The sequence below is a fragment of the Oryx dammah genome, unplaced genomic scaffold (assembly GCF_014754425.2).
Source record: "Oryx dammah isolate SB20612 unplaced genomic scaffold, SCBI_Odam_1.1 HiC_scaffold_4, whole genome shotgun sequence".
Classification (NCBI taxonomy): domain Eukaryota; kingdom Metazoa; phylum Chordata; class Mammalia; order Artiodactyla; family Bovidae; genus Oryx; species Oryx dammah.
Window position 1 is genome coordinate 86,517,566 of NW_024070188.1, and position 124,440 is coordinate 86,642,005.

The 124,440-nt window shown below is 38.9% G+C and overlaps 1 pseudogene; it reads left to right on the top strand.

Moving 5' to 3' along the window:
* Window positions 1-55,330: 55,330 nt before the first annotated feature.
* Window positions 55,331-113,954, top strand: LOC120862684 (annotated as a pseudogene).
* The last annotated feature ends 10,486 nt before the right edge of the window (window positions 113,955-124,440 follow it).

A 124,440-nucleotide genomic window follows, 5' to 3' on the forward strand; every position in this document is an offset into this window, starting at 1 on the left:
TTGTGTCTTGAACTTTTGTTTTATTTTGCTTTGTGTGCTAATGAAAAGCATTATAAATCAACCCAATGAAAAGGTGCTGCTGAAAAGACTCAGCTCTTCATTGAATACGCTGAGTCACCCATTTTCTCTCCTATAGTACCCACCCACGACTTTTAGTACCTTACCCTCTGATACCTCCTGTGGAAGACCAGAGATTATGGGCATAAGCCTGGTGGGGCTGGGAGCCCTGCCCTTTCCTGCTATTATTCCTCAGGGAGCCCTGGGTTGGAAAGTAAAAAGCAGAGGTGGAGTCTATCAGCAGCCCAGCCACGACGGTCTTGGAGGGGTTCCGTCGTGCTATGACTGCATTAGAATTGTGGAAGACATTCTCTTGGGTGATGGCATTTATACCAGAATTTTCTCAGCTCCCACAGAAACCAAGGATCTGATCATTAACCTAAGGAGCAAAAGAAGGTCTGAACAAGGTGCTGTAGGAGGGCTCTGCCTGCTTAGTGTCAGGCAAGCAGAAAGCATTTTCCTAAAGGAGGTCTCGTATAAATTTAAATTACAGTATGGTTGGCATTTCAGGTTTTAACAACCAAGTTCTTAAAGAGAAGCAGGGCTAGACTTAAGAAAGAGAAAGGAAGGTAAATCTTGCATGCAAACAAAGGCCAGCTGCCGCAGCGGTAGGAGGGACAGCATGGAGATGGACAAGCCTGCAGAATTTGTAGGAGGTCATTTCGCAGTATTCGCAGATCTGGAAGAGCCCTCCACAGGAGTACCTGCGAGCAATGGAGATGCAGTGTGATTGTCAGAGAGGGGCAGGCTAGTGGTTTTCTTTTCAGAATTCACATCGTTAAGTCCAGGTTTACTGTTATCAGAAAACAAAAACAAAAATGTGGCTGTCAGTTCAGGATAAGGGAATACTTGGATTCAGAGCTAATCAGCCTGACTGTGAACCCAGAGGGTGCTCCGTGGCCAGGGTACAGGGGTAGAAAGCAAGCTGCCGGCTGCCCTGAACTGCAGCTGTGCCTCATGCAGAACTGGGGGTAGCCTGGCTCACTCCTCCTCCTTGCACGCTTCCGTTTTTGGATTACTGGGCAGTGGGAGCTGTCAGGTAAGATTCAGAAAACAAGAACCATCATGCATATCCCCCAACAAGCCAAACCAGTAGGAGCCTTGAAAAATTGATTTGCTGCCCTCTGAGGCTCAGTGGAATGAACCAACAACAGAGTGCACCACTCAGTAATCTTCACGGTAAGGCCAAGTATTCTAAGCAAAGATGTTTCTAACAGAGTAGAAGGCAATTTTCTCCCAACTTCCTTGGAAACAAAGCTGATGAAGAAAGACAGAAGTCAGCCTGTGCTGCTGTCGAAGGAACGGGCTATAAATAAACCAAAATTCAAAGAGATATTCAGTGTGATCTGTGCTGTGTACTTAATCACTCAGTCATGCCCGATTCTTTGCAACCCCATGGACTGCAGTCTGCCAGGCTCCTCTGTCCATGGGGATTCTCCAGGCAAGAATACTACAACGGGTTGCCATTCCCTTCTCCAGGGAATCTTCCCAACCCAGGGATCGAACCCAGGTCTCCTGCATGGCAGGCAGATTCTTTACCATCTGAGCCTCCAGGGAAGCTCAGTCAGTATGATCTACAGACACCAAAACTAAAGGAAACCCTATAAGATCATGATGCATAAAAATAATAACTGGCTAGGCAATGAAATAACCATCTCACATCTCTCAGGTGAACACAGAACATTTAATGTAATTAAAGCCATTCTATTTCTAGAGAGACAGACGTTTCAGCGGGGCCTTCGATTGGAGTATCTGTGCCAGAGAGCCTCTCTTCCAAGGTGAGCAGGTGGTTCATTGCAAGATGTCAAGGTCAGTCAGCAAGGGCCTGAGCCACCCTGCATCACCATCTATAACAATTAGATCAGGCTGGCGCTCCCAGACTTGATGAAACTGGATGGTCTTGAGAGGCATTTAGGAGGTAGAATCACTAGGACCTGGGTGACTGATTGGATGTAGAGGGTGAAGGATGGAGAAATGTTAAGGATGATGCCACTTAAACTTTCTGGCTTGTGGAGCACAGTAGATGGGGCTGCTCTTTACTGAAACACATTCGGAGGGAAGCTCACTAGTCTTAAGAATAATTACAATTTTCAACATCCTGTATTTCAAGGGTTTTTGAAATATGGCAATGGATAAAATTGGAAATAAATTGTATATATTATTTCTTTGGTTATGAAAAAGATAAGATAGAATAAACAATGTAGTGTGAGAGAAAAGAAGGGCGTCTTTCTAACGATAATTCCATGTAACGTGACTAATCTGAACCCCTTGTTGCCCCGGGGAACTACATCCTCCGCTTTTGACTCTCAGTGAAGGATGATTGCTTGGTGAAATATTTCCTAAATGTCTTTCCTTTGTAAAGTGGATTATTGTGTACTTTATGTCACAGCAGCAGGGACTCTTCCTTGGCGTGTGGTTCTGGGGACATAACCTCTTTCTTACTTTCTCATTCTCATTGTTTCATCTGCAAAGTGAAGGTTGCTCACTCATGTCTGACTCTTTGTGACCCCATGGACTATACAGTCCATGGTATTCTCTAGGCCAGAACACTGGAGTGGTTAACCAATCCCTTCTCTCGGGGATCTTCCCAACCCAGGGATCGAACCCAGGTCTCTCTCATTGCAGGCGGGTTCTTTACCATCTGAGCCACCAGAGAAGTCTTGCAAAATTGAGTATAAAAATAGTAATAACATCATAGAACTATAATGAGAATTAATCAAGATAATATTTGGAGAGGTTTCAAACAATGCCTCAACCTAGTGAATATAAGGCATCACTCAAGTTTAGAACAAACTAGAAAAAAATTATGACATTATTTTGTAAACTTTGGGTAACATAGTATTAAGAACAAAGTTATAAGTCATGGTTTAGTTACTTTTGAAAAAAGAACACTCTTCTCTTTTTCCATATTATTTGTTTTTTATTTGGCTCATCTTAAATATGAGGCAAATCTTCCTGTACTTTTGTAAAACACATGTCATATATACAGTATTTTTCAGAAAATGAGATTCATTTTTCTTCTGTATACATAGTGCATATACTATGAAAACTTTCCCAACTTTGTGATATATCCCTCAAATATATTCTTCAATGCCTATTTTTTAGTCCACCATAGAGATATAATTACTTGAGTAACTAAACATTTGAATATTTGCTCCAATTTTACACAAAATTTAAATTAAATTATGATTAATTTACATGTAGCAAAATATCTGCATAGATCCTTAATGTTTAATTAGGATAAATTTCAAGATATAGAAATTTTTATTAATGGTTTTAAAGTTCTCAGTAAATATTATTAATTGTTCCAGAGGAATTACACCAATTTATACTGCACACCATCTTCCCCAGAAACTGTAAAAATATGTCTTTTCTATATGCCTTCCATATGCTTGGTATTATCACTGAAAACATTTTGATACATACTAAAAGTGGAAATTTTTTCCTCTGATTTTAAGAATTATCCATCTGGTTAAAAATTTTTACATATTTTCAACTATTGTACTAATTTCTTTTATATGTTTGTACCCTCATCACTTTCTGTTAAAAATTACACACACACACATATATATATATATACACACAAATAAATTACACGTTGTAATAATTTTTGACAATTTATGGTTGATTTACATTCCTTTTCTTTTTTAATGATGGAACTCTTATGTTCATGAAATTTAGCTTTGCAAGTTCTCCTTTAGGTGTTTATGCAACAAAATACTGTTTTACTTTTTTATATTTTCACCTTTTGCATGTAAGTTTTTCATTTGAAAACTTTATTTTTATGTAAACTCTGTGAAAGAGTTCTTATTTTATCATAAAATAATCAAACATGCATCTCCTCTCTAGTCACTTAACAGATGACAGTGTAGTTACAGATTTTTAGAACTTTTTATCCAACACCAAACAAAAGGAACAAAAATAAAAATAGCAAGTTATACACCACTAATGATGATATTCTTCAATTCTTCACCATTGTCTACCCAATCATCTACCCAGTTGCTTCTCCCTTCCTTATTCTTGGCATATAGTCCATCATGAAATCCTTGAGTTGCTACCTTAAAGAAATCTCTCTATTCTGTTTATTGTTTTCCATCTCTTACTAACAACATCTTCATTTATCACCATTTTCTCTGACTAAACTCAGTTGCCTTCACTGGTCACTGGACATTTTTTTTTTTTTTTAAATCAACTATAGTTTCTGCCATGGTGCTTTTGGGGGACTATTGTTTCATCAAATCAAGTTTTTCCTGCACTGAAATATGCAGATATAAATTTGTCCAGAAATATCTGAGTGCAATTCATTGTTTAAAATATTTTTACCAAATCTTATTTGTTCTATATTAGCTTTGGCTGTCTTCAGTGTCACACATTCTTTGGCAAAGAACAGTGTTAGTTTAGCTTTTAAAAGTCTTCCTTCTTTTTAAAAGCAGTGCCCTGGTGAAAGCACATCCATTTTGACATATTAGCACTCCACCCAAGGCCTCATTTTTCCCATCCCTTTTTTACTCTCCTTCATCTTCGTCCTTATTTTCCCTCTGAGTCTAAAGTAGCATCTATTATTGGCTCAGGACACCAAAGATGTGCTGGCTAGGCTTCCACAGAAGACATGACAGGTAACTGACTTTTAAAATCTGTATTCTATAGCAGATAGATTGACAAATATTCATAAAAATTTATTTATTGACAAATATTCATAAAAATTTAAATGAAATTTAGAATAAATTGCTTACTGAAAATGCCTAGAATTCCACAATTTCTATTTTCCCACCATGAAGGCATAAATATTATTAACAATAGATTATATTACAAAAATATTATTTTAAAGTAAAAGGTGTTTTAACTTCAAAGTATATATTTTAGATTTACTCAAAGCCAAATCACTGTACATCAATATATAATCAATATATAATCAATCTTGAAATATTATTATTAATACTAACTAATATTTCCTTTTCAGAGAAGGCAATGGCACCCTACTCCAGTACTCTTGCCTGGAAAATCCCATGGACAGAGGAGCCTGGTGGGCTGCAGTTCAAGGGGTCGCTAAGAGCAACTGAGCGACTTCACTTTCGCTTTTCACTTTCATGCATCAGAGAAGGAAATGGCAACCAACTCCAGTGTTCTTGCCTGGAGAATCCCAGGGATGGAGGCTGCCGTCTATGGGGTTGCACAGAGTCGGACACGACTGAAGCGACTTAGCAGCAGCAGCAGCAATATTTCCTTTTAATAAAATAAATTCAATATATTATCAAGTATGGATGATATTGATATCAGTCTTTTAGTTACAAATGCTTTCAGAACATTCATATTGAATGTGCTGTGCTTTGTCATTCAGTCGTGTCTGACTCTTTGTGACCCCATGGACTGTAGCTCACCAGGCTCCTCTGTCAATGGGATTCTCCAGGCAAGAATACTGGAGTGGGTTGCCTTGCCCTCCTCCAGGGGGCTTTTCTAACCCAGAGATCGAACCCAAGTCTCCCTCATTGCTGGCGGAGTCTTTGCTGTCTGAATCACCAGGAAAGACCAAGAATGCTGGAGTGGGTAGCTTATCTCTTCTCCAGGGAAACTTCCCAACCCAGGTATGGAACCAGGGTCTCCTACATTGCTGGCAGATTCTTTACCAGCTGAGCTACCCAGGAAGCCCATGTTGAATAACTGACAGTAAATCAATGGAAACAAAATGTCCAGCCACAGTAATACATTTTGGTGGGGGAACCTTTCCTAGAGGCCCCCAGAAAACTCTCCTAAAAGTCCAAATGATCAGAATTAAGCCACACACTGATGTCTTGGCTTCTAGAGAGTCCAGAACTCTAGTCTAGGACATGTTCAGCCACTGAGGTGGAGAAGAGTCTTCCAGGAGGCACCAGAGTGTCCTGAGAATCTTTTGTAAGTGGATGTTCATTATGTGTACTCAGTATATATGATTGCCCCCAGTAGGCATGATTTTCTCTTGATTAACAATGCTTCTGGAATTTAGATATCTGATATTAAAAATAATGACAGAAATCAATATCTTAGTACCTACAGTATAATAAGTATTAATAATATAAAACTTTATATATGGAAAAAAAATAAGCATTTATATTTTAGAACACATTTTTATATTACAGACATATTGTTTAATCAAAGATTAGATTAATTTTTGTAACAATACTATATATATCCCTACCTATGTGAGGAACAGTAAATATTTCATAGTTAATGATGTAAACATAATGAATACATTCCCTTAATATTTTTCCCAATCTTAGAACATAAATTTTATGCCTTTACTTAAAAAGATATAATATAATATTAATAAACAGATACATTTTTATTTACATGAAAGTTTTCAATTATCATCAGGTAATGATGTGGCAAAAATTGTTTTCCAGCAAGATTTCCTCTGATAACACCTGCAGACAAAGAAGGAAATGACGATGGGTAAAGACTCCTGAAAAGATCTTTTGGTGTCATCTGCTTGCTGTTGAGATGCCATTTGTTCACATTTTCACTTCAATCAATACCCCTGGTGTATCTCCCCATCAATAGTAAATGATCCTTGCTCCATGTAATTTAGAAGATTTTCTCAACATGAAATAACCCTCGAGTGAGCCATTTTCTACCCATCTGCTGGGACCTGTAGCCCTCTGTCTATTTCGTGAAATTACCAAGCACAGCATTCTTAGGTTGTTAGATTATATCATTGCCACATATCAAACGTTGGGAAAAATTTTCCTACATTTCTAAAATGTTGCTTTTAAGAATGACTAATCTTTCTTAAAATCTCTTTTCCTGGGGACTTTCCAATATTGATGCCTACATATAAATAATCTCTTATCATGCATACTTTTAAAGATATAATTTGACAACATGTATCAAAATATAAAAGGAATATAGCCTCTGATCCAGTGTTTGATTCCAAGTGTTTTAAAGAGATATTTGTCCTAGTCAACAAATACATGAATTGATGTTTGCATGAGTTGGAATAGAGCTGGTTGAAGAGACTGATAACAGATGGCAAAATCTCAATACCTTAAAAATGACTAAGTTTCCACTTTGCCTATGCTGAGGTGGGGACTCTGCTTCATATGTTCGCACACCAAGACCCTAATCTCAAATGTCTTGTTCCCATAGCAGAAGAAAAGTTTGCTCCTGAGGAACATAAATTTGCTGTAAATATAAAAATGTAAAATATTGTAGCTGAAAGGTAACAGCATTTTCATTAACAGCTCACCCTGAGGATTCTACCACTAATGACATTCTGTTCTCTGCTTAGAATGAGGAAGAGTCAGAAAATTTTGGTGAATAATGTCACTGACTACTATCATTGCATCCCTGAGTTTTCTCATTATGTTAAAGACTGACAACCATCAAAACACTTATCAATGAGGGTTGGTTAAGTAAGTTATTGTGTATTCACACATTAGAATACTTCTCACCATTTTTAGGTGATTAAAATTTACTGATATGGCAGTAAATACTGTTTCTAGGGATGAAGCACTGTTAGTTTGTGTATGAGATTTATTCTCATTTAATTAAATTCAGCCATGAAATTAAAAGAAGCTTGCTCCTTGGGAGAAAAGCCATGGAAAAGTTAGACCATGTATTAAAAAGTAGAGACATCACTTGGCTGACAAAGGTCCATATTATCAATGCTATGGTTTTTCCAGTAGTCACCAACAGATGTAAGAGTTGTACAATAAAGACGGCTGAGCACTGAAGAGTTGATGCTTTCCAACTGTGGTGATGGGGAAGACTCTTGAGAGTCCCTTGGATAGCAAGGAGTTCAAACCAGTCAATCCTAAAGGAAATCAACCCTAAAGATTCATTAGAAAATCTAATGAATATTAGTAGTTGAAGCTGAAGCTCCAATACTTTGGTCATCTAACGTGAAGAGTCAACTTATTGGAAAAGACTCTGATGCTGGGAAAGACTGAAGGTGGGAGAAGGGGAAGACAGAGGATAAGATGGTTGGATGGCATCATTGACTCAATGGACATGAGTCTGAGTAAACTCCAGAGATAGGGAAGGACAGAGCAGCCTGGTGTGCTACAGTCCATGGGGTCACAAGAGTCAGATATGACTGAGTGGCTGAACAAAAACACAAGAGGAAGTAAATGAAGGTTTTGAAACACCCATAGAAGGAGGCTCAGACACACTGACTGCCATCAAGGAGAAGGTGACTGAATAAAATATTGATTTCTATGTTCAGTTTCCTAAAAAGTTTTTCTATTTTCTCAGAAAAGTTTATCTTTTTGTAAACAAATAATCCAAAGTGGCTGGAATCACTCCTATTGTGAGTGTGAACGGCTCTTCTTAATTAACACTGTATTTCCAGATATTCTCTCCTCGCATATGGGAAGCCTATTAATTTTGCATATTTTTGTGCAATCAATTAAAAATACTCTGTTATTATTTTAGTAGGCTTTTTTTTTGGACTTTTGAGCAAAACTATCCTACATTTCAAAATTAATAGTAATTGTACTAACTCCTTTATATAGTCATTCCTTTTACTTCTTTTTTTTAATATTTATTTTTATTTGTTATTTACTTGGCTGCATCAGGTCTTTATAGCTGTGGCATGTGGGATCTAGTGTCCCGACCAGGGATCAACCCTGGCCCTGTGCATTGGGAGTGCAGTCTTAGCCACTGGACTCTGATGAAAATCCCATCATTCCTTTTACTTTTACTTACTATGCTGTTGAAATGATTTGGGTTTATGGAATACAGTGGGTAATACTAAGGATGAGGCAGAGATTGGTCTAGCCCTCCCATAAAAAATCGGGCTATAACTATACAAAACACATGAGATGACCCTTTTCATCATTGGGCGTAGGGAATAATGAGTAAAACCCCATGAAATAAAGAGAAACTCTAGCGGCAAGCTTTCCAATTAGCCCATCTCTCTGCCTGAGAACACTTTCCCTGACATAAAGCAAAGAGCTGCTGTCCAAGCCAAGCCACACAGCTGACGAGGCAGGTCAGGGGTGGAGCAGAGAACCCGCAAGTCCTTGCTGTAGGTGAGTCCTTCTCAAATTTTTTCTTACATATGTACAAGGCAAAGTACCAGAGGCTTACAAGAGCATGGCTGCTTCAGGCAGAAAAAGAACCAGAAACACTAGAGTTCAGACAGTGCTAAGAAATGTTGGCCTTCGAGCCTTACCTGGGTGGACAGAAGTCACCGACCCTTCAATAATCCCAGAGTGAAATACCAGCTGAAATATCACTCAGGCCACATCTTGGGAGCAAGAACCTCACCAGAAATAAGGCCTCTTCTGGACCCACCTCATAAACATAACAATCCACAGTAAAGAGAGAAGTAAGGTGTGAAGTAGGGGTTAGCAATACCTGGAGTCTTCCACAGACCCTTATTCACAAAGTGTAAAGAGGACCTCATACAAGTTAAAGGAGAGCAGTTAATAACTCCCCAGTAAAGAAAAAGAAAAAAAAGCAGCACTCCTCAGAGGAAGATAATCAACTCCAGGCTCTCTAAAATGTTATTCACAATGCCTGTGCAAGCTCGGCCACTCAGTAGTGTCCACCTCTTTGTGACTCTGTGAGCAGCAACTTTCCAGGCTCCTCTGTCCATGGGATTCCCAGGCAAGAAGACCGGAGTGGGTTGCCATTTCCTACTCCAGGGAACCTTCCCCACCCAGGGATTAAACCTGCGTCTCCTGCATCTGTCTAGTGAACAACAAAATGCTTCTAGATGTCATATATATGTGCTTGTTTATAATGTAAAATATTCCAAGTGAAGAATGAAAGCAGAAAAAAGAAGTCAAAAGTAGCCATGAGATGAGCTAGGCAGACTATAAAGCAATTAAAAATGTATAAACAGAGAATTAAAGAAAGATATAGCTTTAAGTTGTAAATGATAAAGGCCATCAGATAAATGAAAATTTTTCAGAGAATCAAATACCAAATCTAAGAATTAAAAGTTCAATAAGTAAAAATCACTGAAGGGACTTAACACTAGACTGGAGACAGCTGAAGAATTAGTCACACACCCTGAAGATTGATCTGTTGACATTTTTCGACTAAAGAAATGAGAGAAAAGGAGTTGAGAAGAAAGTAAAGAGAGCCTCGGAGGCTTGTGGGGGTAATCTCAAACATTCTAGTGTCGAAGCCTTTAAAGGGCCAGAACAATATGGTAAGAGTGGGGCGGGAAAAAGAGTTTAGAGATACAAAGAATAAGCATTTCCAAAAACCCTCCCAGAGTTCCAAAACCTCAGAACCTCAGGCAGGAAGAGACAGAAAGAGACCACCTAGGTCTCTCCTTCTCCAACTGCTGAAAGCTGAAACAAAGGGGAATTCTAGAACCAGCAAGAGAAACAAGAAGCCCAGCATCGAGAGAAATAGTGACATCAAGGACCTTTTAAAGAGCTAGAAACAGCAACATAAACGACCATCTCAGAATTCTATGTCCAGTGAAAATACCCTTCAAAATGAGGGTGTGAAGACAGTCTTAGATAAGAGAAAGCTGAGCGGTTTATTGGCTAGCAGATGCACACAGAGGAAATGCTAGGGCCTGGCCTGCTGAGGGCTTCCCTGGTGGCTCAGAGGTAAAGAATTCGCCTGCCAATGCAAGAGACACAGGAGATGTGGGTTTGATTCCTGGGTTGGAAAGATCCCCTGGAGAAGGAAAATGCAACCCACTACAGTATTCTTGCCTGGGAAAATTCCATGGAACAGAGGAGCCTGGTGGGCTACTGTCCATGGGGTCACAAAAGGTTGGACGCAAGTGAGCACTCATGAATGCCTTTCTGCTGAAGTGACAGGATACTAGTCGGAAATGTAGACCCATGGGAGGAATGAGGAGCAGAATCCAGGAGTCCTTGAGAGGCTTGCCCTTGAGACCTGCCACAGATGGAAGGGATGAAGGCAAAGGCAGAAACGAGGCCCAGGGCTTCCTATCCCTGGCTGTGTTCACTCCATACAGAGCTTCCTGAGGAGGAAACCAGCTGGACTGTTGGCCTGCTCAGAATTCCTGGGCCCAGAGAACTTTCTCTTTACAAACAGACTCAGAACTTACAATGTATCCACTGACTGTGAGCTTTGGGAATACTGGTTCTAAACCAGGTCCCCTGGTTCAGGCGTTTAAACCACCATCTACTCTTTGTGTCATGCAAGGGGCTGACTTAAGCTTTGATTGATGAGGCATCCACTTTAAAGAGGCATTCTTTTCAAAGAAGATAATCTCAAATAAATACCTCGCCAGCCACCGCCAACCACTGAGACACCTTTGTTTTAGAGATCTAGGTTGATTTTGATAACTGACCATTTGGGCCACTCATTTTTTCTGTGCCTGGGGTTGAAATTCTCACTTTTTTGGTTTTCAATTCACTGGTAAAGAGTGAGCCCATGAAACTCTAGACCCAGTAAAAGCAGAACCTCTCTCTCTGTGTCTCTCTTCCCACCTCTGTCTCTCTCCTTTAATCTCACTGTGTGGCCCCAGGTGTGCTTTATAATTTCCACATCCTGTAAATAATAAAAGCATCCTCATAGTTAGTGCTGAAAGATGTCTTGCTGTCATAATATGAACCACAAGGGTCAGTCCAGTGGCAACCCTGGTTTGGAGGTGTCTGTGGGAAGCTTGGGGGGCTGGAATGAGTGCCCCCAGACATTTCTAGCCATAGAATCACCCTTGATCACCTGAGACCAGCACAAGATACAGCTCCTCTCTCCTGACCCCCGACATTTTTACTGTAACCAATTTTACTGCAGCTTCCTAAATGAATAAATTTCTCAAAAAGCTACTGAAAGCACCTACACCTAGGGGTTTGGGAAACTGTGCGTCCAATGGTAGAGGACATGCCAACCCAGAATCCCTGTCTTTCAAGTTTAAGGACTGGTCTAAAGCACAGTACATGGAGGAGGAAATGGCAGCCCACCGCAGTATTCTTGCCTGGGAAATCCCATGGACAGAGGAGCCAGGTCGGCTACAGTCCATGGCGTCACAAAGAGTCAGACACGACTGAGCAACTAACACACACAGTTAGAAAGAACCTACACCTAGGAGTATGGGAAATTGTACATCAAATATTAGAGTGCCTACCAACCCAGAATCTCTCTTTCAAGTTTGGAGACAGTTCTGAGACACACTAAGGAAACTCTAATTACCTTTGAAGAGTTAGAGAAATGCAGCAAAACCAGTACTCGTAGTGGTAGAGTTACTATTGTAAATAATGAGGGCAGCTGATCTCAGGTGAATATACTTCATATTTTGAGACTATGCTTCTCTCTCCAGGTTATCAGGAGTTACCCGGTGGCTCAGATGGTAAAGAATCCACCTGCAATGCAGGAAACCCAGGTTCAATCCCTGGGTAGGGAAGATCCCCTGAAGAAGGGAATGGCTACCCACCCCAGTATTCTTGCCTGGAGAATTTCATGGGCAGAGGATCCTGACAGGCTATAGTTCACAGAGTCACAAAGAGTCAGACATGACAGACTAACACTTTCACGTCACTCTAGCTTATTAAATACTTTATTGGGAGTTTCAGAAACATAAAAATTCAGAAGAGAGTGTATATTATATTATATGCAGGCATATATTATATATTATTATATGTTGTATATATTATATTATACAGATATAATATGTATATTATATATATGCTGACTGATTAGAAAAGACCCTGATGCTTGGAAAGATTGAAGGCAGGAGGGGAAGGGGACAACAGATGACAGAGGATGAGATGGTTGGATGGCATCATCGACTCAGTGAACTTGAATTTGAGCAAACTCCAGGAAATGGTGAAGGATAGTGAAGCCAGGCATGCTGCAGTCCATGGGGTTACGAAGAGTTGGACATGACTGAACAAATGTAAGCTATCGTATAGGATAGCACATCTCTGTATGCATATATGCATATCTGATGTTTAACCAAGTGCACATTTATACATCGAGTCAGTAGAGAAAGGAGAGACTACTGAGGTTGCCAATCAAGAGGTACATTTATAAATTGATCCTTGGGATAAAAGCTGGTTAAGCACTTCTGAAAAAAAAATGACATTATCCAATACATTTAAAAATTCACATATCCTATTATTATATTTTTCACAAGAAATATATTTAAGTGTAACTTGGTTATCTTTTTTAAGACCAAAAGATAAATGATTTAAAAATTTGAAAGTATTTAGATGAAAAAAAATCCAGAAAAATAGTAACCAAAGGGAATACAATGCAGAGCGCCCTGGTGGTCCAGAGGTTAGGAGTGGAGCTTTCACTGCCATGGCCTGAATTCAGCCCCTGGTCAGGGAATGAAGAGTTCACAAGCACGGTAGTGTAGCACAGCCCACCAATTCTCCCCACCACTGCAAAGAAAAAAAAGCTAGTACAGTAAAACTAAAATCTGAATAGTTTTAGGCCCAAAACAATGTTAAATATAATCATCACTTAATAAAAGAACAATTCATTGGGAAGATATAAGAATTCTACACTTGCATCTGTCTAGCAGAAAGGCCTATTTAAAAATTAAAATTTTAAGTAAAATTAACAATTCTGATCCTAATTGGAGAATGTATCATCTTAATGTTAAAATGATCAATCAAACTGGCAAAAATAAAAATTTCAAAAGAATCAGATAAAATGATAAGCAAGCCTGGTATAATTAATATTTTCAATCTTCCATCTTACAATGAGAGAGTATGCATTTTTTTTCAAAGAGAGTTGGTAAATTTGACAGCTGGTAGCTATAAAAACTTGACTACTAAAAATATATATCATGCAGTATCAGTTCTCCTACTAGGCAAATGAGTTAAAATTCAATAATAAATGATAGCTCCAAAGTCTTAGTATATTTGGTAAAAAAGAAAAAGAGAGAGAGTTTTAATGGTATGTCAATTTTTTTCAAATCTTTGAAATCTGTCTTTTGACAAATAACCATTGATCTTTTGACTTGAGGACTTGAGGACTTACTTAAGTAGGTTTTTTAGTATTTTAGTATTATAATATTCATATAATAAATCCTTCCTAATCACAGCACATATTTCTCTTTATAATAAAGGATCCAGCTTCCTTCTATTTTATTTAGGGTTTCACTTCTATTATCTCAATATGTTTAGTTTGAAAAAACAAGTAAACAAATATTTGGTGGGTTTGTGCATCAGGTTTAAACTAATGCCATACAATACATTTAAATTATTTATTCTTGTTTATATAGTGGATCACTTGACTCTTGAATTCTTTGAGAAGCTAACATTTTTAACTCAGTCAAGTCTGCTAATTTTCCAGTCCCTCTCCCACTCTTCTAGCTGACTACTTCATACATTTCCTTTCTCTTTAGTCCTTCAGCAGGACCTCATGCTCTTCTCAGCTTGTGATGCTGTTCACTAAGAGATTAGGAGAGAAGTTCTAGGTGCTGACATCACCTTATCCCAACCAGTCAGCATGCTGGCTGTGTCTGTGGTCCTGCCTCCTGTGACTGGGATGAACTGAAGCCACAACAAGCCTTCCTGCTGTGAGCCCCCCTCATGCTGGAAATGACTCCCACCCTGTTCTTCACCATCAGCTGTTCTGAGACACGCTCACCTTGTACAGCTAATAAACAGATAGCATTGCTTGTTTCACCCCATGCTCTCTCCCACCCAGCTCCCCAGTTCAGAGTCTTCCTTGACTCCTGCTTTCCCTCACATCCCACATCCAACCCATCGGCAAATCTTCTCGGCTTTTGGTTTAAATGCATTTACAGTCAGCATCCTGAGTTGGTTATCTTCCTCTTGAACTGGTTCAACAGTTGCCTGTGGTATCTCGGCTTTCTGCATTTGATATACACTCTATTTCTTACCCAGAAAAAAAGAGTGGTCCATATGCCATTATCAGTTTGTGTTTCTCCTCCGCTCAGAACCCTTCAATGACTTCCCCTCTCCCGAGGATTAAATATCATGGGTCATGGGACTTCCCTAGCAGTCCAGTGGTTAAGACTGTCTTCCAGTGCAGGGAGTATGGGTTCAATCCCTGGTCAGGGAGCTCACCAGGGGCCCCACATGCCTCACAGCCAAAAAAGCAACATAAACAACAGAAGCAATATTGCAACCAGTTCAATAACGACTAAAAAATGTCATGTATTATGCATTATTCGGTCCCACTCTATGTCTGTTTGATATAGACTGAGTTGTGCTCCCCCCAAATTGATCTGTCGAAGCCCTAACCCCCTAGTGTGACTCCACTCCTGTTTGACCACTTCTAACTTACCCTGATGCATGGACTTAACTTTCCAGCTTCCTATGGCATCTGGTCCCATCACTTCATGGGAAATAGACGGGGAAACAGTAGAAACAGTGTCAGAGTTTATTTGGGGGGCTCCAAAATCACTGCAGATGGTGACTGCAGCCATGAAACTAAAAGACGCTTACTCCTTGGAAGAAAAGTTATGACCAACCTAGACAGCATATTCAAAAGCAGAGACATTACTTTGCCGACTAAGTTCTGTCTAGTCAAGGCTATGGTTTTTCCAGTGGTCATGTATGGATGTGAGAGTTGGACTGTGAAGAAGGCTGAGCGCCGAAGAATTGATGCTTTTGAACTGTGGTGTTGGAGAAGACTCTTGAGAGTCCCTTGGACTGCAAGGAGATCTAACCAGTCCATTCTGAAGGAGATCAACCCTTGGATTTCTTTGGAAGGAATGATGCTGAAGCTGAAACTCCAATACTTTGGCCACCTCATGTGAAGAGTTGACTCATTGGAAAAGACTCTGATGCTGGGAGGGATTGGGGGCAGGAGGAGAAGTGGACGACAGAGGATGAGATGGCTGGATGGCATCACGGACTCGATGGACATGAGTCTGAGTGAACTCCGGGGGTTGGTGATGGACAGGGAGGCCTGGCGTGCTGCGATTCATGGGGTCACAAATAGTCGGACACAACTGAGCGCCTGAACTGAACTGATGCAATATTGTTCTTTACAGCACCTGACTTTACTTCCATCACCAGTCACATGCACAACTGGGTGTTGTTTTCATTTTGGCTCTGTCTCTTCATCCTTTCTGGAGCCCTGAAAAAGGGAAAGCTAAGTGAGGTTCGAGGGCGGAGTCTCAATCCTGTATGACTGGAGTCCTTATAGAAAGAAGATATCCCAGTGTGCTCTCTCTCAGTGCACAGAGGAGAGGCCACGTAAGGATACAGAGCAAAGTTGACTGTCCACAATCAGGAAGAGAGCTCGCCCAGAAACCAAACCCGAAAGTGCCCAGTTGCACCTCCAGCCTCCACACCTGGGAGAAAATACATTCTGTTGTTTAAGTCCCCCGGCTTGCAGTGTTCTTTCAAGAAAGCCTGAGACAATACTCTGACCTAATTCTCTTTTCTTTTTCTTTTCTCGGTGTGGGTGTGTGTGGTCTCAGTGCCTTCTTGGAGTATAGTTGTTGTCCAATGCTGTGTTAGTTTCTGCTGTACAACAATGCGAATCAGCTGCGCATATATGTGTGACCCCTCCCTCTTGGTCCTCCCTTCCTCCCACCCCACCCCACCCCATCCCTCTAGGTCATCACGGAGCACTGAACGGGGCTCCGTGTGTTCTGCAGCAGGCCCCCACTAGCCAGCTATTTTGCACAAGATAGTGTATGTATGTATTCTCACCAATTTCTAATTTGTTCTCCTGCCCTCGCTCAGCTCCATCCATACTTCCAGGGGTCTCAGCACAGCAGGTGCTCTCCTGTCTCCCAATTTCTGTTTGCTGTCCATGCACACCCCCTCTGCCATCTTCAAACTTTCCCTCCAGATACATCCACACCCTGGAAGAGTGCCTCAGCAACCACCTGTGAGCTAGCCGTTTCTTTAAGGGAATGCTCTTTTTAAGGGAATGATCCTTTTAAGGGAATGATCTTTTCACATTCTTAAAAAAAAAAAAAATTCACAAATGACACACCATTTGTGTCACAATTCTTTCCACAATTATCTGACCAGCTTTGTGGCAGTGCCAACGCCAGCCCCCATCTTCCCATCCCTGCCCACTGGGGAGAGGAGAGAGGTATCTGCCTGATGGAGAAGCTGAACAGAGGGTTTACAGTTGTTTTCTCTTTAGCTGGTTGTTTGGGTGAAGGAGCAACCATGTGCCATTTTCATATCATTAATGGGCTCAAGTTTTAGGGAACACAATTTGTGAATTTAAGGAGAGAGAAGGCTGAGAGTTTACAAAGTAAATTAAGGTGTTTCATCTTAATAGCAATCAAGGATTTGCTGGTAGGTCCAAAATATAGGGTGCTTCCCTGGTGGGTCAGATGGATGGTAAAGAATCTGCCTACAATTCAGGAGACCTAGGTCTGATTCCTGGGTTGGGAAGATCCCCTGGAAAAGGGAAGGCTACCCAGTTAATTATTCTTTCCTGGGGAGTTTCATGGATGGAGGACCCTGGTGGGGAGGCAAGAGGGTGAAAGCAAAGGGGGGGGCGGGCGTAGATGCAGAGTCAAAACACCTGATTGAGGGCTGGAAAGTGTTAGCACACACAAAATCTAAAAACAAAAGTTTTAAATGCAGTTTTAAGTTGTTGCCCAGATATTTCTCCAGCAGAGAGGTTTATTTGGGGCCAGCAGAGAATTGAAATTCAGGGTTTGCAACCATGGTGTGAGCCAAATGCACACACAGCAGGGGAAGGAGAACTCCTTTATGGAGGGAAAGGAAATTTACAAACTGCTTTTTCATTGGCTGAGACTTTGCAGGGAAGAAGATGCTTCCTTCTCTCCCTGTTGGGCTCTGCTATCATCCCAGGGCTCCCTCTTCTGGCTTCTTAACTCTAACTGAGATTTCTGTTTATTCATCTGTAGACTGTGGTATAAGATCTCTGATCCTTCCTCCCGACCAATTTGCAAATAAATCTGCTATCCTCACTCACATAGGAAAGTTTTGGTCTGTTTTTCTCTACTTATACAGGATTGAAAGAAAGTGAAAATTTCTATCTGTTGTAACAGAAGTGATCCAATTCCTGTTCTAATAAGGACAGGATCAATACCTGAAGCACTTGAGGAAATCCACAACCTGCACTCTGGAAACAAGACTGAGAGGCAGAAGTGAGGTGCAAAGATTACAGCAATAGTATTTGTTTGCTCTGGTGTATAGAGTATGGGCATGTATGAATTCGTCTTTACCTCAAGGGGCAGAATTGACATTTAGATTACAGAGTAAATAGGCAACACAGACAAACTTTGATTAAATAAAGAGTGCAAAGGGAGATACAGACCCATTCTTTTCCTTTGACATTATGAAAATACAAACTTCACTATATCTTACTTATATGGTACAGTGAACGTTCACACACGTCTTCCCAGAGTGCTGTGTGCATGTAATACACAGCTATTAACTCCAAAAAGCACCCACTCCCTGAATAAAGACAGCTCACTTCCATAGTTTACAATACAAAAACAAAACAAATTCAGAAATGTTGAGTAATTCCTGACAGTAATTTTTTTTCCTAAATAGTAAAGATAGACCGTTACTTGAACTGTAAATGAAATCCAAAGGTACCCTTTTTATAAATGTTTGAATGTTAATAGGGGATAATGACATTACTATTTTAGAGAACAGAACATTCAAATTTATGAAAGTCAAGAAGTAAAAGCACATTTAATTATTCATAAGCTGCATGTATTTACATTGTTAGGCTGCACATATTTTCTTTCCCAAATCTGTTATTTTAAATGGTTTTTTGTTATATCAATATTTTCAGTTAAAAATTAAGAAACATATTTTTTCCAAAAAATGTGAGATGATCTTATCCAAAAATATTACCCACATCTGCCTTTCTAAATGACTTCATGTAGTTTAATCTCTTATCTGGCATAAGGGAGAAAGACAAGCTCACAGAGAATGATATTTTGCCTGTTGTCGGTTCATAGTTTTATGTGCTGAGGGGAAATTAAAGCACCTTCTTTTTCACTTGGACAGTGGTCAAGTGGAAAGGCTGTGGCTCAGGGTCTTTGCTGCTCCCAATACCCTAAATGTGTGATGAGGTAGAGACTGCTAACTGTCCATAACACTCATACTTGTTCTCTCTTCTTTATAGTAACACATGCAGAGAAGAAAGACTGTTTGCAGTGCCATGAAATGAACATTTAGGAGTATGACATCATAATGCTTTCTGTTAAGACTGCAGTGAATTTTGCTTTGCTTTTTGTTTCTTCATCAGGCTTGTGTTTTAGATTCCACATATAAGTGAATTCATACACTGTCTTTGTCTGACTTATTTCACTTAGCATAATGGGAGGGGAACTGGGAGGTGGGCAGAATGGGGGAAGAGGATCAAAAGCACAAACTTCTAGCTTATAAATAAACAAGCCGTGAGAATGTAATGGACAGCATGATAACTATAGTCAAAATATTGTGCTGCAAGTTTGAAAGTTGCTAAAAGAGTAGATTTGGAAGAGTCTCACCTTAAGAAAAAATAGAAGTTTTGTAACTTTGTAGTATGGTGAATAGGAACCACTTAATGGGGGGACCATTTTGCAGTGCATACAAGCATCAGGTTGCTCTGTGTACAGCTGAAACCAACAGGCCAATGATGCTTCAATAAAAGAAGACTACGGTGACCTGGGTAAACAGACAGATTTATAATAATTAGAGGAATAATAATAGCGGCAATCTCTATTATCTAAGACTATACCAGGCAAATTGAAACAATCTCTCTCTTCTTAGTTTCTCAACAACTTTGTAATGTACTGAACCGTTATTACTATCCACATTTTAAGATCAATGATTAGTGAAGCAGATTTATTATTAAAACAAGGAGGCGAAGAATGTTTTTAGTCCATAATATTTGAAGGATTCAAATTACAAATGGAAATTGACTAGGGACGAAAACAGTGGTCCTGATGATGATAACGGGAACAATGATGCTACTAATAGTATCAGTGGTAACAATGAGATTCGCCATGTCATAGTCAAGTGGGAAAGTAAGAAGCATGAGGTTCCCCCTGTTAGGGATTAGGAGGAGGAGACTCCAGCATTTAACCAGCTTGTCAGGCACATGCAGTCATGGACGAGCACTGAGGCTTCAATTGCATCCATTCGGAGGAGGGGCGTGGAGTGGATGGAGAGAGAAGGTGTGAATGAAGATGAATGATCTTCTGGTAGAAATTTGGTGACTGAAGCAAGAAGGAATTTCACAAGCATAGCAACTATTGAATGATGAAAGTGAAAGTCCCTCAGTCATGTCTGACTCTCTGCAACCCCATGGACGATACAGTCCATGAAATTCTTCAGAATACTGGAGTGAGTAGCAGTTCCCTTCTCCAAGGGATCTTCCCAACTTGGGGGTCAAACCCAGGTATACCACACTGCAGACAGATTCTTTACCAGCTGAGCCGCCAGGAAAGCCCAAGAATACTGGAGTGGGTAGCCTATCCCTTCTCCAGCAGATCTTCCCAACCCAGAAATCAAACTGGGGTCTCCTGCATTGCAGGCAGATTCTTTACCAACTGAGCCATCAGGGAAGCCCACTGAATGATGTGTATACCATAAATCTCAGCGCGGCAGTGGTGGGATAAAGCATGCCTGCCTGTCCTAGCCATGGAAGATGAGGAAAGTCAAGTAGAGGAAGCCAGAAAAAGAAGCAGAGATTGGTGAAGTTTAAGCAGGAGAAGCCATCAGTAGATTTTGTTTTATTTTGTTTATTTGCATAGTGATATATTAAAAATGTTCTATTATTGAATCTTCACCATTTTCTGACCCTTATCCTAACCCATCTTATGCAAAGAAAGCCAAAATGAAACAGTCAAATCAAGCACACAGAAATTAGAGAACATAACAAAGCAATGGGATAAAAATGAATAATCAGGAAATATGTTCTTCATTTTTTTCTCTTTTCTATACCAAGATAAGAAAGAATGCTACAAGTGTGTCAGAGTAGGCTGAACTCCTCCCAAGCCAATCTGGAAAACACACAAGCTTTAGATATTTGGTGTCCTCTAATTCCAATGCCTCAAGTTATATAGCAAATAGCAGTCGATTCTCTATCATTAAGGGTCTAATTAACTGCTCTTTACACCATTAAGTGTCTTGATTTTCTTCTGGGAGCCTGCATTCTGACATCACTCTAATAGCACCTTCCACAGACGGAGCAAGAGCTGATAATTAGTCAATTTTGCATTTCGTGAACGTTTCCTGTAAGTACCCAGTGGATGTTTTGGGTCAAACTAGCACCTAGGTCTCCACTGCTGGTGGCAGCCCTGCGTCCTCACATTCCCGCACTGTGGGTGCTGGAATCATCCACAGATGGAAGGAGCAGACACAGGGCAGTCCTCTCCCAGCCTCCTTGTAGCTCTGGGTCCCGGGGTCTGCAGGCACTTGAGCTTTCCTAGTTGCATCAGGAAGCCACTGCTGACAAGAGAGCACAGAAATAATGAGCTTCAGAGTCCGATCCCCACAAGATGGAAGAGACAGCTGGACACGAGGGGTCCTTTACAACATCTCTTCCACCAGAATGTGGACAGAGGAGCCTGGTAGGCTGCCGCCTATGGGATCGCACAGAGTTGGACACGACTGAAGTACCATAGCATGCAAGCATGCTTTGGAGAAGGAAATGGCAGCCCACTCCAGGGTTCTTGCCTGGAGAATCTCAGGGACGGGGGAGCCTGGCGGGCTGCTGTCTACGGGCTCGCACAGAGTCGGACACGACTGAAGCGACTTAGCGGCAGCAGCAGCTTCCACCAGAATGGCTATGAAATCTGCCATTTTCACTTGCGCTTCTGCTACGCCCTGACTGCAGAAGCGATTCTCCAGGAGTGCACGGAGCAGCTGCTGCCGCTGAGCTGGGAGGACTGAGGACCCACCCTCTGTCCACAGAAGCAGCCTGCCTCTCCTGATACCCGGGGCCAAGTTCTTGCCTCCTCTCTCTGCCAAGGAGCCACCTCTATGCAGTCTCCCGCCTGAGAACTGATTTGCCAAGCAGAATGAGCCCAGAGGTTGGCTTGCGCGTTGCCAGGCTCTTCTGCACAGATCACGGCTCCACTTCCCGCCACAGTTACAACCCTCGTGCATTTGCTATTGGCTCCACCAGCTCTGTTCCCTGAGTTCTCCTCAGGTGCGAGTCAGAGGCAGCATGTTCATCCTCAAAGCTCTTGATGCCGTCAGGTCAGGAGGCCTGAGAGTTCCTTTCTATTTTGGGCAACCTACACAGAATAGATACCTGTCATCTTTATCCTACGACTAATATAAGAAGTGCACAACATTATGAAACTGGCTCTACCTTTAGGATTTCCGTGCCTTCTAAAACAGTGTCTTGTTTTAGTATTTTAATATTTGGGATTTTAATAGTGTGTATTATTCTTTACCAAAAGAAGTTTCACAGAATCCCATTTAATTATCAAAATTCTTTGGCATCAGGAGGCAAGATATAATTTCCATTTTACTCATGATCAATCAATATCAGCAAAAAGCTGCAATAGACTAAGTCCATAAGTTAGAACACATGCTTCTGCTTTGCCCTAACCTACAGCCATGGGACCAACACTTCTTTATAGACTGTCATTCTCACTCCAGACCCTAAAAACCAGCCTTGAAAATTCAGCACTGGTTATAACTTCTGTTTCCTTTACAATCAACATCCAGTTGTCTAGCCAAGCAACACCACCTGAACCATAGCCTCCCTTTCATTCCAGCATCATTTTCTATCAGACTGGTTTCCCAAGGGCAAGACTTTTTATACTATAGCTCTTAGATATTACTCATATTTCTGAAGTATAATTCTGATTATGTCATTTTCCTGGCTCATGGGTCTTCTCCAATTCTGTATTTGCTTCTAAATATAAGTTCAAAGGTGATACTGAAGATTTTCGATACCTTGATCAAACCTATATTCCTAAAGTTCAGTATCACTAACTAACCCAATAATACTGATCCTGCTAATATCAGGTAAGAAATTATAGCACTCTCTGAGTCTCAAGCCTTACAGGTAGATCAAGAATTCTCAGAATACCATTGCAGAGATAATATATTAGTCTGCTAGGGTGCCATAACAAAAATACCCACAGGATAGGTAAACTGTGGTAAACTTTATTTATCACAGAGGCTAGGGTCTAAGATCAAGGTGTTGTCAGGATTGGTTTCTCTAGTGGCCTCTCACTGTGACTGTTAGATAACTCCCTTCTCACTGCGTGGTCATATTTTTCTTTTTCTTCCTCGTGTATGTGTTGTTTGAGTCACTTCCTTTTTCTAAGAACAATCTTATCAAATTGCAGCAAACCCTTGTGACTTCATTTAACCTCAGTTACCTCTTTCAAAGCTCCATCTCTAAATATGAGCTTCCCTGGTAAAGAATCTGCCTGCAATGCAGAGACGCAGGTTCAATCCCTGGTTTGGGAAGATCCCCTGGAGAAGGGAATGGCTACCCACTCCAATATTCTTGCCTGGAGAATCCCACGGACAGAGGAGGCTTGTGGGCTCTGGTCCACTGGGTCGCAAAAAAGTCAGACATGACTGAAGCGACTTAGCACACATTAACAAAACCTCAAAGACAATTAACAGGACTAGAACCTTAATATTCGCAGAAGTGGAAACATAATTTTTCTCTCTACTATTACCATAATTTTTGACAAAGATAATCCCAGTAAAGCTAGTTTGTTTGTATTAAACTTGACCTAATTATTTATATAAATGTGACAAGAATAGTAACCAGCCATATAAGTTCTTTTTAAGATGGCTTTGCTGAAACTTTTCATAGATATTTTCAGACTTTCTTCTCAATACCATTTCAGTCCAAGCCTCAGTACCACGGTCAATGTTTGCACTGTGTCCTGTTACAAGGGACATAAAAATAATACCCCCTGAGGATACTCGAATTCTGGAAGAACCAGGTAGGAAGAGACAGTAAATTTTTCATATTTGGCCACAAGATGCTATGCTGTGCTAAGTTGCTTCAGTCATGCCCAACTCTTTGTGACCCCATGGACTGTAACCCACCAGACTCTCTGTCCATGGGCTTCTCCAGGTAAGAATAATGGAGTGGGTTGCCATTTCCTTTTCCAGGAGATCTTCCCAAGCCAGGGACTGAACCCAGATACCCCACACTGCAGGTGGATTCTTTACCGTCTGAACCACCAGGGAAGCCCGAGAATACTGGAGTGTGTGTGTGTGTATGTTAAGCCACCTCAGTCATGTCCAACTCTTCACAATGCTATGGACTAGTCTGTCAGGCTCCTCTGTCCATGGGATTCTCTAGGCAAGAATACTGGAGTTGGTTCCCCCTTCCTTCTCCAGGGGATCTTCCCAACCCAGGGACTGAACGCTCATTTCTTACATCTCCTGCATTGGTGGGTGTGTCCTTTACCACTAGCACCACCTGGCCACCAGCGAAGCCCAAGCCCACTGGAGTGGGGAGCCATCCCCTTGTGCTGGGGATCTTCCCAATCCAGGGATCAAACTGGGGTCTCCTGCACTGCAGGCAGGTTTTTTGCCAGCTGAACTAGCAGGGATTGATCACAAGATATAGCTTACCAAATCGTTGAGTGCTTACAAGAAAGATGTCTTTAAATTTGGGAAAAAAAACATTAAAAGCCCAGAAATATTTTAAACACTTAAGTCATAACAGTTATAATCATCTCATCAGTTCCTTCAGCCCCACGCTATTCATTCTTGTTCTGCTTAAATCCAGTTTATCCAGCAGTTCTCCCAACTTTGCCTGGTGACTGAGGCTGATAGGAAGAGTGTTAATTCCAAGAAATTTGCAAGATTTTTGTTAAGGCACATATAATTTTCCCAGTGAAGTGGATGCCTTTATCACTGGAGATTGTGGAAAGTATGCCCCTAGAAGGAAGCATGTTTTCTAAGTTTCTTTTCCTCTGTGAAGATATTGGCTTTGCAGCAGTGGGAGGCTTCAACCTATCTGGCAAACATATGTACAATGATGAGAATATATTGAGAACTCATCCCAAGTGACAGTTGAATGAAGCCCAGCTGCAGGTGTCCAAGGGTCCTGAGTCCAGAGGCCTTAGCCTCTGAGAACAAAAGTAGTTTTTTGTTGTTGTTAAATTCACCATGGTGGGTGAAGGAGTGTAAGATCTGATAAATGGGAGGTTGACAGGATGTAGGGGTGAACCAGAGGCCACCTTGGATTTTTCATACATTCTCTCACTATCTAGTTCATTTACAGCCACTGTCTATCCATCTTAATTTCTCCAATTCAGGAACAGAGTGTTGCCACATCAAGCAGAATGGCCTTCATCCACATGTGCCAAACCACCTGTCTACACCTGCCCTTTCGTGAACATGAGCAAAGAGATTTTCCTGATATTCAAGTCCATTCCTTGTAGTGAGAGCTCAGTTTTGATAGCAACATTTTCAAAAGCTACCAGAGTAACAATAAGAAGATATAGAATAGCAATGAGATAGATCATTTTCTTGTTGTCCATTTTTTGATAGGTGTGGCATCATCCAACATGTTAAGATAGTAACTAGAATTACAAGTGATAATATTGTACCAGGGCATATTAGATTTCTAGAAATTTTACACAATTTCTAGAATATATGTATTATTGACACCTATCTACACAAATATAAGTAAGGAAGGTTTGGCATCTCTTATTTGACAATGCCTCTCTTGTAATTTGATATATCAAATAAGTGTCATTGGTTTAATAGCTTTTTTTTATAAATAGAGAGAATAAACCTTTTAAAATATTTTAGGGCCCTCTGAAAAATCTCAAAGTTAGCTTGTGGTCAAAAAGACCTCATTTAGAATTTGGGGGAACACGTGTGTACCTGTGGCGGATACACGTTGATGTATGGCAAAATCAATACAATATTGTAAAGTAATTAACCTCCAATTAAAATAAATTTATATTAAAAAAAAAGAATTTGGGGAAGTTTGTCAAAAATGTCTCTTCTAAAGTTTTAAAACACTTGCCTAATAGGATCACAGAACATTATAAAACTTAACACTTAACTACCTATTAATGAAACTCTTTTAACATGAAGAGGACTCAATTTTCCTAAGTAATCAAAGACCTGATGAAGACAGCAAACACAGAAAATTATTTTGATAAAACACAGAACCTTTGTTTTCAAGGCAAACCACATAAAGGGTAAAGAAAACCTTTGTTTACAATTTCATATTAATGGCAGACCAGCAATCAAGAAAGCTCTCACCTTTCAGCAGACAAAAGAAAATCAAGTTTACATAAGCATTGGACTGGGTAAAAAGTTCATTCAGTTCCCATAAATCCCACTGAAAAACCCAAACAAAACTTTTGGCCAACCCATACATTATGGATACTAAGAATTATTTTTAACACTCCTATAATGTATATTCATTTGGGACCATTTTGATTACACAAGATGAAATTCTCTCTTTTTTCTCTCTCTTTCTTTCCATATTCATTTAGTTTGTCTTTAATTTTCTTCTTTCCTTATCAAAATAATCAGAAGTTCTAGTTTAGACAAAATTACTCTCATTCCCTTAACAAAAAGCATCATCATTTCTCATATCTTTTCAAAAGCAAAAGCATATCCTATCTTTCCTGCATGCAGAGCTGTTTGCCTTATCATTCTAGTAGATTTAATTACATATATTAGAATTTTTAACATGAAATCCTTAACTTTTAGTCAAAAATAAAGAAGTAAACAATTATAAACTGTCTTTTAGGTTAGAATTCTGTGGCTTGCCAAGTTTATAAATACTTGCTATAATTTTTAGAAATGTGCTCTTAGAAAATTTCTCAGCATGACACCAGATACATATTCTTGTAGACCCAAATATCTAGTTCTTCTGTAATAAGAAGTCAAAAGTAGAGAACCCATATGTTCTGTCATTAATGTTTCAGTATTTTATCTTTACTTGGAAATGATGTAGATATTTAACAAATTTCTATCATTTAATTTAGCTTAGCAAAACTCTGACATTTCAAGTTACCAAAAAGATTTTGGAGGTTATTCTAAGTCTATATAATACATAACATAATAGCTAAAAACCTCATCTAAAATGCTTATTCCCTTTATGTCTGTCACTTGCTTTTAACAATTATGTTTAGATTATTTCTGTAAGCTTCATGAGACATTTGACAAGATCAACTGTCACTGTGAGTTATTTTTCTGACAAATTTTGTGACAGAGATTGCAGGAACTGATCTGACTAATAAACTCAGAATAAAAGCTGTTTATTCTTCCATGGTGGCTTGGTGGCTCAGATGGTAAAGAATCTGTCTGCGATGCGGGATACCCGCGTTTGATCCCTGGCGTGGGAAGATCCCTTGCAGGAGGGCATGGCAACCCACTCCAGTACTCTTGCCTGGAGAATCCCATGGACAGAGGAGCCTGATGGGCTACAGCCCATGCGGTCTCACAGAGTCAGGCACAACTGAGCAGCTAACACACAGCACAGAAGTCCTTTCCCTGTGTTGCATCCAGCGTTGATGACTATAATGCATACTTGATTTAGTTACACCAACCAGCTTCTACAGGCTTTTATTTACCATGATTATCCCAGATCATAGGAACTTGAAAAGCATCTGGGTTAATTTCTGTTAATGCCCATTATTCTGAGAGCTTGACTTCAAATCAACTAGAGCTCTTTTATAAACTAATTTTAGCAATGCCATCCAGAAGTTAAAAAACATCACACATCTGCAACATGCCTGTATAGATATGCACACACCTATATACAGCCAGATACAGGGCCTGTATATTTACTACTATTTGTGGAAATGTTGTAATATTTACCATTAGCCCAATTTAAAAAAAAAAGAAAAAAAGAAAAACTCCTCTCTCTTTTTCCCCTTCTGACTAGAGAAATTTCTCCCTAAAGTTTGCATTTCAAAGAATGCTTCTTACGTTCTGAAGAATACAGGCTGGACATCCACATCCACAAAGGCTGATTACGTGCAGGAAAATTCTGTCTCCAATTCTGAATATTTTCAGTTTTGAGAGAAATAGGTGAAATTTGGAGAATTGGGAAAAGAAAAAAAAAAAAGAAAAGAAAACTCTTTAACTTTACAATTCTATAGCCACACTTTTGGCTATGCAGAGATTTGCAAGACAAAAGCATTGGTTTCCAATTCTCCAAAGAACTGGGTTGTAGTTTTTGTTTTAGACATTTTTTATCTCTTTAATTTTCCATCAGTTTTTTGCAATAAATCTTTCAATGAGGCCATTGTGGAATTCTGAAACATTCTGGAGGCTTCTGCAAACTTACTAAAACAGGTATTCCATTCTGCTTGACTTGGCAGCTCATGCTTTTAAGTGCATTTTTAAATGATCTTAACTGTTTGGAATGCTCCTCTTAATGGTTATAATAATTCTAAGTTATTTTTAGTAAAATCCTGCCATCTTGTTAGATATGCACAACTTCTGGGGCTATAGTTGTCAAATATAAAATAAGCATAAAATATAAAATAAATGCTCGAAAGTGGTTCACACAATTCTTTGGATATGAAGAATCTTGTTTCTTTCAGCTAGCTTTCGGTTGTCTCCTGCATCTGTGCCAAATCACTTCAATCGTGTCTGATTCTTTGCGACCCCACGACTGTAGCCCACCAGGCTCCTCTGCCCTTGGGATTCTCCAGGAAAGAATATTGGAGTGCTTTGCCATGCCCTCCTCCAGGGAATCTTCCAGACCCAGGGACTAAACCCACGTCTCATGTCTCCTGCATTGGCTGGTGGATTATTTACCTCTAGTTTCACCTGGGAAGTCCTTTTGGTTGTCTCAGAGTCAGACTAATGCCTAAGCAGGGTGAGCCCCTAGCATCCTTTAAGTTCTTGGACTCCTGTGCACCAATGTTGCCGCTTACTTTTCTTCAGAGATTCCTGTTAGCAACTGGCTTTTATTTAGTATCTACCTGAGGTCTCTCAGAGGACTCAGACCAGCTCCAATTGGACCCAATCTAATATGATCCCAAGTTCAGTTCAGTCACTGAGTCGTGTCTGACTCTTTGCGACCCCATGAATCGCAGCACGCCAGGCCTCTCTGTCCATCACCAACTCCCGGAGTTCACTCAGATTCACATCCATCAGGTCAGTGATGACATCCAGCCATCTCATCCTCTGTCGTCCCCTTCTCCTCCTGCCCTCAATCCCTCCCAGCATCACAGTCTTTTCCAATGAGTCAACTCTTTGCATAAGGTGGCCAAGTTACTGGAGTTTCAGCTTTAGCATCATTCCTTCCAAAGATTTCCCAGGGTTGATCTCCTTCAGAATGGACTGGTTGGATCTCCTTGCAGTCCAAGGGACTCTCAAGAGTCTTTTCCAACACTACAGTTCAAAAGCATCAATTCTTTGGAGCTCAGCCTTCTTCACAGTCCAACTCTCACATCCATACATGACTACTGGAAAAAACCATAGCCCTGACTAGATGGACCTTAGTTGGCAAAGTAATATCTCTGCTTTTGAATATGCTGTCTAGGTTGTGCTCATAACTTTTCTTCCAAGGAGTAAGCGTCTTTTAATTTCATGGCTGCAGTCACCATCTGCAGTGATTTTGGAGCCCAAAAAAATAAAGTCTGACACTGTTTCCACTGTTTCCCCATCTATTTCCCATGAAGTGATGGGACCAGATGCCGTGATCTTACTTTTCTCAATGTTGAGCTTTAAGCCAACATTTTCACTCTCCTCTTTCACTTTTATCAGGAGGCTTTTGAGTTCCTCTTCACTTTCTGCCATAAGGGTGGTGTCATCTGCATATCTGAGGTGACTGATGTTTCTCTCGGCAATCTTGATTCCAGCTTGTGTTTCTTCCAGTCCAGCATTTCTCATGATGTACTCTGCATAGAAGTTGAATAAGCAGGGTGACAATATACAGCCTTGACGTACTCCTTTTCCTATTTGGAACCAGTCTGTTGTTCCATGTCCAATTCTAACTGTTACTTCCTGGCCTGCATACAGATTTCTCAAGAGGCAGGTCAGGTGGTCTGGTATTCCCATCTCTTTCTGAATTTTCCACAGTTTTTTGTGATCCACACAGTCAAAGGCTTTGGCACAGTCAATAAAGCAGAAATAGATATTTTTCTGGAACTCTCTTGCTTTTTCCATGATCCAGCAGATGTTGGCAATTTGATCTCTGGTTCCTCTGCCTTTTTTAAAGCCAGCTTGAACATCAGGAAGTTCACGGTTCACATATTGTTGAAGTCTGGCTTGGAGAATTTTGAGCATTACTTTACTGGCATGTGAGATGAGTGCAATCGTGCGGTAGTTTGAGCATTCTTTGGCATTGCCTTTCTTTGGGATTGGAATGAAAACTGACCTTTTCCAGTACTGTGGCCACTGCTGAGTTTTCCAAAAATGCTGGCATATTGAGTGCAGCACTTTCACAGCATCATCTTTCAGGATTTGAAATAGCTCAACTGGAATGCCATCACCTCCACTAGCTTTGTTCGTAGTGATGCTTTCTAAGGCCCACTTGACTTCACATTCCAGGATGTCTGGCTCTAGGTGAGTGATCACACCATCATGATTATCCGGGTCATGAAGATCTTTTTTGTAGAGTTCTTCTGTGTATTCTTGCCACCTCTTCTTAATATCTTCTGCTTATGTTAGGTCCATACCATTTCTGTCCTTTATCAAGCCCATCCTTGCATGAAATGTTCCCTTGGTATCTCTAATTTTCTTGAAGAGATCTCTAGTCTTTCCCATTCTGTTGTTTTCCTCTATTTCTTTGCATTGATCACTGAAGAAGGCTTTCTTATCTCTTCTTGCTATTCTTTGGAATTCTGCATTCAGATGCTTATATCTTTCCTTTTCTCCTTTGCTTTTTGCCTCTCTACTTTTCACAGCTATTTGTAAGGCCTCCCCAGACAGCCATTTTGCTTTTATGCATTTCTTTTCCATGGGGATGGTCTTGATCCCTGTCTCCTGCACAATGTCACGAACCTCATTCCTTAGTTCATCAGGCACTCTATCTATCAGATCTAGGCCCTTAAATCTATTTCTCACTTCCACTGTATAATCATAAGGGATTTGATTTAGGTCATACCTGAATGGTCTAGCAGTTTTCTCTACTTTCTTCAATTTAAGTCTGAATTTGGTAATAAGGGGTTCATGATCTGAGCCATAGTCAGCTCCTGGTCTTGTTTTTGTTGACTGTATAGAGCTTCTCCATCTTTGGCTGCAAATAATATAATCAATCTGATTTCAGTGTTGACCATCTGGTGATGTCCATGTGTAGGGTCTCCACTTGTGTTGTTGGAAGAGGGTGTTTGCTATGACCAGTGCATTTTCTTGGCAAAACTCTATTAGTCTTTGCCCTGCTTCATTCCACATTCCAAGGCCAAATTAGCCTGTTACTCCAGGTGTTTCTTGACTTCCTCCTTTTGCACTCCAGTCCCCTATAATGAAAAGGACATCTTTTTTGGGTGTTAGTTCTAAAAGGTCTTTTAGGTCTTCACAGAACCATTCAACTTCAGCTTCTTTAATATCACCCCAAAACTAGTCTAAATTTCATATTGGACCCAGTCTGTTCCTGGACCCATTCCAGTCCTGGTCCTTAACCCACTGCCAATTCCCATGAAACTGTAGACTAGGGGAAAGGAATGAACCAACACCTCTTAAAGAATGGGGACTGCAATAGATTCCGAACAAAGGGAGAACTGTGCATGCCACCCCCAGGTCCCAGCATGGAAGCTGGGGAAGGATTCCAAACAAGTGGAGAACTATAGCAGTGCCCAGCAAGGAATCTGGCAATCAAGAGCTGAGGTTTTCCATTCAAAAACCAGGGAATCGAGGTATGAAGTGCCAAACAGATCAGAAACTTGAACACAAAGAAAGTGAAGCTCAACTGGGAGGGACTTACCACCACCGCTTGAAAGTGTTGAGAAAGACAGTGAATTCAAAATGAAGTTCTCAAGGGCCACAGCTGATCCCAAATACCACTGGGACTTGGCCTGAGATCCCATCACTGCTGCCAGTCTGTCTATCAGAGATCCTCAGACAAGAGGCTCCCTGAGTTTCCAGATTCTCACACCAGCTCACTGTAATGACCAACGAATTGACTCTGTCCCTTGAAATTCATAAGTGGAAATCCTAACCCTTGATGTGATGGTTTTGGGACAGAGGTCGGGCCATGGGGAGGTGATTAGGTCCTAAGAGTGGAGTCCTCATGCACAGGATTAGGGCACTTATAAATGAGACCACAGGAAACCCCCACTCCCCTTCCTCCAAGTAAGGATAAAATGCAAAGGTAGTATCTGCAATCCAGAAGCCACCTCTCAGCAGAACCCGACCTTGTTGGCACCTTGATCTCAGAATTCCAGCCTCCAGAACTGTGATCAATAGTTATTCTTTATAAGGCTTTCTATCTATGGTATTTAGTTATGGCAGCCAAAACTGTGAGACACTCAATCTTGGCATTTAGTAACTCTTTAAAAATTCCATATGAACTTGTCACTCATTTATACGGTGCCCAGCATCAGTCCCTCTCATGCTCTGATGCAGGTAAGTGAATATTGCCACTCTGGTTCCTGAAAGGCATCTGGCTTTCATCAGATTACCTTGGAAGACCTGCGGGCACAGGTCACTTTGAGGTTCAGGAAACATTATGAATTTGTATTTTCTCTGGATGTTATTTTCCCATTAGGTGGACATTCTTCCCAGGCTTACTATTCCTATTCAGAAGCAGAATCTATTTCTTTGTGAGTATTCTGAATATTGGAAAACAAAAATAGAGATCTATATTTATTTACACATTAATTGTATTTAAGCTAACAGATAGGTGTTTGGATAATCTTTCAACCTTTAATAAAATATAATCATCAAATTATATTTCTTACCCTCTCATAAGAAAGTAATATGCACATACGAGACTCAGTTAGTTGAGTTCACTCTCTCAGTTGTGTCCAAGTCTTTGCAAATCCATGAGCTGCAGCACACCAGACCTCCCTGTCCATCATCAACTCCCAGAGTTCACTCAAATTCATGTCCATTGAGTCAAAGATGCCATCCAACCGTCACATCCTCTGTCTTCCCCTTCTCCTCCTGCTTTCCATTTTTCCCAGCATCAGGGTCTTTTCAAATGACTCAGTTCTTCACATCAGGTGGCCAAAGTATTGGAGTTTCAGCTTCAACATCAGTCCTTCCAATGAATATTCAGGACTGATTTCCTTTAGGATGGACTGGTTGGATCTCCTTGCAGTCCAAGGGACTCTCAAGAGTCTTCTCCAACACTACAGTTCAAATGCATCAATTCTTCAGCGCTCAGCTTTATTCACAGTCCAACTCTCACATCCATATATGACTACTGGAAAAACCATAGCTTTGACTAGATGGATCTTTGTTGGCAAAGTAATATCTCTACTTTTTAATATGCTGTCTAGGTTTGTCATAGCTTTTCTTCCAAGGAGCAAGCATCTTTTAGTTTCATGGTGGCAGTCACCATCTGCTGTGATTTTTGAGTCCAAAAAAATAAAATCTGTCACTGTTTCCATTGTTTCCCCATCTATTTGCCATGAAGTGATGGGACTGGATGCCATGATTCTGGTTTTCTGAATGCTGAGTTTTAAGCCAATTTTTCACTCTCCTCTTTCACTTTCACCAAGAGGCTCTTTAGTTTTTCTTTGCTTTCTGCCATAAGGATGGTGTCATCTGCATATCTGAGGTTATTGATATTTCTCCCAGCAACCTTGATTCCAGCTTGTGATTCATTAAGTCCAGCATTTATTATGATGTACTCTGCATATAAGTTAAATAAACATGGTGACAATATACAGCCCTGATGTAGTCCTTTCTCAATTTGGAACCAGTCCATTGTTCTATGTCTGGTTCTAGCTCTTGCTTCTTGACCTGTATACTTATTTCTCAAGAGGCAAGTCAGGTGGTCTGGTATTCCCATCTCTTTCAGAGTTTTCCACAGTTTATTGTGATCCACATAGTCAAAGGCTTTGGCATAGTCAATAAAGCAGAAATAGATGTTTTTCTGGAAGTTTCTTGCTTTTTGTTGGTGATCTAGCAGATGTTGGCAATATGATCTCTGGTTCCTCTGCCTTTTCTAAAACCAGCTTGAACATCTGGAAGTTCATGGTTCACGTACTATTGAAGCCTGGCTTGGAGAATTTTGAGCATTACTTTAGTAGCGTGTGAGATGAGTGCAGTTGTGTGGTAGTTTGAGCGTTCTTTGGCATTGCCTTTCTTTGAGATTGGAATGAAAACTGACCTTTTCCAGTACTGTGGCCACTGCTGAGTCTTCCAAATTTGCTGGCATATTGAGTGCAGCACTTTCACAGCATCATCTTTCAGGATTTGAAATAGCTCAACTGAAATGCCATCACCTCCACTAGCTTTGTTCATAGTGATACTTTCTAAGGTTCACTTGACTTTGCATTCCAGGATGTCTGGCTCTAGGTGAGTGATCACACCATCATGATTATGTGGGTCATGAAGATCTTTTTTGTATAGTTCTTCTGTGTATTCTTGACACCTTTTCTTAATATCTTCTGCTCCTGTTAGGTCCATGCCATTTCTGTCTTTATTGTCCCATCTTTGCATGAAATGTTCCCTTGGTATCTCTGATTTTCTTGAGGAGATCTCTAGTCTTTCCCATTCTATTATTTTCCTCTATTTCTTTGCATTGATCCCCAAGGAAGTCTTTCTTATCTTTCCTTGCTATTCTTTGGAATTCTGCATTCAGTTGGGTATATCTTTCTTTTTCTCCTTTGCCTTTCATTTCTCTTCTTTTCAAAGCTATTTGTAAGGCCTCCTCAGACAGCCATTTTGTGTTTGTGCATTTCTTTTTCTTGGGGGTGGTCTTGATCACTGCCTCCTGTACAATGTCACGAACCTCTGTCCATAGGAGTTTAATAAGGGACAGGTTAAAATAGGTAGAAAAAAATGATGATGATAGAAAGAGTCAGATTTTCAAACTCACAATCTGTTAGAAATTCAACAATATACAATGTCAATGCCTATTTCATCTGCTTTTCACCATTACAAAAGCAAAGCTATCAACAGTACATGTGTACATTAAATGACAACTCCTGAGAGTTTCCGGAAGATAACTTATCTTGAAAGAGATTGCAATGGACCAATTCTATATGTCCCACATTACCTTCCTGGTGGATCAGCAGTAAAGAATCTACCTGCAATGCAGGAGACTTTCAGGAGACACAGGCTCAATCCCTGGGTCAGGAAGATCCCTGGAGAAGGGAATGGCAACCTACTCCAGTATTCTTGCCTGGAAAAATCCCATAGATGAGGAGCCTCGCAGGCTACAGTCCATGGGGTCCTGAATAGTTGGACATGACTGAGCAGGCAGCACACGCACACACACCTTAATTTTTAACATGTCTCTTAATAGCTTTGTCTATCAGAATGCATCTTTTATCTCAAATAAGTTCCTTGGATGATTCATCTTTGGAAATGCTTCTCTTTAATAGTGGTTGTGTTGTTTATACAGGCAGCGCTGACACAGAAATTCATGTTTGATCAGCATTTTCCCTGCCTGATTTAGGGCTGGGGGAAGGAAAAGGCGGGTCTGGACTGGGCATAAACGGTATTCAAGCACTCTATCATTGCAGTCTAAAGTTTCAGTGTCCTGGAAACACCCCATGGGTACTCACTCCTTGGAACTAAAAACAGGCAGTGCCCAGGCAACAGAGGGGTTCATTGTCATCGCTGCCTTCTCTTGAGAACATTTAACCCAGTGGCAGAGTGCCGCTGCCTTCTCCCATGGATCCAGGAGCCTGCAAGCAGGCAGTGTTATATTACTCCTGGTTGGGAACAAAGTCATGTGGGAGAGGTAAGAACAGCTCATGGAGAAAAATTACCATTTTGTATTTATTACTTTGGCTAGTTTAAGTGCCATAGGAATAGACTCTCTAATGCATTAAAGAGCAGATTCCCCAACAATTTGACTCTGTTGCTTGGTAAACTATTTTTAGGGACTATCTCAGCTGGCTTTTAAAGGCACATGCCATCCCATTGTCAGAGGTTATTTTAGTGATTCCTCAAAATGATATAAATAACACAACCTCCCTCTTCAGATTAAAGAATTATGGGACATTCTTTGATGAAACTTGTATTCTTAAGAAAAAAAAAAAAAACACAAACAAAACAGTTTTTCTTAGTACTTTTCATTGCTAACACAATTCTGTTTCATATCTTTGATACGATGCTTATTTTGTAGTTTAGCTTTGCTTAGTTGCATAATCAGATAATAGGATTTTCTTGAAGCCTCCATTTGGAAGATAGCACCTATTTATCTCTGGCAAAGTTCTAGATGCTGGGTAAATTTTGTTCTACAGTTGCATGACCAGGTCAGCTTGCTGGAGAGAAGTACAGCTGCCGTTGAACTTGAAATGCACTTAGAGTTCTTTCATCCTGACATACCTCGGGATTTATTTAATGTGAAATGGGGTAGAGAATCTACATTTCCATATTTCCTCTTTTTCCACAGGACAAAATAGTATGGTTGAGACATTTGGGGGGATATTTACCAGAATAACGCATTCCTAAGAAGATTAACTAACACCACAAGGCAGTTTGAATCCTGCATTATCAGCTGAAGGAACTACTGGTTGTTGAGGGTTTTTGTTTACTGATCAACTAGGAGCTCTTCCCCCACCCCAAGAAAGCTTACCATTTGCAGTTGTTATTTTTATCAATTAAATCCCTTTTCTCCAGTGAGGTAACTGTGTTAAGTATAACACAAAGGAGAAATCAAGCAAAGCAGGTTTTCTTATAACTTTCATTGAATTCTTGGAAGATGTGTGGCCTTTTAAAAATATATTCAAATAAATATATTCTCTCTAGTGGACAGAGTTAATGTGATTCTGGAGAACTGTGGTTAGTGATTAAATCTTACTTCTTCCTGAGAATAAATGGTTTGAATTTTTAATATTGTTCACTGCTCTCTAACTATTGTATAATGCTAATGTGTTAGTGTATATTGTCATCTTTTCATTGCTGAACCTTTAAATATGCTAGATCAAGAAAACCAAGAATGATTTCAAGTAGTAGGCAAGTATTAATAACAGTTGGCAAGTTGAATTTGCAGGCATGTGGTCCTTTATTTGAATATTGTCATAATGAACAGAGTTATTTCCTCTGTTCATTATGGAAATTAAACATATTTTAACTATCCTGCTGTAAACTTCTTGAAAGTTGGGACCTTATTTATCATATTTTAAGTACTTGACATTATAACTAGCACCTAATTAATGCTCAAGAAAGGTTTAATAAATAAATGAACTAACGTATGCATGGCAAATGGTTGAGACAAAAATCTTTGATTTGCATAAGGGCCCAAGGAGGCCTGAATGTGAAGAAGTTTTCTTCAATCATTAGTATTGTTGGGAACATTAACCTGGGAGGCATGGAAACTGGCTCAGGACAGGTTTATTATCTTCTCCATCTGAATGTGCTTGAAAACATGCGTTAAAGGTTTTAACTTACTTGATAAATGTACTATATTTTTCAGAAAACATGCACCTTAAAACATATGTAATATTAAGTAAGATTCTCTTATCCAAACATTGATTTCTTAAATTTCAAACCAAAGATATTATTGCCAGCTGAATAGTCCTGAATGAGGTGCATGGACTTCCCCATCCTCCAAGGTAAATGATCAGATGAAGAGAGCCTTTGAAGACAGGGTACGTGCTGTGTGTCTTCTTGCATTGTTTATTTTACTCTAAAAGTTGGGGAAATCCACACTATCCTTCATATTAAAAATTGCAACATCTATATGACATAGTAAAGTACACATTCTCTGATGTGAAGAGTCAACTCATTGGAAAAGAGACTGATGCTGGGAAAGATTGAGGGAAAGAGGAGAAGGAGGTGACAGAGAATGAGATGGTTGAATGCCATCACTGACTCAATGCATATGGTTTGAGCAAACTCTAGGAGATAGTGTCCAGGAGATAGTGAAGGACAGGGAAGCCTGGTGTGCTGCAGTTTATAGGGCGGCAAAGAGTTGGAAATGACTTAGAGACTGAACAACAACAAAAATTGCTTAGCTGAAAGATGTGACTTCAAATAAACACTGAAATCAGGGTAGGCCAGTTTGGGCCGTAAGGCCAAAGACATCTAAGACATGTTTGTTCTTTTACCTTCTGCTTGGAGTTACTTCCCTAGATTTGTGAAGAAGCACTAATATGACATAAAAATGTTGCAAAGTTAGTATAGGTTGCATAGGTTAAGTCTTTAAAAAGAGAAATGAACAGAAAATATAAGTATTATTTTGTTTTAATATTAGTCTTAGGTATATGTGTGTGCAAATGTGTATGTGTGGGTTTGTGGTCTTTGCAAAGGCAACTGCTTTTTAGGAATTGAGTAATGTGGCATTTTTAGCCAAGCCTTTTAAATACTTTATCCATTGATCCTTCACTCAAGCTGTAGAAAAAATTGAAAACATACAAAATAAAATAACTTCAGCAGGGATCCTTCTTCCATAGGTTGCCCTCTTCTCCTCTTTTTTCCAACCAACCAGACCATCTTGTCTTCAACAGCATCTCCCATTATTCATCCCCAGGTCCCCAGATGCCCCTGATGCAACGTATCTGCTTAGCACCTGCAGAATTGCAACACCCAGTAAGGCTGAACCACAAGGTGGAGGTCTTAACCAGCCTGGAGTCTCTCTCCTCTCTGTTCCTGCTTTTCCTTTACTTGCCATCACCTGCCCCCTTTTCCATTACTCAACCACACCATTTATGTGGAGTTCACAGTCATTAAAATAATTACATAGACTGTGCAGAGAAAGAAAACTGAAAAACGCATTTAGTTGTATTCAGGCCACCACCTCACACAATCATGAGTCAAATTCTTCCAGATTTACAATTTCTTTTCCTCTTGTTCATAAGAAAGCACCAATTAAAACTTTGATTATGAGTTACTATAAAACAGAGGTGAGCGATGGGGGATAGTTCATTATTTAAGTCTTTCTCCAAATACCTGATTTTCATCTAAGCAAGAAGACTCTTCCCTTTCTTAGCATTCTCAGAGTACTTTTTATCTTGAGGAAACACAGTGAAGTTCCCCTCAGCTTGACTAAACTTTAAACAGTTTTCTTCTGTCTTTTAAAGGGCCCCTTGCCTCCCTTTTCTTGAAGAATTTAATTTAGAAAAGTTGCAATTGTAAGTTAATTTGTTGCTACTTTAAGACGTAGGCCTCCCCCTGGCAATCAATCTCCCCTAATATCCTGCAACGCTTGCTTTTCCACTAGTTCATTTCAGCTTACAACCACCCTGCTTTTTATTTCAGCAGAGTTGAGTTTTGTCTCACTCCCCCGTCGCAGTAGCATTGAATAAAATCTTCCGTAAATTCAGCCCATGAAATTCTTTTATAAGACAGTCTTAGTGAGGAAGGTAACTATTGGCCTATGGATCTGATGACTGAGAGTGGTCATTGGATGGATCTTCTGAAACTAAGGAAAAGAGTAAAACGCAGCAAGTATCTCAGAGAGGTAAAACAATACAAACATGTATGTACTACATTCTAGGCCTGGAATTTCTCCCATTCTTCTGTATACTAGTAAACTCAAGACATTATAGTTGTTTCTGTTGAAGACAAAGCAGCAGAACCCAAACTTCTGCAAAGACTAGATTTAAGAAGTGAAATACTGAAAAAAAGTTTTAAAAACTCACAAACGGTCTTTTGCTAAATGGTATATTTGGTTCTAAATATGAATGAGTCTTTATTATTTCCCAAATGAGAAAAGGTTACTTGTCTCCTCTGACTAGTTGCATCACACTAATCAGAGATTACTAGGACTGAAAGCAGCTTGATTTTTTTTTTTTTGTAGTAAGTCATGAGGAAGAGGTCATTTTCCCTCCACATAACTATCTAATTGACTCAGTGCATCCATACACACTTGTGTCTGACTCTGTGACCCTGAGGACTACAACCCTCCAGGCTCCTCTGTCCATGGCGTTTCCCAGGCAAGAATACTGGAATGGGTTGCTTTTCCTTCTCCAGGGGATCTGTCTGACCCAGGGATTGAACCAGCATCTCCTGTATGGCAGATTCTTTTCTGCTTGAGCCATCCAGGAAGCTGGGTTTCCCAGGTGGCACTGGTGGTAAAGAACCTGCCTGCCAACACAGGAGACACAGGAGGTGTGGGTTCCATCCCTGGGTCTGGAAGATCCCCTGGGGAAGGAAATGGCAACCCACTCCAGTATTCTTGCCTGAGAAATCTCATGGACAGAGGAGCCTCCCAGGGTATACAGGCCATGAGGTTGCAAAGAGTTGAACACGATTGAAGCCACTTAGCACACAGACACAGAAGACTGAACGTAGCTTGAAAGGTGTGGATACAGAGCCCTAGTTTCGTAGATTAGAAACTGGAGCCCTGAGGGTCTGTGTCCTTCCTCAAGGTTACAGACTCAGAGCTCCCGCCCTTTATTTAGAGCCCTTTCACCAAACAGTGCTAATTCATACAACAGCTTAGGGAAGAAAATACCATGGGACTAAATTTAAATCGTATTAGACCTGACTGTATTGTTGAATGTTAGCAAAGTCATGTTAAGCAATCACTGACCAATTCAGGTACATTAAATTTAGCCAAGTCTATCTGAATTCAAGATAGTTTTATGAAATACATTTTATTGCACTCAAAACTATAAAACTTTCTCCTATGTATATAAGCATTCTGGTTTTAACTTTGTATTACTTTATATGGTTTTAAATATAAAAATAAATGATAACAAGTGGAAAAAATAGCACCAATACAGTTGATCAAAACCTCTTTAAGCTTGATGTGAGCAACATGCAACTTGTGAATTTTACTTCTGCCCCTTTTTTCCTAAAGTATAGGATGACTTTCCATAGCCCACCCAGCGATCACTGCTGGTGCCTGAGCTCTTTCGAAAATGCTGTCATCATCCCTGAAGTACAGAGGCACCAGCACCATGAAGATATTTCCACAACTTTTAATTAGCTCCCAGGATTTTTCTTTTAGAGACTGCATCGTTTTAGGAGTAGTAATTAGCGGCTATTTTAGCTCCTTGATTCGTGGTTGTGTTTCTGACTGCCTCTCGTGGATTTAGGAGAGAGAACAATTACGTTAGGAAAAGGGCAATGATAGGGTTCTTGCCTGACAGTTTTAACCCAGCCCTGGTCTGAGTCACCATGCTCCTGAAAACAAAAGAAGAGAGTGGGAGCAAGATTTCCACTCTGCTCCTCACATCGCAATTTCGGGGCATTTCTCTTTGACCCATCTCTGCTTCTTTCTTAGTTCAAACTAGCATCTTCAAGGCACAGCAATGAAAAGTTTCTCATTTATAGCTAAAGATTTTTGATGAAAAAAATCTGAAAAGTCTTCAGAAATAGGGGGAGCACAGTGTCCTTTCCCTGTTGAACATTCAGATAAGAGCCTGCATGAGCCTTTCAGCCTGTCCGATATTTTTGCTTGTTTCCACTGGAATTTTCCTTCTTTCTTTCCTTCTTTCTTTTCTTCCTTCTCTCCTCTCTTCCTTCTTTCTTTCTTCCTTTCATTTTATTGAAGCATAGTCGATTTACAATGCTGTGCCAATCTCTGTTATACAGCAAAGTGACTCAGTTATACGCATTCCTTTCTCATATTCTTTTTCAGTATGGTTTATCACAGGATATTGAATACAGTTCCCTGAGCTATACAGTTGAACCTTGTTGTTTATCCATTCTAAACATAATAGTTTGCATCTAATAATCTCAAACTTCCAGTCCATCCCTCTCCTTCCCTGCTCCCTTGAGGAACAAGCACAAAACAAATGGAGAAAGGTTATCCAACTGGTCAAGGACTGTATAATCATCAGAGGCTTAGGTAGGATGTGGGTTCAGCCAACCACCACGATACAGTGTCTCATCTATAGTTCACTGTTTATTCAGGCTTAAAAAGATCACACTGGAAATTAACCAAGACAGAGGGCCTTTGAATATAACCTCCAAGATTCGGCTCTGTTGTTGCTTCCCTTATGAAACCTTCCTTCCCTTTAGTAAGAAGATCGCACTTCCTCCTCTCTGCTTATAAAGTGTTTTGTTTTGTTCTCTTTTATACCACTCTTGACTGTCAGGTCATAATGAATGGAACCATATTTACTCAAGGGTGGAAATTGTCTTACTAATGCTAGTGTTTAATTTCTGGTGGTCTGCCTTGAACACAGCAGGTTTCCAATATAGGTTTGCCTATTTAAATTAAGAGAGTCCTTTGGACAGCAAGGAGATAAACAAGTCAATCCTAAAGGAAATCAGTGCTGAATATTCACTGGAAAAACCAATGCTAAAGTTGAAGCTCCAGTATTTTGGCCACCTGATGTGAAGAGCTGACTCATTGGAAAAGACCCTGATGTTGGGAAAGTCCATGGGGTCACAAAGAGATGGGCACAGCTGAGCAACTGAACAACAACAACCAAGCTAAACTGCAGACATGCAAGTATTTGTTCATTAAATGAGGATCCATTGTCAAGAACTACAAGTTTTGGTATACTGTAGTTGGAGAAACATTACAATGCAGCCATCCTAAGAACTATGGCTGTATTTCAACAGTTCTTGTATGTTCTTATTTATCCTGGTTCTCTTTATTCTGATGTGAAAAGTATACACATGTGCCTAAAAGCATGGATCCATTCAGTTCCATTCCAGCTGAATTCAAATCCAAACCTTAATGCTAGGTAACTGAGACTTTGGGTACGTTTTGATCTCCTTAAATCTCATCTCTCAAAGTGGAATACAAACAGTTATCTCAGAGTGTTGAAGAACTGAGAATGGTTGAGTATTATATTAAAAAGTCACAACTTTGCTATCAGTTTCTGTCACCGAGCAGATACTATAATGATTGCTTTCATTATTTCTGTTTTATAAGATAAATAAGAGAAAAAGCTTTAAATTATTTTATATTATTCATACATACATAGGAGAGTTTCTAGGCTCTGTAGCTCTCCATTCCCAACTGTCATAACTCCAAAAGGAAGAAAACTACTCTAAAATCATTACCCATCATCTTCTCTAACTGAAAGGAGCAGCTCTTAATTCTGAACATAATAATCATGCTTTGGAATTTTCAGAATCTAAGGGCTATGTAGAATGACCCCACCTCTCCAGGGATGTAGAGATAAGATTGGGAAAGACGAAATATAATTAAATGTTACAACCAGAAGAAAGTGGGAATAGATGGGGCTGCACATGTCACCACGGTAAAATGCAGTAAAAAATTATAGAACCCAGCCAAATGCCAGGAAACACATACATTATATGCTGAGGATTAATAATAACCTCACTCAAATTAACTTTTTTCCCTTGCACTGATGATATTTCAGATTTGGTAGCATGTTTTGATATAAAAATTTGTATAGAGTTTAATATTTCTTTTGTGTTTTCCTTTAATTCACACCTAAAATGAAAGTCAATTAATATGCAAATATCTGGAAATGTGTCTATTTCTCCACCACTCATGCAAAGAGGCATGTTTAAGTCCATGAAGGGAAAATACAAGCTGAAAAAAATTGACCATGTGCTAATAATCACTGGTCATTTCCAATAGCTTCAGTATGTTTACAAGGCATTTTAAATAATTTGAAACTGTGTTTGAACGTGTGTGTATGTGCTCAGTCACTCAGTCATGTCTGACTCTTTGTGACCCCATGGGCTCTAGCCTGCCAGGCTCCTCTGTCCATGAGGATTCTCCAGGCAAGAGTACTGGAGTGGGGTGCCATGCCCTCCTCCAGGGGATCTTCCCAACCCAGGGATCAAACCCAGTCTCTCACATTACAGGCAGATTCATTACCATCTGAGCCACCAGGGAAACCCACTTGAACTATATAGGTGTGTGTGTGTGTATATATATATATATATATATATATATATATATATATATTCTGCTTTCTTCTCTCAAGGAAGAGGAAAATATCATGATACATTTGGTAAAATCTGGAGGCTGTGAGATAAACATCTTTGCTTTTTTCCTCTTAAATTAAAAAGTAGTTTGAGTACTATCAGTACAGAAAATGATGTAGGTGATTATCAAATTCTAACACTTTGCTTTCCGGATGAGTAAACAATAGTCTATAAAAGCCAGGTCACAGCACAAGCTATCACAAGGGTATGGCAGAACCAGGAGTGGAGGTGTCTTCTTAGCTTTGGTCCAGGCTCTTCCACCACTTATCCTGGTTTTGCACAATTTTGGGTGAGTGGTCATCACACTTGTACACAGCATTCCTGGGAGTTCCTGTAAAGGGCCCATTGGAAGAAGTTAGTTTTAATGTGAAGAGTGAACACTCCTTTGTGGGTACATTCCAAATGGGAAGTAATAGTCTATTCTTTTTAGTACACACACATACACAGACAAACGAAAACACACATGCTCACATTATGTTTGCAGCCACTTCTACATTTGCCAGAAGAACGAAAGAGTCTCCTGATGAAAGTGAAAGAGGAGAGTGAAAAAGTTGGCTTAAAGCTCAACATTCAGAAAATGAAGATCATGGCATCCGGTCCCATCACTTCATGACAAATAGATGGGGAAACAATGGAAACAGTGGCTGACTTTTTCCTGGGCTCCAAAATCACTGCAGATAGTGATTGCAGCCATGAAATTAAAAGATGCTTACTCCTTGGAAGGAAAGTTATGACCAACCTAGACAGCCTATTAAAAAGCAGAGACATTACTTTGTCAACAAAGGTCCATCTAGTCAAGGCTATGGTTTTTCCAGTGGTCATGTATGGATGTGAGAGTTGGACTATAAAGAAAGCTGAGCACCGAAGAATTGATGCTTTTGAACTGTGGTGTTGGAGAAGACTCTTGAGAGTCCCTTGGACTGCAAGGAGATCCAATGCATCCATCCTAAAGGAGCTCAGTCTTGGGTGTTCATTGGAAGGACTGATGTTGAAGCTGAAACTCCAATACTTTGGCCACCTGATGCGAAGAGCTGACTCATTTGAAAAGACCCTGATGCTGGGAAAGATTGAGGCATCACCGACTCAATGGACATGGGTTTAGGTGAACTCCGGGAGTTGGAGATGGACAGGGAGGCCTGGCGTGCTGCAGTTCATGGGGTCACAAAGAGTCGGACACGACTGAGGACTGAACTGAACTGAACTACATTGGCGTTCATATTTATGATTTTTCTGTTACTTCCTTATTGATATTTTAGATTCCAACAATTAAAAAGAATATTTCATACTCTAAAAAAGAAAGCTTACTTTTTTAACAATATGGCACAATTAGAGTGTAATCAATGCAATCAAAACTGCAAGAGGACAGTTGACCAGATTTCATATGAACAGTTCTACTGAAGTTTCACTAATAGAACCTTTGCACAACTTATCAAGTGCTAATATCTACCCAAGGTTACCCCTCATCCTGCCTGTAAGTTGGGGTACCTGAGTGATAGCTTTACAAAACCTTATTTGAAATATCTAAGGAGTAGCAAGCTCTTCCCTGGTGGCTCAGTGGTAAAGAACTTGCCTGCCAATGCAGAAGACACGCTCAATCCCTGATCTGGGAAGATTCCCTGGAGAAGGAAATGGCAACCCACCCTAATATTCTTGCCTGGAAACCCTCTTGGACAGAGGAGGTTGGCAGGCTACAGTCTGTGGGTCACAAAGAATAGAATATTATTACATACTCAACTACACTCTGTCCTTAAAAATTGTGCACAGTGTTAAGGGTATTCTTTAAGTTTCATAGGGAAATATCAGATTATAAATAACAAATCCCAGGGTAAGTAGGGCTTGGCTATACTAGTAATATTTCTGACTTTATACAAATCTATTTTGACATAAAACTTTTAATATTAGGTGAATAAGTAGTAAAATGTAAATATCAATCTTTATTATAATAGGACACTTTTTAAAATTTAGAAGTTTTATTTCAAAATGAAAGTCATCTGATCTTAATTGGTTACTGATGTGCAAAATCTGTCAAGTTCTCGGGTAGCGATGACAAGCAAGGTACGTACAACGATGCCCAGTTAGGCAGTGTGAAACTCAGTGCTATAACTTGACGGGATGCTGGGATCCATAAAGGAGGGGAAAAACAGCCCATCTTGCATCCACACCCATCTCGCACAATGAAAACCCCGAAAAGCTGTTGTGTTTCCCAGACCAAAGCTGACATGGCCCGTTCACTTGGGAAATGGTCTCACCCACTAACGGTAGACTGTTTCTAAGACAATGTAATACATCTTGCAAAACCCCTATTTTATTGCCTTTGAAGCTGTTGAAAGTTCCTCTGATGCCCATTTACATTTTTTTTTTTTTCTGGAAAATAAGAGATACCTTCAAGCTCCAAAGACTACAGGAGACAGTTCATACTAAGCTTAAAGCTGTTTCCACCAAGCCTCCACTTGGCAGCTAGAAGTTAGCGAATCTTACTCTCCTTCCTCCTGCGTCATTGTGGGGTTCAGTTCAATACAATCCCTTGTCAACGGTCATCTTGCCAGTTCCACATTTCCCATTTCATATTTCTCTGGAATTTCCCTCCATGTTTCAACTTCTCACCTCTTACCTCCTCCAGCCATTTGAACTCTGTTGGACACCATTCTGTACTTAAAGAACAACAATAACAACAACAACAAAAATACCCAACCTTAGAAACTGTCAAACATCATTTGACTTCAGTCACCTGATTATGTGACCATATTCTTGACCATCTCTTAACCCAGAATTACCACTTCTCTGACATCTTAAACTCCAGAAGTTTCGGTGTCTCAAGTCAGGTCTGTGCTACCCTCTGCTCACCGCATCCCAGTCCACTTCCACTGGGATCACTATTCTTCCATTGTGGAGAGCCACAGTCTCTTTCTCCATGTCAGCTCAACAGTTTAGTGCTGTTCTGGCTTCACCACCCTCCCTGATCAACTTAGTCACAAAGGTTCAGCACTTCAACCGTATTATCAATATTTTTGTTTCTGATAACCTCTTATCATGTGGTTACCATGTCTATCAACATCCTATGAATCTATTAGTTAAAGAATCCATCCTTCCCGTCCTATAATAAGGCTGCTTAGTGATGAAAAGCCACAGAAGAGAGCCACTATGAACTCATAGTCTTCAGTCTCTGATGATTACTTAAAACTGAATTCCTCTTCTTTTATGTATTCTTAGTTGCTTGTTTCTGTCTCTCTTAAAACTCTCAGGAGGGAACATCTCCTACTGCAAACAGAATAGAGGCCAGACGGGAAGAAACTGCACTCCCTGTCACTTCAAACCTGTGTCTATTCAGACCCTATAGAGACCTGTCTTTGTTCTCCTTCTTCTAGTTTCAGTGGAAGACTCCATTTTCCCTCTTCATGTGCTAATATGTTTAAAATAGGCCCCCCGTAACCCCTCTGGGGGCGTACTAAACATTAGCTACTGGAATGGCTCCTCCCAGGACCTAAGATTTATCTCCGTCAGTTCTTACCATGTTCCCGATAGTAAGTAGACAGTCATTTCTCTCCTGTCGTGAAACAAAGGCTTTCTGTTGATTCTCCTCCTCCTTTCCTCATTCGCCTTTCTTCCTCCTCAGTGAAGCTTTGTAAATAAAAGTCAATACTTATTTCTTGCATTTCCCCTTCATCACATTGAAATCTGGTGTCTGATTTTTCCACTCTATGACAATTTTTATCATCCAGATTGTAAGTGGTCAGATGACTTGATTCAGTGAATTTTTTTTTGTTTCTTATATTACTCATTCTGTTTATGGTGTGTAAAATTAATTGCTTCTCATAGTTTTTCAGAGTCTCTCTGTCATCATTGATAGGATTCTCTCTGGCCTCAGTTTCTCTTCTTCCATCTCTAAGCTAATTGTGAAGCAGATTCAGAGCCAGTGACTGAAGGAAGCAGGAGTGGTGAAGACCATTCTGGCGACGCTGGTGGGGCCACACAAACTTCTGCAAAAGGCAACATTGGCAGTGCTAACAGTAGCACTTCCAGGGCTAAGAGGGTTTTCAGGATAAGCTGTGGAGTCCGGTCCTCAAGGCTAGAGGCAGCAGATCCTAAATAGCAGTTGAGAAAATTGTGTTTTTTCCTCATGGAATTGAAACAGTGGAAAAAAAAAAAAACTAGACAAATATATAATGAAACCTGGAGTAGTGATAAATGCTAGGAAAAAAAAATGACACTGTGATAGGAATGGCAAGTGTGGACAAGTAATGTTTTAACTACAAGATCAGAAATCAAGCTGAAGAATCACACTGGGACCAGGTGCTAACAAAGTGAAGCACAAACCATGAACATATCTCGGACAGTCCTTTCCAGTCACAGGAAGGGCTGATGCCAAGGCCCCAGGGCAGAGACAGGCCTGGCAATTTCCAAACATGACCAACACAGCAGGTTGGAGACACTCACCCTGACAAACGTGATGAGAGATGAAGTCAGAGCTTAAAAGGGCCAGGACTCGAAAGAGCTTGGATTTAGTTCTGTGTGTGATAGATGTAGTTAGAGCATTTTCAGCAGTGATGAAACATGCCTGGTTTAATTTTGGGAAATGCTGCTTTGTGTCCTGCATGGAGAAGAGAGTTTCAGAAAATCGGAACTGGAAGCAAAGAGAGAAATAACTGAGTTGAAGGTCTTGGTGACTTGCAGTTAAGTTACAGGAAAGAGGATGACAGGATATAAGTAGATTCAGGAAATATTTTGAAGGAAGAGCTGATAACACTCAGTGATTGACAGCAAATGAAATATGACTTCTAGGTCTTGAACCTTAGCTCTGGGATAGATATTAGTGACATTTACGATATTGGGGGAGTGATGGTGCAATGAGGAATTCCTTTGGGGACAAGTTAACATGAATAGGCCTACAAGACATCAGAGAGGAGAGCCTTAAATTGAAGAACTTGACACACAGTAGAGACTGAGCTGGAAATGTAAACTTGACAGCTATTCCAGGTAGTAAATGTGTATAGAGAAAAGAGAAATGCCAAGCAACTTAAGTTCTAGAGGCCAGGGAAAGGATGATCCAGTAAATAAAACTGAGACTAGAGAAAAGAAAAACCATGATTGTGGTGCTCTGGAAGGGTACCTGTGGACCGTATTTCAAGAGTGAATAATGAGGAAATGGTGCAAACCACTGACTAGATGTGGAAAGGTACGGGGTATTGGTGCCTTTGACATGAGCAGGTTTATGAAACAGGAGAGCTAGAGATGTGGGGTGTAAAGAGGGCTGAGAAAGTGGGGGCAGGGATTCGAAGGAACCCTACTAATGAGCTGTGCTATGAAGAGGGACAGGTATACGAGTTAAGACATATTCTGAGAACAAACGATGTTTCCATGTTTATATATTTGTTTCTTTAAGGACATGTTTGGTGTGGTAAATGAGATCCAGTAGAGATGGACAAAGCAAGGATGCTACAGGAAGAAGGGAGAATTAAAGGACTGAAGGGTAAGGGAGAGCAAGAATTGCTGGCGTCCAGAGCAGAGATAGGATAGTGGCAAATGCCCCTGGGCAGCTATCCACTGAAACAAGAAAGAAAGCAGAGAACCTGGTACCCAGGGAGATGGGCTTCTTATGTTCCTGCTGCTCCTGTTTCCTAAGCAAAAGTAGATGAAATGTCGTGAACTAATGGTGAAGTGGAAGCAGGAATGCTGGGCATTTGAGAGGAAGGAGAAGATGTAAAATAGATACATCAGAGAGAAGCAGTGTCCTTTATATAAACGGATAGAATTGCCAGGAAATAGGAAGGACCCAGTTGGGAATCATAGGGAAACGTCTAAGAAGGGACTGGGTAACACTGCTCTAAGTTTCCACCTCTTGCAGGGTAGGGCCTGTGTTTTATTTTCTCAGTTTCTCCTGAGCTTTCTGTGTGTGTATGTGTTAGTCACTCAGTCATGTCCAACCTTTGCAACTCCATAGACTGAAGCCCACCAGGCTCTTCTGTCCATGGAGTTCTTCAGGCAAGAATACTGGAGTGCGTAGCCATTCACTTCTCTGGGGGATCTTCCCAGCCCAGGGATCAAACCCTAGTATCCCTCATTGCAGGCAGATTCTTTATCCTCTGAGCCTACCATAGTAGATTCTAAATATGGAGAAACAGACATAGAGAATAGACTTATGGACATGGGGAGAGGGGAGGAGAGGATGAGATGCATGGAAAGAGTAACCTGGAAACTTACATTATCATATGTAAAATAGACAGCCAATGGAAATTTGCTGTATGGCTCAGGAAACTCAAACAAGGGCTCTGTATCAATCTAGAGGGGTGGGATGGGGCAGGAGATGGGAGGGAGACTCAAAAGGGAGGGGATATATGTATACCTATGGCTGATTAATGTTGAGGTTTGACAGAAAACAGAAAAATTCTGTAAAGCAATTATCTTTCAATAAAAGATATAAATTAAAAAATAATGGAAATAAATGAGTTCATTGGACAACACTCTAAATGAGAAAATGTTTCTTTATACTTAAATATATCTCAGACTGTAAAAAATACAAGTGCATAACTCATCTAAAAGCTTCTTTCACAAGTCATGATTATCCTCAAGATTATTACCATTCATATATTCCATAATACTTTTCAGTTTGTAAAGTTTTCCTTGAAAAACTGTGTTTTTAAAACTTTTCTTTTTAAGCTATTTGCATAAGTTATGACTATATTTAGGTTATTATATCACAGATGTTAAAAGCAAGCTTATTTTTGAATTAGACCATCATCCATTTGAATTATGGCTCTAAGCCCTGTTAACTGTATGATCTGAGACATATTACTCAAACTATTTTTTGCATCAATTATTTAAAAATAAAATGAAAATACAAACACCTATTTTCTATGCAAACTGCACAAGGAGAAAAAAATCATTATAACTGCAAAGGTCACAGGAGAGAAAAGAATCAATGTAGGTATCATGTAGATAACCATGATGATGTGATCACTCACCTAGAGCCACACATCCTGGAACGTGAAGTCAAGTGGGCCTTAGGAAGCATCACTATAAACAAAGCTAGGGAAGGTGATGGAACTCCAGCTGAGCTATTTCAAATCGGAAAATGTGATGCTGTGAAAGTTCTGCACTCAATATGTCAGCAAATTTGGAACACTCAGCAGTGGCTACAGACTAGAAAAGGTCAGTTTTTATTCCATTCTCCAATGGCAACCCACTCCAGTATTCTTGCCTGGAGAATCTCATGGACAGAGGAGCCTGGTAGGCTACAGTTCACGGGGTTGTAAAGAGTCGGACACGACTGAGTGACTTCTCTCTCTCTCTCTCTCTCCAAGAAAGGCAATGCCAAAGAATGTTCAAACTACTGCACAATTGCACAAATCTCACATGCTAACAAAGGAATGCTCAAAATTCTCCAAGCTAAGCTTCAACCGTATTTGAAGCAAGGACTTTCATATGTTCAAGCTAGTTTTAGAAAAGGCAGAGGAACCAGAGATCAAGTTGCCAACATCTGTTGGATCATAGAAAAAGCAAGAGAATTCCAGAAAATCATCTACTTTTGCGTCATTGACTACACTAAAGCCTTTGACTCTGTGCATCACAACAAACTGTGGAAAATTCTTAAAGATGGGAATACCAGACCACCTTACCAGCCACCTGAAAAATCTTTATGGAGGTCAAGAAGCAACAGTTAAAATTGGAGATGGAACAATGAACTGGTTCCAAATTGGGAAAGGAGTACATCAAAGCTGTATATTGTCACCCTGCTTATTTAACTTATATGCAGAGTACATCATGTGAAATGCTGGGCTGGATGAAGCACAAGCTGGAATCCAAATTGCTGGGAGAAATATCAATAACCTCAGATATGCAGATGACACCACCCTTATAGCAGAAAGCGAAGAGAAACTGAAGAGCCTCTTGATGAAAATGAAAAAGGAGAGTGAAAAAGTTGGCTTAAAACTCAACATTTGGAAAACAAAGATCATGGCATCTGGTCCCATCATTTCATGGCAAATAGATGGGGAAGCAATGGAAACAGTGACAGACTTTATTTTCTTGAACTCCAAAATTTCTGCAGGTGGTGACTGCAGCCATGAAATTAAAAGATGCTTGCTCCTTGGAAGAAAAGCTATGACCAACCTAGACAGCATATTAAAAAGTAGAGACATTATTTTACTGACAAATGTCCATATGGTCAAAGCTATGTTTTTTCCAGTAGTCATGTATGGATGTGAGAGTTGGACCATAAAAAATGCTGAGAGCCAGAGAACTGATACTTTTGAACTGTGGTGTTGGAGAAGACTCTTGAGAGTCCCTTGGACTGCAAGGAGATCCAACCAGTCCATCCTAAAGGAAATCAGTCCTGAATATTCATTGGAAGGACTGATGTTGAAGCTGAAACTCCAATACTTTGGCCACCTGATGTGAAGAACTGAGTCATTTGAAAAGACCCTGAATCTGGGAATGATTGAAAGCAGGAAGAGAAGGAAACAATAGAAAATGAGATGGTTGGATGGCATCACAAACTTGATGGACATGAGTTTGAGCAAGCTCCAGGAGTTGGTGATGGACAGAAAATCCCACCTTGCTGCAACCTATGGGGTCACAAAGAGTTGGGCGTGACAGAGTGACTGAACTGAACTGATTTCAAATTTGGATATGTTATTACAGACACAATGGTGTCTGAACTGCCGTAAACAATTAGAAAACTTGACAAAATATATGAAATAACTTTTTCATATATTGCACTGCAGAAGGGAAAGGATTCACCCCTGGGAAAAGGGAGACAAATGAGGTGTATCCTACCATCGCTCCAATTTTCTGCTAGATGTCCTTTAGTACACCATTTCTGGGAACCATTCTTAAAGTAGAGTCTGGAGTTTTTTTGACTTGACAAAGCAGAAAGTGGTGTCTGGGGGAGTGTTGATGGCTGGAATTTGAGTTGCAGAGTTCCAGAGAGGAGGACGCAGTGCAGAGGAAGAGCTCCAGAGACCTACACAGCGGCCCTATGAATTCTTGCCTGGATACAGAGACGCACACTTGTAGACTGGAATGCATGAGACCAGCAAGGAGAAGCTATCCTGCAGCTGTAAGCGGCCAGATCAGGCAAACACGTGGGGGTCTGAGATGTCTGAGTTCCCCTCAACCAGCGTGGGTGATGAAAGGCCACTCAACTCTCTGTTGAGATCCAGGAGGGTCACACTTCAGTGTCAGATTCAACTAGAGGTAACATACGGCCAGTCCAGATTTGCCTTGTCAGAACATGAAAAGAAGCTGCAAAAGTTTTAAGTTTCAGAGTTTACTTCCTGGGATAGAGTATCTGTGCCTGGACTTGTCCCTCCCATAACTATAGTTTCACATGGGATGAAAAACTGAAACAAGCAGATCCTCTGGATGAACTCATCGGAAAAGAACCTGATGCTGGGAAAGAAGAGTGGGGTGACAGAGGATGAGATGGAGAGACAGCATCATCAAGTCAGTGGACATGAATTTGAGCAAACTCTGGAAAATAGTGGAGGACCGAGGAGCCTGGTGTGCTGAAGCACATGGGGTAACAAAGAGTCAGACACGACTTAACACCTGAACAACATCGTACAAGTAACTCAATCACCTGCCAACTCAAACTGAAGCCCGATTTGAAGAAAGACAGTAAAAATGCAAGCATTCAAAATTGTAATATCACAATATCCAGAATCTATTTTTAAAAATCACTTGATATGCAAAGAAACAGAAAAAGGTGAACCATAAATGGAAAATGTTAGGTAATAGGGACTCAGAAACTCCAGAGATAATATAATAAGAGACAAATTCTTTATTTTTTAAATTAAATGTATTTATTTTAATTGGCAGCTATTACTTTACAATATTGTATTGGTTCTGCCACACATCAACATAAATCTGTCACGGGCGTACACTTGTTCCCCATTCTGAGCCCCCCTCCCACCTCCCTCCCTGTATCATCCCTCTGGGTCATCCCAGTGACAAATTCTGTAAAATTGCAATTATAGCTGTATTCAACTATTTAAAGGAGATAAATAAATGATATAAAAAGAAATATGTGGTACTTTTAGGGAAGAAAAAATATGAGTTGAAATGAAATTTTCAGTGAACTAAATTAATAGAATATTAGAATCTGCAGGGGAAATATATAATGAGTTTGAAGACATAGCAATCAAAGTTAACCAAAATAAAGGACACTGGGAAAAAAGGCTGAAATAAGCAAATCCTCAGAGACTTGCATACAGTATCAAGGAATGTAGCATGCTCTTTGAAGGAGAGAAAGGGAGGAGCAGAAATAGTATTTGAAGGATTAATGAGTGAAATTTTTCCAAATCAGATGAGAACTATAAAACTGTAAATGCAAAAAGACTGACAAATCCAAGCAGGAAAGATAAAAATAACACAAATGACATCATAGTCAAATTGCCCCAAGGGCAGGGCGCAGCATTTCTCCATCTTGTCTTCTTCCAGAACCCGATCCGAGCCATGGAGTGTGATGCAGACAATGGGGATGATGGGAGCAGCTGGTGATCGGTAGGTGTCCTTGTTGGTGAAAATAGGATGCATCGGTCTTACTCTAGGTTCTAGGCTTTCTATTGGTTACAAATGTATTTCTGTACTGAAAGAAAAATAACCAGAACCTTTTTAACAAAAGATTTTACACCAGGCTTCAGGATCTGAAACACAAGGCTGGAAGTTCCTCTGCTTCAAGTGGAAGCAAGTTTTTGGTGCCCCTTCCCTTCTAGTTTTGACTTGAACCAGATCATTTGTGCTATAGGCCTTTCCTTCTCTGCCCCACCACAAAGTACCCTACACACAGCCATACTTTACTCTCAGAATAATACCGTCATTCCTAAAATATCAGTAAAATCTGAAGAAATTAGAACATACCGCCATTCATTCTCAGTCCTCCTGGTCAAGACCATTCCTTGCTGTTATTCATGCAAAATGCCTGTACTACTGGTTTTGTTGTTGTTCAGGCACATAGCTGTGTCCGACTCTTTGAGATCCCATGGACTGCAGCACACCAGACTTCTCTATCCTTCAGTGTATCCCAGAGTTTGCTCAAATTCATGTCCATGGAGACAATGATGCCACCCAACTATGTCATCCTCTGTCACTCCCTTCTCCTGCCCTCAATTTTTCCCAACCTCAGGGTCTTCTCCAATGAGTCGGTTCTTTGCATCGGGTGGCCAAACAGTTGGAGCTTCAGCTTCAGCATCAGTTCTTCCAATGAAATTCAGGGTTGATTTCTTTTAGGAGTGACTGTCTTTTTTCTCCTTGCAGCTCAAGGGACTCTCAAAACTCTTCTCTAGCACCACAGTTTGAAAGCATCAGTTCTTCAGCACTCAGCCTTCTTTATGGTTCAACTCTCACATCAGCACATGACTACTGGAAAAACCATAGCTTTGACCATATGAACCTTTGTCAGCAAGGTGATGTCTCTGCTTTTTAATATGTAGTCTTGGTTTGTCATAGCTTTTCTTTCAAAGAACAGAGGGTTTTTTTTTTTTTTTAATTTCATGGCTGCAGTCATTGTCCCCAGCGAGTTTGAAGGCCAAGAAAACAAAGTCTGTCACTGTTTCCATTTGTTTTTTTGTTGTTGTTGTTTTCCTGGTATGGCACAGTTTGAGTCCAGTTCTAGAGGAAACAGCGATAGTGGACGGCCTTTACACGGTAACTGAAGATGAAATGTGCTCAGTTTATTCAGTACCGCTGTGTAACCTCAAGGGGCCTGTGTCTGCGGCCACACAATTTTCCAGTTGGGGGCAGACTAATGTAACTCCATGTTTATTGCTCAAAATCAAACTGAAATCTCAAATTAGTGACAGGAAAGAGAAATAAAATATTGATTTATTTGTGTTTTTTTAAAATTAACGTTAGAATCTTTTCTAATGAGTTTTGATGGCTTTCCCATCATATAAGCCCTTCATTGCTTTGTATCTCCATCTTTTCATGCTGCTGTTTCCTTACAGAACACTAGCCATTAGAGCTGGGGGTGTGAAAGTCCTCTCTTTAGCACTCAAAGTCACCCAGCACAGGTTTCTTCTCTTGATTCAACTGCTTTCCATCCATTTTGAGCTTGCTAATATCAAAGAACCACCTGTTCTTTACAACTTCATAATTACCTTTTATTTTTCCTACTTGAAACCATACTAATTTGTCTTACCCTTGGGTTAGATTTTGGATTTAAAAGCTACATAAAATAAAGTGCCATATTAATGTGATACTTACTGTTCTTGATTTCTGTGTGACTTATATAAACTAGTGTCAAAGCTTTATTGTCAGCAGTCAGAAAAGCTACACATTTCCTACTAGGAAATATATTGCTGTGTACCTATTCAAGAATGTAGAAGTTATTTTTGGTTTCTCTCTGGTTTTCAAAATAAAACCAACTCTGATAGAATTTTTCACTATCGGGAAAGACCAAAAAAATAAAATAAGATTAGACAAACAATGATAGCTTTTAGCTTGGGATTCTGTGTTTGCAATAAACCCTAGTGCCAGGCTACTGAAGATTAAAATCTTATTTCTGAGTGGTTGAGAAATAGATAATAAATATGCACGCATGCTGAGCCTTACGTAAAACTGCAGAGAATCGACCAACAGAGGAGATGCATCGGAAGACTCAATGTAGTTTACAGTGAATTAACAACCCTTTATAATAAGCATGCAGTTCTATTAGAGCAAGGAACATGCATTCTTTCTCACTTAATTATGAAATAATGAATAAAATAATTTCTTACCTGACACTACTTCTGCCCAGATTATATGGCTGGTCAATAATCAAGGCAGAGCAAAAAGAAAAAAAAGGAGCACTCTAAGAATGTTTTGTTTAGTTTTTTGGCGTAAACAGTCTTTACTGGCAGTGTTCAGAGTGCAGAAAAGAAACAAGTCCAGAGGGACCGTGAGGGAGGCAGGCATGGCTCTCCTCCCGGGGCTAAGACCTGTCACCAGGCCAGTGGAATGGGAATGCTTGACTGTGGATACTCTGAACCCAGAGTCTTCCCCAAAACAAGATCTCAGGTAGGAGGAATCGTCCATGATTAAAGATTACAGACAAATACTTCACTGGAGAAACACAGTGAGAATCTAGCTTCAACCATTTAAGAATACACTTTATATTAACTAGAACTTGACCCAGGAAGTTTCTAATTTTAAATTTGCAATGATAAATAATGTGGCTACCTATGATCTTGACTTTCTACTTTTCCAAAAAAAACACACCAAAAACCTACTCTCTTGGTTCAAATTTCTAATAACATATGGAAGATTGTTTTAGTAAAGGATTACTAGAGGTAAAGAATCTGCCTGTCAATGTAGGAGATGCAAGAGACATGGGTTTGATCCCTGAGTTGGGAAGATCCCCTAGAATAGGAAATGGCAACCCACTCCAGTATTCTTGCCTGGAAAATTCCATGGACAGAGGAGCCTGGCAGGCTACAGTTCATGAAGTTGCAGAGTTGGACATGGCTGAGTACACACACAGACACTCACACACAGAGCCCATCAGACAATCCCTTACTTGGGAAGGAAGGATCCAGTTGTACTGAGGATTGCTTAACTCCTTATAGAACAGAGGGACATGGAGATGTAAATGTCCAGCATCTTGCTGTTAGTATGATGGGTGTAATACAAAAAAAAAAAAACTGAGCAAAATCAGGTTAGGCAGCCACTGATGCATATTACTATAAATAAAGTTGCTATTAAATTACCCCTAAAAAATTACATATAGATCTCATGGTAAGTCAGGAAGACTCCCTATGGCCTGAGTGAAGGCAGAGCCCTAGGCAGATAAACGATGGGAAAGCATTCAAAGAAAAAAACTGACCAAAATCCAGACTGATTGTCTGACAGCTTAACCAACATGTACTCCAACTCTGCCTTTCTCCATACTATTCATTAAAAGATGAGCCACACTTTGAAAATAACCCTTGAATTATGCCACAACCAAGCAAAGTCAAACAGCAGAAATGAGGAACAATAGTTGGGTGATTTTCATCAGTCTTCAAAGTAGGAAATCAATACATAATTTCTAAGAAATATAAGTAAAATTATATATATTAAGGTTAATACAAAACAAAAATTCAATCTTTGATATTCTAATATTTCATAAAAGTAATACAACACAACACAGTATTGACCATATTATAAAATAGAATCTATAAGAAAATAATCAAAACATTCTAAATAAATAAAGATATTTATTTCTATAATAAAAATATCAGTAAAAAAAATAACAGTGCAAAGATGCCTATGAAAAGGACAATTGATCACATGTCAGAAAAAAATTTTATTCAAAACCCATGTTACAAAGTATTTTTTTAATTGTAATGTAAAACACAAAAAGTTTCATAACCATGAATTCTTAAATGCTTAAAATATTACAAGTATTTCAAAAGAAGTTAGACATTCAACTTAAAGAGTTGGAAAAACTTTAAGAACTAAATGAAATGAGAAATAATAATAGCAAAGCAGAATTAAGTTAATAATTAGAACTTGGATGTAATAACTAAAAAATAAATTTCTGTTTCTAAAAATAAATTCCTTATAAAATCAATTTCTGCTTCTCTGTGGAAAAATAATACTGATATAGAAAGGGCACTAGCTTTCTTAATCAAAAAATAATTTCATAAATTTATAACTGAGAATGAGCTAGTAATCACAGAATTAGGGGTAATTCAAACATAGATATTAAGTAGTTTGATCAATTGTCTCCATATTTTTTTGAAAACCTGGGAGAAATGGACAATTTCCTAGAAACATATAACCTAATGAAAGTAACTGCTGATAGTCTAAAGTGACCAATTACTATTTAAGACATTGAGAAAGTGTCAAACAATACCCAGGTACATTCAGTTTCTCAAGTAGATGCTATTAAAACTTCAAAGAACATTTACGTATTCATCTAATTGGAATAGAAAGACTGGAGATAGAAAATGAGTCAGGGAAGCAATTGAGATAACAATTCGGAAAATTTCAGAACTGATGAAACACTTTAATTACAGTTAAAGGTGTATACAATGCAGCACACATCAAAATATCTCATGATGTTAAAAACTGAACAGTGTTTTAAAATGCATGAAAAAACAGCACAAGATCCTATAGGGCATGACGGGGCAGTAAGTCCCAACTTGGTACTTACTGGAAAGCATAATGACTTCGACCAGCACAGGAATAGCAATAAAAAGTATAGTTTTAGAATTAATGAATTAAAAACTTGGCAGGAACTAAAATTCTAAATTCAAAAGGAAAAAAGATGGTTTTAAATATTAGACAATAGATCTACTTTTAGAAAAAAACACAAAGATGACAGTAAAGATATGTAATTGGACTAAATAATGCAGCTAAAAGGCAAAATTTTGTCAAGAATTTGGTAAAGAAATTCCCATAAATAATGGAAAAAACTCTTCTATATGTAGTTTACAAAAACATATCTAAATTATAATGTTATCAAAATGTTGAAACAAAAAAGCTAGGAAAAAATCTACCGAGAAAATACTAAGCAAAAAGAAAGCTGGTATAACTCTTTCTTACTGGACAAAAATAGAGTTTAAGGGTAAACATTGCTGCATATTTCATAATGACAAATTTTAATATAGCTGAAAGATGTAATTGTAATTAAGATAATTATAATATATGAATATAATTGATGGATAATTATAATTATAGTGTGCATTTAATAACACAACTTAAAGATATAGAAGAAAATCTGACAGATTGAGAACTCTTTCAGTAACTAATAGATCAAGAAAACAAAAATCAGTAAAGGTATAAAGTGTTCAGATTTTATGGCAAGGAACCTAATCATAGTACATATATAACTGAACCCTAAAACTATGAACTCTAAAATTATGAACTTTTTTTCAGTTCAGTTCCATTCTGTTGCTCAGTCATGTCCGACTCTTTTGCGACCCCATAGACTGCAGCATGCCAGGCCTCCCTGTCCATCACCAGCTCCTGGAGCTTGCTCAAACTCATGTCCATTGAATCGGTGATACCATCCAACCATCTCATCCTTTGTCTTCCCCTTTTCCTCCCACCTTCAATCTTGCCCAGCATCAGGGTCTTTTCAAATGAGTCAGTTCTTTGCATCAGGTGGCCAAAGTACTGAAGTGTCAGCTTCAGCATCAGTCTTTCCAATGAATATTCAGGACTGATTTCCTTTAGGATGGACTGGTTGGATCTCCCTGCAGTCCAAGAGACTCTCAAGAGTCTTCTCCATCACCACAGTTCAAAAGCATCAATTCTTCTGTGCTCAGCTTTTTTTATAGTCCAACTTTCACATCCATACATGACTACTGGAAATGAATGTGCTTATCAAACATAAATGGTGTATTACATACAATTTGCTCTATTTTGGATTATTTAGTAAATTCAGTAAGTTTCAATTTATTTCAAAGAATTAGTGTCATATAGCTATTATCTTTTATCTCACTTTCCATATCCAAAATTCTTATATATTATAAAATTAAGAAATTATTCTAAATAACTCACAAATTAAAGGAGAAATAGCAATGAAAATCAGAGATATTGAAAACAAGGCATCATTAAAAATGCTACAAAGAAAAAAACATAATTTTTTAAATTTATTAGCAAAATTGCTCTCTTAAACTTTAAATGAGAAAATAATAAAGAGGTAATAAATTAAGCAACAGACATGGGGAGATATTATGGAAAGGCAAAGCCAATCTGGAGGAAAGAGGCAATTTGGCAGTTTTATCAATAACCTCAGATATGCAGATGACACCACCCTTATGGCAGAAAGTGAAGCGGAACTAAAAGCCTCTTGATGAAAGTGAGAGGAGAGTGAAAAAGTTGGCTTAAAGCTCAACACTCAGAAAACGAAGATCATGGCATCTGGTCCCATCACTTCATGACAAATAGATGGGGAAACAGTGGAAACAGTGTCAGACTTTATTTTTTGGGGCTCCAAAATCACTGCAGATGGTGATTGCAGCCATGAAATTAAAAGATGCTTACTCCTTGGAAGGAAAGTTATGACCTACCTAGATAGCATATTCAAAAGCAAAGACATTATTTTGCCAACAAAGGTTCATCTAGTCAAGACTATGTTTTTCTAGTGGTCATGTATGGATGTGAGAGTTGGACTGTGAAGAAAGTTGAGCGCTGAAGAATGGATGCTTTTGACCTGTGGTGTTGGAGAAGACTCTTGAGAGTCCCTTGGACTGCAAGGAGATCCAACCAGTCCATTCTGAAGGAGATCAGTCCTGGGATTTCTTTGGAAGGAATGATGCTAAAGCTGTAGCTCCAGTACTTTGGCCACCTCATGCGAAGAGTTGACTCATTGGAAAAGACTGATGCTGGGAGGGATTGGGGACAGGAGGAGAAGGGGACGACAGAGGATGAGATGGCTGGATGGCATCACCCACTCGATGGACATAAGTCTGAGTGAACTCCGGGAGTTGGTGGTGGACAGGGAGGCCTGAGTGCTACACTTCAGTGGTCGCAAAGAGTCGGACACGACTGAGCGCCTGAACTGAACGGAACTGACAGAAGCATCTCAAATAATATCCAATAAAAACTTATGAAAGAACATTTTCTTAAAACTGAGAACAACACTAAGTGCTTCCACCACTACTTCTGTTTCCCTGGTGACTCAGACGGTAAAGCCTCTTGGTTACAATGCAGGAGACCTCCGTTAGATCCCTGGGTCGGGAGGATGCTCTGGAGAAGGCCATGGCACCCCACCCCAGTACTCTTGCCTGGAAAATCCCATGGACGGAGGAGCCTGGTAGGCTACAGTCCATGGGTTCGCAAAGAGTCGGACACGACTGAGCGACTTCACTTTCACTTTCTATATTTCTAGTTAGTTCAGTAAGTAAAGGGAATGGGAAACTATAAAAGTAGAAAGGAAAGTGACATTATTTACCTTTTGTCTCTATAAAAAACCCTGAAGAATCTACAAATAAATTAGTAAAATTAATAAGAGAAATTAGCACAATTCCTGAATGTAATACCAAGATTCAAAAGAATGTATTTCTATGTATCAAATTACAGGAAAATATTTAAGTAAAATATTTTAGTAGCCCTTCTATTAATATTGACTGTGCTTAGTCACTCAGATGTGTCTGATTCTTTGCAAGCCCATGGACTGTAACCCACCAGGCTCTTCTGTCCATGAATTCTACAGGAAAGAATACTGGAGTGGGTTGCCACGCTGTTCTCTAGGGGATCTTCCCAATTCAGGGATTGAACGCAGGTCTCCAACACTGCAAGCAGATTCTTTACTGTCTGAGCCACTAGGGAAGCCATTTACCTGGAAATAAATCTTCAACAGAAGAGGAGTTGCAATGGTTAATCAACATTGGAAAGTATGTTCACATCCAGTAATACTCAGAAGAGTACAAATCAACAACATAATGGATTTCTATTCCACAATGTCCAGATTGGCAAAACGTTTAAGCTGTTAAATATATCAAATGTTTGTGAAACTATGGAACCCTAGAGCTCACAGACATTGCTAATTGGGGTGTCAATGGTACAAGCGAAGTGGGAAATATTTGGCATAACATGTAAATATGAACTTATGCTTATGTTACTACTTAGCAGTAAACTAGAGAGAGATGATCTAACTTAGATACCAAGAGGGAATAGAATAATGTTCATAGCTGCACTGTCTATAAGAACTAAATGTGGGACATCCTACATGGCCTATCTAATGAATATAAGACTGCAAAGAATCCATTCGATCGAATTCTATCATCAATGAAAATAAAATTAGCTGAAGAATTACATTGACTACCTGTAAAATGACCTAATCTCAAACATGAAATGCTGAGTGAAAAGGCAAAAATCCATGGGTGCAGTTGCATTCCTATGTAGCTCAAAATCAAAACTAAACAACATATCTTTTAATCTCTCTCACACACTCACACATACACAAACACTTAGCTATGAAAACTGTAGAGACAGTAAGGGGATAACCAACACAAGAATCAGAACTGCAGTTACTTCTGGGGAGAACTATCAGCTGGCATTTGCAAGTGGCAAATAGGAGGCGTAAGTTTCTAATTTTATTACTTTATGTTTTTTAATTTTTTTTTTTTTTACTTTACAATACTTTATTGGTTTTGCCATACATTGACATGAATCTGCCACGGGTGTACATGAGTTCCCAATCCTGAACCCCCCTCCCACCACCCTCCCCATATCATCTCATTTTATTACTCTTCAATCATTCAAACCATTCCTCAGCATTTTGGAATCTGTTTTGTTTCTCTCACAGATTTTGTAAAAAAAAAAAAAAAATGGAAAGAATATTTAGGAAGAATGAAGTTTATTATAAAATAATTTATATAAAAATAAAACAACTCTGTGATAATTTAAGTGAGTAAATGTGCGATTTTGTGAACCCCATTTGAGTGGTAAAAGAAATCTAGTTTTGAGCTGAGAGAAATAATTCAAATGGAAAATATTAATATTTGAAGACATAAATTGATATTAACATGTTTGTACATATATGTATATAAATGCTTATTGAATAGTTTAAAAGTAATAACTACTCACAATAAAATATTTATCAAATGCCTTCCCTGTAAAGTGCAATGGAGCTTCATTTACATGCAGCCTCTTAGTTAATGTAAAATCTCCATAAAGTCAGTAGTATTTTGTTGCTACTGTTATAGGTTATACTATGCATATATTCCTATTTTTAGGAGCTTTAATAAACCTTTAAGAATAAGTAGCACTTTTTTAGTATTGCTTACTCTTTTTTAATTAATGTATGTTTTAGAGCTTTATTGAGAGAAAAATTACATAGCATATAATTCACCCATTTTCTATGTAGAATTCAATGATTTTAGTAAAATTATAAAGTGTGCAAACATTACCACAATAGTTTTAGAATATTTCAAAACGCCCTTGAGTCTATTTTCAATTACTTGCTATCAATCTAAGCCCAAGGCAATCATTGATCAGTTGTCTGTCTCTAGAAATTTGCATTTTCTGTATACTTCATATAAAGTGAATCATATAATCCATTCCCATCTATTTATTTGTTTGGTTTATATCACTTTCATTTATCATAATAGTTGTGAGGTTAATCCACATTTATCAATTGTTCTGTTTGTGTGTGTGTGTGTGGCTGAAGAGCATGCCATTTTATGAACACACCATACACTGATTTGTGTTTAACTTTTTAAAAAACTGCCACACTGCTTCCAAAGCAGCTGTAACATTCTTTATTTCTGCCTGGAATATGTTGAAGTTTTCATTTTTCCTCCTCCTCAGGAACAGGAGGCTTTTTTGTGTGTGTGTGTGTGTGTCTTTAAATTATGGTCTTTTTCGTGGATAGACATGAAGTGGTATCTCATTTAATTTGCATTTCCCTGCAAACACATTTGAACACATTTTCATGCATTAATAGCCATCACTGTATCTTCTCTAGTGAAATATCCATTCACACCTTTTCCCCATTTTAACTGAATTATTGTCTTTCTTTTCATTGTTAAGTGCATTATATAGTCTGGATACAAGTTATTTATTAGAGAAATGCCTTGTAAATGTTTTCTTTCTGTGTGTGACTTGTCTTTTCATTTTCTCAACAGGGTCTTTTGAAGTGCAAAGGTTTTAAATCTTCCTGAAATCCAATTTGCCTTTTGTTTTTGTTTTCTGGATCATGCTTTTGGCGTTACGTCTAGTTCTTGACCAATGCACAGTCTTGAAATGTTTCTCGTAGAGATCTTTGCTCTTCTACTTACTTTCCCAGTGGACACTGTTATTATCCTCGTTTACCAGAGAGGCTTAAAGATGTAGTGTGACAGTCCCCAGTCACACGGTGATGGAGCCAGGATTCGAAACTCGCCTACTGGCACAAGCTTCTAAACTGTTCAGAGCTGTGCAGTGCTGCTTAGTGCTTATTTCAGATCTGCTCTAAACATGCTTATGACGTCTGTGAGGCTCAGAAACAGCAGTGATCATGAACATCGTGAAGATATGCAGTTTAGAGGTGGGCCGCAAGAGCAACCGCAGTCTTCACGAGTTTGGAAAGAGACCTAGTTTAAAATTTTAAAATTAAATAACCCTGAGCCTGCATTGAAGATCTACCGCCGCCTTTATGCAAAATGAACCCTCCTTCTCTAACCGTCAGTTCACTCTTTCCTATGCTGCCTCACCTGTACATCTGTAGACGCTTGCCTCCCTCCCTCAACAGCCTCTTTACCCATTTCAGAGCCTGAAATGCTGCTCACAATTGTACATCTCTCTGTTCTTCCCCTGATCTCACCTGGACCATTTCATTCATTAATATTCTGTGATGTGAAGTGCAGTTTATAGACATAGTTGGGTGGACCAGGTTTAATGTCCAGTAGCTATATTCTACTGGCGGAGGCAGATGTTCTAAAAAAAAGGTCCCTGTCCCTCTAATGAGCTTTGTATCATCAGTTGTCACTTTAATGCCTTCACAAGGTTACTACTCTCTGAATTTAATCTGTGACCTATAATAGAGACACAATATGTAGAACGGAGCAATCGATTATACCTGTGAAGATCCCAGAAACCTTTACAGAGGTGATATTTGAGCTGTAACAAGTATTTGCAGCCTCTTTATTGCTTTTAAGGCCCATTTTCTTATAAAGACCTTGGAAAATGTTTAAAGTTTATTGCTAAGCAGATGCTGTGAAGCTTCACCATGGTCTGTCTTCCTGATTTACAGGTGTCTAATGAGATTAAAAGCTTGATGGATCACTGTGCTTTAATGATAAATAATAATAAAGTCCAGGGATGTGACAAGCCCTGTGTTATACTTCACTCATGGAGACACCTTTGTTTTATTCTTCCTTTCCCTCCCACTCAACGTAAAGGCCAAATCAGTAAAAGGTCAAGCTGACTGGTATGGATTATTATAATATTGTTCTCAACCTGTCCAGAGATCAATAGTGAATGTCATCATCCATTTTCCAGACATAGACACTAACTTCATTATCCTAATACATTAAAGAAAGCAGAGCCTGAAGCTACATTTCCACAACTTTCAAACTTAAAAATCTGGGTGTTAAATGTTTTACAGTTAAAGGTTTTACAGTTAAATGTTTTTCATCACAGCTGCTTTAGCATCGATCTGAATCAAGCCCTCCCAATTTACTTTGATAAGTTTGTGAATTTCAGATTTATGTCTTTAAGACAACTATACTCCAATAAAAATCTTTTTAAAAAATGAAAGGCCTAATGATTATGCTTTCACCATAAACTTCAGTGGATGAGGAATGTCTGTTCCATGCGCCTTCTCTAAGGGTCTTAGCTGTAGATACAGGTGCTGACTACCATGAAAGTGAAGTCGCTCAGTCGTGTCCGACTCTTTGCGACCCCGTGGACTGTAGCCCACCAGGCTCTTCCATTCATGGGGTTCTCCAGGCAATACTGGAGTGGGTTGCCATTTCCTTCTCCAGGGGATCTTCGTGACCCAGGGATTGAACCCAGGTCTCCTGCATTGCAGGCAGATGCTTTAACCTCTGAGCCACCAGGGAAGCATAATCACCATGACAAGCAGCACGTGAAAACAGTCCCTTCTCTGCTCACATATCCTACAATCCCCTAGTACTTCTGGCTAGATGAGCGATTTTAGTAAGAATGAAAATCTTACCTGAAAAGTAGTCTTAACATAAAAGAATAAAATTGACTCCCACCTAAAAACAATCTTTCAATATATGAATTATCTTTATAGTCAAACTTCAGGGAATAAGGTTATACAAAGTACAACCTATACCACATTTCTTATTTCCATAATGCACCTTATATGTCTTAATGACTTGATCTCTAAAATATTTAACCCATGTCTATCTGAAGTTAGATCTGAAATTTACTAGTTATAGTCAGCATCCATGATTCAAACATCTAAAATTTGACTACCTTTTCTGTAATATTGGGACTAACACTATCTGCTTTGTAAGCTTTATGAGAAGAATAAATGTAAATCTACTCATTTCTATTGGGCTTCCCTGGTGGCTCACAGTAAAGAATCCACCTGCCAGTGCAAGAGAAGTAGGTTCAGTCCCGGAGTCAGGAAGATACTCTGGAGAGGAAAATGGCAACCCACTGCCTGGGAAATCCCATGGACAGAGGAGCCTGGTGGGTTACAGTCCATGGCGTTGCAAAGAGTTGGACATGACTTAGAGACTAAACAACCACAACAAACAACTCTTCTCAATGACTGGATACACAGATATTTTCTCGATAAAGTTTGACTTTGTTTGCTTGGATTGCAGAACATAAATTTCAAGGGTCTGTTGGGACCAGTACAAGCATCAGTATTGATAACATCTCATTCACAATGAAGTAAAAATATTACACGATGTATAAATTAATGTCATTTTATAAGTTTTCTATATTCAGATTTTTACATATTTGGAGATTATGATTATAAAAATGCCAATACACAATATACTACAATACACTTTAAAATGTTTTCAGCTTTACAACAAAATTTCTATCTTTAATAATTTACTACCAAATCAAAAGGAGATTAAAAATATAGACAAAGGGTTATATATAATGGTTCAAATATTACATTGGATAATATTCTAAAAATAAAAGAATAAAATTGACTCCCACCTAAAAGCAATCTTCCAATATATGAATTATAGTCAACATTAAGGGAGTAAGGTTGCACAAATTACAATCTATACCACATTTCTTATTTCCATAATGCACCTTATGTTTCTTAATGACTATGATCTCTTGGTACCAGGTTCAATGACTGATTCTTTTATATATATCATATAAAACTAGCATATAGCCTTGTACATTTCTAATGAATGAATAAATTGACAAGCAAATAAACTTATAAAGGTGTGAATGAATCATAGCAATGTTACATACACCAAAGGAATGCAATATCTTATTCTGTAGAATAACATCTTTATCTCAGTTCTTTCTGATATTTCAATATAGGAATGCAGCTTAGGAGATAAACTACCAATTATCAGATTATTGAGATTTAAAACAAAATGCAAATATTTTTCTAGAAATTCTGGCATCTCCAGTGATTGTTGTTAGAGAACACATTTGAAGATGAAGATAGGAAAATTGGAACATATTTTAAATACCAACACCAGCATGATGAAGCAACACATTTTTTCCTATAAGCTGTTGAGATACATTTTGTTTGCAGAAAAGGTCATGTTGGGGGAATATGAAAGGCTGTCCCCCCATACAAGGGAATTAGCCTTTTGCATTGTCCTAAGAGGCAGGACTGTTATATGCAGGTTACAATTTACATATAGGGAGATGTGCTTTGAGTGAATTTAAGAACTTCCTATAGACATAGCTACCTCATGAGAAAATACCATGGTCCCAGTACTCCGGGTGTTAAATGTAGACAAGATACTCATGATGGATGAAATCCAAGCTTAACAAGTATAGCTTTAGGATTATTTCCCACCCAATAGTGGGTTCAATCCCTGGGCAGGGAAGATCCCCTGGAGAAGGAAATGGCAACCCACTCCAGTATTTTTGCCTGGGAGGTCCCATGGACAGAGGAGCCTGTTGGACTATAGTCCATGGGGTCACAAAGGGTCAGACATGACTGAGAGACTAACACTTTCACATGATTCATGATAAGGGTTTTTTTTGTTTTGTTTTTTGTTTTTTCTTATTTTAATTCCAGTGCTGAGTCCAAGGAATTGAGCATTAATGAAGTACGTTTATCAAGGAAAAAGTTGGTAAGGAAAGGGGACGAGGAGACCTCACTCTGCAGCTGAAGTCTAAAGCCGCGTGCTTCTCCCAGTGCTGGCTGGTGGACTCTCCTGTGTGTATGTGAGAGTGGGTATGTGTGTGGGAGCGGTCTATGTGGGTATGAGTGTGCTGTGAGTTTCATGTCTTCTTGTTTTACACTTGAAAGGAGGGGTATAATGGGAGAAAAATTCTTGTGTTTTTTCTGAATTGTGTAAAGAGTGCAACTCTGAGACTTTCACTCAGAAAAACCTGATGAAATGAGGTAGCATGTATTATTCCAGCAGGTAGCCTTTATGTTCCATATTCTAGAAGTGGTTACCGTTCCTCCGTCTCCCCAGTAAATGGTGACCATTAGAAAGATATCAGAGGAAACAGTGTCAACCACAGTTTTGCCAACGATCATTCTGATCCTCTTTAGACAGCTGTGTCTAAAGAGGAGTCTGGCAGGCTACCATGGGGTTGCAAAAGAGTTGGACATGATTTAGAGACTAAACAACAACAACAACAACATGGATTTGTCAGTTTCTGCTATGTGAATACTGTAAGAAGCTAAGTAATTAAAGGCAGTATTTGTGATTTAAAAAAAAAAAAAAAACACTCTATTCCAGCAGTACATCTTGGAGAGATATCAGATCAGCCTTGTCTAGGCATTTGTAGTAACCAGCTAAGATGCTATCTGAGAGCCAAAGACCATTTCAGATAGATTTTTAAAAATTTTTCTGCAGTTGTAAGTGACACACATAAATAAGTAAAAACACAAATCCAATATTCAGTTAGCAATTATACTGTAGACAGAAAGCTAAGTTAGTGTACAATACTTCCTCTCCTGCAATAGGCAATATAGATGCTCATTTACTGTTGAACAAAATTAAGTGCCAATTCAATTTTCTCCAATGAGATAGATATTCTATAAAATGTCCATTAGAGCATTTCAGTATTTTAATCAGTTGAGCGCAGAGCAGTTACAAAGATACTATTTGAGAATGATTTTTTTTTTCAATTTAACAATGTAAAGCATTGATTGGTTTTAATAGATTTTTGTGTTTAAAAAAACTATTAATGTTGATGTTTGACAAGAACAACAAAAGTCTGTAAAGCAATTATTCTTCAATTAAAAAATAAATTAATCTAAAAAAATGAAAAAATAAAAAAACTAAAAAAGCTGTGCCTAAATGACAAAGTCTGATCATGTCTCTCCAGCTGGTCAAGGTCATTAGTGTGGACACTCACCCCCTCCATATATGGTTTGGATTTTAAAACCTAAGTTTGTACATTATACTTGGGAAGACAATCTGAGAAATAAACTGGATACTGGAAAAAGATAAATTATGAGATAAGATTAAGAAAAAACCAGAAACGACTAAGGTAAATTCTACTGTGTGTTAAGTGTAAATGCCATCAAGTTATTAGGGAACTATTTTGGTGGTGTTTTTTCATTTATGTGGATTCCTCCTTCCATCCTTACTACTGATAAAAGAATAAAATGAGGAGTATTTAAAAACATCTCATATATTCGTTACTTGTTATATTTGTATGTATATTCTTATATATGCAAATATATGAGATGCTTTCAAATGCTCCTTATTTATTTGTAGGGCATAAATAGAGGCACAAACATGGAGAACAAATTTTGGACACAGTGGAAGGAGGGGAGGGTGGGACACGTTGAGAGAGAAGCACTGACGTATATACACCACCACGCGTGAAATGGAGAGCCAGCGGAGAGCCGCTCTATAACTCGGGGAGCTCAACTCAGTGCTCTGCGACGGCCTAGATGGGTGGGATGAGACGGTGGTTGGGAGGGAGGTTCAAGTGGGAGGGGACATATGTATACCTATGGCTTATTCACATTGTTGTATAGCAGAAGCCAAAAGAGTATTTTGGATCAATTACACTACAATTAAAAAGAAATTAAAATCTTTTATTAATGAAGCATTGTAATTTTGTGAAATAAAATATTTAGGATATGATGCATTCATAACTATCCTTCTAGGAAGAAAATATCTTTCCAACATTTTGCAGGCAATTTAACTATATCTTTATTGGTATTTTTAAAAATTAGATAAAATTAAAATTATGGCATTAATTATGCTAAGCCATTAATGCAAAGGTATCATTTTGCAATCAACTAAACAAGGAAAATTTAATGTGTAAAAGCTTTGCTCCACTAATGGATAAAAAGAAACATATTCCTTATTAAACAGTCAGTTTTAACTCCAATCCCAAAGAAGGGCAATGCCAAAGAATGTTCAAACTACTGCACAGCTGTTCTTATGTTGCATTCTCATAAGATTATGCTCAAAATCCTTCAAACTAGGCTTCAAGAGTACAAGAACGAAGAACGTCCATATGTACATGTTGGTTTAGAAAAGGCAGAAGAACCAGAGATCAAATTGCCAACATTCCTCGGATCATAGCAAGGGAATTCCACAAAAATGTCTACTTCTGCTTCATTGACTGTGTTAAAACCTTTGACTGTGTGGATCACAACAAACTATGGAAAATTCTTAAGGGGATTATAATACCAGACCACCTTACCTGTCTCCTGAGAAACCTGTATGCAGGTCAAGAAGCAACAGTTAGAACATTACATAGAACAATGTACTGGTTCAAAACTGAGAAAGGAATACAACAAAGCTGTATATTGTCACCCTACTTACTTAACTCACATGCAGAGTACGTCATGCCAAATACTGGGCTGGATGAATCACAACCTGGAATCAAGATTGCTGGGGAAAATATCAACAGCCTCAGACAGATGATACCACTCAAATGGCAGAGAGTGAAGATGAACTACATAGCATCTTGATGAGGATGAAAAGAGAGAGAGAAAAAGTTGGCTTAAAACTTAGCGTTCAGAAAACTAAGATCATGGCATCCGGTCCAATCACTTCATGACAAATAGATGGGGAAACAATGGAAACTGTGAGAGACTTTATTTTTTTGGTCTCCAAAATCATTGCAGATGGTGACTGCAACCATGAAATTAAAAGACACTTACTCCTCGGAAGAAAAGCTATGACCAATCTAGACAGAATATTAAAACACAAAGACATTACTTTGCTAATAAAGGTCCATCTAGTCAAAACTATGTTGTTTCCAGTGGTCATGTATGGATGTGAGAGTTGGGCTACAAAGAAAGCTCAGCATCAAAGAATTGATGCTTTTGAACTGTGGTGTTGGAGAAGACTCTTGAGAGTCCCTTGGACTGCAGGAGATCCAACCAGTCCATCCTAAAGGAGATCAGTCCTGGGTGTTCATTGGTAGGACTGATGTTGAAGCTGAAACTCCAATACTTTGGCCACCTGATGCGAAGAGCTAACTCATTGGAAAAGACCCTGATGCTGGAAAGATTGAAGGTAGAAGGAGAAAGGGATGACAGAGGATGAGATGGTTGGATGGCATCACTGACTTAATGGACATGGCTTTGGGTGGACTCTGGGAGTTGGTGATGGACAAGGAGACCTGGCGTGCTGTGGTTCATGGGGTTGCAAAGAGTTGGATCCGACTGAGCAACTGAACTGAACTGAACTGAAACACTATGGGTGTATACTTCAGGTTCTACTTTGCCCTTTGTTTCTTTTAATTCATGAAGTGATTTTTCAATTCTTTGATAATTTTAATATCTCTCCATTTTCCCTTTAATATTTAGTCATGACAGTTCTTTATACCAAAAGAACTGTCATATAGTTGTTTCATGGGTGTGCTCTTGTTGTTGTTGCTGTTCAGTAGTGTCTGACACTTTTGAGACCCTATGGACTCTATCTAGCCCACCAGGCTCCTCTGTCCATGGAATTTCCCAGGCAACCATGCTGGAGAGCATTGCCATTTCCTTCTCCATGGGGTCTTCCCCACCCAGGGATCGAACCTGCATTTCCTGCATAAGCAGGCAGATTCTTTACCTTGGAACTCCCTGGGATGTCCCAGGTATGCTCTTAGGCACAGGTATTCACTGTGGAAAGAAGTTTGGAGTACAAAGCATGTCTGTCAGGCTGTTGCTGTAACCTGAGCAAGGTGGGACTTCCGCCATCTGCACACACGTGCACTTTCTGTCACTTACCCAGTGTGTTCATCTTTCTTCCTGCTTGGCTTGCTTGCTAAAAGCAATCAATGGACACAAGCAAACATGCGTAGACATCACAGAACATATCTCTTCCCTTCAAATTCACTTTGTGTGAGTTGGAATGATGTGCAGATGTTGCGGAATCATGGCGGCAACTTGTAAATGATGCATGAAAAGGAAACAAAATATCCCAGCACAGTGTGCGCAGGGCAGTCAAAGCTTTACGGTGTGTGTGTGTGTGTGTGTGTGTGTGTGTGTGAGTATGCACAAAGCCAAGTACAAACAAAGCTGTGGTGTGTTTGTCTGTGTATGCACAAAACCGAAAACAAGCAAAGCTGTGGGGTGTGTGTGTGTGTGTGTGTGTATGCATGAAACTGAGTACAAGCATGGCCTCCCATAAGTTCCCCTTAAGTTAAGAAAATCCTCAGCTATATCTTAAAAAGACGTACTCAAGATCCTTACTTCCTCATTGGCAGTACTTCAGAAGCCAAATGAAATCCTAAAACATGGACAGTAACCATGCAGCTGAAATGAGTCATAAAATACGTGAAGTGTTTCTCCACATTTTAAAGGACACTTTCTAATCAGGAAGGAAGGATTAGTGAAAGTGTCTCAATTTTATGATCATCTTGCACTTAAAAATTTCCTTGCAAACTAGTCCTGACATATTTCATGATTAAGGTCGTGCTGTGCAACCTGTTACTCTGAGATGTAGGCTAAGGCTCCTGTTTATAATAACAGGTTCACAGTTCACTTTCGGTAAGGAAAGACATTCTCACGTTTCTTGAAAATATGGAAATTAAAAGAGTAGACTCCATACAGCAATATTACAGGGAAAGAGTCTCAAGATGACTGTCTGATTTTGCATTTTTAAGAAGAAGCCATTGTTTTTTGTTATATGATAGAACTAGAAGCTTAAATTGACAAAATTACTAAACAGATGTAAATTTTGAAATATATTACATGTGAATTTTTTCAATGTCTATAATAAAAAGCAGTATTTTATAAATGAAATTATTTAAAAATTTCCAAGCTGGTTAGTCTCTGTCTCTTACAGAAGAAATAATTATGATTTCTTTCTTTTGAGCAAACTTTTCTCTGAACAGTGATGGACTGTTCCCTTGGATTCTGCTTTTGTCCTGGAATCGAGGTATCCTCAGGTTAAACACATTTTCCTTCTTTATGGCTATTCAGAGTTTAATTGAACACCAGACTGTGTCATGCAGGCCACTTTACACACCATACCCAACAGGCATTTTGCCTTATTTTCAATCTATTGGTTCTCTATCTACATAATGAGTGCCATAATCAGGAAACACTGTTGTGAATTTTATACCTATGATATTGAGGAAGATCATGGAACAGATGACTTATCAACCAAGATTAATCAAGAATATGGTTTTGTACTTCATATTTAAATGTACTGGTGAAATGGAAAAAAAATGTGATAGTTTTACCATTGTGGAGAAGAGAAAGGCAGAAAACTATTTTCATTATCTCTTTCTTAAAAAAAAAAATCAGAGAATGAGATAGAATAAGCATTTTAATTTGTTGAGATATTTCTGTGTTATTATTGGGTTTTCAGAGCCCTGTAGCAGCAGATTATTAATAGACACTGGACTCATAAAACCATGATGTGAAGGAATAAGTGAGGATTTAATTAAATGGGAAGTCAAAACTCAGCTAGAGTTCTCCCGGAGGGTCAGTGGTAAAGAATCCACCTGCCAATGCAGGAGACACAGGAGACCCAGATTCAATCCCTGGGTCAGGAAGATCACCAGGAGGAGGAAACGGCAACCCACTCCAAAATTCTTGTCTGGAAAATCCCGTGGACAGAGGAGCCTGGCAAGCCACAGTCCATGGGGCCACAAAGAGTCAGGCAAGACTTGGTGCCTGAGCGCACATCCACGCAAAACTCAGCTACACTGTGTTATCCTTCAAAAGTGCTAGAGAAATGTTTTGAATGTTTTTCTATGTATTACTTTTCATTTATCATAGACAATCTTTTATAGCTTAAAAATCTTGAGAATTAAAAAAAAAAAAACTTTGAATTCTATATCTTTTCTTGAAATTATTTCAAGAAAAACCTGTTATGTTGTGAAAAGTAGTTTTCCAGTCACCCAAAAACTCATCAGACATCATGACTACTGATAGGAAGCCATTAGGTAAATTTAGCTTTCTTACAAATAAGCTTCTAATAATCATGTTTAGCTTCTGACAACTTCACATATTTTTACATTATTCGTAATATACTCATATCTGGAAACAGACTTGGTTTAGAATTACAGCAGATGGAAAGCCAGATTTCTCCTGGGACTCTGCACCATCCTTAAAGACATGTCATGCACCCACCCTTCTCTGTCATTTCGATCTCAAAAACCCAACTAAAGAATATCTACTTAAATATATTGCTTATTAAATATACACATTATTAGTTTGGTATATAGGTTCTCCTGAGAAATTTGTTCCCTTTTAGTTATAGAATTTTTGATAGAAACTTACTTGCCTGTGTCAGAAACACAGTCTCAGAACCTCATGTTATTTCTTTAGGGGATAAAAATTTTCCACAGAAACATTTTACATACTTAGAAAGCTTCTCTCCAGTGAGATATTAAGTGTTTCTCTCTTGTTCCCATCTCCTCCTCCTGGATTTAATGTATTTCCAGGTCAATTCCCATATAGTTCCAATTATTTCTACTCCACTTCCTTAGGAAATTTAGCCAATGCAACTCTCTCAGCCTACACTTTCTGGAATATAGCTTAGATTTTACCCTCATGTAAATGGTATATTTCATGGTTAACATATCAGACATGTATTGATCCACTAAAATGACACTGATCATTCCCAAATATTATTCTTAGGACAGTTTTCAGAAACCAAAACCAACATTTGGTATAAATCTGTGTTTCAACTAGCTTCTCTTTAAAAAATATTGTTTCAATTTTCCAAATTAAAAATATTGCTGTCCTTAGTGACAACTTTGACAAATGACTTAATCAAACTTTTATAAATCAGAAAAAGAATGCAATGCAAAATTGGAAGATTTTTTTTTAAAAAAATCAGTTTCAGAAAGATCATTTGGATATCATTAGAAATGTGAGTTTATAGTTCTGAGAGGATTTTTGACACTGTTTTAAAATTCTTACTTATCTATTTTCTTACCTGTGTTTTGTCTTCCTACAATATGTAGTTAATAACAGTATGTCAATATGTCTACTTAATAGCGGAATGAAAGATGAATGAATAATGCTAAAATGTGTTCTATTCTTAGAACAGATTTCATTATAATAGGAAATTTGGGGAGAAACAGCAAAGAATGTACTCAGAGAATGCAAAAAAAAAAATACTTTTGAGGATAAATTATGAGTAAGGCAGTCTTCCTCCTTGTCTTATGCAAAATCTAAACTGTATATTTACCCTTATTCTAAGGGATTTTAGGATCTACAGAACTTGGATAACACCAAAGGCAAATTTGGCATGTGGTATGCAAAACCACTGGACTCTGGGAAAAGCTTCTTCTACAGAAATAGGCAAAGCTCTGCACAGAGTCTATATTGGTACTACCTGAATATGACCAAACAACATTGCTCTTGGAAGGCTAAGGAGTTCCAGGTCAACTGAGCTGGACATTGTACCAACAGAAAAAAAGTGTGTTAGTTGCTCAGCCGTGTCCAACTCTTTGCAACCCCATGGACCATAGTCCACAGGGCCCCTCCATCCATGGGATTCTCCAGGCAAGAATGCTGGAGTGGGTTGCCATTTTCTTCTCCAGGGGATCTTCCCAACCGGGGACTGAACCTGGGTCTCCCACACTACAGGCAGGCTCTTTACTAACTGAGCCACCAGGGAAACCCAACAGAAGAAAAGAGGAGAATGAGTGACACTTTTTTGGCTGTGTTGTCATCCTGCCCGTTTCACTCTTTCAAGCTAGAAGAGTCTCACTCTGCCTTTCCCTGCTTTTGAGACTTCCACTCTTGGGTTAGTTAGTTACTCCTGTAAACAAATGTGAGCCCCAGTGAGTCATCTGGGAAAAACATCATATGCCAGAGGATCCAATAGCAACAAGAGAGAAAAAGATTGGAATAAACTCAAGAACTGGCAAAACATGGCAGCTAGAGGAAATTGCATAAGTTAGGGTTCTCCAGAGAAGCAAAAACTATAGCTGGAGACCCAAAGGAGAGCCTGTTTTGGTTCTAGTTTAAAGGCCATTAGCCTGACAGAGGAGAAGGCAATGGCACCCCACTCCAGTACTCTTGCCTGGAAAACCCTACTGATGGAGGAGCCTGGTAGGCTGGAGTCCATGGGGTCGCTAAGAGTTGAATACGACTGAGCAACTTCACTTTCACTTTTCACTCTCATGCATTGGAGAAGGAAATGGCAACCCACTCCAGGCTTCTTGCCTGGAGAATCCCAGGAATGGGGGAGCCTGGTGGGCTGCTGTCTATGGGGTTGCACAGAGTCGGACACGACTGAAGTGACTTAGCAGCAGCAGCAGCAGCCTGACAGAATCCCCTCTTTCTTGGGGGATATCTTTTGTGGAGCCAAGGTTTCAAGTTATTGTATGAGACCACACATTATAAAGAACAATCTGCCTTACTAGAAGTCCACCAATTAAAATGTTAACCTCATCCAAAATATCATAACAGAAACATTCAGAATAATGTTTGACAACATATCTGGGCACCATGGTTCAGCCAAGTGTTGATACATAAAGTAAATAAAAATAGAAACAATGCATTCAGCAGATGAAAAAAGAGGTTTAGGAGAATCATTAAAAAGACATGATGTAGATAAAAAAACATATGATTTATCAGATATAAATTCAACTGAAGAAATAAAGATAGGGATCATCATTATTCATACCTGTGTAACCTCAAGAATCACATGAAATTGGTGTTTCATTGAACAAAGAGAAAATATAAAGTGATGAAAATTATAAGATTCTTAGAAGATGTAAAAGACTGTGAGTAGTTGAAGTTCCAGGAAAAAAGAATATATATGTGGAAGATAAGATTTATACAAAGAACAGAGGAAAATGCCCATGAGTTGAATAAATAGCTACACCTATTTACTCAATAGCTTCTTGAGGATCCACTTGATTCTAAAGCGAAATGATGAGACAATCATAAATGCAGACTCAACTTGGTTAAACAACATGCCAATTTTCCAGATAAAAGTTCACGTTTTCTATGAAGGATGCAACATCAGACTCTGCATGAGGAATCCATCCACTGAAGGAGGAGTGTCAGAAAAGCGAAGTGAATGCAGAGTCTTCCACATAAGAACTTATGGATAGCATTAAATACAGAATTGCTTACAGAACTAGGATTAAACAGGAAGGAAATGGGAGATGATAGCATGTAGAAAACCATATGACCTGAAAATATAGCACACAAATGTAAAAATAGAATGTGAAGATAGAATATATAAACTAACCCACTTCAGCTATCAAGATTAGTGAGATAGTATTGGTATGGTTTCTGAGAGATTTGTATGTGTGATGATGAGATATTCCAGTTCTGTCATCTCCTAGGACCCTGAAAACTAGGATTCTCAGTGTAAGTGAGAACAGACACAGCTGTGATAGTAAAGATATGGAATAGAAGCTGTGCTGTCCTGAGAATTAGAAGAGCAAGCATAAACTGACAAGGTATGGGGCAGCTATCGGTAAATACATCTTTGTATTATATATATACATTATAATTTATGCTATATACATAACATTATACATTATTTACATATGTGTTTATTACACATTATATGTTATACATTATATGTAATATACATATCATATATGTTATATACATTTTACATATATATATAAATTAAAATATGTGATGATCGGACTCTAGCATATTGCTGATGATCCCCACCTCCTGGAGATACTCTCCCGCTTGAGCTTCCAGATAAGCATGCAGCCCAGAGGCCCCTCAACTCTACTTTGTAAGATCCTAAATAGAAGATCCAGATTAGCTTTGCCCTGAAGCTCAGTCCAATGAAGACCCTAGAATTCATGAGAGTCCAAAGACAAAAACATGTCCTGCTCATAGACTTTAGATTTGAATATGAAATGCCATTTTCTATTTAAGAAACCAGAACTTCTTGAAGAAACAGACGAACTTAAACTTTGAGAAGAAAATGTGCAAGAAGAACATGAGACAAAGAAATGATCAAAGATTGCTAGATTTATGTCAACAGGAGTAAGAAGCCAGCTTGAAAGAGCCCTTACTGACAAAGATATGGAAATGTCATAAATATAATAATAACAATACATATAAAGAAAAGGTTTTGGCTTTCCTAATGTGTAAAGGATTTTATCAGATTAAATATATTTAAGCTATAAGTTATATCAAATAAGATTAACTAGCTGCCTCTGAAGATGCTAGAAAAACAATTCACTTGCCTTAAAATTTGGCACTCATTTTGACTTTCCTATATGAACTGTATGAATGAGCAAACAAATAGATAAAGGAAAGAATCTTATTAGAAAATTACTCTAACAAGTATTAATAAAAAATATTATAAGCCATTAAAAAGAACACATTTGAATCAGTTCTAATGAGGTGGATGAAACTGGAGCCGATTATACAGAGTGAAGTAAGCCAGAAATAAAAACACCAATACAGTATACTAACACATATATATGGAATTTAGAAAGATGGTAACGATAACCCTCTATGAAAGACAGCAAAAGAGACACAGATGTATAGAACAGTCTTTTGGACTGTGGGAGAGGGAGTGGGTGGGATGATTTGGGAGAATTACATTGAAACATGTATAATATCATGTAAGAAACAAATCGCCAGTCTAGGTTCAATGCAGGATGCAGGATGCTTGGGGCTGGTGCACTGGGATGACCCAGAGAGATGGTATGGGGAGGGAGATGGGAGGGGGGTTCAGGATTGGGAACACGTGTACACCTGTGGTGGATTCATGTTGATGTATGGCAAAACCAATACAGTATTATAAAGTAAAATAAATATACATATATAATAAGAGAATTATAAAAGTGATTACTTTGCAATTCTCCAATAAATTGAGGATACAGAAATTAAGGGCTTCTCTGGTGGCTCAGGGGGTAAAGACACTGACTCAAATGCAGGAGACTTGGGTTTGATCCCTGGATCAGGAAGGTCTCCTGGAGAAGGAAATGGCAACCCACTCCAGTATTCTTGCCTGGAGAATTCCATGAACAGAGGAGCCTGGTGGGCTACAATCCATGGGGTTGTAAAGAGTCAGAAATGACTAAGCGACTTTCACACATACACACACACACACACACACACATATAAAGTAAGGAGGAACACTACCAAGGTCAAAAAAGCACGAAAGCTAGAAATCCTGCATCAATATACTGGAAATCATACTATTTTCTTTGTAAGGCCATTGTATGCTTTAGTTAATGCATAGAAGAATTTCTGGAACCAAGAAATCACTGTACGAATCTTAACTATTAGTGTGTATATATATATATATATATATATATATATATATAGACTCAGGGAAACACACATTTACAAACAAATATTCTTGCATGCAGTGCTCAGTTTTGCCCAACTCTGTGTGACCCATGCACTGTAACCTGCCAGGCTCCTCTGTTTGTGGGATTCTCCAGGCAAGAATATTGGAGTGGGTTGCTATCTCCTTCTCCAAGGAATCTTCCAAACCCAGGAATTGAACCTGTGTCTCTTGCATTGGCAGGCAGGTTCCTTATCACTGAGCCACCTGGGAAGCCCTTACAAAGAACTGTAATCACCTTTGTATTAATATAAAATGTATTATTTAAAATACATGCCTCTGGGAGGCTGAACAACACTCTGCTGTATAACCAACAAATCACAGAAGAAATCTAAAAAGAAATCAAAATATGCATAGAAATGAATGAAAATGAAAACACAACAACCCAAAACCTGTGAGACACTGTAAAAGCAGTGCTAAAGGGAAGGTTCATAGCAATACAGGCATACCTCAAGAAACAAGAAAAAAGTCAAATAAATAACCTAACTCTACACCTAAAGCAACTAGAAAAGGAAGAAATGAAGAACCCCAGGGTTGGTAGAAGGAAAGAAATCATAAAAATTAGGGCAGAAATAAAATGCAAAAGAACAAAAGAGACCATAGCAAAAATCAACAAAGCCAAAAGCTGGTTCTTTGAAAGGAAAAATAAAATTGAAAAAGCATTAGCCAGACTCATCAAGAAACAAAGGGAGAAAAATCAAATCAATAAAATTAGAAATGAAATTGGAGAGATCACAACAGACAACACAGAAATACATAGGATCATAAGAGACTACTATCAGTAATTATATGCCAATAAAATGGACAACTTGGAAGAAATGGACAAATTCTTAGAAAAGTGACAACTTTTCAAAACTGAACCAGCAAGAAATAGAAAATCTTAACAGACCCATGACAAGCACAGAAATTGAATCTATAATCAGAAATCTTCCAGCAAACAAAAGCTCAGGTCCAGACAGCTTCACAGCTGAATTCTACCAAAAATCTAGAGAAGAGCTAACACCTATCCTACTCAAACTCTTCCAGAAAATTGCAGAGGAAGGTCAACTTCCAAACTCATTCTATGAGGCCACCATCACCCTAATACCAAAACCTGACAAAGATGCCACAACAACAACAACAGAAAAAAGCTACAGGCCAATATCACTGATGAACATAGATGCAAAAAAATCCTTAACACAATTCTAGCAATCAGAATCCAACAACACATTAAAAAGAGCATACACCATGACCAAGTGGGTTTTATCCCAGGGATGCAAGGATTCTTCAATATCCACAAATCAATCAATGTAATACACCACATTAACAAATTGAAAAATAAAAGCCATATAATTATCTCAATAGATGCAGAGAAAGCCTTTGACAAAGTTCAACCCCCATTTATGATAAAAACTCTCCAGAAAGCAGGAATAGAAGGAACATACTTCAACATAATAAAAGCTATATATGACAAACCCACAGCAAACATTATCCTCAATGGTGAAAAATTGAAAGCATTTCCCCTAAAGTCAGGAACAAGAAAACGGGGCCCACTTTCACCACTACTATTCAACATAGTTTTGGGAGTTTTGGCCAGAGCAATCAGAGCAGAAAAAGAGATAAAAGGAATCCAAATTGGAAAAGAAGAAGTAAAACTCTCACTGTTTGCAGATGACATGATCCTCTACATAGAAAACCCTAAAGACTCCACCAGAAAATTATTAGACCTAATCAATGAATATAGTAAAGTTGCAGGATATAAAATCAATACACAGAAATCCCTTGCATTTGTATACACTAATAATGAGAAAATAGAAATTAAGGAAACAATTCCATTCACCATTGCAACGAAAAGAATAAAATACTTAGGAATATATCTACCTAAAGAAACTAAAGATCTATATATAGAAAACTATAAAACACTGGTGAAAGTAATCAAAGAGGACACTAATAGATGGAGAAATATACCATGTTCAAGGATTGGAAGAATCAATATAGTGAAAATGAGTATACTACCCAAAGCAATCTATAGATTCAGTGCAATCCGTATCAAGCTACCACAGTATTTTTCACAGAGATCAAATAATTTCATGATTTGTATAGAAATACAAAAAAGCCTCAAATAGCCAAAGCAATCTTGAGAAAGAAGAATGGAACTGGAGGGATCAACCTACTTGATTTCAGGCTCTACTACAAAGCCACAGTTATCAAGACAGTATGGTACTGGCACAAAGACAGAAATATAGATCAATGGAACAAAATAAAGAGCCCAGAGATAAATCCATGCACCTATGGACACCTTATCTTCAACAAAAGAGGCAAGAATATACAATGGAGAAAAGACAGTCTCTTTAACAAGTGGTGTTGGGAAAACTGGTCAACCACTTGTAAAAGAATGAAACTAGAACACCTTCTAGCACCATACACAAAAATAAACTCAAAATGAATTAAAGATCTAAACGTAAGACCAGAAACTATAAAACTCCTAGAGGAGAACATAAGCAAAACACTCTTCGACATAAATCACAGCAGGATCCTCTATGACCACCTCCCAAATATTGGAAATAAAAGAAAAAATAAACAAATGGGACCTAATTAAAATTAAGAGCTTCTGCACAACAAAGGAAATTCTAAGCAAGGTGAAAAGACAGCCTTCAGAATGGGAGAAAATAATAGCAAATGAAACAACTGACAAAGAACTAATCTCAAAAATATACAAGCAACTCCTGAAGCTCAATTCCAGAAAAATAAGCGAACCAATCAAAAAAATGGGCCAAAGAACTAAACGGACATTTCTCCAAAGAAGACATACAGATGGCTAACAAACATATAAAAAGATGCTCAACATCACTCATTATCAGAGAAATGCAAATCAAAACCACAATGAGGTACCATTTCACACCAGTTAGAATGGCTGCAATCCAAAAGTCTACAAGCAATAAATGCTGGAGAGGGTGTGGAGAAAAGGGAACCCTCTTACACTGTTGGTGGGAATGCAAACTAGTACAGCCACTATGGAGAACAGTGTGGCGATTCCTTAAAAAACTGGAAATAGAACTGCCTTATGATCCAGCAATTTCACTACTGGGCGTACACACTGAGGAAACCAGAATTGAAAGAGACACATGTACCCCAGTGTTCATCACAGCACTGTTTATAATAGCCAGGACATGGAAGCAACCTAGATGTCCATCAGCAGATGAATGGATAAGAAAGCTGGGGTACATATACACAATGGAGTATTACTCAGCCATTAAAAAGAATACATTTGAATCAGTTCTAAGGAGGTGAATGAAACTGGAGCCAACTATACAGAGTGAAGTAAGCCAGAAAGAAAATCACCAATATGGTATACTAACTCATATATATGGAATTTAGAAAAATGGTAATGATAACCCTGTATGTGAGACAGCAAAAGAGACACAGATGTATAGAACAGTCTTTTGGACTCTGTGAGAGAGGGCGAGGGTGGGATGATTTGGGAGAATGGCATTGAAACATGTATAATATCATATTTGAAATGAATCACCAGTCCAAGTTTGATGCAGGATACAGGATGCTTGAGGCTGGTGCACTGGGATGACCCAGAGGGATGGTATGGGGAGGGAGGAGCAAGGTGGGTTCAGGATGGGAAACACGTGTACACATGTGGCAGATTCATGTTGATGTATGGCAAAACCAATACAATATTGTAAAGTAATTAGCCTTCAATTAAAATAAATAAATTTATATTTTAAAAAATTTAGAAATAAATCTAAAAAAATAAAATAAAATACATGCATATGCATCCTTAAGTTCTACTCCACTCTTGAAAAATAAAAAGCTTAAATAATTAATCAATTTGTGGTAGTTGGATATCTACCAAGAATTTAGTGTACATAAAAGTTTAAACGTCCATGTCTATTTGAAAGTGTGTGCATTTGTGTTCACACGTAAACATTTGAAAAAGATCTTACTTTAACCTTCAGAAAAGCTGCTGTAATCAAGCTTTTGCAAACCATATGGAATTCCTCAAAGGGCTCTCCTTTAATGGGGCATTGGTGCTTTGAATACAAGGTAATGTACTGCTTATGTTGGCTTGTGCCAGGAATATCAGAAGCAAGTCTTAACTTTCAATGATTTTTTTTTTCCAACTGTGGCTTTTGTTTAAGGTTAAGACAAGGCAAAGAAAAATAATGAATATTATCAGGACATCTTTACAAGTGCTGTTAAACCTGAAAGTCCTTGCATGTCTGGCTCTGACTTCCCCCACTGAATCCTCAGGACCCCCTTTCTCAGCAGGATCCACTCACACCAGTGTTCTTTAATGTTCTGGATATGGCCTTTGCCTGTCTCTTGACTTTTTACTTGCTGTTTCTGATACCTGAAATGCTGAGCCCTCAGCACTTTACTATCACTGTAATGTTAAAATGCAGAAATGGGTAACTTGTTAAATAAACTGGTTATTACCAGAGAGATGGGCTTCCTGGTGGCTCAGCAGTAAAGCATCTGCCTGCAATGCACGAGATCCAGGACATGGGTTTGGTTCCTGGGTTGGGAAGATTCCCTGGAGAAGGAATTGGGAACCCACTCCAGTACTGTTGCCAGGAAAATCCTATGTTGCCAGAGTAGCCTGGAGGGGTACAGTCCACGGGATCACAAAAAGTCGGACACAACTCAGTGACTGAACATGCATGCACCGGAGATATAAAAAACATCCAAATAAATATAATGAAGCAGTAATTCTTAAATTTGTATTTTTTTAATTGAAGTAAAGTTTACAGATATAGTGCAATGAACATGTCTTAAGTGTACAGTTCAATTTTGACAAATACACATTTCAGCGTCACCCAAACAAGACAGAGAATACATCCATCTCCTCAGATTTCCTTGTGTTGCTCTTCTTTAATTTTTTACTCACTGTTTGGATTTTTATTACTATAAACTAATCTTGCTCCTTCTACAGCTTCATATAAATATTTAACTTGTTTTAGATTCCTCCAAGTTATTGCTTATCCCAGTAGTTCATTTAAAAAAGAATTACTGAGTAAGTATTCCATTGTGTGTTTGGCTTTTTTAAAATAATTTTCTTGTTGATGAAAACTTGTCTTTTTCTCAGTTTGAGGATTGTTACAAATAGAATTGTTGTGAATAATTTTACATGAGTCTTTAGGTAAGCATTTTTCCATTTCTCTTAATCAGATACCTAAAAGTAAAATTGTTGACTCATAACCTCAGTGTGCACTTCCCCAGTGTCTCTGTGGTAAAGAATCCTCCTACCAATGCAGGAGACACAAGAGACGTGGGTTCTATCCCTGAATTGGGAAGGTCCCCTAGAGAAGGGCATGGCAACCCACTCCAGTATTTTTGCTTGGGAAATCCCATGAACAGGGGAGCCTGGAAGACTACAGTCCATGGGGTCACGAAGAGTTGGAAAGGGATGAGCGATTGAGCACAACCTCAGTGTATATTTATCTTGGTAAGAATTTTGCAAATTGCTGCCCCATTTGTGCTCCCATTTATTCTATATTTCAGGAAATACTTATCTGAAGTTAAAGATTTCCAACCTTTGAGTATGCTTATCTAACCTATAGTTCTTATAGCTTTTTAAACATTGATTAGATGACCATGGTTAAATAAGTATCTGCTTGTCACCTAAAGTAGTGCGTGCTGTTTGTTATGAGTATATTGCCATCCTAACTATGTCTTTAAATCGCTAGAGCAATATTTCTCAATATTGCATGCGAGTAAAAATGGGACATATACAGGTTGTAATTGCTCCACATCTTCCCAACACTTGGTTTCGTCATTAACTTGAATTTTGACATTCTTTGTGATGTAAAATAGCATCTCACAATAGTTTTATTTTCTCTTTCTCAGATGCCCAGTGATACTGAGTACCTGTTGATACGATTATTGGTCATTTCTGCATTATCTTTGTGAACTTTCTGCGTGTTCCCATTTTTAATTAAAATTACATCTCTCTTATTGAGCACTGGGGGTTATTCATGTGCACTGTGTTGGTCACTCAGCCGTGTCCGACTCTTTGCAATCCCATGGACTCTCGCCTGCCAAGCTCCTCTGTCAATGAAATTCTCCAGGCAAGAATAATAGAGTGAGTTGCCATTTCTTTCTCCAGGGGATTATTTATGTATTCTAAACGTAAGTTCTCTAAAAGATATATGTATTGTAAACAACTTTTTCCCCCAATCTCTGGAGTCAGTTTTGCTTTTAAAAATTCTCTGATAAATTAAAAATGGAGAATAAATGCTTATTTAATTTAGTAATATTTCATTAAATCCATTGAAATTAATATTTTAACTTAAATTAGTTTTTAAATTAGTTTAATTAGTTTTAGTTTTAAATTAAACATCATCAAATCAAAATTTATTCTATATTTCAGGAAACATTTGTCTAAAGTTAAAAATTTTCAGACTTTTAGTATGCTTATCTAACCTATGGATCTTACAGTTTTTAAAAAACATTAATTAGGTTAGAATAGTTAAAATAAATATTGGATTATTACCTAAAGTAGTGCATGCTGTTTATTATTAGTACATTGTTATTCTTATGTTTTTAAATAATTAGAGCAATATGTCTCAATATTGCATGCAAGTAAAAATGGGGATGTATTACTTTCTTCAACTTCAATAATTATTTTTCTTCATCACATTAACAGTTCTAGACAGTAGTAAGGTTTTTATAAGTTCTTAAATAATCAGGCTAAGCATCTTCTGTGCTATTGAATATTTTATGACATTCCATATGACATGTCTCTTAATTCTAACCTAACCCTAAAAAATTATACAAATTTTATTCTATGAAGAATCAAATTAGTCATTGTAATTTTAGCTATGAATAGTATATTAAAATAATAACCTATAAGGCAAAAGAATTTGAAAAACAATATATATAACTGAATTGCCAAGCAGTACACCTAAACCTAACATTATATTGTAAATCAACTGTATTTCAAAAATATTATATAAATATTAATATATCAATTAAGTCCATACTAAACAATTAATAAGCTTGATATTTAATTTCTTAATTTCAGACATTTAGCTTTATTACAAATTTCTCAAGATCTTTGTAAAATATTATTTTTGGAGGAAACCTTAGTTGTTCCTGGCATAGCAAGGTCCATTTCAGAAGATTAAAATAATTTCTGAGTAAATAACAGGATATTGTTTTTTCCTGTATGTGCTTCGGCGGTAGATGCTGTTTGCTCAGCAGTGTCCTCTGTTCCTCTCCTTTCGAGCACAAGTTTGTGGATGCTCTCTACCATCTCAATACCAGGTATGGCCATGTGAACTGACCTCATTGGATTGCTAGTTCTGGACACTTCAGCCTTCTCTCATCTTTGCCTTTTGGGAGCAGGTGTCTATCCCTAGGTACCGTAACACTGAAGCCGTCTGCTGCTGCTGCTGCTACTGCTGCTGCTAAGCCGCTTCAGTCGTGTCCAACTCTGTGTGACCCCAGAGACGGCAGCCCGCCAGGCTCCCCTGTCCCTGGGATTCTCCAGGCAAGAACACTGGAGTGGGTTGCCATTTCCTTTTCCAATGCATGAAAGTGGAAAGTGAAAGTGAAGTTGCTCAGTTGTGTCCGACTCTTCGCAACCCGATGGACTGCAGCCTACCAGGCTCCTCCATCCATGGGATATTCCAGGCAAGAGTACTGGACTGAGTTGCCACTGCCTTCTCTGACTATATCCCAGAGTTTGTTCAAATTCATGGCCACTGAGCTGGTGATGCTGTCTAATCATCTCATTCTCTGCCACCCGCTTCTCCTCCTGCCCTCAATCTTTCCCAGCATTACAGTCTTTTCCAGCAAATCAGCTGGCTCCTTACATCAGGTGGCCAAAGTATTGGAGCTTCAGCTTCAGCACCAGTCCTTCTAGTGAATAATCAGGGTTGCTTTCCTTTAGGACTGACTGGTTTGATTTTCTTGCCGTCCAAGGACCTGTCAAGAGTCTTCTCCAGCACCACAATTCAAAAGCATCAATTTTTCCATGCTCAGCCTTCACTGTGGTCCAAATCTCATATCCACATATGACTAGTGGGAAAACCATAGCTTTGACTATACGGACCTTTGTCGGGAAAATGCTGTCCCTGCTTTTTAATATGCTGTTTAGCTGTGTCATAGCTTTTCTTCCAAGGACCAAGTGTCTTTTAATTTCATGTCTGTCTGCAGTCACCATATGCAGTGATTTTGGAACCCAAGAAAATAAAGTCTGTCACTGTTTCCATGGTTTTCGCATCTATCTGCCATGAGTTGATGGGACCAGATGCCATGATCTCAGTTCTTTAATGTTGTGTCAAGTCAGTTTGTTTTACTCTCCCCAGTCACCCTCATCAAGAGGCTCTTTCATTCCTCTTCAATTTCTGCTGTTAGAGTGGTATCATCTGTATATCTGAAGTTGTTGATGCTTCTCCTGGCACCCCTGATTCCAGCTTGTGCTTCATCCAGCCAGGCATTTTGCCTGACGTACTCTGCATGTGGTTTAAATATGCAGGGGACAATATACAGCCTTGTCACACACACAAATAAAAGCCATATTAATCCTATTGATGTGTACTTACTTTGATATCATTTCTTTTACAGAAGTTGCTTTTCATTTTCCACATATAACTTAAAATTGTTATTATCTACTACATAATGAAATCTGACTACTCTGGAAGTAATTGCATATTTCTAAAGTGCATTTCATTGTCCCCCAGTTTATTAAACAGTAAATATTACTTTATCTGTTCATTTGATTTTCTTAGGAGCATCACTATGAACAACAATTATTGTGCTGTGATATTCAAAACCCCAAGAGAGCTGGAGGGAGCTATTGTCTCACACCGAAGACCTTAAGTTGATGCTCTATTATTGGAAGCATTTTTGATCACAGCTCCTTCTTTTACTGTCAGGATCATACAGCTATTAACATGTATCCTCGGGCAAGCTATTTCTCATCTAGGCTTTAGTTTTGCATTTTCAAATATTCCTACTTCATAAACTACAGGAGAGAATTAGATGACGGTAATATAAGTACTGAGTAGGTACAGGAGGTGCACAATAATTAGCCACTCTTATTACAAGTTTTGCTATGGCGTTATCTACGTCTAGATTGTGACTTCAGTTGTACTGTGAGCTTTCAAAAAAATGCAAACCCAGGAGAATTATGTGAAAAAAAAAAAACTGAAGAAAAATTACAAGCAAATTCCCCAGGGAATGAACACTGTGAAATTTATTTTGTGGTTCAGTGGTCATGGTTCATATGAACACTGTGTTTTGAATATGCAAGACTAATGACTGTTTCCTTTTAATAAATGAAGGAGGTGTTGTGAAACATAAAATTTACCAAAATTTAAACTTTTGGCTAAGTTATCTTTCAGGAAATCCATGACTGAATTCCACTTTTTCTTTTTTCCCCTGTATTATATATTGCTTTATATCAAAACATAATATGCAATTATTAAAAATAACGATTAAACAAAATACTAGCATTTATATTGTATTAGCACAATAGTATTTGATGAGTGGAAGAACGGAGTGAAAGATTCAAAGCTAGAAGATCCCGCAAGACATGATTTATCTCAAAGGGACTTTATTTGAAGGATGGGGCTATCAAGTCTGAATGGCTGGGCCAGAAACTCAGAGCAACACTTCCCACTTCTGCTGGTACTGAAGAGTCAGAGACATATGAGATGACTCCTATTCTGTAGATGTAACAATTCTCCTTCCAACACAACCCCAAGATTTTGAACTTGTGTGGTACAGGAAGCAAAAGCAAACTTCGAGAACTCTTTGAAGGAAAGAGCTTTCAGTATCGAAAAGGCAGCGTTAAGTTGCTGTAGTCGTGTCCGACTCTTTGTGACCCTATGGATTATAATCCACCAGGTTCCTCTGTCCATGGGATTCTTCAGGCAAGAATACTGGAGTGGATTGTTGTGCCTTCCTCCAGGGGATCTTCCCAACCCAGAGATCCAACCCGTGTCTCTTAGGTCTCCTGAATTGGCAGGTGGGTTCTTTACCACTCGTGCCACATGGGAAGCCGAGAGTTTCTGGGCATTCCCTAGCAGTCCAGTGGTTAGAAAGCAGAACAGGTGCTTAGAAGATGAAAACACCACAATGTGATGTAGAGTGGTTTGCCATAAACTTACAGTTCTTCCCCATAGACCATTTGGAATTAGACTAGAAGAAATTTAAATGAAACTTCACCCCAATTGTGGACAAGATGTATTATTAATTGACTGTTTCATCTTCTTATCCTACCTGTGTAACAGGTAAAACAATATACACTGTCTGGGGAACAACAATAACAATTTCGATTACTAGATATTATGAGACAAAGAAAGAATTTTCTTCAAGGCCAAGAAAACAGCAAGAAAAAAAAAAACTGTGATCAAGAGAAAAAACATAAATAAAAGTGAATGCATAGACAAGCTATCTGCTGAAGTTCAATTCAGTTCAGTTCAGTTCAATCGCTCAGTCGTGTCCGACTCTTTGCGACCCCATGAATCGCAGCACGCCAGGCCTCCCTGTCCATCACCAACTCCCGGAGTTCACTCAGACTCAAGTCCATCGAGTCCGTGATGCCATCCAGCCATCTCATCCTCTGTGGTCCCATTCTCCTCCTGCCCCCAATCTCTCCCAGCATCCGAGTCTTTTCCAATGAGTCAACTCTTCACGTGAGGTGGCCAAAGTATTGGAGCTTCAGCTTTAGCATCATTCCTTCCAAAGAAATCCCAGGGTTGATCTTCAGAATGGACTGGTTGGATCTCCTTGCAGTCCAAGGGACTCTCAAGAGTCTTCTCCAACACCACAGTTCAAACGTATCAATTCTTCATCACTCAGCCTTCTTCACAGTCCAACTCTCACATCCATACATGACCACAGGAAAAACCATAGCCTTGACTAGACGGACCTTAGTCGGCAAAGTAATGTCTCTGGTTTTGAATATACTATCTAGGTTGGTCATAACTTTTCTTCCAAGGAGTAAGCGTCTTTTAATTTCATGGCTGCAGTCACCATCTGCAGTGATTTTGGAAGTTAATAGGTACAATCTTTACTTCAAATACATATTTTTTAATAGGAGAAAAGACAAGGAAATCAGGGTCTTAAAAATGAGAGAATGTTAACAGATAATTGCAGTCTCTTAAACAAAAAGCAGGCATTCTACAATTAATACAATGTCAGAAAGTTAATGATCATGAAATAGATTTAATTAATGCAGAGAAGATAGGATTAGTAAATTTGAAGACAAGTAAATGGAATTTATCAAAATTGACCCTATAGGTAATATTCAAAAAACCTAATCAGGGTACAGAAGTATATAAAACTATCAGATTATTGATCATATATAAAAGAATGCTCAAACTACTGCACAATTGCACTCATCTCACATGCTAGTAAAGTAATATTTAAAATACTCCAAGTCAAGTTTCAGCAATATGTCAACCATGAACTTCCAGATGTTCAAGCTGGTTTTAGAAAAAGCAGAGGAACCAGAGGTCAAATTGTCAACATCCACTGGATCATCGAAAAAGCAAAAGAGTTTGAGAAAAACATCTATTTCTGCTTTATTGACTATGCCAAAGCCTTTGACTGTGTGGATCACAATAAACTGGAAAATTCTGAAAGAGATGAGAATACCAGACCACCTGACCTGTCTCTTGAAAAACCTGTATGCATGCCAGGAAGCAATAGTTAGAACTGGACATGAAACAACAGACTGGTTCCAAATAGGAAAAAGAGTCCGTCAAGGCTGTATATTGTCACCCTGCTTATTTACCTTATATGCAGAGTACATCATGAGAAATGCTGGGCTGGAAGAAACACAAGCTGGAATCAAGATTGCAGGGAGAAATATCAATAACCTCAGATATGCAGATGACACCACCCTTATGGCATAAAGTGAAGAAGAACTAAAGAGCCTCTTGATGAAAGTGAAAGAGGAGAGTGAAAAAGTTGGCTCAAAGCTCAACATTCAGAAAACTAAGATCATGGCATCCGGTCCCATCACTTCATGGGAAACAGTGGAAACAGTGTCAGACTTTATTTTTCTGTGCTCCAAAATCACTCCAGATGGTGATTGCAGCCATGAAATTAAAAGACGCTTACTCTTTGGAAGGAAAGTTATGACCAACCTAGATAGCATATCCAAAAGCAGAGACCTTAGTTTGCCAACAAAGGTCCATCTAGCCAAGGCTATGGTTTTTCCAGTGGTCATGTATGGATGTGAGAGTTGGACTGTGAAGAAAGCTGAGTGCCGAAGAATTGATGCTTTTGAACTGTGGTGTTGGAAAAGACTCTTGAGAGTCCCTTGGACTGCAAGGAGATCCAACCAGTCCATCCTAAAGGAGACCAGTCCTGGGTGTTCATTGGAGGGACTGATGCTAAAGCTGAAACTGCAATACTTTGGCCACCTGATGTGAAGAGCTGACTCACTGGAAAAGACTCTGATGCTGGGAGTTATTGGGGACAGGAGGAGAAGGGGACGACAGAAGATGGGATGGTTGGATGGCATCACTGACTCAATGGACATGGGTTTGGGTGAACTCTGGGAGTTGGTGATGGACAGAGAGGCCTGACGTGCTGCAGTTCATGAGGTCGCAAAGAGCTGGACATGACTGAGCCAGGAACTGACTAACTGACTGATAATTAAAGGACCAGAAAAAGAGGAGAGAATGATTGGAATAGAATTAGGCTTAGAAATATAAATGGAAGTATATTTCCTAATGTTCATTGTTAGAATACTAAAATACATTAGATCTTTATTACAGTGAATTTGGGACATCTGATCCTGCTAGAAAAGCATGTTCAGTCCTGCTGGCTGTTTGATGGGTTTGTTAAGATATTCTTCACATATGTATGCGTCGCTAGTGAATGAAGAAACTGATTGTTTTCTTTCTATTTGGTAATGCTTTATATATTTTTCTTATCCTGTTGCACTAAGAACTCAAGCACAAAGTTAAACAGAAGTAGTGAAGAGAGACATCTTGTCTTGTCTTATATAGAAGAAAACATTCACTCATAAATACAATGTGGCTTGTAGGTTTTATAGAGAGTGAGTATCAGGTTAAGCATGCTTCTTCATATTATTACTTCATTGAGAAATTGTATGATGAATTCATTTTAAATTCTGTCAGATGTGCTTTTTAAAAAATCTATTTATTCATTATATTTTTCTCCTAAATGCCCTTAATTTGGTGAATTGCATTTATTGAGTGTTTTTTAATGTTGAACAAACGTTGCATTTCTATGATAAACTTCTTTAAGTATATTATTCATTTTATATATCACTGATTTTAATTTTCTAGCAGTTTGTTAAAGGTTTTTGGTTTTATATTATGAGTGATGCTGACCTGAATTATTTTTGCAATACTTTTTGCTGGTTTTAGAAGCAAGATTATACTTGTCTCCTAAATATGTCTAGAAGTTTCCCTTCTGCATCCATTTTCTGAATAAAAAAAAGAAAAAGTTTGCATAGACTGACACTTTTTTCTTCCCTAACTGTTTGCCATATTTCAAGAGCACTGACATCTTAGTCTGAGATTTATTTTGTATGAAAAAATTTACATATGCAATTTTAATAGGATTGAAATAGGGCTACTTATTTATTAATAGATAAGAAGCTTTAATGAGCTATTGAAGAGCTTATGTTTATGAAGCTAATTGTCTATTTTATCTAAGCTGGTGAATGTACTATAATAAATTTTCTCATGCTCTTCTTTATTTCTTTAAAAAATATTTTTATTGTCTATACTGGTGTCCAATCCTTAATACTGGTCATTTTTTCCCTTGTTCTTACTCTCTCGATCAGTCTAGATAGAAATTTCTTGATTTTATTGTGAGAGCTTGACATCAAATGCTTCACTATTTTTTATTTTTTACTTCTTTTACATTTTTACTTCACTGCTTCTGTTCTTTAAATTTAATTATCTCTTCCTTTTTCTATTCATATGGTGGAAAATTAAACTTTTCTTCTGAAATCTTTATAGATTTATATAGCTATGATCAATATTGTTTGTTTTATTTTGTGTGATAAAAGCCAAATATTCTTTTTCATCTTTTTATATCAATATCTGGTTTTCCAAGAACTATATGTTTAGAGACTATTGCTCATTAAATTATCTTGGCTCTTGAGGAGGAAAAAAAAAAAGACCATATTTGTTTGGTCAAAGTCCATTTATTCACACTTTCAGTGTTATCCAATCTCTTCTAAAATTTTGTATTTTCATCTAGGATCATTCTTCAGTCTGAAAATTGTCTTTGGTTATTTCTTGTAGTATGATTCCCCCATTGACTCTGTTTCTGCCTGAGAAGTCTAATTTCACTAGCTCTAGAATTTTAGGTTGACTATTGTATTTTTTCTTAATTGAGCACAACACTAATTAATTCTCTTTATTAAGCACAAACTGTTTCTGGCCCTTTCAGTCTAACGTAATTGTAGAGTTTTCTTTTATATATCTTTCTTAAATCCTATCTGGACTTCCTATGAATATAATAGAAATTTACACAGTGCTCCAAAAGGACCATCCATAAATCTTTTTGAGACACATTCTTTTATATGTGGTCTTTGTGTGAGACAGTTGTAGTGAAAGGCACTGGTGATTCTTAGAAGGCCTTTTGTCAATTTTAGCTTAATTCTACTATCCACTGCCTTATATCTCTCCAAATCCTTGAAAGTAGATTTGATAGCCTCATCCTGATGTCATCTCTGCTCTGATGCCTTTCATTGCATACAGATTCTTCTGAGAATAAAACTCCTTATAAAAAAAACTCCTTCGACCATATACATTGTCCTCTATATTGCCACTAAATTGTGCTTACAAACTGAACACAACTGAAGAAAGGAATTTTCAAACAAACAGTTGAGAATTTCAGAGAGGTCTTGAAAATGGAAGTGTGAATCCCCCAGGAAAAGCTAAACAAACTTGTCTGTACCTCTGCCCTGCTTTTGCCATCCCATTGTTGCCTTCACTGTAACTCTTTAAACAAGAGAGATAGCTCTTAAATTCTTAAATAAAGGGAATCTTGGGATTCCAAGGTGGCTCAGGCAGTAAAGACTCTCCCTACAATGCAGGAGACACCAGTTCAATCTCCAGGTTGGGAAGATCCCTTGAAGAAGCTAATGGCAGCCCACTCCAACATTCTTGCCTGGAGAGTTCCTTGGACAGAGGAGCCTGTAGGGCTACAGTCCAGGGGGTCACACAGAGTCGGACACAACTGAGTGAGCAGCACTTTCACTTTTCAGAGGACATAGTTCTTCTCTGTGAAAAATCTGCTTCCATAAAGGAGAATGACCCAGAACAGTTCAAACAGAGAAGATGAAGAGAACAAAAACATTTTGAAATAAGCACATTCTAGACTGCATTCTGAAAGTTCTATAAACTGCTTTGGGACATTTGGGTTTCTTAATTCTATCTCCTTTTTTTTTGACATCACTAACACTTCATTTCTCCTTTTTCCTGTAATCTCTCATCCATCACAAATGAAGGAATAAGGGATTATTTCACCAAAGCAAGGAGCTCCTGGCTAAATGGAAAATAGCATGAGGCTGAAGTTTCTTAGTGAAAGAATGCTGACAATATTTTATATCTTCTGCATGCATGGTTTAGAATTTACATCAAACTAGAGCAACTCTTTGTTATCTCTATTCTTCAAATTAGTAAATTCTAAAGAATATGACACAAATACCCATTAAGCAACACCAAATCAAGTCACATAATTAGGACAGAGCAAAAGTAAAGCCTAGTTATTAACCCGGTTGTGATATGAGTAAAATATGTGGTGAAGGGAAATGACATGATCATAAAGGTACTTGAAAGAAGGAGGGATAAGTAAGTAAAGAAACATTTTAACTTCATTTTCTCTCTGTACCTCTCTTTTGCTCTTCCTTTCCTTCCTTCTAGAGAGAGGTCACTATGATGAAATAGATGAGCAGAAATCAATGGCTCTGGCTCCTTGGTGGCAGTCACTCAGCCTCCACAGTCACCCCCCCCCCCCGGGGGGGGCCCCCCCCCCCCCCCGTGCTGGCCCATGTCACATTTGGAATTCATTTGCATAGCTCACCGCCCCCTCCATGCTGGCCCATGTCACGTGTGGAACTCATTTGCATAGTTCACCCCCCCCGCCCCATGCTGGCCCGTGTCACGTGTGGAACTCATTTGCATAGCTGGGTAGCACTCCCTGTGGAGTCGCCTTGAGCAATTTTGCAGCTGTGACAGCTTGAAACAAAAAAACTAATGCAACCGCCCATTGACTTCCTCTTTCCCTAAGCCCTAAGTGGGAAGTCTTGACATGGAAAGGGTGAGGATCCCTTAAAATAGAAGGGAAAGTGAATAAAGCTCTCAGGTATTGTGTGTTAAAATATCATCAGGCATTTTGCATTTCTAATTTAACATTCCTTGGCTCTGATTTCTGCATTCACCTCTGACTATACTTACCTACTTTGCTTTACTGGTTGAAAGGAGAATAGTGCTTTTGGGTTCCTTAATAGATATCTTCCCTTTGCCTTTTGGGAAACAAAGACTTGAGTAATTTTCCTAAAGTTTGAAAACTCAGGAAAACTTTTTTTTCACTTCTCTTTTTTATGTTTCCTTCTATGTGTACTGGCCTCCTTATCTTTTACTCTCTCTCCAGCCATATCTCTCTGTGCAAACTCAAACATGGACATACGCATGCATATGGCACAACGCATTGTAAAACAGGAACCTTTGATTGATTCTCCTGAATTAATTGAATTTTAATGTTTTCAGAACACTATGTGGAGAAGGTAAAATATTTTTCGCACACAGACCTCTGTACATTTGTCTATTTAACATTACCTTGTAACTTAAGCAATGATTCTTCTAAAATGTGAAAAATAATATACTCAGTTATCTTTCATTGGAATTTCTCTTCACATAAACCAAATAATGATTACATGTTGACCATATTTCTTTTAAAATAAGTGAGCCACTGCAATATAGCCTCATTATTTTAGAATATATTGTCATGAGATAGGTACTTGGGGAGGTGGGGAAAGTTAGTTTTTCTCACTAAAAAGGAATCAAGATAAAAAGTGTATTGGTTGGATAAAGCTGGGTTTTTGAAGATTAAAATTTTGTTAAAGTTGATTCCTTTACTATTTGTATCCATAAAGGTCTTCATTAAGATTTATTGGCTCAACTAAATAGGTTTATATTAGATGCATTGACTTTTCCAAAATCTAATATAATGCCTTAAATTAACATTGCAAAACCCAGTAATTATTTTATTTCATGCCAAATGTCAGTTAAAACATCAATATCTGAGTGGTTTCCATGAATCAGATTTTGCTAAACTTTCTAGACCCTTCTGAAGGATATATTGCTTATTGATACATATGTACATTTGTGATGCTGTTGGGAGCGTGGGGTGAGTACAGAGCAGAAGTGGTGGCTGCTGCAAAAATGATCAGAGCGTTTCATATTGTTCTACACACACATGTATATAGGGAACCATGACTGGACACGAAAGACATTCAGGACTCACTTAAGAAGGATATTTCACTCTGTTGATGACTCCTGTGAAGCATCAAAATCCCACGATGACTCCTGTTTTATCAGGATCCAGGCAGATTTCAAATTACATGCACGTAGAGTTTCTTCTCCAACTACATCTCCAGGCCAACTTCTCTGAACAATGCCATCTGCTTATGCTGGCCAGGGGAAATCAGAACATCTGAGAACTGGCACCAACCAGAAATCTCCCTGACACATATTATTGGGGATTATGTGATAAGTCTTGGGTGAGTTTTCCAAATTGGGTGTGTATATTATCAGGTTTGGCGAAAACTAAGGCAAGAATTAATTTCTAGGTCAATTAATGAATGGAAACATTTTCAACTAATGGAAGCATTTTTTCAGGAAAAGGTAAATATCAAGATGATCCTACCAGAAACTCCCATGTAGTTACAAATTCCACTTAGGTTTTCCCAAGTGGAAACTTTCTCCCCCAGTTCAGTGCCTCTTCTATTGACTATCGTGTGCTGTGTGCTATGCCACTTCAATCTGGTCTGACTCTTTGTAACCCCGTGAGCTGTAGCCAGCCAGGCTTCTCTGTCTGTGGAATTATCTAGGCAAGGATACTGCAGTGGGTTGCCATGCTCTATCCCATATACCACTTATAGATCTCTTGCTTCATTATCACATATTATATGATGTATGTGTTATGTCAGTCCTGAGGATGAAGCACTAATATTAGTCTTATTACTGAAACTCCAATACTTTGGCCACCTGATGCGAAGAGCTGACTCATTGGAAAAGACCCTGATGCTGGGAAAGATTGAGGGCAGGAGGAGAAGGGGACGACAGAGGATGAGATGGTTGGATGGCATCATCGACTCAATGGACATGGGTTTGGGTGGACTCCGGGAGTTGGTGATGGACAGGGAGGCCTGGCATGCTGTGGTTCATGGGGTGGCAAAGAGTCAGACAAGACTGAGAAACTGAACTGAACATAAATGAGTAATCTGGGAGAAATTAAGGTAACAATGAAAAGAGGGAGAGAGAAAGAGAATTCATTATTCTATGTATCTGGCAATATGTTGATATAATATTTTTTCTTTAATCTTTGATTTTCTTTAACTCTCATAATTCAATGAGTTGAATATCATCTCCATTCTACACCTGAGGATAACAAAACATTATACAGACAATTGGTGGAAGCAGTAATGTCCTTGGACACAAAGAGAAACCTGTACTTCAGAAGCCTCCATGATGGCCCTTCTCTGACCATGCTTCTCTCCCGGCAGGGAGTCTTAAGCAGCAAAGGGACATGCCCACAGAGCTACTATGCCCATCTGTAGACCAGGTTCAGGTTCAAGAATCCTGGATTCTTGAATCCTCAGCCAAATGATCTAAGCTCAGTTCCATCATCAGTATGGATTTTTTCTCCTCCCAAGGGTAATCCATACCTCTCAGAACTTTTAGCATTGAGTCCAAGGGAACTTAGCTTGGGTGTGCAGGTGGGCATCCATGTCCATGCACATCAGACTCCTTGTGATGGTGCATAAAGTCAGAAGTAAGAACAAGGGGTGTTAGGCCAGAAACTTGGGGAGAAATCTAAGGAGTCTCAATGTGGTCCTAGCCTTTCAGAGTGCTCAGTTCAGTTCAGTTCAGTTCAGTCGCTCAGTCGTGTCCGACTCTTTGCGACCTCATGAACCACAGCACACCAGGCCTCCCTGTCCATCACCAACTCCCGGAGTTCACTCAGACTCAAGTCCATCGAGTCTGTGATGCCATCCAGCCATCTCATCCTAGGTCGTCCCCTTCTCCTCCTGCCCGCAATCCCTCCCAGCATCAGAGTCTTTTCCAGTGAGTCAACTCTTCCCATGAAGTGTCTGAAGTATTGGAGTTTCAGCTTTAGCATCATTCCTTCCAAAGAAATCCCAGGGTTGATCTCCTTCAGAATGGACTGGTTGGATCTCCTTGCAGTCCAAGGGACTCTCAAGAGTCTTTTCCAACACCACAGTTCAAACGCATCAATTCTTCAGCACTCAGCCTTCTTCACAGTCCAACTCTCACATCCATACATGACTACTGGAACAACCATAGCCTTGACTAGGCATACCTTAGTCGGCAAAGTAATGTCTCTCCTTTTGGATATACTATCTAGGTTGGTCATAACTTTTCTTCCAGGGAGTAAGTGTCTTTTAATTTCATGGCTGCAATCACCATCTGCAGTGATTTTGGAGCCCAAAAAAATAGTCTGACACTGTTTCTACTGTTTCCCCATCTATTGCCCATGAAGTGATGGGACCGGATGCCATGATCTTCGTTTTCTGAATGTTGAGCTTTAAGCCAACTTTTTCACTCTCCTCTTTCACTTTCATCAAGAGGTTTTTAGCTCCTCTTCACTTTCTGCCATAGGGGTGGTGTCATCTGCATATCTGAGGTTATTGATATTTCTCCTGGCAATCTTGATTCCAGCTTGTGTTTCTTCCAGTCCAGCATTTCTCATGATGTACTCTGTATAGAAGTTAAATAAGCAGGGTGACAATATACAGCCTTGACGTACTCCTTTTCCTATTTGGAACCAGTCTGTTGTTCCATGTCCAGTTCTAACTGTTGCTTCCTGACCTGCATACAGATTTCTCAAGAGGCAGGTCAGGTGGTCTGGTATTCCCATCTCTTTCAGAATTTTCCACAGTTTTTTGTGATCCACACAGTCAAAGGCTGTGTGCTATAAAGGTATATTTGTCAAGCTGAGAGGAGAGAACCTGTTTTAGTTAACATCCTACTAGCTTGGTTTGACTTCCCTGATGGCTCAGAAGGTAAAGCATCTGTCTACAATGTGAGAGACCTGGGTTCGATCCCTGGGTTGGGAAGATTCCCTGGAGAAGGAAATGGCAACCCACTCCAGTACTCTTGCCTTGAAAATCCCATGAATGGAGGAGCTTGGTGCAGGCTACTATCTACGGGGTCACAAAGAGTCAGGCATGACTGAGCAACTTCATTTTCACTTTCACTAGCTTAGTTTGCAATCTTCCAACCCTGAATATACATTGGAAGGACTGATGCTGAAGCTGAAGCTCCAATACTTTGGCCACCTGAAGTGAAGAGCTGACTCATTTGAAAAGACCCTGATGCTGGGAAAGATTGAGGGCAGGAGGAGAAGGGAACAACAGAGGATGAGATGGTCGGATGGCATCATCGACTCGATGGACACGGGTTTGGGTGGACTCTGGGAGTTGGTGATGGACAGGGAGGCCTGGTTCATGGGGTTACAAAGAGTTGGACACAACTAAGAGACTGTACTGAACTGAACTGATAACATGAGTTTTGTTTTATTTTTGTGTATCCTATTGTTGAGTTCAGGAAGTTTGCTTCTATTCCTAGGGGGATTATTCAGCGTTTTTCTTTTTTTTGTTTTTTTCATAAAGTGATGGATTTTAGCAAATGATTGTTCTATGTCTATTACAACTGTGTTTTCTTCCCTTTTATTAATATGGTATATTATATTGATTGATTTTTGTATGTTAAGACACACTTAGAATTGTGTGGCAAATTCCATTTGGTCATGCTGTATAATCATCTTAATATGTTAGATTCACTTTTTAAGAAATTTGTTGGTGTATTTTATGTCAATATTTTTTTTTATATTTTACTCTCAGATAAGACTGATCTCAATAAAATTGAATCAGAAAGTGTTTTCTTTTTTTTTTTTTTTTTAGTTTAATGTTAATTCTTTAAAACATCATTATAGTTTACCAACAAAGTAATGTAAGTTTGGATTTTTCTTTGTGGGAAAATCGTTTCAAATACTCAATCTGTACACTCGTTACTGTTCTATTCAGGTTTGTGTCTTCTGAGGCAGTTATTTACTTATTTATTTATTTTTTGACCATTCAGTATGGCATGTGAGATCTTAGTATCTCAACCAGGAACTGAACCTAAGTCCCCTGCTTTGGAAGCAGAGTCTTATCCATTGGCCAGCCAGGGAAGTCCTCTGAGTCAGTTTTGGGAGTTCACATGTTTTTAGGAATTTGTTCATTTCACCTGCATTATATAATCTATTGCCATACAATTGCTCAGAGTATTTCCTTATGACCTTTATATTGTAAATCCAGCTCTAATTTTCCCTTTATCTTTCCTGATTTTAGTAATTTAAATCTTTTTTCTTGGTCAGTCTTGCTAAAGTCATCAATTTTATTGGTATTTTAAATGTTTCATTTTCTTCACTTTCTCTATTACTTTTTCTGCTTTGTAGGTGTGATTTATATCTACAGTCACTTGGCCTTCAGGATAAGAGATTATCCTTAATAATGTGGGTGGGTCTCATCCAATCAGTTAGAGGTCCTGAGAGAAACAAATGAGGTTTAAAGTGAAAAGAAATTCTGTCTCAAGACTGAAGTGCCAACTTCTGCCTGTTTCTAGCCTATGGGTTGCCCTGCAGATTACAGACCTGCCAGCTCTCATAATCACATGAAAGTGAAGTTTTTAAAAATTATAATTATATAATATATGTATGTATGCATATCATACATACACACACACATACACTATGTATGTCTACATATCATAAATACACACACACATACACACACATACACACACAATTATTCTGGTTTGGATTCAGTGAATTTCCTAAATATGTAAATTGTATTTAACAGATTTGGAAACATCTTCCAATTTGCCCTTCTCTCCTGTCCTCTATTATTTCTAACGGAAGCCTTGATATGGTGCTAGAATGTCTTACACAATCTTATGTATCTCTTTAAGCCTCTTTAAGATATACCCCCACTCTTCTACAGAGCATTGCCTGTACAGTTTCTTCAAGCCATCTGTTCAAGTGTTTCAAATCTATCTCTAATTCTCTCTTAAGTGATGTTTATTTTGGTGCCTAGCTACTTAATTTCTATTTTAATTTTCATTCTATAATTTGTTTATTTCTGATTTAAATTTGCTGTCACGTATTATATCCTCCTTTCCTTCATTATATTTTGTCAACTTTATTTCTTTAAGTATATCAACCATTTATTTTATATATTCCATAGGATAGTTCTAATATCAGTTGTCACTGTGTATCTATATCTGTGATTTTTTCTGATAAATCAAATTAATTGGGACTTCTTTCGCTTTGTATTTAGAAGACTCAGTTTAAGAGCTTTGTGTTTCCATACACAAAAATAAACTCAAAATGAATTAAAGATCTAAATATAAGACCAGAAACTATAAAACTCCTAGAGGAGAACATAAGCAAAACACACTCTGACATACATCACAGCAGGATCCTCTATAACCCACCTCCCAGAATATTGGAAATAGAAGCAAAAATAAACAAATGGGACCTAATTAAACTTAAAAGCTTCTGCACAACAAAGGAAACTATAAGCAAGGTGAAAATACAGCCTTCAGAATGGGAGAAAATAATAGCAAATGAAGCAACTGACAAAGAACTAATCTCAAAAATATACAAGCAACTCCTGAAGCTCAATTCCAGAAAAATAAACAACCAAATCAAAAAATGGGCCAAAACTAAACAGACATGTCTCCAAAGAAGACATACAGATGGCTAACAAACACATGAAAAGATGCTCAACATCACTCATTATCAGAGAAATGCAAATCCAAACCACAATGAGGTACCATTTCACGCCAGTCAGAATGGCTACTATCCAAAAGTCTGCAAGCAATAAATGCTGGAGAGGGTGTGGAGAAAAGGGAACCCTCTTACACTGTTGATGGGAATGCAAACTAGTACAGCCACTATGGAGAAGAGTGTGGAGATTCCTTAAAAAACTGGAAATAGAACTGCCTTATGACCCAGCAATCCCACTGCTGGGCATACACACCAAGGAAACCAGAATTGAAAGAGACACATGTACCCCAGTGTTCATCACAGCACTGTTTATAATAGCCAGGACATGGAAGCAACCTAGATGTCCATCAGCAGATGAATGGATAAGAAAGCTGGGGTACATATACACAATGGAGTATTACTCAGCCATTAAAAAGAATACATTTGAATCAGTTCTAAGGAGGTGAATTAAACTGGAGCCTATTATACAAAGTGAAGTGAGCCAGAAAGAAAAACACTAATACAGTATGCTAAACCATATATATGGAATTTAGAAAGATGGTAATAATGACCCTATATGCGAGACAGCAAAAGAGACACAGATGTATAGAACAGTCTTTTGGACCCTGTGAGAGAGGGCGAGGGTGGGATGATTTGGGAGAATGGCATTGAAACATGTATAATATCATATATGAAACAAATTGCCAGTCCAGGTTCGATGCAGGATACTAGATGCTTGGGGCTGGTGCACTGAGACCACCCAGAGGGATGGGATGGGGAGGGAGGAGGGAGGGGGTTCAGGATGGGGAACATGTGTATACCTGTGGTGGATTCACGTTGATGTATGGCAAAACCAATACAATATTGTAAAGTAATTAGCCTCCAATTAAAATAAATAAATTTATATTTTAAAAAATAAATAAATTTTAAAAAGTAAAGTTATATATAAAAAAAGAGCTTTGTGTTTTTTGTCATCATAATGGATCTACTGGTTGAACTTTGAACCCTAGATGTAGGATGTGTGTCCTCTGGATGTGTGTGTCTCTCCCCTTGTGTCATATATGCACCCAATTTCTTTCACCTTTTCCTTTCTTGTTCAGGGAAATAGGAGGCACTACCAACTCCAAATTGATGTAAACTAAATGTTTAGCTCTCATGTAAACTCTAGATTTTTCCTATTGTATGTACTGAATATGCTACTGATCAGAAGTCCTCACGTTAGCAAGGTTCTCCTCAATAAATTTGTGTTTTAAACCATCAGAAACTGGCATTCACTGTTAGAGAAATATTGACTCCAGAGATTTTTGCTGAGTAGATTCATGACATTTTTGTTTCCGACCAGCACAGTATGTAAGAATCTTTAAACTTTTCCATAAATTTTAACTCATTAGAAATAAATATAATCTACCATACATTGACAGATAATATGTTTTTAATATTTATGGAATAAAAAGCAGTTTTATATCTTATAAGAATATATTTAATATATTTAACAAAATACTTTTTAATATTTTATATATTTAATATTCATATTATGTGCACACATGATTATTGCAAGAGAAAGTTATATTAACATTACTAGTTAACATATATTTCATATTGACTTTAAATGTTTTAAAAGTTGAAATCTGGCATGTGTATTTTAAATTATGTTACTGTACCCCTGGGCTTAGTGACATAGGATGTAACTCATAAACTGTATAATATGAATATTTATATACACACAGAATGATACATATTTAAATATAGTACTTCCTCTGATTATTCTAACTCTGAGTGAATAAGAATACCTTACCATAATAAGGAACTTGACTTTTTATGGAGACTATAGTGAGAATTCATTATATTACTTGTGAAACACTCATGAGAAAACCTTTTTGTCAAGAATTTCACATCCGTTCTAGTTACGCGTTCACCATGTTCAACCCTGAAACGTTATTGCTTTGAAACAACATTCAAGAAGATGCCCCTGGGAAATACAAAAGGCCAGTGGTAAATTTTAAACAATTGCTTTAAAAAGCTGCTCAAGTGAAGGCTTCGCTCAATTTCCTGGTGTTTGTGCAGGCTCCAGGCATTTCCTGTCAGAGGCAGAGGTTAAATTTGGTTACCTTCTGATAGAAATCTGGGGATACCTTGAGTGTAGAACAAGGGAGCGAATACAATAACCATAGTCCAAATGCAGGATTGGTTCTAAGGTTCCTCCTGGGATTGTAGAGTATGTCTGGGTTGAGTGCCTGTCTCAGCCGCTCGCCGGCCACTGGCAGCCTGCCAGTCCCGGCACCCTTGTCTCAGCCATCACTCCCGAGCCACATCTCACCTGAGCCCAAGAGCAGGGGAGAGGAGAACTGCAAACATTTGGAACAAGGATGAATGGGGGTAAAGCACTTTGGTTTTTAGGAAGGTGAGGGCTAGTCTACCGCTGAAAAGATCTTTAAAAGGGTTATATCTGATATATGATTAGAGCTAAGATAATTTTAAAAAATTATTAGAGCATAGCTGCTTTACAATGTGGTGCTAGCTTCTGCTGTACACCAAAGTGAGTCAGCCATACGCATATGTCTATCCCCTCTTTTGGGGACTTCCTTCCCATTTAGGTCACCGCAGAGCACTGCGTGGGGCTCCCTCCGCTATACAGTGTGTGCTCATTTGCATTCATCCCTCTGCGGCCCTATGCCAGCTCCTCTGTCCATGGGATTCTCCAGGCTGGAATACTGGAGCGGGTTGACAGTTCGTACTGCAGGGATCTCCCTGACCCAGGGATGGAGCCTGTGTCTCTCGCATCGGAGGCAGAATCTTTGCCTACTGCGCCACCCAGGAAGCCTGTGTTTTATAGTGGATTAATATATTTTTAACTGTAATTGGCCTTTCCTTGAAATACCATGAATTCTACATATGAACACATGGTAAGACTTAGAGGACTTTTCCATTCACTTTTGCTGTTCCACTTCGGATTTGCCTTTCTGTGGCTGGGGAATTACATTGCAGGAACCAAAACTTCATCTCCCCCCAATAAAAACCACAAATGCCAGGTTTCATGTCCCAGCCTCTCTTGCAGGCAAGCAGGGAACATGACATAGCAACCCAAACTGGACATGCCGCCGCGACACTTTGAATCATAAGCAGTGTGACTGAGCAGGACGCATTCTTGCTATGGGTGGAAAACGCTGACAACAGTTACCTCCAGGTCCCTGGTGGCTCAGACGGTAAAGAATCCACCTACAATGTGGGAGACCTGGGTTCCATCCCGGGTTGGGAAGATCCCCTGGAGGAGGGAAGCGCTACCCACTCCAGTATTTTTACTGGAGAATCCCATAGACAGAGGAGCCTGCCGGGCTACAGCCCATGGGGTTGCAAAGAGTCAGACACGACCAAGAAACTAAGTACACACACTAGAGGTTCGCTCTGTATTGTGTTGTCCACTGTTGGTGAGATGCGTTTAGTAGAAAAGTTATGTCTGCAGCCAGTACTTCACTGACTTCATTTTTTCTTTCAATATTTTTTGGTCATGCCCCATAAGCATGTGGCTTCCCTGGTGGCTCAGATGGTAAAGCATCTGCCTGCAATGTGGGAGACCCAGGTTCAATCCCTGGGTTGGGAAGATCCCCTGGAGAAGGAATTGACAACCCATTCCAGGACTCTTGCCTAGAAAATTCCATGGACAGAGGAGCCTTGTAGGCTACAGTCCATGGGGTCACAAAGAGTCGGACACGACTGAGCGACTTCACTTCACTTCACTTCATAGCATGTGGGGTCTCAGTCCCTTGACCAGGGATCTAACCCCTGACCCTTGCATTGGAAGCTCAGAGCCAACCACTGGCCCCCCAGGGAAGTCCTTTACTGACTGGATTTAGTTTATTATTTCTCTTTATGTAGCCTCCAAATTCTGTTCATTAGATTTCCTAGAGGATTTGTGAATCACTTAATATCTTTTTTAATACATTCCTCTTCAGGTTAAATTATTCATACTTTATTTGTTGCCTTCAGTTAAGTATCTCATATAAAATGTGATAGGTGATATAGCTTATTTTGTTCCTTAGAATTTCATTTCAGAAAATCATGTAGAAATAACATCAACATTCATTAGTTATCAGATTATGATTTTGCAGGATGATTGTGATTTTGGCTAACTTTTTCTGAAAGCAAGCTATGTTAGACACTGTGCTAAGAGTTTAATATGCAATGTTGCCTATAATATTCAACATGGCATGCAAAGTAGGTATTATTATTACTTTTCTCACACAGGTATAAAAATCTAGTCAAAGATAGGCAATACAGTGCAAACACTATGGTAAAGCCATAGCAAACGCTACCTTGTATGCAATTTCATGCTCTGCTGTGTGCCTGTTATGTATCAGTTAATGTGCTTAGAGCTAGAAATGCAAAAATTAATTATGAATGTTCCTATCCTTGATTCATCGTTTAGGTAAAATAATACAGTAAATCTATAACTATTATTCATTATGAAAATTTTATAATAGCATGATGGAAACTCAAATAAGGGCACAATCATTTCTCAACACTAGTGTCCCGAAAAGCTGTAGACCAGGGAAGACAAGGATTCCCCCTTGTGCGTATATGGCATCTGCTGTTGGACAGTTTTATCAGTGTTATTTATGGGCTGAAAGGGTAAGACTGTTGCTGTTCAGTCACTACGTTGTGTCTGACTCTTTGTGATCTTAGGTACTATAGCATTCCAGGCTTCCCTGTCCTTCACCATCTCCCAGAGTTTGCTCAAACTCATGTCCGTTGAGTCAGTGATGCCATCCAACCATCAGGAGCGACAGAGGATGAGTTGGAAAGGGTAAGATGGTGACTCAACAAAAACTAAATCCCGAAGATCACCCTTGATGCCTAATATATCAGAGAAGAGTGTCAAATTTCACTCCTGCAAATTCCCTCCTAAGACTGCATTATCAGGAATTTCTTGGGATTTTGTTTTACAAACGATGACTAACTTTGGGAGATAAGAAAAAGAAACAAGTATCAGATTTGTTTGCAATATTTAAATGACATATTAGTGACAGGAAAACATCTGACTTTATACGGGTCGATTTTGACCTGACTACAAAATATTTTAATTGTGTAGATACTTAATGGTTGTCTTTATATGTAAGAGATGGAGAAGGAAATGGCAACCCAGTCCAGTATTCTTGTCTGGAAAATCTCATGGACAGAGGAGCCTGATTGGCTTTAATCCTTGGGGTCGCAAAGAGCTGGACACGACTGAGTGACTGAGCACGCATGTGTATGTAAGAGATAGCAATTTTCTCAGTAAGAATCAAGTCTGTGCTTTTAATGAAATAGTTTTATGAATAAAAAGATCAATAAGAAATATAATCTCCCACCACCAGAAACACACTTCAGATGTGAAACCTTTAAGGGAAACAGACCAGATAGAATTGTCTCTGAAACAAATCAGGCAAAAGTAGTGGCTTAAAGGAACACAAATGTATTATCATCATTTGGAGGATGGCAGAAATCCCACGTGGTGCTAGTGGTAAAGAAACTGCTTGCCCATGCAGGAGATGTAAGAGATGTGGGTTGGATCCCTGAGTCAGAGAAATCCCCTGGAGAAGGGAAAGGCCACCTACTCCAATGTTCTTGCCTGGAGAATCCCATGGACAGAGGAGTCTGGTGGGCTATGGTCCACGGGGTTGCAAAGAGTCAGACATGACTCAATTGACTTGACACACACAGCAGAAATTCACACTATGTCTCAAGAGGCTCAAATCAAGGTGTCAGCAGCTCTGTGTTTCTTGAGGCTCCAGGGGAGATGCTGTTTCTCTGCTTTTCCTCCTTCTAGAGCCACCTCGGGCCTTGACTGCCTTTCATCTTCAAGGCCGTCAAGAACATCACTCAGCTTCTGCCCTGGCCCCACGTCTCCTCCTCTGACTGTCTTTCCTGTCTCCCTCTCTCACGTTTAAGGACCTTTATGATCCATTGGATCTACCTGGGTGATCTCTCCATCTGAAGCTGCTTTCCCTAACTGCAAAGCTGCCTTTGTCGTCCAAGTAACAGATTCACAGATTCCAGAGATGAGGGTGTGGATCTATCGGGGGGCATTATTCTGTCAACCACAGAAGCTTTATCCTTCTACTTTGGCTCCCAATTCTCTCCTACTGAGTAAACTTCTTTTTCTTTCCTGATTTCTTTCCCTTAAATATGCAGGCCTATTTTAGAATATCTTGTTAAAGCAAATAAACTTCTCTTTGGACTTTATATCTCTCTCCAAGTACCATCTTCCCAGGTTTTATTCTTTAACAGCAGTCTTTTGAAAGTTTCTTTCACTCCCTCTTTCCATTCCTTCTCTCTGAATCAATCTCCAGTTCATTTTATTCCCCAGGGAGATTATATAGCTGGTAACTCCAGAAAACACTCCCTCTCCCTTCATATTCTGAACCCTCTCAATAGCAATTAAGAGGCCTTCCTTCTTGAAATGGCCATTGAGCTTGGATCTCATGCCGTCACATTTCCATAGTTTTCCTCTGATCCCTGCAGGTTAATCTTTTCCTAGTTTATTTGCCTTTTTTTTTTTTTTCTATCTAGGTTAGTCTTGAACTTTTCTCCATTCCTGCAAAACTGTTTCTCTCTAGGTAATCTCATTCACTTGCTTTAAGTATGGTCTATATGTCTTTTCTTTCTGGAAAAAAAAAAAGAAAAAAAGAATATATATATATATATTCTATTTGAAGAAAATGAATGATAATTGTTCATGCCTATGTTTAATGAAGTTATATATGGAAATTTTATGTGTCAATGAATGCATATCTATGTCATTTCTATGGCGATGCAATATTATGGACATACCATAATTAATATAGCCAGCTTATTGAGAAACTCTAATTTTCTATTTTAGCAGCATTTTGATAAATGTGTGATATGTAGTGACAAACATTTTATCAGTGAGGAATACCAGAGAAGGATATTGAATTCATTTCAAAAGAAAAATCATAGCTGTTATACTGAGAACAGTATTTTCATCTGAAATCCTTTCTGTCTGCAGAGTCCAGGAGTTCGCTAATTTACTTCCCTATGCATTAAAAGGCCCGAAGTCATAAGAAAGAGAGTAAGTAGTTATGTAATCACATTGGAAAGTAGTCAGTTTCCAACTATCTTCTCTTTTTCTGGAGAGGAGATACTTCCTCTTTCCTTGGTGCTTTTCCAAAAGAATGCCCCTTCAAGAAATGAAGAAACATTCCAATAATATACACACGTACAGTGAAAAATTCTTTCTATGTTTTGTTAAACTTGTTTGGAAGCGATGACAATTTTTTTGAGCAACAATATAGGTTAAAACTCAGGATTTATATGGTCACATCTCTGATGATATCTGCTTTAAAAGCAGCTGATACCCAGCATAGCAGTGGTTTTGCTAAAGGCACACCTTCTAACCTGTGGCTTAGGTTAGCCTTAGGAAGCCACCTTGTTTACCTCTGAGAAGGTTAGAAAGAGTCCCTCCAAATTCCTGTTCTTTTCCTTATAAATGATTATCTGAACTGATCAATGGGAACAAAAAGGATGGAATCCAATTTTCCTTAAGATGTCCTTGAACTTGAACTTTGGCTGACTCAGCCCCAGCTGGCACAGTGCACCTCCTCAGGTGTCTTCCAGAAAAGCAGGCTGACCTCAAGTGAAACATCCACCTTCCAAGAACACAAAAGTTGAGGAAATTTCTGAACCTTTTCTGTTTTCCAGGATCACAAGGCTCAGGTAATAGTCAACATTGTCAAGAATAGAAATAGTTGAGCACGAATACACACATACAATTTTTAAACAAAGTGGCAGAAGCAATTTAATGAAAGAAAGTGAAAGTGAAGTTGCTCAGTCGTGTCTGCCTCTTTGTGAACCCGTGGACTGTAGCCCACCATGCTCCTCTGTCCATGGGCTTTTCTAGGCAAGAGTACTGGAGTGGGTTGCCATTACCTTCTCCAGAGAATCTTCCCAACCCAGGGATTGAACCCAGGTCTTCCAAATTGTAAGCAAGATGCTTTACCGTCTGAGCCACCGGGGAAGTCCAATTTAATGAAGAGATGTATTAAATAAATCATATTGGAAAAAATGGATATCTGTAAGCAGAGCAAACAAGCAACAATCTTCATTAAAACTACATTGTATTTAAAACATTGACCTATAAGTCCAAGTGTAAAAAGCATAATTACAATTTTGGAAAACACTGGAGAAGACCATGTGACCTAAGTTTAGGAAGAGTTCGCAGATATGACTCCAAAGAGCACAATCCATTAAAAACATAATGAAGAGATTTGCGCTTCACCAAGATTAAAATCATTTGATTTCTGAAAGACCTCGTTAAGAGGATAAAAAGGCAAACCACACAGATGGGGAGCAAATATCAGCAAATCACATAAACTGACCAAGGACTTGTTTCCATAATTATAAAATATTTTCTAAATGATACAGTAAGAATACAATTCAGTTAGAACATGAACAAAACACGTGAAAGACATCAGGGAAGAGAATATGAAATATCAAGTGTTCACAGGAAAGTTGTTGATGTCGTTGTCCATCATGGAAATGCAAATTAAGAGGGAGGAGGGAGAGGGGTTCAGAATGGGGAACATGTGTATACCTGTGATGGATTCACGTTGATGTATGGCAAAACCAATACAATATTGCAAAATAATAAATAAATAAACCACAAAAAAATACTTCCATATAAAAAAATAATACATAAATAGAAGCCATGATGAGATACCACTTATTCCTGAAGAATTACATGTGCTTGCCTGCTAAGTTGCTTCAGCTGTGCTTGACTCTGTGACCCCATGAACTGCAGCCCGCCAGGCTCCTCTGTCCATGAGATTCTCCAGGCAAGAACACTGGAGTGGGTTGCCATACCCTCCTCCAGGGGATCTTCCCGACCCAGGGATCAAACTCTTAAGTCTCTTACATTGGCAAGCAGATTCTTTCCCACTAGTGAGTGAGTGTGTGTGTGTGTCTGTGTGTGTGTGTGTATGATAAACATACATGATTCACACACACAGACACACACACACACACCAAGTTCTGATGAGGATATGGAACAACTAGATCCTGATGCATTGCTTGGGAGATGAGAGATTCTTACAGCTACACTGGAGACTGCTTGGAGATTCTTTTTTTCTTTTTTTTGCACTCACTAGGGTTCATTTCATTGAATTGATCTAAATATCTTATTTAAAGAAATATCTGAAGATTACATTATTAATGGGAAAAATATAAACATACATATTGAAAGATCATTTCGTAGTGACATATGGGAAATAGATTTCTCCAATAACATGATTAGTTTTGTCGTTCTACTAGTGGAATACATCCTGCAGAAACATGTTTTACCTTCAAATCTCAGCACATTCAGTTCAGTTCAGTCGCTCAGTCATGCCCGACTCTTTGCGACCCCATGAATTGCAGCACGCCAAGCCTCCCTGTCCATCACCAACTCCCGGAGTTCACTCAGACTCACGTCCATCGAGTCCGTGATGCCATCCAGCCATCTCATCCTCTGTCGTCCCCTTCTTCTCCTGCCTCCAATCCCTCCCAGCATCAGAGTCTTTTCCACTGAGTCAACTCTTCACATGAGGTGGCCAAAGTACTGGAGTTTCAGCTTTAGCATCATTCCTTCCAAAGAAATCCCAGGGCTGATCTCCTTCAGAATGGACTGGTTGGATCTCCTTGCAGTCCAAGGGACTCTCAAGAGTCTTTTCCAACACCACAGTTCAAACGCATCAATTCTTCAGCACTCAGCTTTCTTCACAGTCCAACTCTCACAACCATTTGTGACTACTGGAAAAACCATAACCTTGACTAGAAGGACCTTTGTTGGCAGAGTAATGTTTCTGCTTTTGAATATGCTATCTAGGTTGGTCATAACTTTCCTTCCAAGGAGTAAGCATCTTAATTTCATGGCTGCAATCACCATCTGCAATGATTTTGGAGCCCCCCAAAATAATGTCAGCCACTGTTTCCACTGTTTCCCCATCTATTTCCCATGAAATGATGGGACCAGATGCCATGATCTTTGTTTTCTGAATGTTGAGCTTTAAGCCAACTTTTTCACTCTCCTCTTTCACTTTCATCAAAAGGCTTTTTAGTTCCTCTTCACTTTCTGCCATAAGGGTGATGTCATCTGCATATCTGAGGTGATTGATATTTCTCCCGGCAATCTTGGTTCCAGCTTGTGTTTCCTCCAGCCCAGTGTTTCTCATGATGTACTCTGCATACAAGTTAAATAAACAGGGTGACAATATACAGCCTTAACGTACTCCTTTTCCTATTTGGAACCAGTCTGTGAGCACATTACCCTCACATAAAAAAAGGGTAAAAAAAAGATAATTGAAAAAAGAGGGAAACTTTGATTAGTTTAAATTTGTGGTAGACCACATCTGATTTGTTGAAGAGCAAGTTCTTTTCCAGTCCCTAAGACATCCAACACCCATGCAGAGGAATTAAATTTAGATGCCCTTCTTCAAATGGCTGATAATTTACACGTCATTTGCAAGATTGAGAGTTTGACCTACTTTTGTGACCAGGAAGAAAAGTTTAGAGATGAAATGATGTTTATTTGGAAATTTGCCCCTGCTTCTGGAGATATGTATGAGCTATCTACAAATGCACAAGAAAAGAAGCATTATGCAAATATTGTAAAGACGTGGTGAAAAAGCTATTAAGAGAACACTCAAGAATGGACATTGTCGTCTATGGTATGTGGTTTTGTGTGGCTGTGTATCTGAATTTGAGGGCTGACAAAACAAAATCAAATACTGACAACACTTCAAGGCACATCTAGATGAAACAAGGGAAGGTACTGTTACACTCTCAAAACTGAACTGGGCTGAGCAAAAACATGGCTGCCACTCTGTTTGGAACAATACCATCTTCAGCTAAACAGGAAGCTTTGCAAAATTTCCTAAAGGCCAAAGAACTACAGCCTGGGTTTTCTAAGTCCAATTACACATTCTTAGCAATTTCTTATTGAGCTGCTGCTGCTGCTGTTGTTAAGTCACTTCAGTCGTGTCCAACTCTGTGTGACCCCATAGACAGCAGCCCACCAGCCTTCCCAACCCAGGGATTGAACAGGGTGTCCTGCATTGCAGGCAGATTCTTTACCAGCTGAGCTCTGAGGGAAGCCCGAGTCATCTGATAACTGCACATTTTATGGGCAAATCACATCTTGCTCAGCTCAATAAGCTGAATATGTACTATATGTTCCCAAAATTATATTCCTGGGTATTTATAATAGAAAAATGAAAATATCTCTACTTAACACTCATAGCATGAAGTTGAGCAAGATGTGATTTGCCCGTAAAATGTGCAGTTATCAGATGACTTGGGCTTCCCTCAGAGCTCAGCTGGTAAAGAATCTGCCTGCAATGCAGGAGACCCTGATTCAGTCCCTGGTTTGGGAAGATTCCCTGGAGAAGGAAAAGGCTGCCCACTCCAGTGTGCTGGCCTGGAGAGTTCCATGGGCTGTAGTCCATGAGGTCATAAAGAGCCGGACACAACTGAGCGACTTTCACCCTCACTTTTCACTACCGGACGACTCAACAAGTAGATGACAGCGTGTTCAGTTCCGTTCATACAGTCGCTCAGGCGTGTCTGACTATTTGCAACCCCGTGGACTGCAGCAGACACAAGGTGAAAACAATTGTTCACAGTAGTGTTAGTCATAACAGCCCATAACTAAACAAATTCCCTCTGAATGATACATAGATAAAATATGGTATATAGACATCACAGAATATTATTCAGAAATAAAAATGGAATGAAAGTCTGTAGCATGCTAAAATGTGAACTTTGGTGCCATCATTTTTCAGTTGAAAGAAACCAGAAGACCATATATTGTATGGCTCCACTTATATTAAATACACAGAATAGAAAAATCCACGGAGACAGAAAGTAGAAAGTAATTTCTGATTTCTTAATGCTGTATGAGCTTTGTGAGTAGGGAAATGGGGGGAGGCCATGATGGGCATGGGGTTTCTTTTTGGGGTGAAAATGTTTTAAAATTAGTTTATGGTGATAGGTTATACAATTCTGTGAGTATCCTAAAATGCACTGAATGGTATATTCCAAATGGGTGACTTGAGGATATGCCAAGTCTCTCTCTGATAAGTTGTTTAAAACAGCTTATATGCTTTTTCACTTAATTTTTATAACATTCTTTAAATGACAAAATCATAATGATGGAGAAAATTCCATAGTTACCAGGGTGTAGGATTGGGAGGAAAGACTGTATAAAAGTGTATCAATGTCATATTGCTGCTCTTGATACATGTACAATAGTTTTGTACAACATTATCATTTAAGGAAGCTTGGTCAAAGGTATGTGGGAATGCTGCTCTTTTTTCAACTTCTCCTGAATTTAAACAATTTCAAATTTTAAAGTTTCTAAAAATCTAACTCTTTAAGAGACTGAATCCTATTTTTGAGAAAGAAACTGTCTGACATATTATGTGTCAACATTGTTTGAAGTCAAAATCCAGCTGAACAATTGTATTACTGATATTTCAGTCTGTTAGTTCTTCTCTTTCACAGCTTAAGTCTTGAGGTTGGTTCTGCTATGTCCACACATTGATCTGTTAGAACTTTAAAATTTTCAGCTTCAGAGAGCATCACTTTCAACACTTAGGGAAAATATTGTCAGAAATCCTGGAGATTTAAGGAAAGAATACAACATATTTAGCCACACTCTCTAGTTTAAAATAAATAAGTAAAAAGGAAAATATGTAACTCACATTCCCAACCTCATGAAAAGGCAGAAATTAAGTGGTGTGAAGCATCACTGTGCTAGAAATATATCATTTCTTGTGTTTTGTCCCTTTGATGGTAGTTTAGTTGCAAAGTCATGTCTGATTCTTGCAACTCCATGGACTTCAGCCTGCCAGGCTCCTCTATCCACGGGATCCTCCAGGCAAGAATACTGGAGTGGGTTGCCATTTCCTTCTCCAGAGGATCTTCCCAACCCAGCAGTCGAACCCAAGTCTCCTGCATTGCAGGCAGAAATTACAAATAGTTGTGAAAAGAATAGAAGCGAAAAGCCAAGGAGAAAAGGAAAGATATAAGTATCTGAATGCAGCGTTCCAAAGAATAGCAAGAAGAGATAAGAAAGCCTTCTTCAGTGATCAATGCAAAGAAATAGTGGAAAACAAGAGAAAGGGAAAGACTAGAAATCTCTTCAAGAAAATTAGAGATACCAAGGGAACATTTCATGCAAAGATGGGCTCAATAAAAGACAGAAATGGTATGGACCTAACAGAAGCAGAAGATACTAAGAAGAGATGGCAAGAATACACAGAAGAACTGTACAAAAAGGATCTTCATGACCCGGATAATCACGATGGTGTGATCACTCACCTGGAGCCAGACATCCTGGAATGTGAAGTCAAGTGGGCCTTAGAAAGCATCACTACGAACAAAGCTAGTGGAGGTGATGGAATTCCAGTTGAGCTGTTTCAAATCCTGAAAGATGATACTGTGAAAGTGCTGCACTCAATATGCCAGCAAATTTGGGAAACTCAGCAGTGGCCACAGGACTGGAAAAGGTCAGTTTTCATTCCAATCCCAAAGAAAGGTAATGCCAAAGAATGCTCAAACTACCACACAATTGCACTCATCTCACAGGCTAGTAAAGTAATGCTCAAAATTCTCCAAGCCAGGCTTCAGCAATATGTGAACTGTGAACTTCCTGATGTTCAAGCTGGTTTTAGAAAAGGCAGAGGAATCAGAGATCAAATTGCCAACATCCGCTGGATCATGGAAAAAGCAAGAGAGTTCCAGAAAAACATCTATTTCTGCTTTATTGACTATGCCAAAGCCTTTGACTGTGTGGATCACAATAAACTGTGGAAAATTCTGAAAGAGATGGGAATTCCAGACCACCTAACCTGCCTCTTGAGAAACCTGTATGCAGGCCAGGAAGCAACAGTTAGAATTGGACATGGAACAACAGACTGGTTCCAAATAGGAAAAGCAGTATGTCAAAGCTGTATATTGTCACCCTGCTTATTTAACTTCTATGCAGAGTACATCATGAGAAACGCTGGACTGGAAGAAGCACAAGCTGGAATCAAGATTGCTGGGAGAAATATCAATCACCTCAGATATGCAGATGACACCACCCTTATGGCAGAAAGTGAAGAGGAACTAAAAAGCCTTTTGATGAAAGTGAAAGAGGAGAGTGAAAAAGTTTGCTTAAAGCTCAACATTCAGAAAACGAAGATCATGGCGTCCGGTCCCATCACTTCATGGAAAATAGATGGGGAAACAGTGGAAACAGTGTCAGACTTTATTTTTTAGGGCTCCAAAATCACTGCAGATGGTGACTGCAGCGATGAAATTAAAAGACGCTTACTCCTTGGAAGAAAAGTTATGACCAACCTAGATAGCATATTCAAAAGCAGAGACATTACCTTGCTGACTAAGGTCCGCCTAGTCAAGGTTATGGTTTTTCCAGTGGTCATGTATGGATGTGAGAGTTGGACTGTGAAGAAGGCTGAGCGCCAAAGAATTGATGCTTTTGAACTGTGGTGTTGGAGAAGACTCTTGAGAGTCCCTTGGACTGCAAGGAGATCCAACCAGTTCATTCTCAAGGAGATCAGCCCTGTGATTTCTTTGGAAGGAATGATGCTGAAGCTGAAACTCCAGTACTTTGGCCACCTGATGTGAAGAGTTGACTCATTGGAAAAGACTCTGATGCTGGGAGGGATTGGGGGCAGGAGGAGAAGTGGACGACCGAGGATGAGATGGCTGGATGGCATCACTGACTCAATGGATGTGAGTCTGAGTGAACTCCGGGAGTTGGTGATGGACAGGGAGGCCTGGCGTGCTGCGATTCATGGGGTTGCAAAGAGTCGGACATGACTGAGCGACTGAACTGAACTGAACTCTTTACCAACTGAACTACAAGGGAAGCCCTTTGTCCCCTTAGGATATTTTAAAGCAATAAAATGAGTTAGCTCATATATGTATCCTCTTCGTTAGACCTTCATGTTGATTTATTGATTAGTCCTTCATGGCATCTGTGTGATCATGTGAGCTTGAAGAAAGGAATAAAAGGGAGACTAAAAAGTGATACCTGCTAAGCCTGCCAATACAAAAGCAGCCTTGACACTTACAAGAGAAAACTGCCATGCTGTCAGAAAGGCTTTGACGGAAGTAAGTGAACCACATTGACAGGATATCGTGCAGCATCCGGCGGGCCGTCTCAGATGAATGCTCTCGTTTCCTTGCCAGTGTGCTTACAAGTGATGCCTTCTGTGGACTGTTGGTTTCCCACAGCTCCTGGAAAGCAGGGGACTGGTACCTTGAGCAGAATCACTGCTCAGCTTTTTATCAACTGCCTTCCAAAGGAAACGTGGCCATCGGAGAGGTGACAGTGGAAAATTCTGAGTTTTAGCCCAAATTGCTGGTCAAAAGGAATTTCCATCGCCACAATGCCAGGTTAACAAAACAGGCAAAAGGAATTTTCCCCTATACTTCTGTACTTTTTGGAATACTGTCTCTTTTTTCAGGGACATTGTTATGGAAATTCATTTATTTCTGCTCCAAGGAAAGGAGAACACAGTGAAAAACTACTTTCCAAGTGTGATTTTTTTTTTTTTTTTTTTACTGCTTACCTCATTCCCTATCTTATGATAGACTCTCTGGTCCTTCCACACACAGAGAAGTAATAGTTACTGAACTACCAGACTCTATGCTATGATCACAGGATCAGAATATTATTTAATATCATAATTTGGAAATATGTTAAATATTCTATGGCATTCTCCACTGACCAGTTATTTGTTACAGCCTATTACATAGTTATTAAAATGCTTTTATAGTAGAAACAATGGAAAAATGAAACTACTCAATACGAGAGCTGTTATACTAATTATAGTCAATCCAGAATACTGCATTGCCTTAAAAATGAGGTAAATATCCATGTGCTAATATGGAAAATCTCCATGCTATGATTTCAGTAAAAAGCAGAAGTAAATAATTATCATCTCTTTTCCCTAAGTAAACAAGAAAATATGTTTTCTTTTTTTCTTTCTTTCTTTCCAGGAAAAGTTATAAGAAAATTAAAACAGTGATCATCTTTAGGGGAATAAACTGGGAACTGGGGTAGGGTTATTTTTTTCACTTTTCATCTCACTCCTTTCTAAATGGTTTAAATATTTTAGCTATGCATGCATAGCACTTTTTTTTATATTAACAAACATTATCCAGGAAGAAAGAATACAGACAACTGTTCATTTCATTCACTGTGTTCTCTTTCTTCCAACAAACAAACAAGAACCACAAGCCTGTTGGCTGCATACATTTGAGAGATTCTGTTTTTTCACTGTTGGCCCCTCACACTTGGCACACGTTAAGAACTTAATAAATGTTCATTTCATAAATAAACAACAAAAATGAATAAATATATTTAAAATGGCATTGAAGTTAAAATAAAAGGTCTCTTTAAGTGCAAAATAGACAGATTCAATTATATTTATTTTTAGCATGTACTTTCCCGGAGTGTTTACCCTGCCTGATAAGAACTGAAGACATTCCCGTTAGTGAAACACTTTTAATGCTGAACTCATTATGAAGGGCGTCATTGGCTCAGCCAGTAAATATGTCAGTACTAACGCCTAGTATGAGCTAGATGAATGAACTAAAGAGATAAGCGTGCACAAATGTGTACATGAGCTTTAAATTATGATATGAATACAATTCTAAAATTAATTCGGGATAAAGAGTTGTAACAGAGTGAGAATTCACTTACATTAACCTTCCAAAGAAAGTCTTCCTGATTAAACTCTACAGAGATTTAAACCTAGAGTCTAGCTGTACATGTGGGGAAAGCCTTTCAAAGCCATGACAGTTTTAGTTGAGAAGGGCTTCCCAGGTGATGCTAGAGGTAAGGAACTCGCCTGCCAATGAAGGAGACATAAGAAACGCGCATTTGACCCCTGGGTCTGGAAGATCCCCTGGAGGAGGGAACGGCAACCCATTCTAGCATTCTTGCTGGGAAAAATCCCATGGACAGAGCGGCATGGAGGGCTACAGTCCATGGGGTCACAAAGAGTCGGACACAACTGAAGGGACTGAGCGTGCGCGCGTGCGCGGGCGCGCGCAAACACACACACACACACACACACACACACACACACACAGCGAGTCCCCAGAGACTGTGAGCGGGGCCTGTAACTGAACTGTGGCGTGTAGCACCAGAGAGATCACAGAGGCCAGTCCCAACAGAGTTGCAGGACACTTGGAAAACTCATTCTTCAGTCTGAGAGCAATCAGAAGCCATGGAAGAGTCTTAAGAATGGATATAATTCGCCAATGTCTTCTCTGTATTGATTCAACCATGTGGGGTTTTATTCCTTAGACTGGTGGTATAATGGACTATATAATTGATTTTTGAATATTGAAAACATTAGCATTTTGGAAAGAAACCTGACTTGTTAGTGGCATGTTATTCTTTCAGTTCAGTTGCTCAGTCGTGTCCAACTCTTTGTGACCCCATGGACTCCATGCCAGGCCTCCCTGTCCATCACCAAATCCTGGAGCTTGCTTAAACTCATGCCTATCAAGATGGTGATGCCATCCAACCATCTCATCCTCTGTCGTCCCCTTCTCCTCCTGCCCTCAATCTTACCCAGCATCAGGGCCTTTTCCAATGAGTCAGTTCTTTGCATCAGATGGCCATAGTATTGGAGCTTCAGCCTCACTCCTTACAATGAATATTCAGGACTGATTTCCTTTAGGACTGACTGGTTTGATCTCCTTGCAGTCCAAGGGACTCTCGAGAGTCTTCTCCAACACCACAGTTTAAAAGCATAATTCTTCAGCAGTCAGCTTTCTTTATGGTCCAACTCTTATCCATACATGACTACTGGAAAAACAAAAATTTTGACTAGACAGACCTTTGTTGGCAAAGTAATTTCCAGTGATTTTGGAGCACAAGAAAATAAAGTGTCACTGTTTCCACTGTTTCCCCATCTATTTCCCATGAAGTGATGGGACCAGATGCCATGATCTTTGTTTTCCGAATGTTGAGTTTTACACCAGTTTTTTCATTCTCCTCTTTCACTTTCATCAAGAGGCTTTTTAGTTCCTCTTCACTTTCTGCCATAAGGGTGGTGTCATCTGCATATCTGAGACTATTTATATTTCTCCCAGCAATCTTGATTCCAGCTTGCACTTTATCCACCCCAGCATTTCTCATGATGTATTCTGCATATGAGTTAAATAAACAGGGTGGCAATATACAGCCTTGATATACTGCTTTCCTGATTTGGAACCAGTTCATTGTTCCAGTCAGGTTCTAACTGTTGCTTCTGGAATGGGTAGGCCAGAATACTGGAGTGGGTAGCCTTTCCCTTCTCCAGGAGATCTTCCCAACCCAGGATTTGAACCCAGGTCTCCTACATTGCAGGTGGATTCTTTACCAGCTGAGCCACAAAGGAAACATGCTATTCTTTAGATTTCTAGTTGTCTATGTATTTATGTATGAATGTGTGTATCCATCCATCTATCTAAATTTATACCAATATAAATTTATATCAGTCTATCTATACACATAAAACTGGATTTGATTTGCTATCATTTATGCTAAGGGTTTTTGTGTCTAAGCTCTTACAGGATAATATTCTACAGGTTTGTTTTTGGTGTTTTGGTTTTTTTTTGTTTTTTTTTGTTTTTTTTTTTTGTACTTTTTTTGTCTAGTTTTAAGATCAGGGCAAAGCTGGTATCATGAAATGAGTTGAAAAATGTTCATTCCTATTCTCTCTCTGGTGCAGACTGTGCTGAATTGCTATTTCTTCTTTTATGTTTGGTAGGATTGAATCTTCCTGAGGGACTTTGCTTATGTGTAGTTGTCAAGGATCCCTTTTATGTAAGCTGCTAAATTCATGTGCTGATAGGTGTTTCTAGTATTCGTGGAGATTCTTGTCAAGTCTCTGGGATCTCTTCTCATTATCCTCTACAGGACTCCTGATATTAGCCATTTGTGTCTCCTCTTTTTTTTTTTTATCAGTTTTGATAAAAGGTTGTCATTTCATTGTTATTTTTACAAAGGTAGGTTTCAGTTTGACTGATTTTTCTATTATTTTTGCTTTTGATTTCATTGATTTCTGTTCTATTTCATTTTCTTCCTTATGTTCATTTTGAGTTTGTTTTGTTGTCTACTTTCTATTTCTTGATGTGGAAGCTGATATTATTAATTTGAAGCATCTCCATTATCTTTTAAATGAACTTCAAATAAGAAGATATGTCTTATTTCTGACATTTATAGATCCTGCTGCTGCTGCTAGGTCGCTTCAGTCGTGTCTGACTCTGTGTGACCCCACTGGGCTCCCCCATCCCTAGGATTCTCCAGGCAAGAACACTGGAGTAGGTTGCCATTTCCTTATAGATCCTAGTGCTCTTAAATTCTTTGTATAGATCCACATTTCCATCTGGTCTAACTGTCTTTTGATTGAATGACTTTCTAAATATTTCATTGGTTACTGGTGATGAGTTTGTTAATTGACTATACATCAAACATTTAATATCACCCTTATTTTTAAAAGTTGACTAGGTATAGAAATCTTTTCTCCTTATTTTACCATAAATGTGGCCATCCTCGGTTTTCTAACTAGGATTTTTGATGAGAAGTCACCTGTAGTACATTTCCTTTTTCTTATCTATGTAGGTCTTCTTGGATGATATTTTTAAAATAACTTTCTATAGACTTAGACAATTTTATTTTGATCAGTTCTATATTTTTCTTATTTCAGCTGCTTATGGTTCATTGAGCTTTTTGCATTTGTGTATTTACAGCTTTCATTTTATTTTTTTGGCCATGCCATGCAGCATACAGGACCTTAGTTCCCTGTCTAGGGATCGAACTTGTGCACCCTGCAGGGGAAGCTCAGAGTCTTAACCACTGGACTACTAAGAAGTCCCAAGAAGAAGAAATAAAGAGCCTCTTGATGAAAGTGAAAGAGCAGAGTGAAAAAGTTGGCTTAAAACTCAATATTCAGAAAACTAAGTTCACAGCATCTGGTCCCATCGCTTCATGGCAAATAGATGGGGAAACAATGTAAACAGTGACAGATTTTATTTTGGGGGGACTCCAAAATCACTGCAGATGGTGATTGCAGCCATGAAATTAAAAGACACCTGATCCATGAAAGAAAAGTTATGACCAACCTAGACAGTATATTAAAAACCAGAGACATTACTTTGTCCACAAAGGTCTGTCTAGTCAAAGCTATGGTTTTTGCAGTAGTCATGTATGGATGTGAGAGTTGGACTATAAACAAAGCTGAGCGCTGAAGAATTGATGCTGTTGAAGTGTGGTGCTGAAGACTCTTGAGAGTCCCTTGGACTGCAGGGAGATCCGACCAGTCAATCCTAAAGGAAATCAGTCTTGACTATTCATTGGAAGGACTGATGCGGAAGCTGAAACTCCAATACTTTGGCCACCTGATGCGAAGAGCTGACTCATTTGAAAAGACCCTGAGGCTGGGAAAGATTGAAGGCAGGAGGAGAAGGGGATGACAGAGGATGAGATGGTTGGATGGCATAACCGAGTCAATGGATGTGAGTTTGGGTAAACTCCAGGAGTTGGTGATGGACAGGGAGGCCTGGCCTGCTGCAGTTTATTTCAGTTCAGTCCTTCAGTCCATGGCCGGACATGACTGAGTGACTCAACTGAACTGAATTTACAGCTTTTATTAACTCATGAAATAATTGGCCATATTTCTTAACACATTTTTCTGTATCCCCCTTTTTCTAGAGTTCCAGTTTATTCAGTATATACTCAGTATATTCATTTCCAGTATATATTTGGCCTCCTGATGCTTCCTATCTTACTGAGTCTGCACATTTTTTTCTCACTTTAGATTTTTTCTGATACTTTTTTTTTCCTACATCCTAAGTTCATTTGTCTTTTTGGTCTTGAATGTCTAACATGCTTTTGATCCCACTCAACATATATTTTATATGATACATTTAGTCTGTAGAATTTTGATTTGAGTATTTGGGGCATGCATATCTGTTCTTGACATGCAGCCTATGTTCAAAATAGCTTCTTTACTGTCTTTACGCACTAATTGCATTTTCTGTTTCTTTTTACGGTCTGTTTCTATTGACTGACTAGTTTTGTTGTGGGTCATCCTTCCTGCCTCACTGCATTCCTGATTTTTTGTATATGTAATTCTATTTATTTATGGCTATGCTGGGTCTTCGCTGTTGCATGGGCTTTCCTCTATTGACTGCAGCCTACACTCTAGTTGTCATAGCAGGCTTCTCACTGTGGGGCTTTCTCTTGTTGAGGAGCATGGGCTCTCTGGCATGTGGGCTTCAGTAATTGCAGTGCTTAGCCTCAGTAGCTGTGGTCCCCGGGGTCTAGAGCAGAGTTGCTGTGGTTCCCAGGGTCTAGAGCACAGGCTCAGTAGCTGTGGTTCCCAGGGTCAAGAGCACAGTGGCTGTGGTTCCCAGGG